We start from the raw sequence: 117,060 nt of genomic DNA on the forward strand, positions 1-117,060 counted from the left end.
CTCTGTGATATTCTGGTCCATTTTCAAGCGATCCAACAGCCTGTGCTCCAGATAAGTGCTTGTTAAAACTCAACTGTCTATCAAGCCCTATTGGTAATTTCTGGCATTTCCCCATTTTCAGCTGCTGTAGCTCAGCTTGTCCAGTAGAATTACCTAGAGATATTTGAGACTGGCCGTACAAGTTATTTCCTCTGGATGATGTGCCTAGATAAGCTGGAACTTCTTTATTCTTATTCTCATCTACTGACAAAGCGTTCCAATCCACCCCGTGAAACAAAGGTTTACTGCCAACAGATTGCTCAAAATCAAATGCATTATGGGTCAAGGAACAGCTGGGATTATGAGTGAACTGCTGAGAACCGGAGAAGGACATTGAAGCAGTAAATCCATCAGAATTTGTCCGGAAGGAGCTATGAAAGGATTGAGCACTTCTGGCATGACTAGGAGAACCAGGAGCAGGAACTCTACTCTGAGAACCAATGGGATATAAAACATTTGGCAAGCTAAGGGAAAGCTCAAGTGCCAACTTATCATCTTTCGGCTTATTGTGACTTGATTGCTCAACTCTCTCTTGCTTCTTGATTGGAACAGAGGAGAAAAATTGAAATCCCCTGGTACTGGGCCCTTCAGTTCCAGTATCTCCAGATTTTACAAGGTCCATTGATTCGTTTTCAATCTCCAAATCAGTTTCTGTAAAGCCAGCAGAGTTAGTCAATATGGCAAGGCATTTGCCCTTGTCCTTCAAACTTTTGGTTGTTTCCTCAATCAAATGTTTATCACCTCTTTCTACAAATCCCACCTTGCCATTCATACCAGGATCAACTGCCCGCATTTCAAGATCACCATCCTTCCCTTCCTTTTGCTCTAGAAAAGGTGATGACTTCACGTCCTCATCGAAATGTTCGTCTCTTCTATTCTCCATTTTGTTGCTGTCGAGCTCATTTTCTCCAATTGTTTCATTTTCATCTGTGCTTCTGGTGGTCTTTGGGGGTGTTTTAGAGGTAACCTGACAATCTGGTAATTCTTTATTCTTGTTCACGACATTTTCAACATTGTTATATAATCCACATTCAGCTTGCTTCTCACAGCCACCCACTACATCTAATTTTTCTTCAGACAAAGCACTTGCTTTGCCATGCCAGGTTTCAGTGTCAACACAATCACTGAGTTCCTTTTGTGAGGAGTTCAATGGTGCAGCATCTCTATCTTTAATCTCTCTATTAGTCAAAGAGACTGGGGGTTGTGGATCAGGATCCAGTTCCCCTTCTTCTCTTTCACTGCTCCGACCACTACTTTCCACGGGCAGGTCTTCAGATTTCTTAAATTCTACACCCTTGGACTGCTCACTGCCAGAGTCCTTTGACCAAGCTGGGGATTTCGCATTCCTTGGTCCCTGAGGAGACTTCGCCTTACCAATCTCCTCAGATTCCACTCTACTTCCTCGACCTATCTCAGTGCCATCATTCCTAGTCCCATCGTCACCATCTTTCCCACCTACAAACCTCCGCCATGCTGAAACACTGCCCTCCCTCCTCGACCGATCCCTCTCAGACCTAAATCCCTTTGGAAAATCTCTCCTGGGTCCACAAAAGCTCTCGGACCGATGCATCCGATCCATTGCATAACCAGCCCGTGGCGAAGAGCTAGTAATACCTCTCTCATTCCCATCTCTATGCCGATCATAACTCTTCCTTCTATCATAACTTTCTGAATCATAATCTGATCGCTTTCTGACCAGTCTAGAGCTCTCTCTATCATCATCTAGATGTTCATACCTAGATGCTGAAGAAGAAAAGACTTTTCTCCCACTGTCAGAAGATTTGTAATAAGTGTTCCTATGCGAGGAAGACGTACGGTACAAAGCTGAATCCTCGTCCCTCGTTCCCCAGTCTTTCACGGCACCCTTCTCTCCAAATGAATTTAGATCTTCACTTGACCTCAACTTCTTCATACCGTAGACCCTATAATCAAGACCTACAACCAACAAACACCGCCCAACAAAGTAACTAAAAACCCATACCTTTCTTCCCTACATTAAACACAAACCACTCCAGAGTCGCATAATTATACTATAATTCATCAACATTTAACAAATCAAACCAAAAAAATGTTAAAAAAAATCCCAAGGTCAACTAGTTAAACCCACAAGCAAATCTTCAATTCCTACCTAAACCCGTCTCCAAATAAAGACAAATAAAAAATCCAACTTGTTCAACAGAACAGAACCAAAAGCAACAGCTCAACCAAAAATCTTAAGCTTTGCTAACCCTAGCTTCGTCCACACATATCCCCCAAAAATCTCCGATTAATAACAAGAACTCGAGATTGAGGTGAAAACCCAGATTCAAATACCCTTTGGAGAGAATCAGAAGATGCCGGAAACACTCGCTGGAGATGAAATCGCCATGTGGATATTGTGTTCGTCGGGGGTATTTTTCCTCTGAGCAGTCAACGAAGGCTTTAATCAGTGGGGTAGGAGTTGAGAAAGGAGACTTGGATACGCCATGTGCGTAGAGCGCACTGGTCAAGGCACTAGGACAAACTAAAAGGAAAGATGCTTAGGGTGCGCAGTGCGCCTCCTATGCAGGTTAAAATGGACCAGGAAAGTCAACCGTATTATGGAGAAACTTTGACGCGAAGCAAATAGTTTCCACATAATTCCATCCGTCCTAATTTATACAAATATATTATTTTTTTATGTCAAAATATTTTATTTTATAAATAATTACAACTAATATTTAATTTATTCCCAACTATATTATATCTATTAAAAGTTTCTGAAATAAAATATATAAATTACTTGTTTATTTTAAAAAAAACTATGTGAAAATATTAAATATACATGCATATATAAATTACGGACAAAAACTTGTATGAGACGGTTTCACGGATCGTATTTTATGAGACAGATCTTTTATTTGGATCATCCATGAAAAGGGTATTACTTTTATGCTAAGGCATAGTTTGGTACACATGATAGGATAAACATGTTATATATAATATAAAGATAAGCTAATGATAAATAAAATGTAGGATATTATATTTAATGTTTGGTATGATTTTAATAAGATCGATTATATTTTTATATGAGATTGTAATGACAAAATTAACATTATCATAATAAATTTTATAATTTCAAAGTTGTTGTTTGAGTTCATATTTTTTACTTGTTCTTGTGCCGATAATGCTTGCATGATTTATTTATTTTTACGTAATTTTATATATTATATAATATGATAATTGAGGCTTTGATTTTGTGATTCGAGTCAAATATCAATTTTTAAGGTTAATCGAGTGATACTAATAATTTTATTGAGATTTATAAAATTATTTATATAATTATCTCAAATTCATTTATATAATTATCATATTATATAATATAAAAAATAAATAAAAAAATTTATTTGAGGGCTTTTTAAAAAAGTACCAAACATGAGATAAAGAAGATTATTTATCAATCCCTCCCTTATCCCATGTACCAAACTATGCCTAATAGTATTACTTTTTATTGTGAATATCAGTAGGGTTGACCTGTCTCACGTATAAAGATTCGTGAGACCGTCTTGCAAAAAAACCTACTTTAAATGACGATGATAGGAAATCAAAAGTCATTCATAATATGAGAAAAAATAAGGTTTTATCTGAGAAAAATTTGTTAAAAATATATTATTTTACTAATTGTTGTTCTTAATTGGAAAATAATAAAAATATTATATCTTGCTCACTGAAAAATATTATCTGAATTTTAATTTAACCAACCTAATTTTTGAGTACTTGTTTTGCTTACCAAGATCATGCGAATTGTGTATCTCAGTAATTTATTGCAATATATGATATTTTTACGAACAGAAAATATTAATTTTTTTTCTAATTATTTAATGTTAAAATTTTTGTTTTGATTCGAGTTTATTTATAAGCATGGATGCGGAGGAATAAATCAAGAAACTTTCAGAGCCAATTGTCACGTATCTTACAGGTGAAAAAACCGGTGAAGATGGAGGTAATTGGGGAGAATTTTTTTTGTTGGATTTCTCTTCGATAATTTGAGACATCATGCGATTTGTGATGGCCCATGGACGTTCTTTAAGGATCTTGTAGTGTTTAATGAACCGACGGGCTTACAACAGAGAGTGCATATGGTGTTCGATGAAATGCCTATTTGGGTCCAGTGTCATAATGTGCCACTAGCTTTTATGCATTCGCCTATTCTTAGAGGTGTTGGGGATAGAATTGGTCAGGTATTAGAAGTTGATTCCGGGGAAGATGGGAATTGTACTGGAAAGTTAGCCCGAGTTAGGGTCATATTGGATATTACTAAGCCACTCAAGCAAGGGATATGGGTCCGACCAGAAAACTCGACTGAAGGCATTTGTTTTTGTTAAAGATAGAATTTATATATAATTTTTTGTAATTTCAAACTAAACTGATTTAACTCAGGCTTATATTAATACATATTTTTAAACTGAACTAAAAAAGACTACAAGTATGATGAACAACCTACGATGTTACAAGATAAATTGATTAGAAAGATCGAGCTGCTCAAATATTTTGATCTGATAAAGTTTCATCATCAGCATGACATGAACCAAGATGTTCGAAGAGAACATATCAACTGGAAGATCAGTCTATCAATATTATCTTATGCCAAACCGTCTATCTCTGAGCTTTTAATAAAGTTGTGAGCAAGGAAAAAAGAGAGAAGATTAGTTGATTACACCTTTCAGCTAGTGTCCGAGGAATTTGAATTAACTGGTACTGTAGTTGAACAACATACAAGGACACGTGACATTATCTGCATAAGTGTCGGCTACCTAGTAGATTTGTGAATACCATATATATTTATTAATGTTGGGGACCAAGACTTATAAATAAAGAATACATCAAGACTGAAGAGATCTCTCAGAACAACTACTTTTTTATCAATCTTCTTCAAGCATCCAAATAGCACACATCATTTCTCAAAAGATTCATCTTTTAACGGTTTTTGCACACACTAAGTTTCCTGTCGGATCGATTAAGGATCAATATTATACACTTTGTTTTCTCACTTATCTTTTATACATGAGCGTTGTTGTATTGTGAGAATCAATTGTAACTATCGGAAGCCTGTTTCTGAACATATCAAGTTGAAGTAGAGCGTGCTAGGAGTTTCAACTCATTAAAGTTGTGGAACTGAGCTGAAGTAAATTTGTACAAGTTGTAGTATCACTCAAATCTTCTAGTGAAATTTTTCTAGATTTGTTAAGCAGTTTCCGCACTCAGACCTTGTTTCTAGTAGAGCAAATTACTTAGTCCTATTGGAATATTGATTTGAGTTGTTAACAGCAACTTAAACTTAACATTATTTGACATAGTTTTCATATCAGTTCTTTCATCCCCTCTAAACAGTTATCTTCGATCCCGGTATTATTCTGATGTATGAACGTCTTCCGCAATTTGGCTACTCGTGTGGCCGCTTAGGCCATGTGATTAGGGACTGTGATGAGAAGAGACTTCCTTTTGGCAATTGGATATGTGCTTATAATGGTATAGGGGTAGAGGAAGTCACAAACTCTTCCTGCTAACAGTAAACATACTAGTGAAAATACATGTGGCCCTTCTCAGGCATACAATGAAGAGCTTGATGAACCTATGGCGATTGTGGAGCCTAGTTCAAATCCCGTAGGTATTGGTTCTTATAAGGAGAAAAGTGGAATGGTTGAAAACCATATTCTCGATGTTGAACCTCATAACAATAGGCCTTATATCAAGAAAAAGATATCATGGTTCAAGCAGACGGCATGGTCGTAGTGGATGTTCAGGCTACTAATACAAAAACAGCGCTGACAGATCCAGTTGGTAAATGAAGTGGTAATGTCAAGTAAGGTGTGAAATATTTAAAATTTAACCAAGAAGGTATTCAATCGAGCACGGATAGCTCTAAGTGGATGGTACTATATCAGTCTAGGTCTGAGGAGAGAGAGAAACGAGCAAAGACTGATAACACTAATGACAACAACATAGCAATTTTATCGGTGGGCAACCTCGTCGTTCACAATGAGTTTCTTGGCGTGGAATTCACAAGAACATGCCATACATGATCTTAGGCTTTTAATCACTGAAAGAAACAAATCTATTATTTATGTGTGAAACAAAAATATTAGCATCTCAGTTTTATAATTGAATAAATAGTTTCAATTTTAATGTTTTTTTGTGTGGATTGTGATTGTTGAAGTGGAGGAATTATTCTGCTTTGGAAAGAACCGTTTGATGTGAGTATTCAATCGTATTCAGCATCTCACATTGATTGTATAACATGATTCGAAACATTGGAGGTTTACTGAATTTTATGGCAATCCTGTGGTGGCACTCAGGAACTCTTCGTGTCAGTTAATGATTGAGGCGGGTTGCTGGAATTCATGAACTTAAGCATTTTCTGTGGGCTGTAGGCGGTGACTTTAATGAGATTCGATTCGAATCTTAAAAGGTGTGTGGAAATTTAAGACTGATAAAACAGATGAAGGCTTTCTCCGATGCAACAAAAAACAGTGGGCTTCAAGATCTTTTGTTTAAAAGGGAACTTTATACTTGGTGTAATAAAAGGCAAGGGGATGATTGTATTTACACACGTCTTGACCAGTATCTGTGTAATTTTTATTTGAATGTGTTGTTTCCTTCAGCGAAGGTTGAGAATCTGTGCTTTTGTGGTCTGATCATAGGCCGATATCCTTAAGTCTATCTACAAAGCTTAAAAACATGTGGAACAAAGTTTCAAAGCGTTATAATTTTGAACTTAAATGGGTTCTCGAGGAGGATTTTGCTGGTTATCTTCAAACAATTTGGGAAGGTGTGGGTGAAGTCACTAGTCTACCTGCCAAACTAGCGAAGTGTAGTAGAGATTTGAAAGCTTGGGTAGGGAATCAATTCAATCAGTTGGGGAACGAAATAAAGAATCTTCGTGATGAGCTGGACATTTTGATGTGACCCCAACATGAAAACAACAATTATTTGAGGATTGAGCAGTTGGAAAAAGAAATTGAAAAGCTCTCCGAGAAAGAAGAAATACATTGGAAGCGGAGATCTAGAGTCAATTGGTTGAATCATGAGGACCATAACACTAAGTTTTTCCACTCATATGCTAATAATCGTCGGCATACCAATTTTATTAAAGTCTTTTTCAATTCTAATGGTGATTGGTGTATTGATGAATAGAGGTTGACAGGACATTAACATGAAATATTTTTCTAATTTATTCTCATCTTCCAATCTATCTATGCAGGACATTGAGAAAGCTACTGACCTAGTGGAAATGGTGGTGGATAATCGTATCGTATGAATGATGCTCTATGTGCACCTTTTACATTGGTTGAGATCCGTGGTGCAGTTTTTGATATGCACCCGTCTAAAGCTCCGAGACCAGATGGATTTACAACTTTCTTTTACCGAAAACTATGGCCAATGATCAAGAATGATATTACAACAACAACTCTCGATATTCTTAATGGCCAAGGTGACTTTTCCTAGTAGAATTCAATGCATATTACCTTAATACCGAAGGTAAGAAAACCACTTGTCTTTAAAAGATTTTGACTTGTAATCTATGCAACACTTGTTATAAAATCATGTTGCGGGCTATTACTAATAGATTTCGGCCAGTTTTAGCTCAAATGATTGATTCTTATCAAAGTGCCTTTATCAGTAGACTGATTTTGGATAATGTGATCGTGAGATTTGAATTTATTCATTGGATTCGGAATAACAAGAAAACTAAGTCATGGTTTGCTGCGTTAAAACTTGATATGAGTAATGCATATAACAGATTAGAGTGGAGGTTTTTGCAGGTGTTGATGATTAACTTTCAGTTTTTTGAGTCATGGATTAATTTAATTACGAGGTGTGTTAATCCGGTCTCTTATTCTGTCCGGATTAATCCTTCTATTGTTGGAACTATTTTACCTCAAAGGGGTCTATGGCGGGAAGACCCTCTTTCTCCTTATTTGTTTGTATTGTGTGGTCAAGAATTGTCCTCTATTATTACTAAAGTTGTGAACAACAAGTTATTTAAGTGATCGAGGATTGTGATAAATAGCTCTGATATTTCACATATTTTCTTTGCTGATGACAGCTTAGTCTTCTTTCGGGCAGCTAAGAAGGAGTATTTGCAAGTCAGGAAGTGTTTACATATTTATGAAAGTGCTTCTGGACACATGGTTAATTATGAAAAATATGCGCTTACCTTTAGCCCTATTGCTTCTGCACAAAATATTGATGAGACTAAAAGGGTGCTATCGGTTGAAGTTGTGAAGGGTCATGAGTTATACTTGGGGCTGCCTACTTTCTCTTTGCCCAATAAGCAAATCTAATTTGCTTATTTGAGGGAACGTATGTCACAAAATTCAAAGTTGGCACTCTAGGTTCTTTTCTTTGGGTGGACGTGAAATAATTATCAAGTTAGTGTTGCCAGCAATGCCGTCATATGCAATGTCTTGTTTTCGATTGCCAATTGGTCTATGTCATAGCATTGAACAAGCACGTGTTAACTTTTGGCGAAATGATAAGAATGGTAAAATAAGAATGCATTGGCTTAAATGTAAAGGGATTTGAAAACCAAAATGCTTAAGTGGTTTGGGTTTTCATAATCTTACGGCTTTTAACAAAGTTTTATTAGCAAAACATGTTTGGAGAATTATACACAACCCCAACTCTTTCATGGAAAAGGTACTTAAAGCTCGATATTTTTAAGGTAATATCTTTGGAGAATTTATAAACAACCCCAACTGGGATGAATCGGTTGCGAGACAAACTTTTACAACCTGGGAAGCTGAAGCAGTTCTGAATATCCATTTGAATCAAAGGGGCCATGTGGATACAAGATTTTGGCACGTAAATTCGAAGGGAGTGTACATCGTGAAACCATGCTATTATTTGGAGGTAAATATCTTGGCTCCTCCTTGTTTTCAGTCTTCTCACCCAAATCAAGATTGATCGAAGATTGTCTGGTAGCTACATGTTCCTCCAAAAATCAAAATCTTTATTTGAAAGGCCTCTAGGGACTTTATTCCTACCGCTGCCAATTTTCTTTCAAATCATGTCCCTACTACTGATATGTGTATTCTTTGTAAGCTTAATGTTGCAATAACTAGTCATTGTGTACTCTTATGTCCTTTGGTTAAGCATATCTGGAAATTTATGTCTTATGGTTTCATCTTTGCAAAATGCGATTGGCTTCCTTGTCGGATTGTTGTATGGTTCTAGTCAAAGTATCGAGTCAAGATGAAATAGAGTTATTTGCAACCCTAGCTTGGGCAGTGTGGATTGAATTTTGCAATAGGACTCATGCAACTGGTCGAGAGTTTTGGAAATATCAATGTTGACTGGGCAATCCACCGTTTGGAAGCCTTTCATAAAGCATCTCCGCTTGCCGGTACTCCAAATATTCCATGTAGTGGTATTGCAGAAGAGATGTGGAAAACACCATTGCCTGGTCAATTTAGATTGGATGTTGATACATGATTTGATCGGGACAAGAACTTATAATTTGGTTCCGGAGTAGTGATTCGAGATCATTTAGGTGGATTGGCGAGTGCAAAGGCTAATATGATAAGAAATCTGGGATAAGTAAAGGAAGCGGAATTTTGATATTCGTTTTGGCTTAGATTTTTGTCCAAAACTAGGGCTATCAAATATCTATATTTATTTGGATTCTCTACACGCAGTGCAAGCAGTAATTCAACATATAGATGATCTGGGTCGGATGGCGCTTTAGTATTGGAAATTCGGGAAATGATTGGAGCTCCAGGTTTTCATTTCCTTAAACATGTACGGAGGACGTCTAATATGGCAGCACATCACTTAGCCTGAATTGTTTGTATTTCTTTGACGAATATAGAATGGCACCGTAACTTATTTGAGTTACACTTCATTTTCTATTAATGATATTTTTTACTAAATCAAGAATATAAACAATAAAACAAATATTAGAAAAACAATAATCCAAACTCAAAACATCATCTTTTTTGTTAATTATCACCATGATACAGTGACATATCATGCTCTCAATAAAACAGAGAGACATATATCCAATTACATTTGATACCAAAAATACTCTCTATTGTGATGTAACAATAACTTCTACCGAAAAAATACTCGAAATGTAATGTTTGAAGTATTGTATAATTTTAAAATTAGAAATTCAATATTAATTTTTCATAGCTTCTTTGTATGTTTTGTATGTCATGACAGTTAATACTCTGATTCAGACTCTATGTTGACATTTATTTTAATCTTTTGACTCTTATTGTTCCAATTCAATAAGAGTATGTCTCTTGTGAGACGATTTCACGAATCTTTATCTATAAGACAGGTCAACCCTACCGATATTCACAATAAAAAGTAATATTCTTAACATAAAAAATAATATTTTTTCATGGATGACCTAAATAAAAGATCTGTCTCACAAAATACGACCCGTAAGACCGTCTCACATAAGTTTTTGTCATTCAATAATAGCCCACGTTCATTATTCAAAATGTACCAATATCTGATTACTTTTTCAACATTTAATCAAATAAACGATTAAAGTCATAATATGTAAATTGTTTATTAAATAGTCACAGTTCTACCAAATTAACTGATAGAATTAAATTTGTTGTGGAGATACTAGTAAAAGTGGAGATGCTAGTAAAAACCAGTAGATGCTGGCTTAGTACAAAACCAGTAGATGTAAAATAGCAGAAAAACAGAAGCACTTGTAGCACTTGTCAAGTACTGTTTCTTAGCTAAAACTAGAACTAGAAGGATACAAAATTCGAAATATACACTAACAGAATCTTGTGTATCTCAAAGTCTCTAAATATTACCGTTGATCTATTAACGTGATACCAGCATTTATTGCTTCATTAAATGCCATTAAATGCTATACAAGAACATTTAAGACGGTATACCATTTTTGGTATGAACTGCGACTGATTACTTTTGATGTATTCTGCATGGTTCATTTTAAGCAATAAAGCTGAACCACCAAAAAGAAAAGAACCGTTCAGTTTTTGAACGTTGAATAGAGCCTATATATGGAGATGAAGGATTTCGTGAAGCAACACGCAGCATTGAACAAAAATCTGAATTGAAAAACATCATTCGAGCATTATTAGAACTTTCAGTTATCTAAAGAGCTCAAACACTGAAAAAGCAGCACATGCTTCATTGCATACTCTTGATCATTGAGATCATATTGTGCTAGCTATTTTTCGTTATATCTTCTCAAGCTATTCACTTCACTATTTCATTGATAGAAGAATTTGTAACTGGAAAAGAGTCTTTTCCAGAACTTAAGATCATTCAAGAAGTTGAGTTGTAAAGCTAAGAGTTTCAATAGGCGAAAGGTAAGTCATGTTGAAGTGGGTGTGTACAATTGTTGTGCTGTATTCACCAAAGTCTTTTAGTGATACCTTCTGGAAACAGAAGAAGGGGAGACGTAGAAGATTCATCTTCGAACTTCCAGAAACAAACCTTGTGCTATCTACTGCTTTTCGGCTTTATTATTTTTCACCCACTAACCAACAGATCGTTTTCCGCACATTATCTTGTGATCTGCTGGTCTTTATACTTAAACAAGAATCGTTAAAATCTCTAACAGGATTTTAGCACATCATTCGGAAGAATTTAATAAGTTGGCCATTGAGTTTATTCAAACCCCCCTTCTAAACTCAACCCGATCCTCAACAAGTGGTATCAGAGCAGAGTTATTCTTGTTCTGAAAAATATTTAATAGACATGGCTCATTTCAGCAAAGTTCCAATGTTCTCAAAAGAAGATTTCGATGATTGGAAAATCAGAATGCACGCTCATCTTGCGGCTCAAGATGATGACATGTGGTATGTCATCACCGATGGTCCATTAAAGATCTTAAAGCCAAATCCAGCTATTGCTATCACCGAAGGTGCACCTCAGATGCTTGAAAAACCAAGATATGAATGGACAAGTGAGGACAAGAAGAAAGCCAATCTTGACAACGTTGCGAAGGACATTTTATACAAGACACTCGACAAAAATACCTTCAGCAAAATCAAGATGTGCCATACTGCCAAGGAAATCTGGGAAAAATTAATTCAGATCTGTGAAGGAAACGAAGAAACAAAGGAAAACAAACTGTCTGTAGCCATGCAGAAGTTTGAGAATATGAAGATGAGGGCTGGAGAAACTATGAATGAATTTGATGAACGATTCAGCAGCCTCGTCATGAACTCTAAGCTCTTGGGAAAGACTTTGGCAATAGAGAAATTGCATTAAAGGTAATGAGAGGTCTACCCAGAGAATGGGATGTCAAAACAATGGCAATGAGAGCTTCCAAGGATCTCAACAAGTTAGAACTACACGACTTGTTCTCGGATTTAAAGGCATATGAGTTTGAACTTGAAGTTCGAAGTGGAGAAGAGCCCTTAGCAAATCCACCAACCAAAGCTCTTGCAGCTACTGTTAACTCTACTACTACAGTTGCTCCAAGTTCATCTTCTGCTACTGCTTTAGAGAACACTTCTGAGAGAAGTGCTGAACAGATAAGCAATGACGCAATGTCATTATTTGTTAAGAATTTTTCCAGATTCATGAGAAAGAATCATAGAACATTTCAAAGTCCCAACCACAATTTCAAAAAGGAATCATCACCTAGTGATATGGCATGTTTTAACTGTGGAAAAGTTGGACACTTCATTGCTGATTGTCCAAAACCAAAGAAGAACGACCAGAGGAAGAAGGGTGTCAAACGCAATGATAAAAAGACCAGAAGAGACAGGAAGGCAATGGTTGCAGAAGAAAGTAAGTCCAAATGGGCAGACTCAAGTTCTGAATCTTCTGGTTCTGAAAGCCATTCGAGTGAAAGTGATGAAGATGATATCAAATGTCTGATGGCAAATACTGAGTCAACCTCGACATCCGGAGAGGAACAAGTGAAGAAAACCAAGATCAGTAGCTCAACGTGGTATTTGGACAGTGGATGTTCAAGACATATGACTGGACATAAAAGTCTGCTATCAAAAGTATTAAGTTGTGCTGGACCAGAGATAACCTTTGGGGATAACTCAAAAGGTAAAACCGTGGGTAAAGGTAAGATTATCCATGGTAACATCACTATTAAGGATGTGCTCTTAGTTGAAAATCTTTGTTATAACTTGATCAGTATTAGTCAATTATGTGATAATGGATTTTCAGTAGCATTCCAGAAGCACACTTGCACAGTTAAAAATGCTGATGATTCTACTGTTATAACCGGAGTAAGAAAAGGCAACACCTATAAAATCTCATGGAACATAGATCATATCATTGCTCCTACATGTTTAGTTGCATCTCTAAGTAATAAACACTGGTTGTGGCACAAAAGACTGAATCATCTAAATTTTAAGTCTATCAACAATCTCAAAAAGCAGAACTTAGTCGATGGATTGCCAGACATAAAATTTATTAAGAATCATGTATGTTCTGCATGTCAACTTGGTAAGCAAGTAAGATCTAGCTTCAAAAATAAAGGCAGCAAATCATCCTCAAGATGTTTAGAATTATTACATATGGACTTATTTGGTCCAATCCCTATCATAAGCTTATGGGGAATGAGATACACCCTTGTTGTTGATGATGATTTCTCTAGATTTACTTGGGTAATTTTTCTTGCTGGAAAAGATCAAACCAGTAACCTCCTGACCAAACTTTTGAAAAAGATTCAAAATGAAAAATCAGTTTCTGTCATTAGAATCAGAAGTGATCGAGGTACTGAATTTACTAACAAGATTCTGGAGATATATGTAGATGAACAGGGCATTCATCATGAATATTCAGCTGCCAGGACGCCTCAACAAAATGGAGTAGCTGAGAGGAGAAATAGAACACTTAAAGAAGCTGCTAGAACAATGCTAGCAGATGCAGACATCTCTCAGCGCTTCTGGGCAGAAGCTATTAATACAGCTTGCTGCACACAAAACAGAACGATGATCAACAAGAGAAACAATCAAACTCTGTATGAAATATGGAAAGGAAGTAAACCGAACGTATCTTACTTTCATGTTTTCGGTTGTAGATGCTTTGTGCACAATAATGGCAAAAATCATTTAGCTGCTTTTGATTCAAAATCTGACATTGGTTTATTTCTTGGATATTCAGCAGTTAGTAAGGCTTTTAGAATTTTCAATAATAAAACTCTTAATGTTGAAGAATCTATTCATGTTGTCTTTGATGAAGACAGCAGTGTTCCCGAGATTACTAACATATCTAATTTAAGTAAAATATTAGACATGGTTTATCTGGAATTAGACAGTGAAGATGATGCAGAAGCAAGTGTCAAGGATATTCAAAATCCAGAACCAGACATTCACATTCCAGAACCAGCAGCTGGTACTCCAGAACCAGCAGCTGATACTCCAGAACCAGCAGTCGATACTCCAAAACAATCTACTGTTTTATATGAAGACAATCTAAATCATTTTATTTGGAGAAAATCTCATCCTCCATCTTTGGTAATTGGAAATCCAGCAGCTCCAATAAGGACTAGAAGACAGATGATAAATGAATACATGCATGATGCTTTTATTTCTCAAGATGAACCAAAGAAGATTGAAGAAGCTCTTCTGGATCCCAGTTGGATAGAAGCTATGCAAGAAGAGCTGAATCAATTTGAGAGGAATAAAGTTTGGTTTCTAGTACCTAGACCTTCTCACCAAGCTGTCATTGGAACTCGATGGGTATTCAGAAACAAACTAAATGAGGAAGGAACAGTTGTAAGAAACAAAGCAAGACTGGTTGCACAAGGATTCAGACAAGAAGAAGGAATAGACTATGATGAAACATTTGCACCAGTAGCTAGGCTCGAAGCTATCAGAATATTCTTAGCCTTTGCTGCTTTCAAAAACTTCAAAGTATATCAAATGGATGTAAAGAGTGCGTTTCTTAATGGTCTACTACAAGAGGAAGTCTATGTTGAACAGCCTCCAGGTTTTTCTAATCATTTGTTACCAAATCATGTTTTTAAATTATATAAAGCATTGTATGGTCTGAAACAAGCACCTAGGGCTTGGTACGACACACTTTCACAATTTATCATTAATCATGGTTTCACCGTTGATACTGTAGATAAGACTTTGTTTACCTTAGCCAAAAACAAACACATATTGTTAGTTCAGATTTATGTTGATGATATCATATTTGGGTCAACTAACCCCAAATTATGTGCAAAGTTTGCTAAGTTAATGCAGGACCAGTTCGAGATGAGCATGATGGGAGAATTAACATTTTTCTTAGGACTTCAAATCAAGCAACTTGATACTGGAATCTTCATAAACCAAACTAAGTATACAAAGGAACTACTGAAAAAGTTTGGGATGGAAGCATGTGCTTCCACTCCTATGAGCTCATCTACTAAACTTGATAAAGATGAAGGGGGAATTTCAGTAGAGGTAACTCAGTATCGTGGTTTGATTGGTTCATTGTTATACCTTACTGCCAGTAGACCAGATATCATGTTTGCTGTTTGCATTTGTGCTAGATTTCAAGCAAACCCTAAACAATCACATTACATTGCTGGTAAAAGAATTTTAAAATATCTTAAGGGTACTCAAAATTTGGGCCTCTGGTATCCCAAGGACTCGTCGTTTAATCTTATTGGATACTCAGATGCTGATTATGCAGGATGTAAACTGGATAGAAAAAGCACAAGTGATTTTTGTCAATTTCTTGGTGATATGTTGATCTCCTGGTTTAGCAAAAAGCAGACTTCCATAGCCACGTCTACTGCAGAAGCTGAATATCTTGCTGCTGGAAGCTGTTGTTCTCAAATACTTTGGATACAGCAACAACTCAAAGACTATGGAGTTCAAGCCTCTGAATCACCAATATTTTGTGACAATACCAGTGCAATTGCTATATCACATAATCCAGTACTCCATTCCAGAACTAAGCACATTGATATCAGACATCATTTTATCAGAGATCATGTGCAAAAGAAGAACATTCGTCTAGAATACATTCCTACTGATCAGCAAGCAGCAGACATTTTTACAAAACATCTGCCTGAGAATAAGTTTTCTTACTTTCGAAATACACTTGGATTAATAGATTTAACTTGATTATTTATCATCATCTGATATTATGGCTTAACTTTTCCTCTGTGATTATTCAGTTTTTAATTTTGCAGAAGCTAAAAGCTGAACGATAGAAATAATCAGTAGAAATAAAATTTCATTAAAAATAATAGAAGCGGGGGCGTACATTTCTCACTTCTTTTTTAACGTACTCCCTCCAGAATGCCAACCAAGTGGTCAGTTCTCCGGTGGAGGTACGTAGAAACTCCTCTGAAAAAGCAATCTTTTTCAGAGTCTTTTGCTCCTTTAAGAGCATGAGAAGGTAGACGCCATCATCAGAGACGACGTCTGCACTATCAGCACTATGGAGACGTCGATAATATTTCTTCATCATTAACAACTCCTTGGTAGAAGATGCTCGCCCACTCTCGAAGGAGGACTTAAGCTCCTGGATTTTAGTCCAGGTAGCAAGTGTCTTCTTCATCACTTTGTCTTCTATTGCTTTCTTTCTTGCAGCGGTCACCTCCCTCATAAACTCATCAGCCAAATCAGGACTATTATCTCTTGTCATTTCTCTTAGAGAATGATTATCTGGTTTACCCCATGTTCATATTTATAGATGAAAATCAGGCACCAAAGCTCGAGAAAGTCTTGACTATAGTAGATATATATATATGAAAAATCCCATATCAAGCTATCATCGGTTCAGTTACCAAGTATTTTAATTTAAATTGCACTAATTTAGGTAGAACTTTATTCTGATCTTCTGTGATTTTGTGTCAGATGCAGAAAGTATTTTGTCTCATTAACAAAACAAGGCTTTCTTCAGTTTCCAGTAGAAGCTATCATAAGACGACTTACTTCTTTCTGAACTTAATCATTTATTCATTTTATTCTTCTAACATTGAGTTGTTTGCAGAAAGGAATAAAGGAACATCAAGTACTTCAACTGAAATTTCATTAGAATTTTCCAGTACATTAAACAAAGTGAAAGTTACAGAAATCTCAAGACAATCGAAACGTCTTCTGAAATTCTAGACTAATCAAGCTCATGTCTTCAGTAATATCAGCAGCTTGTAGTATTCTTGCAAAGTACTTCAGCAGAAGAAGGGCATTATAGATGATATTAGCATTATCGATCCACCAGCACTCTCTTATTGCATTAGCATGCTTCTGGAAGGGATCGATGCTACATATCAATCTCAATGAAAGCAAACAATCTTTTTGATTGTTAATATTACAACTCCAGGAGTATGATCAAAGAATCATTATGTGCAGAACGACTTTTTCCAACATCTTCTTAGAAATCGCAGCAAGCTGTCTTCTGAACATTCTTGCTTCTGCTTCCGGATCAGTTGTTAACTCTTCTTTCATTTGATTTTTATGTTTACTTAACCTTGTTTAACCCTTGCAGGTATTTATAGTGATATTCAAAGGAGATAAGGATCCTTGCGACTGTTCAAATTCAACGGTTTAAATTGAAAGATTGCCAAGAGTCGTTTAGTATTTAATATCTATTACTACTGCATTAATTGAGGGGGAACATCTTTATGGCATTTATATTAGAAACTGATTTGTCTTTTCGATAAAACAGTATACCTACCAGAAGTTGTTAGAGTGCTGCATTTGTTTCAGCATCTTATCCACTTCCAGTAGATATTATCATAAAATGACAAATCAGCTTCTGTTTATTTAGCAACTGTCTCGGACAGCCCGCCAATTTTTCAAAATATTTTAAAATGAGTAGAGTAACTGACACTTTTGTCTCTCTCTCTTCTAACATATCGACACGTGTCCCTATGTTCACTGACGGCTGTATATTTTGCTTTAACCGTTCATTTTTTTACTACGCTTTACGAACTCAGATTATTTCCTTGTCTCTACTGCTTTTTCGCATCTACTGCTAACATACTTCTATTCTCTTTCAAATTTAGAAATGGCCGCAGCATATACGTTGAATGCTTATCAGGTGAATTTTGCTTCTGTTCTCACTATTAAGGATGAGAATCTTGTCAAGATGTTCAAATCATTGGAAAAGTCCGGGCTTCGAATATTCTTGGAATCACCTGCTGTTATCTACAAGTCTGTTCTTATGGATTTCTATGCCAAAGCAGAAGTTGTGGAAGGCAAGATTACCTATACACAGGGAGATGCATCGATTTCTATTGATGCTGCACTTCTGGGTTCCACTTTCTTCCTACCGATTTTTGGACTTTCCGAGCTCTCGGACATTTCAAAGGAAGACATGTCCATCGCCTTGACAAATTTTTCAGCCACTGGAGAAGAACTTTCACCCTCTTGCTTCAAAAAGCTACTGAAAATTGAGTACCAGGTACTCGCTGATATAGTAGCAAAAGCCTTGTTAGTTAAGGCTGGAACCTTTGACAAACTAACAAAAGAAAAGGTTCAAGTGATGGTGGCCATCACATCAGAAAAGAAAGTGGATTGGGGACGTTTTCTGTTTCGCATTATGAAGGATATGATTCTCAGGAAAAGTATTGGATTTGCTGTGCAAATCAGTAAGATGTTGAAAGATGCTGGTTTTCCTGGAACAGCAGAAGAGGATGGCTCTTCGGTAACAATGACTGATGCTGATAGCATGCTTGCTTTAAGGCCAAAGCTAACCGTTGGTGAGTTTGTGGCCATTAAGAAGGAAATTGGAGAATCTCAAATTGAGGGGCAGAAGAAAATTAAACGAAAAAGGGTTGTGGTCTTGTCTGATTCTGACAAAACAGAATCTGGAGAATCAGCAGCACCCACTCAGCAAGCTTCACTGCCTCCCACTCCAGCTAAGAAGAAGCCTCGCACAACAATCCGCATCAAGAAAACAGCGGTTCTGTCTGAACTGGAGAATGTTCCTCTCCGCCAAGTTTTTCCATCTGTTGTTTCATCCACCAAAGCCAAACCGATTGAATCAGGACCCTCACCTGCTCAAAGCTTCAGACCAACTTCTGGTGTGGTCATTAGAGAATCTGCTACTGGTTCTTCTGCTTTTAAACCAGTAGTCTCTGCTACTTCTGAAAAAGGGAAAGAAAAGATTACTGAGTTGTCTCAGTCACCGGTGGCAACATCAACCATTCAAACAGCAATAAATCTACATCTGGAAGAAGTTGAAATCTCAACCAGAGAAGATATGAAATTTTTTGACGATTGGCTTAAGGTACGTGTCTACCACCCAATCACATTTTTGAAAACTACTGGTGTTTATGCTCAAACAGTAGAAAATGAGAAAAAGGTTTTTGATGCTGCCGGGACACGAAATGTGATAGAAGCTATAAATCGTCGCAATTACATTCTGGAAAAATTCAAAATGCAGAAGATGGACACTGTTCTGAAAACCTTAAAGTCAAATTTTGACTCTGCAAGTCCTACTGCTTTTCCCGACCAGAATGTCATTCAAATTTTGTCGGAGCAGCTGACAATTCTTTCTGAACAAACTGTTAATAAGGAAAAGGCCTTTTCTCGGCCTCCAAAGTTCAGTCTCACTTCTGTCTCCGCAATTTTGAAGAATCAGACAGTTGAGGAACCGACCAAAGCTTCTCCTGAAGTCAAGGTCTCTAGTACTCCTGCACCTCAAGAAGTTCCTACTCAATCATCCTCTCTGATTTCTGTTCATGATCTGGCATCGGTTGATGAGGTAATCAAATCGATTATGCCGACCCAAACAGCACAAGATGAATTGCTTCAAGCTATTCCTACTACTACTGATCCTTCTCCAGAATCTGCAACTGCTACTGCCACTGCTACTGTTATGGCTACTGCTTCTTCATCTCTTCCAGAGCTTGAGCATTTTTCAGAAGCTCATCAAGCTGAAATGGCAACTTTGTTGCATACTTCACCCTCTGTTGTTGAGCCACAAGCTGTATCTGTACCTGCTGCTGTTTTGCAGCAACCAGACGAAGGGCCAACAGATCAATCTACTGCTTCAGAAGGACCTTCTGCTGAACCAGAACCAGCTGTTATCACTCAAGCAGAAGTTGCACAATCTACTGCTCTTATTATTCCTTCTCTGCAGTCTCCTGAGCGCATCGCCAGAATGGAAGACATTAAGCAACGATTGCTTGCAAAAACCCCTTCACCAGTTGTGGAACCATTTGATTTAGAGTTTCAGATTGATAATCTACAAAAGGAGCTACAGAATCTTTCTGATATAGTCAAGCGGCTATCTCGTGAGAATGCCGTAGAAATCAGTGGTGCTCAGTTTTTCCGAGACCGTATGTCCAAGGAAATACATAAAACGACGGAATCTGTGCATAAAATGAATGCTGAAACCATTGTTTTTCGACAAGCCATATCCAGAAGTTCCAGTCAGCTCGTGATTGCTCAATCTGACATACTTACCCGGCTCACCGAGCATGATGGTCTTTTTCGCTCAATCTCTACCACCATGGACCTAATGGATGCCAAGATCTATTCTCAATCTCAATCTCTCACCGCTCTAAATGATCGAGTTTCTAATCAGGCTCCATATCTGGAGATGTTGACTAATGGCATTCACAACTTATCTGGGCGAATGGATGACTTAATTGCTAGGGTCATTGCCGATGATGCCAAAAAGGGGGAAGAAGATAGAACTGGAGATAAAACTGGAGCGAGTAGCAGCAGACCTCATTCTTCTGGAAGGGATCAAAATCCAGATGAAGCTACTTTCAGAGATATTGGAACAAAGTAGTTTTATTTTCTTGTCTTAACTAATTTGTGCTTTACGTAATTTTTCTGGATAATAACTGTTTTTATCTGCTTCGTAATCTGTTTTATCTATTCATCTTAACGTCTAAGGAACATCTAGGTTTTGGCATCACCACAAAGGAGGAAATTGTTAGATTTAAATTTATTGTGGAGATGCTAGTAAAAGTGGAGATGCTAGTAAAAACCAGTAGATGCTGGCTTAGTACAAAACCAGTAGATGTAAAATAGCAGAAAAACAGAAGCACTTGTAGCACTTGTCAAGTACTGTTTCTTAGCTAAAACTAGAACTAGAAGGATACAAAATTCGAAATATACACTAACAGAATCTTGTGTATCTCAAAGTCTCTAAATATTACCGTTGATCTATTAACGTGATACCAGCATTTATTGCTTCATTAAATGCCATTAAATGCTATACAAGAACATTTAAGACGGTATACCATTTTTGGTATGAACTGCGACTGATTACTTTTGATGTATTCTGCAGGGTCCATTTTAAGCAATAAAGCTGAACCACCAAAAAGAAAAGAACCGTTCAGTTTTTGAACGTTGAATAGAGCCTATATATGGATATGAAGGATTTCGTGAAGCAACACGCAGCATTGAACAAAAATCTGAATTGAAAAACATCATTCGAGCATTGTTAGAACTTTCAGTTATCTAAAGAGCTCAAACACTGAAAAAGCAGCACATGCTTCATTGCATACTCTTGATCATTGAGATCATATTGTGCTAGCTATTTTTCGTTATATCTTCTCAAGCTATTCACTTCACTATTTCATTGATAGAAGAATTTGTAACTGGAAAAGAGTCTTTTCCAGAACTTAAGATCATTCAAGAAGTTGAGTTGTAAAGCTAAGAGTTTCAATAGGCGAAGGGTAAGTCATGTTGAAGTGGGTGTGTACAATTGTTGTGCTGTATTCACCAAAGTCTTTTAGTGATACCTTCTGGAAACAGAAGAAGGGGAGACGTAGAAGATTCATCTTCGAACTTCCAGAAACAAACCTTGTGCTATCTACTGCTTTTCGGCTTTATTATTTTTCACCCACTAACCAACAGATCGTTTTTCGCACATTATCTTGTGATCTGCTGGTCTTTATACTTGAACACGAATCGTTAAAATTTCTAACAGGATTTTAGCACATCATTCGGAAGAATTTAATAAGTTGGCCATTGAGTTTATTCAACCCCCCTTCTAAACTCAACCTGATCCTCAACATTAACATTATTAAATCAATTAGAATTCTTGTGAATCTTTTTTTTAATTTTTTTTTAATATTTGCAAACTATATATACCAGACCAAATTGATTAGGATGGAAAGGTTTTTTTTTTTTTTTTTGTGTATCAACCGATATTTAGTTTTATATATAATTCTTTTTATATCTATCTTCTACAACAACTCAAGGTTGATTTTTGGTAAATAAAATAGAATGATAGGTCATATTCATAGGTTATATAGGAAATCATTGCATGTTCGATGTTTGGCAACTTACATGGAATACCACATTTTTTATGGTTCGGTCGAAGCTGTTGTAAGGGCGTTGTACTGAACCAATCGATAGTTGACACGTGGCAAGTAAATTTTATTTTAGAATTACGAAACCATAAGGTTGATCAAATAAAAAAAAAGCATTATCACATGGCAAAATATGAATGAATGAGAGCGGTCGAAACTGTTGTAAGGGCGTTGTCCTGAACCAACCGATGGTTGACACGTGGCAAGTAAATTTTGTTTTAAAATTATGAAACCGTGGTTGAGCAAGTTGATCAAATTTAAAAAATAAATCATTGACACATAACAAAATATGAATGAATGAGAGTATTGTCCACAGTGGGAGGATAAGTATCCTCTCTTTATTCCTCTTATTGAAAATATGTATCAGGCTTTGTTTCGATTTATACATTTGATTGGACAATATATTCCAATAATGAATGTTAAATGACATACACAATAACCTTTACATCTACTTAATTAACAAAATTTTTGATTTGAAATTCATTTAATATAAATTCATCCAAATAATCCAATCGATTTAAATTTTATGATTTCAAATCCCTCTATCGAAACAAGGTTTTTGAAATTTTTGACATTATATTTCGGAACTTCTTCTTCGTTCCAGCCATTCATCCAACTATCATCAATGTCATAAAGGCTTTGTTTCTTTACATATTATTGGAAATGAATATTTTCGACTTATCCTACCAATCTAAAATTTCCATCGATAATATTTGAGGCAATTTGGTGGATTTTCTGATTGACGTAGTCAGAAGTGGTAAAAACTTTTAAATAATATTTTACAATTGACAAAATATATTATTTTTTTTCTTCGGCCACTTTTTATTAGATTAAATCATGAAAAATGACTGTGTATATAAACTTTCTCAAGAAAATTACTATTCATGATAAATTATTCACTCTGTCTCAACTAATATACACTCCCCGTGGCCAAATTGCTATAAAAAGCATGGTTGCTATAAATTTACCAGCTATATATCGTTAGATATATGTACATTGTGAGATTCTACACAATCTGATGCCACTTTAGTAATGCCGGGCATTCAACCAAATGGAGGGTCACAGCCCCTTGATGTTGGAGTTTCGTTTCCGTCGGTGTGTAACGCTTGACTGTTGCAGAATCGCTACAGCTGTAAACACAAGCAAATCAGTTGATTAGTGTACAGAAATTCTGATGTATGCAACCTCATATAATCCAGATCAATAAAAACCGTTAATATATTAAAGAATTTGAATTTTGTAAACTTCAATGTTGTGTTTAGTTGGTATGACTAAAGTAGAATCTCTCAATAATCAGGCTTAGTTCCTTCCTTGGTTACCATCTCTCTTCCAGCTTGTTATCTTGCCACCCGGCACAAATCCATGTTTTGGCCTGATCAGAAATCCTAGAGTAAATGTGTTTCTAACACTGTCAACATCGCAAGCTAAATTACAAGGTAAAATGCAAAGATACCCCTTCGAATTACAAAATACAAGTAAAATGCCTCCTCCTCAAACCCACCCATATTCACTTTTCAACTGTTTCTACCATGGAAGATTCAAGGTCATGGTACAGAAGATTCAAAGATCATATTACTAGTTTCACAACCAGTAGATAGCACCCGAGTGTAAAAAAAGAATCCGAGTGTAAAAAAAGAATAAGAGGAAGCAAGGGGAAAAAGAAAACAGCAAAACATGACCAGTGGCTCTGTGACGATGATGCTTTTTGGTAGGCAGATCTGATGGTAGTGGAAAATTTGGGTACTGCAATGGTGGTGGTTGTGTAAATGTCGAAGTAAAATTAACAACTCATATTTTTTGTCTGAGGATGCAGTAAAAGAGAGGAATGACGGCTCCTTAATCAATCACATCACAACAATCCTCATCAATTAAATGATCAATCACACTGTCATCCCATCAATACAGCCAACACACCCTAAGGACTAAATCACACTGGTTAAATTCAAGTAAGCTAAAGACAGGTGACTCGTGAACCAAAGAGATTGATTATCTTTATGGAAACAATATTCCTCACAAACATTCATATTCTGCGACCTGGATTTTTAATCAAGCAAGGATCTCATCTTACAACTTGGAATCAATAAAAAGTTAAGCATAATTATCAAACTTCACCTACAAAAATAAACTCAATATTCTCTAAGCTCCCCATAATTGATTCTGAAATTGGTACTACAATTAGTTCCAACCATTCTTTTAGCTGAAAACCATGAGGCACACACAGCAATTGGAAAGCAGAAAATTTGATAGAGAGCAAATCGAATAATAGTAATCATTCAAAGAATGGATAAAGAGCATGAACACACCACTTGCATCATGAAAACGATGGCTCAAAGAAAAGAGACTCTTTTGTGTATCAGTTCGATTCATCAGCCATCTACAGTATGAAAAAGCTGCCCCAACCACTGATAAAAGTGACAGCACTGCCAGAAATCCAAAATGCGAAACATCATTTACAATCATCACAATCCCTAGCATTACCGACTCAGCCAAACTAGCAACAGAAGCTTCTGTAGTCCCAATAAGATTTGCTTTCGATGCTGGGATCCCAGTTTGTAAAATCTGTGCCCCTACAACATCATATGACATGTGCCCCAATCTAGACAATACCTGTTCGTGGGAAATATCTCATTAGGTCACAGCATGCTTAAGAGAAAGGTCCATGGTGAAGATAAGATCATAAGAATTAAGAAGTAAGCATCACAAAGCAGAACAAGAATCTTACAACATTCAAACTAGAGACAGTACATGAATTGAAGCATATGCATCCAAACAAGCAATAGAGGACAACATGCATCACAAGTTTACCAAGTCTAGTCAAAACATTTGACAAAATCAGTAGAGAGCACAGATGCAGTTTGATTGTTTATTATGTTAATTCCTGAACTATACATAAGTCGTCAAACCCATACAAAATCTGAACAAATTTTGTACAGAATGGTTTTGGCAAAATTCAATGCGGCTATTTATGCCAATACAAGAAAAACTACTCCTCAAATTATTGAAATATGAGTTCTCTCGAAATAAGCTAAAAGTCAGTTGTCCCTATAACAATGCATAACTTCAAATGAATATGAAAGCAAATATTGACAGTCCTAATCATCATTCAAGTAATTTAATTCTATGAATCAACATGTTTGCATCAATGAAGAATAGCTAAAAACTTGCAAAATACACAGCGAACAAAGGTTTCACTTTTATAGAATCGTAATAATGAGCAGCCAAAAAGAATAAAAGGATGCAATTTATTCCGAACATAAATACAAAACATGATTAACATATTCAAATTGTATCACATTAAACTCATTAGGCATGTTCAATAACATGTGCTATTTTTTAAATGGATGGTCTATTTTATGTTTCATCAACGAGTGTTTGCCTCAGTCATAATTGAATAAAACATATAAAGTTGCCCCTAAACTCATTCACAATTTTATAAATATATCCAGCATTTGCGGATGAAAACAGAAAAGGAACTCACAATTAAACACAAGAAGAATAGAAATGGAATTTTCTGAGAAACAGAGCCAGTCCAGTACACAGCAACAGCCATCATGAGAAATGAAGCCTGAAAGATGAGGCCAGCTGCTCCAGCCTGCCACAAGAAGTACTTTGAGTTTGCGAAAGATTAACGCAAACAGTACAAAAGAAATAAATCCAGCAAGATATAATGTGCAGAAAGAAAAAAACCTCGAGAATACCAAGTCGCTTGACCATCTTTGCAGATACAAATGTTGCAGCAACACCAATTAAAGCAAATAATACATTGAACCCCCCAATAATCGAAGGTCTTAGACCTGAAATAAATCTCAAATATATCAATACAAAAACACTCATCATCAATAGAATATCAAAGAAATTATTAACAACTCCAGATCATTTGCAATATGAACATATGTTTACATTTATCTCAAATACACATCTTCATCATTCAACCTTTATGACACTGACACCTTCCCTCACTATCATAATCTCACAAAAGAAAAATGTCAATAGAATTCCATTTCAACTTCTTCCAATAAATCTCGATGTCATTTTAAATAATGGGGACAAGAAAAAGGACGAGGGTGGTTAGCATCTCTATCTGGCAATAGAGTCACTATTCTCATCCTGTTGCCATCTTAAAAAAGCTACATAGCTTTTCCATGAATAATAAACATTGTTGCATCATAACCAATTAATTAACCACAACCAATCACCTCATTGGCGTGAGTGACATTGGAAATCAAAGATAAACTAGGTGGACCAAAAGTCTCCTGGTAACTTGATGCTTGAATGTATTCCCTGTAACTTCATCTGAAGATCCCTCATCACACGCCTTTCTGGTATCAGCTTTAGATAGAGATATTGAACTTCAGTTCAAAATCATGCTTCCTATCAAAGATGTTTTATGTTTCTTTACATCTCAACAGAACTATGTTTCACCAATCAAGAAAATGAATTTCACCCGCCTCTCCATGCATCCGAACCAAGCTCAAAAATAAAGTGATCAAGGAATCATAGATGCAAATCTTAAATTTGACAGCAATTATAAATTCTAGATTTTTATTCAAAACCAACATGGGAAAAAATTAACAGAATTTGTTGAAATCCATAAACTCGTAAGTGCCATCCAGGAAGCTAATTCAGCTAGTTTAAGTGTCTAAGCACTACCATGTTGTGTTAAAAAAGCCGTCATCAGACCACCAGGAGCAAGTACATTGAAGTAGAGCAACACATAAGCAAGGCTTGCTGGAAGAACAGGTTGTTCAAGGTATTCAAGCCACCCATGCCTAATAGATTCTATGCTGGTAGCCACTGTACAAAAAAAAAAAAAGCAGAATTAGCACAATCAAAAAATCCAAAATCTAGAACAGCATAGATTACTAAAACTTACATATATTTTTGGGATCTAACATAGATAATGGAGAGGAACAACTGCATCCACTTTGTGGACATTTGGCACGGTCCAGGACTCCAGCAGAAAGCTTATTAGTTACCCATCCGAGAATAACCTACATAATGCAAAAAAGAAAAAAAAAATCAGAAGATCAACTAGTTTCAACAATATTGCAATAACTAAGTTTGACGACGCTACCACAACAGGCAATGACCATGTCATCAAACTAGCAGCCAGCATTAAACATGTCACTGGTTCATATTTGGATAAGAAAATGCCAAATAGTGAAGCTCCAGTAACCTGCAGTTGTACAAGACCACAAAATTATTAGCACCAGGATTTAATACTGAACAAGAACCATTACTATTTTAGTATTTTAGCTAACTACTAAATTCTAATCCGTCTAAACATACTTATAAATATCACAAAATGTGAAAAAAGATTACAAATGACAATCACCTCACAGACGAGATCTATACGGCTGAGAATTGCATTTGCTTGAGCAAGAGCGATAGGTCTGTTTGTCCCTGCCAACTGAAATAAATGTATTCCGGACTATTTAAAAAGCATGAAATCATAGATATTAAAGAGACTGAAGGAGATGCTGCAGCAAAAGAAACGAAGAAACCAAAAAGGACCTACCAAAACAACCCAATCACGCTCCATCGCGACTCCCAGACCCAATCCACAGAGCCTTTCAACAGCCAGAGCTATTACAAGCACAGAAAACCAAGGTTTGACAAGTATAGAAGACACGGTAGGGTGGACAGTATGGGCATGGATTATGATTCCAACAGATAACAATTGAGCAGCTGCCTGGAACATAAACACGAGTGTAAGATAGTGAAATTAAAGGTTTCAGTTCCAGTAATGTTGAATTCAATTGAAGAATAAGAACCTGGACAATAGTCAAACAATTATATGCAGGTAGTCTTGGACAGCGGTCCATAAGTTTCCCAACTAAAGGGCCTCCAACAATAACTGCGAACTATTACAACATGCAGATGGTTAAGAAGCTAATCCCAGGTCCTGCTTTAAAGAGTGGTTTCCTGCTTTAAAGAGTGGTTTATGTGGATTTGATACCTTTGCAAAAAAGCCCATGACGGCCACAGGACGAAGACTGGGATGAATCGATGCAATGGCAGCAGGCCAAGCAAAATTCCAGAGGTGTTCAACTGAATTCCCAGCCAAGCAGCAAGCGTATAAAGCTAATGTACAAGAGACGTTTTGTTAAATACTGAGCAACATGAATAAACAAAACAGCAACGCTGCAGATATATCATCTTATGTAACCACTTCCATTTGAAGAAAAATATTACAAAAAAAATTCGGAAATCGTAAGAATATTTACACGCATGAATCGGCATGAAATCAGTCTGCTCAGATTAAGAGAACTTTTTAGTAAAACCAAAGATAATATATGTCATAGTGATATTCTTTTGAAATGAAAATATTGATACTGAAAAAAAACAAAGAAACGGAGGTTTATCAACTGAACTCTGAGAACCAAGGCAATCCTCTAATTCTATGGAAATATCAGAAATCCCTGGAGAATATGCAAGTGCCTCTATATCTGAACTGTAGTTTTATAGAGTGGTGCAAGGTTGATCGAAAATAATCATTATATAGGAAATATGAAATGAGATGGTACTTACATTATCGAAAGAATGGTTTTTTTACATTTGCGGGAAATCATAATTTTCTGTGGAAGTTTTATTCTCTAGATGAAAATTCATTCAGAAAATTGTCCATCAAATCAACGAGAATGCTATCACGGTATAGGAGCATACAAACCATAGAGCCCAGCTGGATGAGCAGGAGTGGCAGCAATTGCATTCTGCTCCTCCTCTGACAAGACCTACATGATCCCAAGGAAAGAAAGAACAACCAAAATCAAGATATTTAGACTTGCATAATTTCAAAGATGAAATGATACTGAGGAATGGGGAAGAGGGAGACCAAGCAAGTTTTACAGGCAGTGTCGTCAAAACAGTATCCACATAAGAATCACCGACCAGTAAATTAAGCCCTTCAGTCTCCAGAGTATCAGACTCGAGATAAACAACTGGAATTACACAGTTTGACTCAAGGGACATAGTATCCTCATGAACTTCAACGGTCTCAACTGAATGGCAGCCATCAGTATTAACCAATGAACACTGTATGCCAAAAGTGTTAAGCCTGCAGATGAATCATATACTTAACAATATAGAATAAAAAATTTATATTTTGTCCAATAGTTTCAATTTGCAAGAAGTTGATAATTATAATTTTACAAATAGGAGAAGAATTTTGGAAAAACATAAAAAAATATATTCATTAAGAAATAAGTAAATGCAATATCGGAAAAAAGGATTAGGAAATCTACATTTGGTGACCAAAGGTAGTTACGAAAGGGCACACATTCTTAATTAAAGGTATAGATAATAGCGCATGGCAACCATACAGAAGTCACAACCAACAGAATATAACTGCACAAAGGCAGTTAACGGCCATGGTTGGTAGCAGAAAATTCTAGTCCATTTCAAATATAGAATCACAGACCATAAATCATTGAAGGAAATAAAAGGAAAAGCTGAAATATACTATCGGAACAACCCCAGTGATTTATCCTTTGCTTAATCTCAAAAAAAATACTTGATGTTAAATGCAGCGGTTAATATATGCGCTCCTCCCAGCTCTCTACACCACACATAATCAATAACTAGTTCAAAATTTGGCCAAAGCCAAACGTTCTCAAGGCAATTCAACATCAACTTTGCACGTAATGTTTTACATCATAGACTTTATCCATATAAATTCAATTAGCTCAATCAGAACTTTTACACATTCGTCTGCCTCAGCTTGTAATTGAACCTCCATCCGTGCCTACTTAAAGAATCAATTTTGCACTTCCAAGCATAAACCCTTCCACTTTTGGTGCAATCAGCAAATATTATTTTTATTTGTCGAAAAAAAAGGAGTTTAAAAACGGGTAATTTACATTCACTTTACCTCCCTTTGCATGTTATAATTTTTACACAAGAAAATTGATGGTACCTGAAAGGCGCGTAATGCGGATTCAACCATCGTCGAGCGTAAGATAATCCAACAGGGCGTATTCTATGATGATACGACGACGTAGACTGAGCTCGGACTTGACGAATGCCGGAGATAGCGGCGGAAGGCTGGCCATGAGCATTGATAAACACACCCATGGCACTCTTTCTCCGTCTGTACTACAACTCCTAACTGCTAATCCTAACAATAATTCTTCGAATTCTTGATGACAAGTCATACAGCCGCCTGAACCGATCGATTGAAACAGGACAAAATCCTGCCAGTGAAGAGAATTCAGGCCACACCACTAAAATCACTCGTCCCCTTAAACCACTACGAATCAACTTTTCGCTAAATCAACAGAAGAATTTTACAACTTGTGTGCCTTGATTTTCTGGGTAAATTGTTAATTTATTTTTCAGGTTAGGATTAAACGATTGTTTCGGAGAAAAATGTATGCTTGCGGAGACTTCGAAAGGGAAAATCCGAACAGGATAGTTGCGCGCATAGCCTACAGGCTAGAAATCACGCTGACGTGATCCATTTCTTTCCGCCCAATTTATTTTATTCCAATTGGTTTGAAGAATTTAAATTTTCTTGTAGTTTTAGTTTGCATTTTTCAATGATTTAATACCCTGGCGTTATCATTCCGTATGATAAAATCAAAGAATGTTATCTTCGTTGGGATTTAAAAGAGAGTATTGGACCAGAATAGGTCAATGACGTTATTGAAATAAACATTTTATGACTCCTATTAATTTCCGTCGGAATTTGTCCTTTCAATACATGGTTTTCAAGCCTTAGTCGCGTTCAATCTAATGTCATTGTATAATACAAGAAAATGATCTGTGCTTCCACATCAACGTAACAGGAGTTCCGACCTTCAAGTTTAACTCGTGATTAGGTACTCCTTTATTCTATTTAAGAATTCATGGGTATGTTCATCATGCAATAGATCAACATTTCTATTCGAGTGCCTATTCGAGTGGCACGTCGTATCATAACTTAGTGAAGTGTATTAAATTCAAAGTTTTGATGACTTTTAATAACTTTTTCAAATGATAGACTTTTATGGATTTGATAGATTTTTATTGATTTTTACAGAATCTCACATAATTTATAAACAAATTTATGTGGATTCATGTAGACTTTTTCAAAAGATTTTTACAGACTTTTGTGAATTTTTTTATATATAAAATTTTATAAATTATTTACTTAATTATAATATATTATTTTTTATTAATTTCGTTGAACAAATAATTAATTGACATATATAACATATTCAGTTTGAAATAATTTTTCAATATTTATATTAATAAATAAATTTACTTATTTAAAATTTAAATCATTTAATCATTACATGTATATATATGTGAGATTCTATGCATATTTATAACATTTTTAAAATACATCAATTGATTAATCTGTAAACTTGTTTTTGAATTGATAATATACATGTGAAAAAGAATATTATTTAGCATTGTGTGGATATAATTTTGTAAAAAATATCATAGCTTACATACTAATTGAAAATGCTAAAAAGAATTTAAAAAATAATGGTTGTTGCGAGACTATTCAATTATTAAGAATCAAGCGACATTTTTTGGAATCTTTTTTATTATTATTGAATATTACATTAATTTGTATGAATCATAAATTAAAAATCAAAAAATCAATTCTAGAATTCAAAATTTCCTATAATATTAAAATAAAAAAATTTATTAAATGAACAATCGGCCAAAAAATGAAAATTTTTGAAAGGAAATATGTAAATATATATAGAGATACACTTCGAAAATTTGAGAGAGTGATAGAGATAGATGAGAGGAGAGAAGATAAAAAGAGAGGTGATGTGGCGACAAAGAGAGAAATAAATAGCTTGTGTATGATATAGAAGTTTTAAAAATCAATCCAAATCTTTGGATTGAACCAAATACAATTTTTTACAATTTATAGTTGTACATTATGTTTTAATATTTGTATGTTAATGAATTCTATGAATTTGTTAAAAGTCTATTGAAAATTTGAATACATATAGATTTTTATAGAGTTTTTAAAAGTCAATATTGAATACCACTTGACTTTTTAAAACTCTATGAAAGTTTGTTTTGAATATCACTAGGCTTCTACATAGTATATAAAAGTCTTAATTGAATACATCTAGACTTTTAAAATTTACAAAAGTCATTAAAAATCAATAAATCTCTTAGAATCTTATCTCAGAATGATTTAGAGAAATTGTGTATTCATTAATGAGCTTAACATCAAGAGTCGTGTCAAAATAATATTTCTGCAACAGGAGGGGCAGCAAAATGCAGAATTTAAAAATAAAATTTGGCTTCCCCCGCCTCTTGTACAGGCAGGAGAGTGCAAAAGTTATATTATATATACGTATGAATATATATTTTTGTAGTCACATATTAAATGTATATTATATTATTATTATTATATATAATTTTGTATTTTTAAAATTATTAATATTATTTAAATTTTATTATATAAAAAATAAAATCATAGTACATTTTCTCTAATAAAGTTTTTTAAAATATAAATATAAATCAAATTATTTTTACTTTTCTTATTTTATTATATAAAAAAATAGTTTACTTGTTTTTTATAGTTATGAGAATTTTATTTTTAATTGTATTAATCAAAATATTTTTTCCAAGATTTTTCTATCTAAATATAAATAAGTCTAACATATTTTTAATATTATTTCGATGAATTTGTGTTTTTAATTAAATTTAAATGATTTTTATTTAAATGTAACGATGTAAAAAAATTAAACTAATTCTTTTTAGTTATAGTATTTTTAATTATTTTCGGGGTCTTAAATGCAAGAAGTGCCATCAAGTAAGAAGTGCCCTCATGTAATACATAAAGATATTATTAAAAATGATATCAACTAAAAAGAATTAGTCCAATTTATTTATATCATTTTATATGATCGGTATAAGACAAATATTGTAGCTCCAATAGCTAGTTGTTAAAATGTTTAAAAATGAACCGGATATCAAAAACTTATATAGAGTTCGGTTCAAAATCGAACAAATTCAAAATAATCTTTCTAAGATAGTGACTAAATATTTTGAAAAGAATTTAAAAGACATGTAAGTTGAAATAATAAAAACAGTTTAGTTGAACTATTTTATGAAATACTTTGTATGCAATATTTTGGTAACTGAAAGACATATAAAATGCTTCAATAATGTATCCAAAAACAACAACAATATAGAATTGAGTTAGTTTTCCAACCGTTTTGCCCGCTGGTCATTTAGATATCTGGTTTGATAGATATCATTAAAATACTACATGTCGCTAAATTTCCAGCTTGACTATATTTGAATTTCAACTTCTCAAATCTTCTAAATTGACATATAGCAGCTACATGCACACTTTAGTAAATATGTTAGAAAAATAATAATAAATATATTAACATCAAAATCAAGATTGTTTAGCATTATTGCAACCCAATATCATCACATTTAAATAAAATCTTTTATATTTAATTAAAAAAATCGTCAAATAATATTAAAAATGTGTTAGATTTATATTTAGATAAAAAAAATTATTACAAATTTTCACAACTACAAAAAAAAAAATACAATGTTATTTTTTTATGTAATAAAATAAGAAAAATAAAAATAATATAGAATTATATTTTAAAAAATTATAATATAATAATTTTAAAATATATATTCAGACCTCTCTCGCCTCTCCCTCGTCTGGACAAGAGGTGGGGAGCCAAAAAATTAATTTTTAATTTGCATTTTGTTACCCTACCTCTTGTATGGGTGGGGCAACGTGACGTATTTTTTTTTATTTGTAATTATTTTTATCATAATTTGATAAATTATATGAAAAAAACATTATAGTTTGAATTTTTTTTTAAAGTTCTATAATCTGTCAAAAAAACCCTACAGATTCATGTCCCTGAAAAATAGTCATTGGACTTAACATTTTCGAAGGAACAATTGAATTATAATACAATGACTTCTTCATATATTTTAATTTTGAATTAAATTTCAATTTATTTTCAATATTTTTGCCTTTTTCCAGACGATGACTTTTGTACATACCATAAGTTTCAACCTTTTTTTTTTTTTTTTTCGAAAACAGTTTTATAAAATTGTTAAAATCAAATATGATTATGATTAATAACACTTTAAAATCAGACTTTTAATTAAAATTATGGTAATGATTATCGGGTTGAACTCATAAAAATTCGATATATGGATACATTGATTTCAAATCATATATATTATTAAATATGCTTAATTTAAATTTGAACTTTGATTAGCTAATATAATCACTTGCAAAAGGCTATATTAATTTAAATCTATCTCTAATGTTTTGTTTATTTTCAGGGTATCACTCCAATAAGACAAGATGGTTTAAAGCTGTAGACACTGCCATATAAAGTGTTTCTTATTTCTACTCAAAATTTAAGTACCCTATAGTGCTATAATGCACTTGTATTTTGATATTTATTGATAAGTATCTCTTAGGCAAAAATTTGTGTTAGACGGTCTCACATGTTGTATTTTGTGAGAAGGATATCTTATTTGGGTCATCCATAAAAAATATTACTTTTTATGCTAAGAGTATTACATTTTACTGTGAATATCGGTAGGGTTGACCCGCCTCACAAATAAATATTCGTGAGACCGTCTCACAAAAGACCTACTCATCGTATTAAGCTTAAACATCTCTGTATATTTCAGACGTATCTTAGCAAAATGAGTTGTTAAATCACGGCATAACGCGTAAGTAAAATCGAAATGAAGGTTGATTTCAGAATTTATTTCAAATTTACAAAATAATAAGGTATGCCACAGTACACAAATCAATCCAAAAGTTAAATTAAAATTAAAGCATGAGTAAAGAATTACCTTTTGTTTGGTTGTTACTTTTCTGCCTCTTGGCGCTTAGAACTAGGGATTATAATTTTCCCCATGGATTCAAAGCCCCACAGGGAAAAATCGAAATGAGGGACGGTGATCTCTTATTTTTTCGAGTTCGGAGATTTTTTAAATCCTCGAAATAGTTCTAGACGGTATGAGGATGCTATCCCCGAACCAACCTAAATAATAATAATAATAATATTCTTATTATTAAATAATATTGATAATACTATTATTAATATTAATATTATCATTAATAATAATAGTATAATTATAAGTTCGGGGATTCCTCAAACCGCCCCACCTCCGTTCTGTCCAATTAATATTTTTGAAACTAGAATGAGATTGGGAATGAGGATTTGATCCTCTTGAGTTCGAGTTCGGGGAATCCCTGAACCCAAAAAAGCTTCTCCAAACCCGAAAAGCGGGGATCGGGACGAATATGGGGTGGGGATGGAATTTGGGGACAGGAGATGTCAAATCGTCCCCCGTCCCGCCCTGCCTCTTCGTGTACCCTAAGGTTATATTAATTTAAATCTATCTTTAATGATTTTCTTTAACAATCTTCTCTTGAGATCTTCCGACGAGGAAAAGATGTCACAAAAGTAGCACATTCCGGGTATATTCTATATGTTAGATAATCCTCTTTCACATATTGAGTGTCGTTCATAGTGAAATTAATCTCTGGATTATTTCTTTGCAAGACTTTATTGAATATGGCAGATCCATACAACGTGTTAATATCATTACGTTAATCGACAATACCAAAAAATGCATTCAATATCCACAAATTTTGAGACGCGACCACTTTAAGCTCGATTTAGGGTTACCAATGGCTTTTTGTAAATTGGCATTTCCAAGAAACTTGAAAAAAATTCCATTCTCACTGCATACAATCAAGGCTCCCCAGCATATCAGAGAAGTCGCGTCTCTCATCATTCATTCGAAGAAGACCACGAAAAAATGTTATTTTTATGTTACTTTTTATGCCAAAATATTACTTTTTATTGTAAATATGGACAACATTGACATCTCTCACGAATAAAAATATGAAAGACCAAAGATTTGGATTGGATTTTGAGACATAAATAATTAGTGCCTTTTATTTATTTAGTTAAATTAATAATAATCTTGTATGACTGATTATATATATTAGCGGTCGCTACACAGACGTTGTATGTTTTACATAATATTTGAGGCATACAGATCTGCTATATATTCTTTTTTTTTAAATCATTTATAATAAATATTTTGATAATTAGATTGAGTTTTAAGATATAACTAGTGACATTTTGCACGCAATATAATTTAATAATTATCTAAACATGATAATATTTGATACTTCCAAAGTAATGATTTTCTGTATTTTTTATTAGGAGTAATATAGTCATCTATAATTTTTAAAATATAGACAATGATTAAAAATATAAATAAAGAAATGATTTAAATATTTAAAAAGAAAGCTATTTTAGTAAAAAAAAAAATCAATAAACTTATATAACGATGGTGTAATAATAATCTTAAATAAAAATTCACCAAATTAATTAAAAAGTTAGTTAGCATACGAGTATATATACTAATATTCTTTTTGAAGGAATATATATATATATATATATATATATATATATATATATTATTTGTTCTCAAGTAAACTGCAATGGAAACGGGATCAGCTCCAGTTCATGCACATATAATAACCTCTTTCTACAAAAGTCTTGTCACAATTCTCATGTGCTAATGTACAAAAGAAAAATTTATGCTACATTAATTAATAAAAAAATACGAGAAAATATTTTGAAAATAAGAAAAACTCCCAGATTCAGAACTTCAATCCTGAACAATTATATTCGAATTCTGTTCGAGCTTGAGTTAAGCCAAATTGATGAACGAATCGCCTTTAACACAACAATTAATTTGTTTGGTTTCTCAAAAATTATATATATTATCGTTTGGCCTACTCGAGTTAATTTTCCAATAAGAAAACTTGTTCTAAAGATGTTTCCAGTAAGAAAACTTGTTCTAAAGTGGTGATAGTCCAAAACAGAATCAATATGCAGATCACTTTCTTCAACAGCTGAGCATGGGATTACCCGGGATATTTTCTCCCCGGGCAATCAAGAGTTCGGGCTCTCATACAAGCTCCCGAGAACTTTCTACCCAAGCTACCTCGAGAAGTGTACCACACTCAAGTATTCCAGTATGAGCTACCTTATGCTTGACAATCATTTCTGTCAGAACAACATGAGTTTGACATGTTAGAGAAGTCATCAGAAGCATGATATGAGCAGCCGCCTTACCATATTTAGCAGGTGGACATTGAAAACAAGGTAATCATGAGATTTTCCTCCTATAAATAGCATGTATCAATCTTATTTACAGATTCTAAAATTTTAAATTCTCAAGCATTTACATATATTCTCACATATATTATCCCTTGTCTTCATCTTGAACCTGCTGAATTAAGCATCAGATTGACCACGCCGGACACCCCTCCGGCGCTCATTCACGAGTTCGTCATCTTGTTTGCAGGTTACTGTCACACCCCGAGATTCGGGATTGACACCGGCGTAGTTTAACAATCACACAATCGAAACAACAAGCCTTTGTAGTACAGTGTAAACCGAAATCAGTTTATAAATCATAATTCAAACGAAATAACATTGTCTTACAACTCAAAACGAAACAGTAAATAATGCGCAAACGTCTTACAATTATTTAATCATAAAATTCGAAATATAATCTATTATTGGTCTTGCATATCACCAGCCCCAAAAGTGTTCCGATTCCTACTCCTCGAGTTCCTCCTCGGATTTCTCTGGGAAAGGTTGTAAGGGGGGGTGAGTATTTTGGGAATACTCAGCAAGTGGGGGCGAATCGAGCACAATAAAACAACATGCATAATTTCGAAAATTTAAACATTTAACACAAGACTTGCAAACATAATTCATAGCACATGCATAACATTGACCAACACTGCGATTCATCTACTTTCTATGATTTACTGACGTCAGTCCCTAATTTTTACTCCTCTAAGGGGGAGAGGCAGTATAACGGTTATCCCCCACTGCGTAAGGTTACGTCATGGTTGGAATTCCCACTCATATACAATCGACTCCTCACAGTGCTTAAAATCGTATGACAATCAACACAAGAAAGGAGTAGGACAAGAATTGTACTCGACAAATTTTCGAAACAACATATGCATAAATTCGAAAATTTCAACTTTAAAACAATCCCACTTACAGTATATCTTGATGCTAAAAACGTGGAGTGCACGATGCTAGACTTGGATCACTTCTTTTTCTTCGATCGGACAGTACCTCGGCTTGATTTCTTGGACGATTTTGGGACGATTTTTCGAGCAGAGTTTCGGCTAGGGGAGCTGCTGAATTTCGAGAATTTCAGCAAGGGATTTTCGAAAATTTGTGTAGGGAATGCTAGGGTTTGATGGACTATTTATAGGAGAGGAGAGTGGAGCTAAATTTGGTACTCAAATCATACCAAAAATCATGCCAAATCTCATAAATTTGACTCCAATATCCTTGCCATTTTTTCAAAAATTGAGTTACCTAGGTTGTGAGGTTTATTCCCTAATCCATTGCTCTTGATTGATTGGAAATCTAGGTGCAAGGGATGGGATGATTTTTGAGCAAACTTTGTTGATGTATTTCTAATTACCTTGAAAGCTTCATTGTATCCAAGCATCACACCCATTAGGAATAGGATATCATAAAATTTCGAAAATTTGATTACCATATCATGCATTAATCCTTTAGATCTTGTAGGATATTTCAATCTTGTAAATCCCCTTCCCAAATTTCGAAATTTGCATGTCTTGGTACAAATATCATTGACTTTATAATTAAGATTTTCAATAATATAATTTCAAATACAAGGATTTCAATATATTTTCTCACTTCATACCATAATCTAAGATCCTAAAAAATCGGTTCTCACAGTTACAGTCGCAACAGTCATATTACACAGAGATATAACTTCATCACAAATATATCTTTCCTTGCTCATTTTCCTTAAACATAAGAAACTCTTATCAGATCCGGTGGATTGCCCCGATTCAGCTCACCTGATTTACCCGGATGACATCATAAAGCTTCAAGCCAAAAAAATCCAACCCCAGAATGGTAAGGGATATGATTTTAACAATTAGTTGCACCATTTCATTTTCACTCAACGGGGGAGAAAGCATGGCTACAACTCCAGAACCTTCAAGAAAACCTATTATTCTACCACCAGCAAAAACTTAAGGGAACAAAGAAACAAAAAATGGTGTGTGTATGCATGAATATCGAGAAAGCAAGTCATACAAGCCAAACTACGCAAGTAGATAGCTTCTCAGATCAACAAAATACGAACTCCGAATACAAGATAGGGCATTCTGATCTCAACTAGCATCCAAGATTAGCCTTGATTACTCAATGTCCGCAATATAGGTGGTTAGAAACTAGGCTATCAAGGAAACAGAATAGTTCTAGATTCAACTGCCGTGGGATCGAACTATTTATCCAAGCACCTTCAAAGCCTTTATCATCCCCATAGAATTCAACAAGGGTTCCAGGGCTGAAATTATGTTCGAACTTTTCAGTTGGGGACGAATCATTTAGTGTCACGCCCTGAGTCCGGGTTTATTCGACACCGGTGTTGTTTTCAACCACATAATCGAAAACAACAAGCCTCGTAGTACAATATATATAAACCAAAACCAGTTTATTACTCATAATCAATCATACAACAGACATTGTTTACAACTAGACAATCGAAAACAACAAGTCTCATAGTGTAGTATAAACCAAAACCAGTTTATTATTCAAAAACAATCATAAAATTTTCTTTACAACAAAATTCTTAAAATGATAAAAATATGCAGAAGCGTTTATAGCAAAAACTCAACTAAAACTTTAAATGAACATAAAATAAAGTAATATGGTCGGCACTCAGCAAGTGGAGGCCGTCCGACCACATATATAACATGAAACGTCTACTTATTTGTTTTCTTAAAAAGTGCTAGAATTTATTTTTTTTCTCTTACATATATATAAATACTTTGAAAATACCTGGTACCATTTTAAAAATAATCAATCAACTAACATTCAAAAATCAAAGGAAAGTATTTTATATCGTAAAATCATCAAACGCTTTACCAAACCTAAAAGCATTATTCAAAAAGTGTAGCCTATACTAAACCTGTCACGCCCCGAGACCGGGGTTAGTCGACACCGGCGTTGCTCAACAATCACATAATCATCAAACAACAAGCCTTGCAGTACAGTATATACCAAAACCAGTTTATTTCTCATAATCAACAAAATAATCTCTTTACAACTTAAATACTAAAATAAACTGATTAAAAATGTTTTAATAGTGCGGAAGCCTTAAAACTTCTGGAATAACTCGAGATCTTCTACCATCCCCAAAATTGCTCTTGCTCATCTTGATCCATTTGCTCTTTGTTGTTATCTGGGTGGAGAGGAACTAAGGGTGAGTATTTTGGGAATTACTCACCAAGTGGGGGGCCGTTCGAGACATGAAACAACATATACATATACTTGAATTCAAATTTTACATAGCATATCGTAACTTGAATAATAACGAATACTCATACTTCATAATCATAACATGTCATCACATATCATACTCGTACATCATACTTGTTTAGCATACTCATATAGCACTGAAAGTCATCTCATTTCCATGGTTTCCTGATATCAGTCTCCTATTGTTAATCCTCTAAGGAGTGAGGCCCTGTCCAATATGTTAATCCTCTATGGAGTGAGGCCGTACAACGGTTACCATCCCACCGTATAAGGGTCATAGTTCGAAAATTCTTTCCCATATCCAATCGAATTCTAACAGTGCTTTGAACATAATAACTTGACAAATCTTGAAGAAAATATATCATGAACAAGGAATTATGCTCGAACGAACTTTGAAAAACTGAAGGGAGATTCGTACACAAATTATAATTTCTTTAAATGCAAGCCCACTTCAAAGAACAAGTGTGGCAAACAAAAACTCACTTACGAAAGAATATATATACATAACAAAAGCGCACTTACGAAGGAGAAGTGTGCAAAGCATAGTATAATAAAAAAACCCACTTACGAAGGACAAGTGTGAAAATTATAGTATAACAAAAACCCACTTACCTTGAATAATTCGAAAAAAAAGAGATCTGGTGATGATAGGATTTCGAAACTGAGCCTGGATCTGAACTGCTTCAGAGCTTCGATACTCAGAACACTAAGAGAGCAAAGTCTCTAAAATTCCTAGGGAGAACTAGAGAGGAAATTTCAAAAATATGGAGGTGTGAATTTCTAATGGCATGGCTCTCCTATTTATAGGGGTTGACTGCTATCCTGATCGTGTTTTATCCTTGTGTTTGAAATTGAACCAAACTTTAAATCTAGGATAATTATCATATCAAATCTTAGATCTTTACCTGGTATCAATATCATATATTAAATTTTAGATCTTGGTTTATCCCAAAATTAGGCTTATCATAAAAATTCTTATCTCCTGAAAAAAATCGGGGTTTCACATCCCTCCCACCTTATGCAAAGTTTCGTCCTCGAAACTTTGGTTGGCTTGATCTTTGAATAGATAAGAATATTCTTCTCGCATTCTTTCTCCCATGTGGCTTCCTTTCTACGTGATTATACTGTTGTATCTTGACGTAAAGGATGGGACGTCGTCTTAGTCATTTAGTCTCTATGAATCTCAAATAGTCTTACTTATAGGTGTTGTCATTCTAAAAAGGCTCAACTAAGTCTCCGGCTCATGTCCTAATTTATTAGCAATTTCTTAGATCTGAAAGAGCGTGTAGCGCCACAATAATATGTAGGCAGGAACTTGTACATTAGGACGGTACCTGACACGATGTCGTTTGCGTCATCTGGATTTTCTTTCGTCATGGCAAACACATGGGCGTTTGGTTTGTTTTCTTTTGGCTTGATGGGATTTGCTCCCGCTTTTGGTCCGGTTCCTTTATTGGGTCCGACTGTTGTGTTGGAAGCTACAGGACAAATCTGCGATGCGGTGTCCCGGAGTCCCACAACCGAATCAAGTTCCACTTACTTGACGGCACTCTCCTCTATGTCGGAGATGACAGGTGGGGCACTGCCTAATTTCTGAGTGGTTTGTGGCGTACGAAGTTCCATCGAATTGTTTGTCAGACTGGTTTTGCCTTTTAAATTTCTGTTCGTTCTGAGACGGTTGGTCGTTAAAGGGTCTCTTGTTCTTGTTTCTCCTTCCCTTCGCCGAATGTCTGTCTCAGCTCGGATTGCTGCGCCCATCAAATCTGGGAAATCGGTTGGCTGATAAACCGCTAAAGCTGACTAGATTCGACTATTCGGCCCTTTTTTGAAGCGATGCAATTTCAAGACCTCATCTGCCATGATCGTCGGGGCATAAGTTCCTAGCGCATTGAAATAAGAGGTGTATTCTACCACCGAAATCTCCGGAGTCTGGACAAAATTCTAAAATTCACTGAGCTTTTGCATTCTAACTTTTGCTGGGTAGTATTTCTTAAGGAAAACATCCTTAAAACGTTGCCACGTTATTGGTCCTGCAGCAGTCATGACAGGTGAAACTGCTTCCCACCACTTACTCGCCTTGTCTTCCAGAAAAGGTACGACCACGTCCATTTTGAGTATCTCAGGGATTTCGAGCAATCATAGTTGCGTCTCTACATTCTTGATCCAACTCTGGGCTGCTTCAGGATCTAAATCACCCACAAATATTGGGCATCTATTCTTTCGTAAGGATTTGTAGTGGAATTTGATTCCATTTGGTGGTGGTGGAGGAGGTTGGCGATTGGCATTTGGGTTCCCCAACCCTTGTAGTGTTGTTGCTACTATCGTGGCGATGGCCATGAGATCAGATTGGCTCAAGTTGACTGCTGGCGGGGGTCCACCCTCCTCTCCGTCATCACGGTTGGTATTAGCATAGCGCGGGTTGCGGTTTTGTCTCGGGGGTCTGCCGGCCATTTCCTACAATTGCAAGTTCTAAGAATTTGTTGTAACAACAAGGATAATGCGATAATAATGGCTCAATTACGAAATGATCCAAGGAATAAATCAAATAACTTTTTATTGAATTCAGTTGAAGGAAATACAGATCAAAGTCTTCGAAATGGAAAAGAAAGCAAGAGAAGCAATTGGATTATAAATCCTTATTACAACTAGTGATTCTAATACTCAATCGTCTACAATCTCGCCATCTCCAACTGCCTCATCCTCCATTGGGCCTTCTATTGGTTCTATTTCGAGCTTCACATTGATGATGACTTCCTCCAGCTGATGGACCTCGTTGATGAGCTGTTCATGGTGTAGGATTAAGTTATGCACGGACATTTGCAGTTCCTGGATAGTCGCTGCATCTTGATTATGATGTTGCACCGCCGTAAAGCAGATTTGTTCTCTTTGAGACTTAAGCTCCGCTATCTCGGCCTGAGCAGCTGCTAGGAGCTCTTTGGTCGCATCAAGTTCTTGTTCTGCCTTATCATAGTAGTGAGAAAACTTCTGGACGTCTGACTGGAGGTGCTCTCTCTGCTCCTCTAAGTCGTGTCTTGTGGCTAGAAGGTTATTCAAATCCCTTACCAATTCTGCATTGTCTTCTCTCTCTTGAACTAGGGATGCCTGAAGGTTCTTGATAATCTCATCCTTATCTAGTACGGGGGTGGTGACACTCTTGCGAGCTGTGATCCGGATACGAGCCATTTCTTGAAATCAAGAAAAATGGAAATGCTCATAATACAATCAAAGATATGAATAATCAATATGTAAGGTACCGAATAGTAAACTTGTGAAATAAAGGGGACGGTCGGATTGATCGAACGAGATTTTTCAAAAATTTCCAAAAACAGAAATTTTCGAGATTAACAAATGGGTTGAAAGCATATGTTACATGGAGTTCAGAACAAGTGGCGGAATCAAATTTGGAATTTCCTACGAAAAGTTATAGCCTCTACGAAACTTTCCTAAAACGGCAAAAAAGCGGGTTTTGGAGGCCTAAACGAAGGAATTTGGCTATTTCGACCCCTACCTCAGCGACTTAGTCGTGAAAATCGCTCGTTGGGTCGTTTCGGAGGGGATAGCATCGGCCTCGAGTAAAAATTCCACCAAAACTATTTTATTTTTTTATTTTTTATTTTTCGATTTTTTTCCCACCCGGATTATGAACCTGGCGGCTCTAATACCACTTAAATTTCACGCCCCGAGACCGGGGTTAGTCGACATCGGCGTTGCTCAACAATCACATAATCGTCAAAAAACAAGCCTTGCAGTACAGTATATACCAAAACCAGTTTATTTCTCATAATCAACAAAATAATCTCTTTACAACTTAAATACTAAAATAAACTGATTAAAAATGTTTTAATAGTGCGGAAGCCTTAAAACTTCTGGAATAACTCGAGATCTTCTACCATCCCCAAAATTGCTCTTGCTCATCTTGATCCATTTGCTCTTTGTTGTTATCTGGGTGGAGAGGAACTAAGGGTGAGTATTTTGGGAATTACTCACCAAGTGGGGGGCCGTTCGAGACATGAAACAACATATACATATACTTGAATTCAAATTTTACATAGCATATCGTAACTTGAATAATAACGAATACTCATACTTCATAATCATAACATGTCATCACATATCATACTCGTACATCATACTTGTTTAGCATACTCATATAGCACTGAAAGTCATCTCATTTCCATGGTTTCCTGATATCAGTCTCCTATTGTTAATCCTCTAAGGAGTGAGACCCTGCCCAATATGTTAATCCTCTATGGAGTGAGGCCGTACAACGGTTACCATCCCACCGTATAAGGGTCATAGTTCGAAAATCCTTTCCCATATCCAATCGAATTCTAACAGTGCTTTGAACATAATAACTTGACAAATCTTGAAGAAAACATATAATGAACAAGGAATTATGCTCGAACGAACTTTGAAAAACTGAAGGGAGATTCGTACACAAATTATAATTTCTTTAAACGCAAGTCCACTTCAAAGAACAAGTGTGGCAAACAAAAACTCACTTACGAAAGAATATATACATAACAAAAGCGCACTTACGAAGGAGAAGTGTGCAAAGCATAGTATAACAAAAAAACCCACTTACGAAAGACAAGTGTGCAAATTATAGTATACAAAAACCCACTTACCTTGAATAATTCGAAAAAAAAGAGATCTGGTGATGATAGGATTTCGAAACTGAGCCTGGATCTGGACTGCTTCAGAGCTTCGATACTCGGCACACTAAGAGAGCAAAGTCTCTAAAATTTCTAGGGAGAACTAGAGAGGAAATTTCAAAAATATGGAGGTGTGAATTTCTAATGACATGGCTCTCCTATTTATAGGGGATGACTGCTATCCTGATCGTATTTTATCCTTGTGTTTGAAATTTGAATCAAACTTTAAATCTAAGATAATTACCATATCAAATCTTAGATCTTTATCTGGTATCAGTATCATATCAAATCTTAGATCTTTATCTGGTATCAGTATCATATCAAATCTTAGATCTTTATCTGGTATCAGTATCATATCAAATCTTAGATTTTGGTTTATCCCAAAATTATGCTTATCATAAAAATTCTTATCTTCTGAAAAAAATCGGGGTTTCACAAAACCTCTCAAAATCTCTAAAAAGCATAAATAAAAGTCTTAAAATACTTTAACGTAACTCATAAACTTAAATTGCGGAAAGTAGAAGCGCTGGTCCAAAGGGTTATGTGCACCTTCAGTCCAGTCAGGTCAACCATCAAGACCTCCATCAAACTCACCTGCATCAAACACACCTAGTGAGTCTAAAGACTCAACACTGTCATATCTTTGATGACAAATAATACGTATACAGATCATATACAACAGTGAAAAATACTTGTACTTAAATTAACATTTTCATAATAATGCATAAACTTGAACATAAACATTTTCATATCAACATATTCATATTAACATATTCATATTTATTTAACATATTCATATCCATATTCGTATTCATATTCATAATCATATTCATGTTTGTTGAATTCCGATCGTGATTGTGACTCGTATTCTTAATCGTATTGGGCGATGGATCCATCTAACAAAAACCACAATACTGGACGGCGAGGACATCAACAACACTCTCACCGGTCAACTGAGCCTTGGCCAACGTATCAACATATTAACGTATTCGTATTCGTATTTGTATTCGTATCAACGAAAACACGATCGTCGGGCTCCCACTGGGACCATAACCCTCACGATATTTCAAACATATCATCGTATTTAGTCACAATCCCTTCACGTCCTTCAACATTTCGTATTTCCATCACTTTATAAAAACATGCATAATAATATCGTTTTTATTTTAAACCAAGCATGCAACATGTCTTTTAAATGTCAAAATTAAATCACAAAAATTCCATAGACAATTAAAAAAATCATAATTTAACATATAAAAATTCATAACATCCATAATCATTGAAAATAATCATATTAGCATATAAAACAGCATTTAAGACACTGTCATGACGTTTACTAATTTTTAGGTGTAAAATGATCGTTTTACCTCTAGACGTAAAATTTCACATTTTTGAGTTTTTCTTAATTTCATTGATTAGAGTATGTCCCAAATAATTATTTAAGTTTACCTGAATTTTATCATATTTTTATTTGGCTTAAATCGAGGACTTTTAATTTAATATTTAAATAAGACGTATTAGTGCGTTTTAATCTTGAATTAAACCAAGCTTTCATATAAAATTCCCAAATTACAAACTTAGACTTTTAATCATTATTTGAGCTTAAATATAATTTTTCATAATTTTATTAAGCATAAATCTAGGCGTTTCAATTAATTCTTTAATTAACGTTTCGTAATGCGTTTAAATCCCGAATAAATCCAAAACTCATTATTTTGATCCCAAATTTTAAACATAACATTTATATTATTTATTCTACCCTTCTAAGTCATGAGCCACACTCGTGGACCCATGGATTCAATTTTAGCTTTATTATTTTCGTTTTTGACACCTAGACGAACACACCGAGCCATCTCCCAAAATACTCGAGCCACGCCCGAGCCACCTCGAGCCAAACCCGAGCCAACCCATTTTGAGACCCTAATGACCAAGCCCAAGCCCCTGAACCTAGCCCTGGCTCGCTCAACCTCTTCTGGAAACAAACCCAAAAATTTGCATGTGGTGTGCGTGTGTATCCTAGCAATAGTAGGACTCCTAGCCCAACTAGGACTGAAACGTATACCCGTTTCAAAAGTGCGGAAATAAAATTTTTTTTTCTAGTAGCATTTTTGTAATGCCCGAGATTTTGATTATGATAATCCGAAATGATTCGGTGATTAATTGATGTGATTATAGACGGAAAGGATCGGACCAGGGAATGTAGAACCCGAAAATCAGATTACGTATAAGCCATGCATAATTTCTATTATTTAAATTAAATATAAAGTTTTAAATCGTGATTATTTATTTTAAAGTTAAATGTTTAGTATTGTCTTTTCAGGATAAATACGCGAGGCCGGACCAGAGTTTGGAGATTTGAGATAAGATTAATAATAAGAAAAATATTCCTAAATTTAATTTAAGTCAAAGAATAATTTAAGTTAAAGAAAAAGAATGTCTTTGGATTTAATGAATTAATTGGAGCTAAGTAATTAAATACGTTCTCTTAGATTCAATATTTAATTAAAGTTTAAATTAAAATATGTAACCAAGTGGGGATAAATAAATCTAGGTATAACATATTCAAGAAATTTAAACATAATATTGGAATATTTAAAATTGAAGTCATGAATGCCATGCAAGGTTCTAAGCAAAATTCTAAACTAAATTAATTGGTTAATGCATTAAAATATATATAATGGAGGTTTAAAATCTTAAACAATTAAAATACAAATTTAAACCATAAAATACCATGGAGTTTGGTCAATACAATTCAAAGATGTAGTAAACCATTCAAACTATCCTCAATGACCCTCAAGGTGGATTTAATTCCTCATAGTTAAATCACTAATTAATAGTAATTCAAATACTATGATACACATCATTTCTCCTCAACTTATTACCTGGTAATTAAATGAAAATATACAGCAGGTTGAAGAAAAGAATCGGCCAACTCAAGGAGAGGAAGAAACAATTTGATAACCATTCACCTCCTTGACTTGTAACCCCCAACTTAATGTGTATTATAGCCCTTTAACACCTCCTTTATCATACACCTTCACCCCTAACATCATATACATCCTATATACTCGAAAATATCAGAAACAATAAACTATTGAAGCCGTAAATTAGCAGCAAGGTGAGAAAATAAGATCGGCTACAACTAGAGAATTGGAAGAACAATTCAAATCCCATTCTATTCCTTCACTTGTAACTCTCAACTAAATGAACTTAAATACCCATTTAACACCTCCTATAATACTCATCTCTATTGTCTAGCAAACACACTCCCTTACCTTCGAAATTACAGAAAGAACAACAGCTAAAAATCGTGCAACAGCAGCTGAATTAGAAAGAAGGAAACCAACTCCGTTCCGTCGCTCGTATTTGTCGTATTGATTTGTTTTGCGTCAAAACAAATTCTAGGCATGTATATATGGTTTCTTTTCTCTTCAATCAAGTCCTATAAATATTTTAAAACCTTATATGTTCAAGATTCATGAGGCAAAACGAATTTTTGACAGCTACATTTCTCGAAAAATCTGCACAAGTTCTCGGCCATGCTGATATTTTTTTTTGTTGCTGAGTTTTGATGATTTCACGGGGTTGCTTCGTTTCCAGGCACACATGGCGACTTATAGGCATGATTTAGAGTGTGTTAGGGTGTTATTGGTTCATTGGTTTACGTCCATACACCCACAAACGAAGTATTGACAGCAACAATTTCATCAAGTTACAGGTTGTGTCAAAATTGTGTTATTTGGTTGGTTACAGGGGGTGTTCGAATCCTGGCTGCCCTAAGGGCCATAGACATGGTTAGAACCCTACCTTAACATGTCAAGGGCGTGACCAAATCATCCTTTCAAGTTTTGGATCACGGCTTCATCAGATTCTTACATTTACATGGCACATGTCCCTCGGTTTTAAAGTTTCTGAAATCTGTAGGAGTGTGTTTCGGTTTTGGGGGTTTGAATGGATTGTGGTTGGCTTATAACCCATAGCCATGGTTCATACAACACTCCATCATGTCTAGATCGAGCCATGGTCAATCAAATGGCCACTGGAACGGCACAAGACAATAGAACAATTCGATACATCTCATTGCACAGGATTGAGTTCTCGGTTGGTATGTTCCTGTTGTCCTAGGTGTTGGCTTGGGATGTGGTTGGCTTTTAGCCTTTATCCATGGTCTGAGCCATGCCTTAGGATGTTGGTAAGAGTCTTTGGGTGGCGGTTCAAGCCCTTGGTCATAAAATTTCAGAGCTACACCTCAAATACCCAAGCTGCTCCTGCTGCACGTTTGACAGCAACTTTGGGTCACGTTTTTGGTGCTTGTTTGAGTTCTTGGTTGGCTTTTAGCCCATGGCCTTGGACTGGACAGTACCTTAGTGAGTTAGGAAAGTCATGTTTTTGGCCGTTCATGATTTGGTCGAGTTTAGAGGTCGTACGAGAATTTACGGCGAAAGGTGCCAAAATGACTCTCGAAAGAGTGTTTTATGTTTTTGGATTCCTTTCACCTATTTTCGTTTTTACAGTTATTATGCATATTTTTTCAGTAGGTTTGGGGTATTTTTAATCATGGTTAAACGTCGGTTTAATGATGGTTCGGGTTGGTACGAAGCCATGGTCAAAAAAAAAATCAAGTTGTTTGTCCGAATAGTCTCGTTTTTGGTTCTATTGCTAAAATTTTGTCAAATTAAGATTTATTGCATGTGTCACATATTAGTAGTAAGTCGCAACAAGCCTGGGATCGATCCAACTCATCCGGTAAAAATAAGGTTATAATTATATTACGTGCATAAAAATATAAAATGTTTATTTTTGAGATATATGCTATATGTCTTGTGGCCACTTTATGCTTATGGGTTTGGAAGTCGGTAGGCGCAACCGAGGACCTCTCCGCCCGGTGACTTACGACCGGTTTATGATTATGTATGGGTACGGACATCCAGTCCAAGGGCTGTGATCGATCTCTACCGCCCAGTATACTGTGGTTTAGTCTGATCAGGCGCTTATGCTATGTTATGGGCCACTTGCTTAGAAACATTATCTCTACTAGAAAATTATGATATGATATGACAGAGCTCTATTGAGCAAAGCTTTTATGTATGATTTTCAGATATGCACGTAGTTATAATTATTCATGATACGATTTTCACCGTACGATTTACGATACTTTATTTTTACGTTGCATGCGATTTTATGATATATTTACTTGTTATTCACTGATATATACATGTTGAGTCTTTAGACTCACTAGACTTGATTGTTGTAGGTATTGACGAGGTCGGGACCGCGGGCGGAGACCAATGAGCGATCTTGGGACAGCAGTAGTAAACCCGAGGACCTCATGATTTAATTTATGCACTTTTTATTATTCAAACTCAGTTTTAATACGTTGGACTATTTTAAATTGATGTTTACGCTGGATTATTTTTAAATTGTTGGTTGAAAACATTATTCCCTTCCGCTGTTATTTTAAAGTTAAAAATTATTTACATGTTTATTTTAATTAAATGAGACAAGATAATTATTTATTTAGAAAAATTTTAATTATTCCGCAAAATTATGAAAATGAAATACGGGCCTTTACAGGGAAAGACGAGAAAATGCATGAAATGTGCGAGGAACAGTAGCCCTCGCGCATATGCGCGACGTGGGCAGAGGACCTCGCGCATATTCGCGCATATGCGCGAAGTAAGTCGCGCATATGCGCGAGACTGTACAAGCGAAGTCCAGAGGACCTCGCGCATATGCGCGGAGATGAGTCGCGCATATGCGCGGAGATGAGTCGCGCATATGCGCGAGCTGCCGAGAAACCGAGTCCAGAGAGTTGGGCGAATATGCGCGGAAATGTGTCGCGCATATGCGCCAGCAGTTGGGAAGACACGCGCCGAGACTTAAGGTCTCGCGCATATGCGCTGCTTGATGTCGCGCATATGCGCGAGACGTGTTGCGTGAAGGATGTGCCATTTGCCTTGCTGCATGCACGAGATATATATATATATATATATATATATATATATATATATATATATATATATATATATAACATTCCTCTTCAGACAAGAAAAACGAAGGGAGAAACGAAGAAAGAGAAGCTTCAGAGAGATCCGCCCGTCCGATTTTGAATCCGACTTCAGTATTGAGTTCCTATCGACGTAGGCTACAACTGGACGTAAGTTTTACTACGTTTTGGTATGATTTGAAATTATGGTATTTTCAGAATCTGATATGATTCTTATATGATGTTCTGGTCATGTTAGACATCGTATAATCGAAACCGGACTGAAGAATAAATACCATATGGAATTGTTATGATTTTCGGAGTTGTTTTGGAATCGATTTGATATCAGAATTGAATTGTGACGATTATGAGATGTTAGAATTGATATCTGACTGAGATGATATTGCTGGGTATACTGAGACTATGACGTTATACTGTTGAAACAGAATTTGATTGAATTCTGATTATATCCAGTGTTGTTTGAGTGGTGTATTAATACCGTACCCTCGATATTGTTATTGTCAGATTGAGTATTGACAGGCTTTGAGTTCGAGACTTCGACAGAGTCAGAGTATCAGAAAGAAATGCATAAATTAATGTTGAGTTGGGATTGCACAACTCGAGTGAGGTTTGACTCGAGTTTCCCTAAATCACATACTTAGTTTATTGCATTGATATTTGTAATTGATGAGATTGATGTTTGTAGTCTATTGATTTATAGCCACTGCATGTATTGACTACTGATTCGCTAGTCATCGGCTGATTCGCCTAGTTACTGTATGCATGTATTGACTGCTGATTCGCTAGGCATTGGCTGATTCGCCAAGTTACCGGCTGATTCGTCTGGCTATCGGCTGATTCGCCTAGTCCCTGACTGATTCGTCTAATTATTGGCTGATTCGTCTAATCCGTGACTGATTCGTCTGGATTATTGCCTGATTCGTCTAGTTATCGACTGATTCGTCTAAACTTTGGCTGATTCGCTTAATTACTGGCTGATTCGTCTAGTTATTGGCTGATTCGCTTAATTCTTGACTGATTCGTCAATTGTGCGGCTGTTTCTCCCAGACACTGGATATATGAATTATATCGATGCCGTTTAGGGTTGATTCATTCATATCGACTAAGATTCGATATAATTATCAATATCCAGACATTGGGATCCCTAGGTTAGAGTTGAGTCGAGTCTGAGACGACTCGTTGTTTGAGTCAAGTCTGATACGACTAGTTGATTTACAGTTTTGATATCATAAATGTTTGTTGATTGGCTGCATGTGAATGATAGTTGTTATATGCTTTTGTATATGTTTTTATATGACTGCATGTTTACATTGTTTATACTGGGATTTATTCTCACCGGAGTTATCCGGCTGTTGTCTTGTTTTGTATGTGTGCATGACAACAGTTGGGACCGGTTCAGGGTTGAGAAGATGAAGAGAGATCGTGATTAGAGTGGAGGCTCCAGACTTGGATTAGAGATAGGGTTAGACACGTGATATTAGCTGTCAAACCTAGTTGAATAAATGTATGTGGTATAGGACTTGTACTTTTATACTGAGATGTATATAAGTTTTATTTCACTACGTTCCGCATTTTAAAAAAAAAAATTTAGACCCTGTTTTATAATTGATTAATTAGTCCCAATAATGATTAAGAACATGATTAGCGTCCGGGTCCCCACAATTTTCGATTATAAATTTACATTTAAAATGATCTTAAATATTTGACACTAAAAATAGCGTCGTTTAAAAATTAATCAAACTCATCCAAAATCATACGTAAACATAAACGAGTAAAAATCTTAAATTTATCATCGGATGAAAATATTCATCTCTCTCAATCTCATAAATCGTAATGCTGAAAATATATGGTCCTCGGGTCGTGTCACCGCACCAGGTCTGCCTACTCAGAGTTCCGCACCTTAGTCCCCTCATCATTAAGCTCACCTGCATCAGACACGCCTAGTGAGTCTAAAGACTCAACATACCTGCACCGTTAATAGCAAATACATATACATAGCACACAGTAGTGAAAAATATCATACTTAACATACCTTTCATGAACTTTAAAAATGTAACATAAACGTGTCGTGTAAAATCATGTGTCAAAACAGCTCATTGTATCATTCATCGTTTATCATTTATCGTTCATTATTCATCGTTTATCATTTATCGTTGATCATTTATCGTTCATCATTCATCTTTCATAATTTATCATTGGTGAATTGAGTTCATTAGAGGTGACTATCATACATCATCATTTATGATGGATCCATCATACATAGAACCGCGGTACCCGGCGGCTGTCGGACATCAGTGATCGGATCACCCATCCACTGTGCCTAGGCCTCATCATCAGCATTTACATATACGTCTTAAATATTAACATATACAAAATTCATGTATAAATGCAATTTCTTTTAAATTCAAGCATGAAACGTATATTTTTATAAAATCTTAAAAATCATGAATCATGATGCGTGAACATTTAAAATATCATGAATTTGTGCTCAGGGCGCTGCCATGACTAAAATCTCACCCCAGGTGCAAAATGACTATTTTGCCCCTGGAAACCCAAAAATTACCATTTGCCCCTAGAGTTAAAATTTCACGTTTTTGACATTTTCTAAATTACATTGACTCTAACATGTCCCAAATAATTATTTAAGACTAAATGAATTTTCCCATATTTATATTTGGCTTAAATCGATGACTTATAAATTAATATTTAACTATAACATATTAATGCATTTTAATCCCGAATTAAACCGAACCTTAGCATAAAATTCCCAAATTAAAAACTTAGACTTCTAATAATTATTTGAGCTTAAATATAATTTCTCATAATTTTATTAATCATAAATCTAGGCGTTTCAGTTAATTCATTAATTAACGTTTCGTGCGGCGATTAAATCCCGCATAAAACTAAAACTCATTATTTTGATCCGAAACTTACCAAACTCCTTAAAATATCCCAAAACATATTGATAATTATTCCTAGATGTAAACTGGAGCCCATTTCATAACTTAATCGAATTATTTTAAAACTTGGACCGGTGTCCCGGTTTTAACCCGAATCGACTCGAAACTTAACCGAATTATACCCAAATTTTTACCATGCTTTACCAACATCTAAAAGGTCCTAAAAACATCAAAACCTGACCCTTAGTCACTCTCACAATAGGCCAGCAAGCTGCTGAAATTTCCAGCACGTGCTAATCCGAAAACCCAAGCCACCAACTTTCCTTATTTCGACTCTCGCCTAAATCTGATGGGAACAGCTGTTACTCATCCTTCCCTAGACCACCCTAGGACTCCTCTGGACGCAAAGGAACCACGGCTACACCCCCATGCACGAAGCACAGCCCACACGATCGATAGACACCTCAAACGCCCTATGCGACCAACCTCCTCCCCGAGCTCGATCAGCTTCGTGGCTCGTCCCAGCCCTGGCCGAGCCTTTCCAGGCCATGGTTCAGACCCCTCAGGGTCTGGTCCATGGCTTGGTATGGCCCCTGCAACGCTGGTCCCTACAAATCCACCGATCCTCAGGGTTTGGTCCATGGCTTGGTATGGCCCCTCCAACGCTGGTCCCTACAAATCCACCGATCCACCCACTAAGAGCCCAAAACCACAAGAACTCGGCCGAACCTTACCCAACGCTACCAGGTTTCGTTTCCAGCTTATAATCCCTTTCTTTTTTGGTGCCATAAAAATGAATCATGTAATTAAAATAATTTTCCTGAAATTTCCCGGTCTCTGCTCCTCGTTCGTACGCGAAATGAAACTTTAAAATCATAGTGCATGAACTTTTAAAATTTCATGAATTAAATCCTATCATGCAATAATAATGCATAAAAATAATTAAACACAATTTAATAAAATAAACATACATTTTATGCTTTAAAAGAATTTAATAAATACCAAAGAAATTTAATAATTTACATGCATGTGGTTCACGTGGACTTTTCGATTTTCGGGATGTTACAAGGACACTTCCAACCCTTAACCACTTGACCCCTCATGACCCTAACCACCCTGGACCACGCCCAGGCCAAGCCCAGACCAACCCCGAGCTCCAAAATCGAAGCCACATCTCGGCAACTTGTCATGGCCGAGAAAACCCATATGAACATGGACTCTTGTTTCTGTTTCTGGACCTAGCCAACCCAACCAGGCCCTGAACCAGCCCCTCTAGCACCCTTCTAGGACCTTAAGGACCTAACCTAGCCCAGTCCAAGCCCCCTGGCCGAGCCCCTTTTCCCTGCAGAAGCTTCTGAAACCTGCGTAGCCCCTTGCTTTCCCTTGGGTGGAGTCCTTGTTGGATAGGACTCCTCCCAGCCCCTGGTTTTTGAGTCCTAGCATGGCTAGGACTCTTCCCTGACTCATACATGGTCCTAGCCCAGACCTGGTCCCAACCGAACACAAGCTAAGCCATCCAAGCCCTCAAAACCGTGCCCCTCAAATCCCTCATGACACCCGATGGTTCCAGCTCTTATTCTATCATGTTGTGCAGCTTGTTGATCGAGTTTCTAGGACCCTAACTCATGTAAAAACATGCTTTAACAAATCCTAATTCATGGCAGCCCCTTAATCAACATAAAAACATGATTTTGAATCAACAAACAAGAGCTAAATACATGCATATGTATAGTAGCGAAAATTACAATTTGAGTGCCTTGTTTTCTTTCAAAACATGTTCAAATAAATATTATGGTGTGATAGATGTTTGAAGGAAAGAATGTGGTGTGCCTTTGCGTATTTAACGCACGAATTCTCGTTGATGATTGCGAAGAGCGGAGAAGACAACCTTGGCCAGAAATCTACCTTGAAATTTCGAATTTTTCCTCTTGAATATTGTATGTGTGTGAGTCGTGTATTTGGAGAATTGGGGTGTGTGCAAAAATCTGAAAAGTGGGCATAGGAATTGTGAGGGTTAAGGGGTGGGTTTAACACTTTAAATACAATTAATTCACTAATCAAGGCTTAGGCCTATTAAGCTTACAATAGGCCCATTAGTGCTTGATTAGAATTTAATTAAAATATTAAAATAGTTTTGTTTAAATAAGTTTGTGAATTTAATAGCCGGGTTGCCAAAAATTTCGTGTTTTTGTTGAGAAACCAACACCGGTAAAATTTACGTCCCGTCGTATAAAATCACCTCAAATTTACGTCACCTTATTTTCAAAAAAAATAAAAAGCATCATCCATATTTTAAATAATTAAAAACAATTATTTAATAAAACCATTTTCCATTTTTCAGCCCCCGGTCTCCGTTCCTCGATCGTAACTCGAATAACCTTTTAAAAATACATTTTAATGCAACCAATAGAAAAATATATTTTAAACATGAAAATATGCACAACATAATTAATTCCTGCAATTAAAACCTTTAATTAAAATACAAGAGAATTTAATAACTGCATGCATGTGGTTCGCGTGGACCTTTAAATTTTCGAGGCGTTACATAACAAATACATGATTTTAGAAAAAAACAACATATTATACATAATATAATTCGTATGACATATCATCAGCATAAACATAAGCATATATTGGCTTAGACATAAGATTCCTCAATTTTCTATGGTCTATTGATATCAATATCTAAATGAGAAATATTTAACTTATATGGTATGTCTGTATCGTTCTATTTCAATGCAAATAATTTTTATATTTTTCTTTTCGTAATCAGATGAAAAGAATAAAATTCAAATCTTTACTTATATCATTTTTTATCATTTTTTGATCCACTACTATTTTAAGGGGCTGATGCCATATAACCTTGCTGTCTAAGGGCCATAAACATATCTCATATTGAGATTTTCACCCATATCTAGTAGAATCCTCACAGTGCCAAATATATAACATACGATAATCATATCAAGAAGAGATAGAAGAAAAATTGAGCTCGACCGTAACTTTCAAAAAATTAAAAAAAAGAAACAAGGCATAACCAAAATTATACTTTTAAAACAAGCCAAATTACCTTATATCTTGAAGAAAACGTGAAAAATGATTTTTTTTTGTCGCTAGGATTTTCGATTCCTCCTTAGATCTGGACTGCAACAGAGCTTCGATACTCGACAGAACTAAGAGATCAAATCTCGGAATTCTTGAGAGCACTAGGAATCAACTTTCAAAAAAGGAGTAATTTTCGGGTGTAATTTTTGAATGAGAGGTTTCTCCTATTTATAAGGGCCGAATGCTATCCTGATCATGTATTATCTTTACGTTTAAAATTTTGAATTAAATCTTGAATCTAGTATAATATATCCTCCCTTATCTATCCTTGGATAAATTTTTGAAATTATCCCTTTGTTAGGCCTTGAAATTCGAATTCGAGGTCTAATTTTCCAGCATCCGGTAGATGTTTTATTCTGCAGTACAACTTAATTTTTTCCCTATGTATTTTCAAATTTGTTGACCATCTATCCTTAAGATAGGACTCTTGATTTTATTGAAATAATGGTAAGAAAACTTCTGAATTTCCATGCATACATTTCTTTATCGTGTAGACTTTTATCTATCTTCTTAACCTACTTCTATTATAAAAATTTATATATATATATATAAATATATATACATACATGAAAATTTTGAAATCTAAGATTGTATTATCTTTTTGTTTGATATCTCTTGTGTATCAATATTATCTCAAACTTTATACTTTTGCCTCATATTTTATTCACAAATTTTGAAATTATATCCCACAATTTTCGAAATTCACATGTTTATATCTAATATATCCTTATTTAAATTATTAGATTTTGACATATTTATTTATTACAAAAAAATAGGCTTATCATCAAGTTTCGAATCCCATGAATATTTGTACAACATGATTTAATTATCCACACAATTTTAGATAGTCTATATAATCTTAAATAAAAGATATTAGATAAACTTAGTATGACTTTAAGTACAAGAATAATATCACAAGTTTTTAAAAGAATTCGAGGGTTTTATATTGTGCATCTAAAGGTAGATCAGACATAAACTTAAGTGCCGGGGCTTTCTCAATAGGAAAAAAGCTAAGCAATCCTTGCTTTTGAGAGTAAGCAAAGAGGATGAAATCCTAAAACAAATTATCTTTCATAGCTAAAAAGAAAGAGTAGATCTTTTGTGAGATGGTCTTACGAATCTTTATCTGTGAGACGGATGAACCCTGCCGATATTCACAATAAAAAATAATACTCTTAGCATAAAAAGTTATACTTTTCATGGATGACCCAAATAAGAGATCCGTCTCACAAAATACGACCCGTGAAACCGTCTCACACAAATTTTTGCAAAAAGAAAAGGGTAAAGACGTAAAGCAATTGCATGGAATATCAAGTGTCAAAAAGTTATAGCACTTTCAAGTCTCACCACTTGAGCGTAATTAAAGAAGTGACGGTAAAAACTGTAGGGATGTAAACGAACCAAACCGTTTGTGAGCTATTCGAAGCTCGATTCGATAAAAGCTCGTTTGAGCTCGTTTAATGAGGCTCGTTAAGATAAACAAACCAAACTCAAGCTTTACAGTATTCGGCTCGTTAGCTCGTGAACATGTTCGCTGGTAAGTTCATGAGTAATCTTTTAGATGAAAAAATAATAGTTTTGATATTTGATTTATTGACTTTGCATATTATTTATGAAATATATAGAAAAATCTATTAAATTTATTTATTATAATAAATTTACAAATTTTAATAAGAATAATATATTTTTCTTTAAATATATAATTTACTTTTTAATTAATTTAATGAAAATTTAAATGTATAATTCATATTTATTAAGCTTGTTTAGGCTCGATAAAGGCTTGAATAAGCTCGTGAGCCATGCATATATTCGTTAAATAAAGCTCGAGCTCGGCTCGATTATAAACGAACCAAGCTCAAACATTAAAGAGTTCGGCTCGGCTCGACTCGATTACATCCCTAGTAAACAGGAAAAATTGCATTTTTGGTAATAAATGTCAAAACTATAGCACATTTGAGCACAATTAAACAAGTAACGTTCTTAGTTTACTAATTTGTATTTTTTTTCCATTATAATCATTTTATAACAGAGTGCTAATGTGAGATCGGAAATTGTTCGCTCTATATTGCTAGCGTATTCGATTCACGGGAAACTCAGGCAGTGAAGAAGCCAAGGTGGGGGGCGGGTGGGTGCGACCATCCCCCTTCAATTTTTTATTTTCATTGACTAAGTGTCTAAATTAATAATTTTATTTTTTCACTTTTCCTCCTAATATTTGTTCTTGTCCCCCATAAATAATTTTTTTTTGCTCCATCAACCTCCATTTTTTGGCTCCATCCTTGCATTAAGGTGAAAAAGGACAAAATCTGAGAAAAAAATTGTGAAAATTTATGGAATAAAATAGTGAATTGACGACTAAAAAACGGGGAGCCTACATGTTATAAGACATGTAATTTCTTCAATTTTATTAGATGCAGTGAAATATTTTTATCATATAATGTTAGTTGGAATGATGTGTTTGATAACTACGTTCGGAACAAAGCAGGTTACTCTTTTTTGGCTGGTAGATAAGTAACCATCCAGTGCAATCTTTCAATTAATAAAATAACCTTTTGAAGTGGAATGTTATATATACATTTTAAAGTATAACGAATTAACAAAAAAAACTTAGATAATAATTGTACATATTTTTATTAGGAAAATTGAATTTTTTGTTCTATATATTTATTTGTGTGTGATTTTGGTCCTCTATGTTGTCAAATTTCAGTCTTAATCTCGTATCTATCAATTTTTGGTTCATCTGGAATGTTGATGTAGTATCATCTCGACGCCACATCAAGAATAAGAATAAAATTTTTAAAAAACATAGTTGACGAAAAATAAAATTTTACAGTATAAAGGATCAAAATCACACACATATATATATATATATGACCAAAATTGTAATTTTCTCTTTTTTTATATATTTTTTCTAAATACCTCACATCTAAAATGTGATGGATGTTATGGATTTAAGGGAGACATGTCATATATTTAATGGCAATTATAATATGCCAATATATATAAACTTAATCAACCACATGCAAGTATATTAATTAGTGTATATACAAAAGAAAATTTTGAAGTTCACGAGAGATTATATTTTAATATATTTAATATTTGGTGATCAGGTGAATTTTCATTGTTAAAGTTTCTTATCATGATTTAATCATAGCGTGAAAGAGATGAAATCGAGTTAAAACTGTGGAAAAAGAGATGAATTTAGGATGCTGGGGCAACACCGCAAGCAAAGAAGGGAAATGTTTTGTTTACTGCTCTTGGAATGAGCCGTGCATCTTACGACCTATGAAGTTAATAAACTGATGAAACACGGCTGGAACGAACAGGGGTTATACGTCGTCTTGCATGATTTTTTAGCCTATATACGAAGGAAAGAGTTACACGGGCCCTTGTTGGTTTTCTGTTAGTCTTAGAGCCTTGCAATGCCCCAATTTCAAAGCAAATTCAGTAGGTAAGAAACACGGAGCAGATCATAGGGTGCTGTTTAAGGCGGCGTGCTCGTTCTCATGGTTTGAAGAAATCGAAAATCAAGGTGGGTCAAGCCGTGTATTGAGCGTAGTCTAAGAGAAAAAATTTACATTAATCGAGAGAAGGAGCCGTGTGAAGCTCCTTAAGCAGAATATATATATCCCGTGTCATGCTAAGGACATGAGAAAAAGGAAAATGAGGCACGATTCATACATGTTAGGGAAGAGAGAGCCGTGCAATTCAAATAGGGCAAATCTTGAGATTTTTGGCAAGAATCCAAGGTAGGAGGCCTTCTCATCTTCTCTTTCTTGATTTCTCCTTGTTCAATATCCCGCCTATAAAAAGGGCACAAACAAACCCTTCATTTATCAAGTTCTTTAGTGAAAGTGAATTAAACATCAAAAAATGTCTTCAGACAAGCTAAGGTTCTTCTTCGTCTTACATTGTCGTTTATGCTAGTGTTCTATGTTGTCTCAATGGTGGAAGCTGCTAGGGATTTAAAGAAAATATCGCTACTGCCACAAATCCAGAAGGTAGTATCAGCTTCTCCAACTTCATTAATTAAACTAATACTTGACAACATATAACCTTCCGGAAATGTTAACGTGTTTAATCATATATATCATTGTTCATTATCCATGTTTGATAAATTTACAACTCACAAACGGTCATAGATTACTGATATTTTTTTCTTTATGTGTTCATCTTGCAGTTGATGGGATCCCTGACGGAGAGAGCAAAATGACGTCTTCGCCATACAATTTCTTTGATGGGATTCCTCTCAAGCTGTTACGCTGTAAAGATTTCTGCCCCCTAACACCTAGTTGCTGCTTTTGATATGCTTGAAACCAAGTGAACCAATGCATGGACTTGAAGACAGCTAATAATTAAACCGTCGCTATGTTGTAATTTCGTTCCGAGTCGTATTTGCTTTCACAATTTCATAATGTGTTGTACAATTATTTGGGAGTCGCGACTGTCCAAATATTAACATTGCATGTGGTGTGAGGCTTCAATCATGTAACGTTTATGTTGGTACAATACTCCCCTATGCGGCCTGAAATGGTATTGAATAACCCGTTCACTCATATATTATAATCTTATTTCGAGTTTTCTCTCTCTCGTGAGTCCAACAATGAATTAAGCGTCAGAATGTCCACACCGAAAAACTCGGGTTAATTGTGTACGATCCCCCTGTAAATATCCTAGTTGGCACACAATACCCTAGATTATTTTAATAGGCTCAAAGGTTCTCTCTCAATTGAAATATTAGCTCACATGCTTCCGATCGACATTTTGTATCTGCACGCACAGAAGATGCAAATGTTGCTTGTATTTTATCAATTTTTTACATCAACTTCATAAAATGGCCCTCAATTTATATGATTTAATTAGTTTCTTGTCTTCTACATCTTCATTGTACGAGTTTGGAATTAAAGTCGTGGTGTACGAGAAGAAAAAATCCAGATGTATGATATATTATAGTTGCACATTGAAAAATTGGGGGTTCTTTTGATGGTGCAAACCCGAGACATACTGGTCAGTACCGAATGGTGGCAAAGATTAATCGTGTGCTGATTTAAGGAGAACAACTGCAAAAAAATTTATTGGTCTTGAAACTCGATTCGAGCCTCCTTAAGATGGCGAAGCTAATTCCAAGGAGCTGGAGGTGATGGAAGATCTCTGTCACTTTTTATGTGCATACTTCATGGGTTTCATGTGCATTGCTGTTCCTTAAGCTAATTAGCATTCTTGCTAAGTAATAGTGTGATTATGTAATAGGGTTTATCCTCTGTATGAATTCATTAAGTATTGGAGTTCTAGATAGGGTAGAAGTTATGTGTAGTTATGGAAAAAGTGCACTAAATATGTATTTTGGCTATGAAATGTTTGGTAGTTTAATGTATTTTGGTTATGAAAGAAAATAAGTTTTATTCATTGTGTGGCTAGTAAATTAGGGTATCTTTATTGCATCATTGTAAAAAAAAAAAAACATTATTGATGTGATCTTAGTGAAATGGATAAGCCGGGTAAGGGGCTCCACCAGATCAAATCAATAATTTAGTGTTTAGAAATTTGAGTGAAGATAATGGCTTCGATAACACCTGCAAACAAGAAAAGGAACTCGTGAATGGGCGCCGGAGGAGTGTCCGGCGTAACTACTTCGATGCTTAAGTCAGCAGGTTGAAGATGAACACAAACGAATATATGTGAGAATATACGTGAGTGCTTGAGAGTTCAGAGTTTTTTTCAGTATCTGTAATTGATATTAATACCTGCTATTTATAGTAGAAAATATGGTAGGTATTTCGTTTCCAGTGCCACCTACTAAGTATGACAAGTCGGCTGTCCATACAATAGCTTCTGATGACTTCTAAAATACTTCAAGCTCAAGTTGCTCTGACAGATTAGACAGCTTGTATCAATCACACTCGAGTGTGGAACAATTCTCAAGGTGGCCCGGGTGGTAAGGTACCCGGGTGCTTGTGACGAGGGCCCGGGCTATTGACTACCCGGGAAGAGGAGAAATGCCCGGCTAGTGAGAAAAGTACCCGACAGATTGATTCTGATCCGGGCTATCCAATGAATAAATCGGGTTAATGATGATCCGGATCCTTATGAGGTATCACCAATTACATTGAAGTTTCCATCCACACAACCCCTGTAACGTGTAACATGTAGAAAACAAAACAAATTACATTCAATTAAATCAAAAGAAAACACATTGTAAATAAACATATATTCCAATTCACTCCACCAAAACATGTGATATTCAAGTTTTCATTCAACCAAGACACATTACATTCAAGTTTCCAAAACACATGACCTTCAAGTCTTCTTATAAAATCCTCACAAAATTAAGTACGTGACATTCTTGTTTCCATATCAACCAATGCACTCAATCAGCGGTCTATGGGCCCTATCTTCTAATAGAATGTGTACTGGAATTTGTCCTCACAGAAGCATTGGTAGTTGCATCCATGCCTTGAGTTCCTACATTGGCAGTTGTACCTACACTAGCACCTACACTAATTCTTTATGTTGTTTTTGATCTAGCATTGGCCATTGCTCTGCTGTAATGGCTCATTTACACTCTTCTGCCTAGATTCTGCAAGTCCTAAGAATAAACAAAATGTTTGAGAACATGGAAACATAAAAACCCAACATGTTAATACGATATATGAACATACCTTTACAGAAGTAGTTGATCTCACTGTTGGATATCCCTGGGGTTGATTCATGAACACTGAATGAGGTGCATTAGATGATGATGCACCATCTGCATGTGGTGCAGTAGTTGATTGTGAATGGATGTGGTGCAGTAGATGATTGTGCACCATGTTGCTGATGTTTATCCGACCAAGAAGATCATTCACATTAGTAAATTGAATCGTTAGAATTCTTGAATTTAGTCACTCTGCTCTAACCGCGGGTTGTCTTGAATGATGAGAAGCTTGGGATGATCAGTGATGCGAACCTCTAGTTTTTCCCTTTGTTGGTGGCTTTCTAGAGACTTTCTTTGATGGACTACATGATGTTTGTCTGACTCTACCCTGTGTTTTCATGCCTTTAGCAAACCATAAATTGTAATAAATTAAATTCAATGTCAAAAGAGCTTAAATATATAAAACTACGTTGTTTACCTGAAACAAATTTTAGTTTGGATGAACTTCATTAGTACATGTTAATACATTGTGACCAATGTCACGTCCCGAGACGGGGAATTGGTTGACACCGGTGTTGCTCTCAAATTCACATTCGGAAACAACAAGCCTCAGAAGTACAGAATTCAAAAACCAGTCTTTTATTCATAATACTGAATATTCAATGTCTGATACAACTCAATTAATAATGTTTTACAGCGAAAATGTAAAACCAAAAATACAATGTCGGAACAGATGCAGCGGAATTTAAAATATGAACCAGAACTGAGAACAACAATCTTCATCACCAGCCCCAAAATTGAATCTGCTCTTCTTCTTCTAACTTTTCTTCCTCGTTCTTATCTGAAATGGGTTTGGTGGGTGAGTGATATGATTTTCACTCAGTAAGCAGGGGCGGGAATAACTTCCAGTTTTCGAAATCATTTTCAACAGAAACAGTATTACAATAATATACAGAAACTCATCTTTTCAGAACAGAAATCAGAATTCAGAAATCACAGGTTTCCGAACAGAAATCAGAATTAGTAAGCACTAAGCACGTTAGTGAATTTCATGGCTAAACTGATATCAGTCCCCTATATGTTCTCTCCTCTAAGGGGTGAGGCCAGAATCAGAATCAGAATCAGAATTCAGAAATGTTCAGAATATATATTCCTACCATTAGTTCACTAGGGAGTTTCAGTGCTTCAACAGTAATTTGCTAGAATTTCGGTTGAAGTCTACTGGAATTGGAATCCACAATTCGAATTGGAATCTCTTCATATTTTAGCCTTTCATTTAAATTTCCCTCAACCAACAATGGTCCCGCTTCAAGAATATGACCAGGATCGGAAATATATCTTCTAAGCTGTGAAACGTGGAAAACATTATGGATTCTTGACATATCAGGTGGAAGTGCTAATCTGTAAGCAAGTGTTCCCACTTTGTCAAGAATCTCAAATGGTCCGACGTATCTGGGATTCAGTTTCCCAGCCTTATTGAATCGGATTACACCCTTCATGGGTGACACTTTCACATATGCCTTCTCTCCAACTTCAAATTCCACGGGTCTTCTTTTCATGTCAGCCCAGCTTTTCTGTCGATCTTGTGCAGCTTTTAGTCGCTCTTTGATCACAACAACTTTATCTACTGTTTCTTGGATCAGTTCGGGTCCAACGATGGCTTTTTCCCCACTTCATTCCAATAAAGTGGTGATCGACATTTTCGTCCATACAGCGCTTCGTATGGTGCCATTCCAATACTACTGTGGTAACTATTATTGTATGCGAACTCGATTAAGGGTAGATGTTCACTCCAATTACCACTGAAGTCTAGAGCACATGCCCTCAGCATATCTTCTAGAGTTTGAATTGTTCTCTCAGTTTGGCCGTCGGTTTGAGGGTGATAAGCCGTACTAAGAGTAACTTTTGTCCCCATAGCTTGTTGAAAGCTCTTCCAAAAACGAGATGTAAACCTAGGATCTTTGTCGGATAGTATGCTAGCTGGAACTCCATGTAATCGCACGATCTCATTCATGTACAAGGTGGCTAGCTTGTCCAGATTATAGTTCATACGTACGGGTAAGAAGTGCGCAGATTTTGTGAGTCTATCTACGATTACCCAGATTCCATCATGCCCTTGTCTCGACTTGGGTAAACCAACCACAAAATCCATGGAAATATGATCCCATTTCCATTCCGGGATTTCTAATGGTAGGAGAAGCCCACCAGATCTCTGGTGTTCTGCTTTAACTTGTTGGCACACGTGACACTTAGAAACAAACATTGCCACGTCCTTCTTCATTCCATTCCACCAGAATTTCGTCTTCAAATCTCTGTACATCATGGTACAACCGGAATGGACTGAAAATTTTGACTTATGTGCGTCAGACATTACTTCTTGTAGAAGGTTATCGATATCGGGTACGCACAACCGTCCTTTCATCCACAAGGTTCATTTGTTATCCGTCTCGAATTCTGGTGATTTCCCTTCTTTAGCTTGCTCTTTCAGCTTCACTAATTCGAAATCTCTATCTTGACTCATTTTGATGGTCTCTCGAAGGCATGGTTGTGCTAAAAGTGACGCTAGTACTTTGTTCATATCCTTCCGACTCAAAGCATCGGCTACCTTGTTTGCTTTGCCTGGGTGGTAGCTTATCGTCAAGTCGTAGTCTTTCAAGAGTTCAATCCATCGTCTTTGCCTCATGTTTAACTCTTTCTGAGTGAACAAGTACTTGAGGCTTTGGTGATCAGTGAAAATCTCACACTTAGCACCATATAAATAGTGTCTTCAAATCTTTAGTGCGAACACTACTGCAGCTAATTCGAGGTCATGCACTGGGTAATTCTGTTCATACGGCTTCAACTGTCTTGACGCGTATGCAATCACCTTTCCCTCTTGCATGAGTACACATCCTAAACCTCCTTTAGATGCATCACTGTAGATTGTGAAGTCTTTGTCTTCCATCGGTAATACCAACACTGGCATGGAGGTAAGCTTCTTCTTCAAAGTCTCGAAGCTTTTCTCACAATCTTCACTCCATTGAAATTTAGAGTTCTTCTGTGTGAGTTTGGTGAGAGGTATTGCTATTGAAGAGAATCCTTCAACAAATTTTCGGTAATAGCCTGCTAATCCCAAGAAGTTTCGAATTTCTGTCACATTCTTTGGTCTAGGCCAATCCGAGATTGCCTCTACTTTCTTAGGGTCTACAGATACTCCTGCTGCTGATATTATTTGTCCCAAGAATGTGACGCTCTTTAGCCAAAATTCACATTTCTTGAACTTGGCGTACAGTTCCTTTTCTCTCAGTGTCTGGAGGGTGAGACGAAGATGTTCTTTGTGATCTTCCTCACTTGACGAATATACCAGAATATCGTCGATGAATACCACAACAAACTTGTCAAAAAACGGCTTGAACACCCTGTTCATGAGATCCATGAATACTGCCGGAGCGTTTGTTAATCCGAACGGCATCACCATGAACTCATAGTGTCCATACCTTGTTCGGAAAGCTGTCTTCAGAATATCGTCCGTCTTGACCTTGAGTTGGTGGTAGCCTGACCTTAAGTCGAGCTTGGAAAAGACCGTAGCTCCCTTGAGTTGGTCAAACAGGTCATCTATCCTCGGAAAGTGGGTACTTATTCTTGATTGTGATCTTATTCAGCTCTCTGTAATCGATACACAATCTCATGCTTCTATCCTTCTTCTTTACGAACAGAACAGGGGCTCCCCAAGGAGATGCGCTTGGTCGGATCTGCTTCTTATCCAACAACTCTTGAAGTTGCTCTTTGAGTTCTTTCAACTCTGCCGGAGCCATTCGGTATGGTGCTTTTGAGATTGGTGTAGAATTTGGTACTAAATTAATCTCAAATTCCACTTCGAAGTCGGGAAGTTCGTCAGGGAGTTCTTCAGGAAAGACATCCGGAAATTCTTGTACTACCGGAATCTCTTCTAGCGTACGTGTGGTTTCTTTCTTTACCTCGCTTAACATAGCCAGGTAAACTTCTTCTCCACATTTCATGGCTTTCCAAGTTTGAGAAGCAGAAAGAAGAGTCTTTCGTTCTTTTGTCTTACCATGAAATAGAAGTTTCTCTTGGTGTGGAGCTTGGATGGTTACCGTCTTTCTATGACAGTCTACTAAAGCATGATTCTTGGCTAACCAATCCATTCCAAGAATTACATCAAATTCCACCATGTTTAGTTGAATTAAGTCTGCCTTGAAACTCTGATTATCTATGAGAACACCAATATCCCGATATAGAGTGCGAGTTTCTAAAATTCGATTTGCAGGAGTTGCTACTCTATATGGTTCTTCTAAGTTATCAGGCTTAGCTCCTAACTTCTTGGCAAATCTCTTAGACATGAATGAATGCGTAGCACCACAATCAAATAACACATAAGCAGGTATATTATTGATTAGACTGGTACCAGCTACGACATCACTTGAGTTGTCGGCCTCTTCTTGAGTGATAGCATAAACTCGAGCATTTGGCTTGTTCTCCTTAGGCTTGTTTGGAGTTGTTCCTCCTGCTGGTCCGTTCCTTGGATCTGGAAGAGGACATTGAGCAATGCGATGGTCCATCTTTCCACAATGGAAACAAGCTTCCAGAATTCATACGACTATTCACCAATGTGGGTGAATCCGCAAGTTTGGCACTTGACTCCTTCTTTGCTTGATTGAGAAGAAGTGGTTCTTTGGGGGAGCACTGGTAGATTGGTTGCTTGAAAATCTAGGCCTCTTGAATTGCTGGCCCGATTGGTACTGGCTTGGCTGAGGACGTTTGAGTTTGTTCTCGCCTTCACGCCTCTTGATGTCATTCTCAACCCTGATGGCGGCTCCCATCAATTCATAAAAACTATTGGGCTCGATAACGGCAAGGGCAGATTGAATACGGCTGTTCAATCCCTTCTTGAAGCGATGCATCTTCAAGGCCTCGTCTCCCATGATGGTTGGGGAGTAAGTTCCCAATGAGTGGAACTTGGACGAATACTCTACCACTGTCATGTTTGGTTCTTGAACCAAGCTTTCAAATTCTGACAGCTTCTGCACTCGAACTGCTGTCGGGAAGTACTGCTTCAGAAATGCCTCTCGGAACCTTTGCCAAGTGATAGGTCATGCCCTTACCATAGCTGGTGAGACTCCTTCCCACTATTTGGCTGCTTTATCCACAAGAAAAGGTGTAATCACATCTACCTTGACCCCTTGTGGAACCTCAAGTAGTCGAACATGGTTCTCCACCTCCTTCATCCAATTTTGTCCGACCTCAGGATCGGAGCTTCCATCGAAGTTGGGGACTCTTGCTCTTCGGAGAGCCTCATAGTGCTGTTTCGTCCCATTCTGAGCTGGAGGTGTTGGCGGTGGCTGGTTAGCATTAGGGTTCACTAACCCTTGTAGCGTGGTTGCCACAATCGTGGCTATAGGCATCAAGTCCACCTGACTGAGGCCAACTGCTGGTGGTGGTTGTTGCTGTGCATCCTCATCATTGCGGTTGTTGTTACGGTTGCCGTAGCGAGGATTGCGATTGTTTCTAACTGGTCGTCCGTCCATTTCCTACAATTAAGAAAGTTCTAAGGTTGATGGCAGAATAGAGACTAAACAAAGGAATCACAATGATCGAGTAATTGCTCCAAAATTTAAATATGAACAAGGGATAGAAATAAATTTTTATTGATTCCTCAAGAAAGTGCAATTACAACGAAACATCGAAAATGAGAACATAAATGCAAATGGAACACGTGGTATTACAAAGAAAACCACTACTGATGTTCTAATCTATCACTTCTCCTAATCCCAAATCCATAGGATCCTCTTCGAGATCCTCCTCAGGTTCGTCTTGGTTGGCTATTACTGCTTGTAGGTGTTCAATATGACAATGCAGAACTGCATTCTGGTCACTAAGAACTTCAACAGTACTCTGCAACTCATGAATCTGTGCATCAGTCTGTTCGTTATACTGATTATGCTGGTGCACGAGTTGGTGATTTTGATCCTTGAGTATTTGGATCTTCTCAACTAGGTTATCACGTAACTCGATGAATTCTGCCACAGTCTCTTGGGAGGTTTCAAACTCTTCTTGAGTCTTCATATTCCTCTCTTCTGCTTCATGCAGATAGTGAGCATATCGTTGAACATCACACCTCAAGTGTTCTTCTCGACGCTCTAACTCGTCTTTGTCCAGCTCTAGGCAGTAGTTATGCTCCTTAAGTTTCTCTAGCTTCCTCTCTAAGCTCTTAATATAGTTACTCTGGTCAGTCATATCCTACATCCAAAACATGAGAGTGAAGGTTCAAAAATGATCTCAAAAATACAGATCAAGTTATAGACAAATACTTGAATGAACAAAATCAGTACTGCCTATACATTCAATAGAGGAAAATAGCTCAAAAATTTTCTGTCTCAGAATAGCATGAAAAATTTACTAAAAATTCTTCACATCAAGAACATGAATGGTACCAAGTTTGGTGTAAAACTGCTAAGCCGTTTGGAAATGAATATTCCTCAAAGTTTCGAAAAATTGGAAAATTTTACGGAAATGATGATATCACTAGGTTAGGTTCTCCTCGTCGAGAGCTTTCCAACGCCTACTTTTAATATAAAAAATTCCTCCTGGATCAAAAGTTATGGCCGTTTGAAGTTTGCGCGAAAAACACCTCAACTTCCATGCCATTTGCAAGGTCTACTGCATGCGCCTGCTGGAATTCCCTATCTACTGCAACTCTGATGCTATTGCAATCAGTCTGCTGCTTTTCCAGCACTGTTAGAACCAGTCTGCTGCATTCCGAGTTTACTGACCCAGTCTTCTGCATTCAGATCTACTGGTTTCCATCTACTGGTTCTGATTTCGAGCTACTGGTTTTGGTCTACTGATTTTTGGCCTACTGAAATTTTTTTTTCTACTCATTTCAGACATGTTGCCGAAACACTCAGAGCCCTACTGTATTCTGATTTGTTTCCCTACTGATTTTCCTAACTGTACATAGTCAGTCTATCATTTCAGTAGTCTATTACAGTAGTTTATTTTCAGTAGTCTATTACAGTAGCTTATTTCAGTAACCTTCAGGACTTAATTTCAGAACTCTATCAGAACTTATTATTTCTAGTTCCTCCTCCCTAGATTATGAAACCTGGTTCGCTCTGATACCACTACAATGTCACGCCCCGAGACGGAGGTTGGTTGACACTGGCGTTGCTCTCAAATTCACATTCGAAAACAACAAGCCTCAGAAGTACAGAATTCAAAAACCAGTCTTTTATTTATAATACTGAATATTCAATGTCTGATACAACTCAATTAATAATGTTTTACAGCGGAAATGTAAAACCAGAAATACAATGTCGGAACAGATGCAGCGGAATTTAAAATATGAATCAGAACTGAGAACAACAATCTTCATCACCAGCCCCAAAATTGAATCTGCTCTTCTTCTTCTAACTTTTTTTCCTCGTTCTTATCTGAGATGGGTTTGGTGGGTGAGTGATATGATTTTCACTCAGTAAGCAGGGGCGGAGAATAACTCCCAGTTTTCGAAATCATTTTCAACAGAAACAGTAATACAATAATATACAGAAACTCATCTTTTCAGAACAGAAATCAGAATTCAGAAATCACAGGTTTCCGAACAGAAATCAGAATTAGTAAGCACTGAGCACGTTAGTGAATTTCATGGCTAACTGATATCAGTCCCCTATATGTTCTCTCCTCTAAGGGGTGAGGCCAGAATCAGAATTCAGAAATGTTCAGAATATATATTCCTACCATTAGTTCACTAGGGAGTTTCAGTGCTTCAAAATCATATATCAGAAATCAAACATACAGAAACTGAACTTTAAAACAGAATTATCAAACGGATTTCAAGATATTTATACATAAGTCCACTTACAGTAATTTGCTAGAATTTCGGTTGAAGTCTACTGGAATTCTGGTTGCTCTTTCTACTGGATTCTACTGCTCGAAAATAAGTACTCCTTTAGCTCGAAAATTCAAGTGATGGTCTCAAGATTTGTGTAACCCAATTCAAAGGTTTGAGAGTGTTATTTATAGGCCAAATTCTGACTGTTAGCCTCCCAATTAATGACCATAATCTACCATTAACAGCCTTTATTCCATGTTAATGCTTCAGTTACAAGTCTAAGCTGAATCAGTAACTGTCTGCTGCTTTCTCGCTCTTCTGCTGCTGGATTCTGTCTGCTGGAAAATACATGTCTGCTGAAAAAATACCAGCTTCTGGAATATGAGTAGCTGTTGGAATTTTGATAGCTGCTGAAACATTTCCAGCTGCTGGAAATTCAGGTTCTCACAACCAAGTTCCAAGAATCTTGAACAAGCATGCTTGAGTCCTTTCCTTGTAGATTGCTATCACCTTCATCCACTTCTTTTCTCTTAAATCTTTGTGACCTTCCTCTTTATTTCCTGTAAACTGGTGAATTTAAGGGTTGATACAGAGTTTTTAAATAGTGTTTCTTGACCAATAGTTGTGCAAGCATGTGAGCAAGGATAACCACACTGCTTGAACATGCCACATGTACATGTCTTCTTCCTCAAGTTAACCACTTACTGTCCAAAAATACTTTGGGCAGACAAGCATTGAACTGATATTCTTGATTTCCTGAGTAGAATGCATAATAGTTCTTGAAAATCTTCTTATTTTTATTGATTGTCCTCAATATGTTGGGCCATATGTACCATCATATATATCCATTCCATCCTTTTTCTATTGCATTCACTTCATCAATTTATTTCATATACATTCCAGAATTTTGATGATTGGCTTGTCTTTTGCATCCAGGATTTAATTGTTGAATGACTCACAAAGATTGTGTTGAATTTTTTTATAGTCCATGGAAAACTAAATAGCTCATCTAGTGGGCTTTGAACATATCATTTTTATTTAAATGAGATGTATAAGGTCAAATTATTTTCGGAGTTCTGAATGTACGTGAAATCATGTTGTATCGTAAGAAGCTTTTCTTAACATCCTCTATTTATAGTCCTCTTTTCATTTTTCCGTTTAAAATTAGACTGTAGCTCATTAACGAAAAAGTACTGAAGTCGACGTCTTTTCTTGAATCATAGTACACTTCGATAAATTAGCAATTTGGCATTTTCCAAATGTGGAAAAAAAAAACGGTCTCTCACATAAAAAAGTGACTATCTCTAAGCTATGTCTTTTTAGGAAAACATTATGATCTTCTGATGTCTTGTTTAAAGTTCATGATTAGTTAGTCAACTTTTCTATAAAGTAGGTAAGATCCTTATAGATGTGTGGCTTGATCGGAAGATATCTTACTCCCCATTTTCAAATATGCTTTGATAGAATGAATGTTTGAGTGGTCTTATTACACAGACTTGTAAGCTCGAGCGGTCGAATAGATCACATATGCTACTAAAGCTAAAACGGTTGGATAATTTTATTTCATGAGATCGGTAAAACGACTTCTTCTTAATATTTATTAGAACAGTCGAGTATAGATATTACATGCAGAGACAGTTTGATTTAGTATAATAAGTTATTGTTTGTTATTATCAAAACTATGAGATCTAACATGTTAGATATATAAAAATGTTAAGAGATAGTTGTTATTTCACATTTATTTGAGTTTTTTTTTTTTTTTTTTTTGCAATTGTGAAAAACTTAAAAGGAGGTCATGTAGTTAACTCATATTTTTATATTATCAATTTTTTTAGTAATTAATACTAAGTTTCAAGATTATCATTAAATCAAAAGGAAAAATAATAATAAATAGACATCTACCAAATGTTTAATGATATAATGTTTAATCATATATATCCTTGGACCTTTACTTGTTACGATAGCGTAAGATTATGTTAATAATCACTACAAGAAAAAACAAAATCAACAACGTAACCGTTGTCGTGAATTTTTTAACAACGGTTTTAGTGAAAACCGTTGTCGTAAATTTTTCACTAAAACCGTTGTCGTAGACTTTTTAACAATGATTTTAGTGAGAACCGTTGTCGTAGATGCGTTTTTTTAAGCAAAAAGATCACGGTTAGAAAACCGTTGTCTTTTTGGGGGGTCAAAGACAACGGTTTTCTAAAAACTGTTGTCTTTGAGTGTTTTTTAGCGCGTTTTTTTGGACAATCGACAACAATTTTATAAAAACATTGTCGATTAGCGTGTCCAACAAACAACAATGGTTTTGTTATATTTAGCGGCGGTTTTGCTGAAAACCGTTGCAATTTCAACAAAACTGACAAAACCGTCGCTAACGTTAGCGACAATTTTGGCAAAATCGTCACTAATTTAAAACTTGCGATGGTTTTGCCAAAACAGTCGCTAAAGTTAGCGACGATTCTGGCAAAACCGTCGCAATTTTTAAATTAGCGACGGTTTAATAAAAAATCGTCGCAAATTGTCCTATAAATATCCGTTTTTTCACTCCATTTTCCTCTACAGCACTTAACAACACTAAAAAATTTCTCTCATTAAACTATATTAGTTTCGATTTAGGGTAAATTTTTTCGTTTCAATTTTTGTTAATTTTTAAGTGTTAGTTAAGATCATAAATATTATTAGTATAGTCTGATTGGTTTTTTTTAGATTTATTAAATTATTAAAAGTATTTTTTTAACTGAAAAACATAGTGACGGAAATCATGAAAAACCGTCGCTAAAATTAGCGATGGACTTTATGAAAAACCGTGGACCGTCGCGAATTTTAGTAGTGAATCCTATCAATTTCATGTTTACTTCTTTTTTTATGACTCGTACTAATTCGTAACGTTCATCCATATTTACCTAATTTAACCTTACATTTGATGATTTATCACAAATAAAAGGTGTGATTAATAATATTTTTACTAATACTCTTTTCAACTAAGGAAAAATACGTTAATACCCTTTACTTCCAAAAAAAAGTGTGTGAAAAGCTAATTTATAAAAATTATAAAATATAAATAAAAAATCAAATAATTTAATATATTATTAAATTAGGTAAATATATTTGATTTTTATCCTTATTCTTGAAATTTTTTTTACTCAATTTATTTATTTTTATTTTTAAAACAATGATAATATCTATACCCAAAAAATTTGGTAAATTAAAATAATTTATATGTAAATTAATAATAATTTACAATATTAAATCAAAAACATAATCTCAATTTTACAAATACAAACTAAAAATAAGATTATTTATTATAGTAAAGGGAAAAATTATAACTCATCACTTAATCATTATTTCAATCATAAAAATCGATCAAAATAAACATGTTATTTCTTATCATCATTATTTCACATCTGATAACATACGAGGATAAATGTCCACAATTGAATAAAATTAGTTTAATAGTCTCATTTATCCATGTATAATCACATCTTATTAAGTTAACGCAACCTTAGAATAATACCTCAACGGTGATATGATGTATTCAATTGTGGACATTTAACCTCGTAGGTGTGGAAGATATTTATTATAATTGGATTTCGAACCTGAGATCTCGTCATAAACTCTAGGCGCAATTACCAGTCCGGAAATAGTTTAGATGATCATGAAAGCGGGTTATTTGTATATTTTGTCACTTATCATTACCCTAGAAACATATTCAATCAGTCAGATTTATAATTTTCATAATTGATTCATTAATTTTTAAATTGGAACAACTATTCTCAGATGAGTAAAGCACCGGGTAAATTGTGAACAACTCCTCTGTGAAATCTGAAAGCATAATAATCTCCCATGCAAAATAAACGGGTGTTTATTCCTTATGTTTTTTTATATAAAAAAACATACTCTTACACCCTATAAAAATATTAATTTGATTGTAACAAAAAAAAAGTTCATCATTTTTATGCACATAATTCAAAATTTAATCAGTATAAATGAATATAAATCACATTATTTCGAATTGTGGTATTTTAACTTTATTTATTTGGTCATTTTATAGTGTCATGTCGCAAAAACTATTAAATTTTAACTATAAAAAGATTGTTGTATGGTTTTGATGACAAGTTTTGTACATTTAAACATATAAAATATTGTGAATTATACATTTTCCGAAGTATTAAAAGCACGCAAATCTAAAATCATGAAATTGAGATTATTTGTACTTCTTTTTAAAAATTATAGAGGGTTAATCGTTTATTTATTTTCACATAGAGTTATCAGTTATTTTGATATTTCATAAAAAGGTTGTAATCTAGAGAGACGATATTGTCAGCGGGAAATGTTGATATGTGAAGTATACACGTTTTATTTTAGACATTAACATTTGGAGGAAGATAGGTATCTTGTGAGACGGTCTCACGAATCTTTATCTGTGAGACAGATCAATTATACCGATATTCACAATAAAAAATAATACTCTTAGCATAAAAGTAATATTTTTTCATGTATAACCCAAATAGGATAAATGTCTCAGAAAATATGATCTGTGAGACCGTCTCATATAAATTTTTGCCTTGAAAGAATAATTTGGACATAGAAATTCTTGCATTAGTAATGTTTGTTAATGGACTAAGTTAATAACTTGATTGACTCACCTCACACCTCACCTTCAATGCCACAAGTTATCTTAGGTAGTGCTTGTGAAAATGTTTCATTCGCCTTAAAATTTTTTTTTTAAAAAATTGTTTTTGTGTTTTTAATTCCCAAAATTTGCATATATTTTGGTGTCCATCTGATTCATTGTTCATATCACTTATGATGTTCCGCTGCGATATTATCTCTTTTATTTCCGTGATATCCCAACAACTGGTATCAGAGCAGTTTCTCAAATACTATATGAAGTCCTCATATGCTCTGTGGTTGCAGCTTAGTCTGAACTTCCACATCAGAAAAGGCTTTCAAGACAGTATTAGGGAAGTTATTCTTTTGTGTTCAAGCTTTGACGATTAATTCGTTAGTAGCAGTCACAAAAGATGGAGGTACACACAAGTAAGATGATTAGCCTTAATGGCTCTAATTATCAACTTTGGAAAAGTAAGATGAAAGACCATCTACTCGTCACCAAGATGAACATACTGGTGTTCAGCGAATCTAAACCAGATGATAAATCAGATGCTGAATGGAACTTCGAGCACGAACAAGTCTGTTGGTACATCCGACAATTTGTCGATGACAATGTAGACAATCATATTTGTAACGAAATACATGCTCGTACACTTTGGACGAGGCAACAATAAATTGTTCTATTTGAGCAAACTTGTCCAGGTTCGATATAAAGAAAGAACTCTGGTCGCAGATCATCTGAATGAGATTCAAGGATTCGTAGAGCAGTTATCAAGTATGAGCATAAAACTTGATGACGAGATGATAGTTCTGATTGTGCTAACTTCATTGCCAGAGTCTTGGGAGACTCTGAAGGTATCACTCACGAGCACAGCACCAGGAGAAGTCGTGAGTATGGACTTCATCAGAGTGGCATCTTGAATGAAGAGATGAGGCAGAGATCTCAAAGATCTACCTCCCAGTCAGATGTATTGGCTGCTGAGTCGAGGGAGAGAAGCAAGATCAGGAAAAACACAAATCAGAAGCCAAGAAGAAGCAAGTCCTCAGGGAGATATACCAACATAAAGTATTATCGCTGTGGAGAAAACGAACATATTAAAAAATACTGTCGACAACCAAAAAACAAACAAGAAACCGATGATGATCAAAAAAACGCCATTGACGAATTCAATGTTGTTCACGAGCTAGAGCAGGAATCCGTAAATTTGGCAACTCAAATACCTAGTTGGGTGATCGATAATGGAGCAACAGTCCACATCACATCTCGAATGCTTTATATCCTATACACAAGGAGACTTTGGTGTGGTGAGGATGGGGAATAACTACTGATAAGCACGAATTATATAACATTTTAGGGACTTTATTTTGTCGTATTCGTGCTTATCTGGCGTTTTTATTCCGAGTTTCGCGCTTATTTCGTCTCATTATAGCTATTTGCAGGTTTGACCAAAAGAGGATGAAAGCCAAAGAAATGAAAGAAAAGTCAAGCTTCGTAATGCCATGTCAGATATACCCGGAAAAATAGCAAAAGAAGGCCACCCGGACCCATACACGGACCCCGTGTAAGGGTCCGTACCTCAGAAGCCGAAGGAAGACAATTACAGAGTCTACATGGACCCCTGACGGACCGATATCCGGGGTCCGTGTCGGCTATCTTCGAGAGAACAAAAATCCAGAGTGTACACGGAGCCCGGGACAGACCTCTACACGGGGTCCATGTCCAGTATTCCGGAAGAAACGTTGGACAGAGTCTACACGGACCCTTTCCCTGATGCATGCACGGGGTCCGTGTATGTGATATCAGATCCAAAATTTTGCGCAGATTTGATGTAGATTTGAAGGAATAAAAAGAAGAAAATAGAAGATAATAGGGGACTTTTTCCGGATCGAGAACGGGGAGCCGAAAAGGAGAGAACTTTGGCATCGTTGAAGACGGCGACGACTTAGGAGAAAAGGAAGAGAATTCGCGCACTTCTCACGCAAGAACCGCGCACCATCACTGAGATTTTCTCTTCTCTTTCGTTTTCTTATTTTCAGTCATGAATTCGAATATTAGATTTGACTTTAGTTTCGAGTTTATGGAGTAGTTTTTCTTGTGATCGGGACCAGGATAGGGACAAACGATTGATTTTGTTTATTCGTCGGATTGTTTGATTTATAAAATTATTTTATGTTATTGATTAATGTTTGCATAATCTTCGTGCTTTTAATCTGGCCAATTATTTGCATGTTTGTCGTTCGATCTTGACTCGAAAATGAATAGATTGAAATTAGCTTCAAAAACATTAATCAACACACGGTTAAACCGACTAGAAATAATATTCGGTTTCAGTGTGCGATTTTAGGTGACAGCTGTAATTCTATCGTTGATAAATGCGTTTTTGTTTAATTAAATTCAATAAAAAATAATTGGACTGTTAAATGAAAATAGGATTATAAATTCTAGAAATAGGTTTATAGTTAAATTAGAGGATTGCATCGTGACTTCGAATAATATGTAGTTAAATAATTCCAGTGCATGATAATAATCAGAGTTTGTTACCGTCGTGTGTTCCCGGTCATTTTATTTAAATTTGAAAATCCCCAAGTCCCAAGTTTTTCTGCCAATTTGATTTTAATCATTAATTTAGCATAAATTAGTTTAATTTAATTAGTTTAAATAATCTCCAAATCACTTATTATCGTTGCCTAGATTAAATTAAATAATTTAAATCTTAGTACTTAAATAGTAGTCTATGTTGGATCGATACTTGGACTTGTCGTCCAATTACTATAACTTGACCTAGTCCGCTTGCTATAATTAATCCCAACCGAAACAATCGGTCAAGTTTTTGGCGCCGTTGCCGGGGACTATTTATTTAATATTAGGATAAATTATTTGTTTGAGACTAGACTTTTATTCTTAGTTTTAAATTTTTCATGTTTTTTCTTTAGCATTTTAATTAATTTTGTTTCAGATTTTTATACTCTTTCGGAGCTTAGATTGTGCACTTAAATTTTTGATTTCAGGGGTTAGCTCGTGTTATATGAGCCGTGCTCAAGACGTCAGGAACCTGGTGCCACTTGATCTTGAGATTGAAAGCACTCTCCGCAGTATCCGCAGAGCTCGAAGGAATAACAATTTGACTCTGGAATTTGAATCTGAAGCAGAATCTGAAATAGACCGTAAACCAGAATTTGAAGACATGGCCGGAGAATAGGATAATCATACTTTAATGGAGCTTCATAGGCCAGCATTTGGAGGTTATGGCTCTAGTATTGTCCGCCCTACAATTCAAGCGAATACATTCAAACTTAAGCCCGCCATCATCCAAATGATTCAAATGCAAGTTAAATTCGGGGGATCACCATCTGAAGATCCCAATGCACATCTGGAGAACTTTCTGTCGATCTGTGATACGATTAAGTGCAATGGGGTGAGTACTGATGCCATTCGACTCAGATTATTTCCATTCTCCCTGCAAGGAGAAGCTATGGAGTGGCTTCGAGACCTTCCAGCTGGTTCTATTACTACATGGGATGGGCTAGTTGAGGTCTTCATGCACAGGTATTTTCCCCCAACTAAGATTACACAGTTGAGAAACGAAATCACATCATTTAGACAGAGAGATGGGGAATCACCGAATTCAGCATGGGCGAGGTTTAAGAAGATGTTGAGGATGTGCCCGAGACATGGCTTTTCAATAGGCCAGCAGTTTGAGACATTCTATTATGGGGTGGATCCTTCTGTGAGATCTATGCTTGATGCGGCAGCAAACGGAAGCTTATACAGAAAAACGCCAACCGCAGCACTTGAAATCATCTCGAATATGGCAGAAAGCAATGTGGGTTGGCAAGATAACCGAAGGGAGAAGAAGGTCGGATTCCTTGAGATGGATGCTTTGACAGCGATTACAACGAAACTTGATGGATTGACACATCAGATGGCACAGTTACAAGCACAGAAGTCAATACCAGTCAAGTCAGTGAATCAGATTCAAGGAAGTGCTGAAATGGTTGGGGGTTCATCTAGTGACATGCCAATCATGCCAGATATGTCTTGTGAGGGAATACAGTGCTTTGGAGGGGATTCAGTAAATTATGTGGGAAACCAGGGTCGTCAGCAATATAATCCATACAGTTTCTCATATAATCTGGGTTGGAGGAATCATCCGAATTTTGGTGGAGACCGTCAGAAAATTTTGTTGAGCCACCACATTTTAATCCTCCACAACATCCTACACAGCAAAAGCCTCCTCAGCAACCACCTAAACCTCCGCAAGGTGCTGGACCTTATATGCCACCCGGTTTCAAGCCACAAGATAGCAAGTCAAACCTTGAGGACATGCTTGCAAAGTACATAGCCGGGAATGAGATGAGATGGCAAAACCATGATGCCATGATGCAAAGAGTGGAGACGCAACTAGGGCAATTAGCGACACAAATGGCTACACGAGCTCCGGGTACACTACCTAGTGACACGGAAAAGAATCCAAAAGGTGTCAATGCAGTCACGGTGACGTCTCCCATAAAGCAGGAAGTGATCGATGTTGAAGGCGATGTGAAGGAGAAGGAATTATCCAAGCAAAGGTCAGAGGACGCAAGGGAGAAAGGTAAGTCTCTAAACTCAAACTCCAATATTGATATTAATTCACTCCCTTTTCCCCAAAGAGCTAAGAAACTGCAATTGGATACTCAATTTTCAAAATTTCTTGAGATTTTCAAAAAGCTGCATATAAATATCTCATTTGCAGAAGCTTTAGCTCAAATGCCCTCATATGCAAAATTTCTTAAAGAGATTTTATCAAACAAGAGGAAATTGGTTGACTTTGAGACAGTTAAGCTTTCGGAGGAATGTTCTGCAATTTTACAAAATAAACTCCCTCTGAAGCTTAAGGATCCAGGTAGTTTCTCTATCCCTTGTACTATTGGAACTTCGAATTTTAGTAAAGCTTTGTGTGACTTAGGTGCAAAGCATTAACTTGATGCCATACTCATGTTTTGAGAAGCTGAAAATAGATGAAGTGAAGCCAACTACAATTTCCTTACAGTTAGCAGATAGATCAAAAAAATATCCTAGGGGAGTTGTAGAGGATGTGTTAGTAAAGGTTGACAAGTTCATTTTTCCGGTTGATTTTGTTGTGTTGGATATGGCAGAGGATCGTGAGATTCCTCTTATTTTAGGAAGACCGTTTTTAGCCACTGGGAAAGCTCTGATAGATGTACAAAAGGGTGAGTTGGTGTTGAGACTGAATGATGAGAGTGTGGTGTTTAATGTTTTTCAGTCCATCAAATATCCTAATGATACATCTGATTGTTTTAGAATTGATGCTACTGACGAGCTTGTTGAGTGTGGTTTGCAGGAAGTGATAGGCGAAGATCCTTTGGAGATTTGTTTGACTGATTCATGCTCAGGAGAGTTGGAAAATGAGGATATTAAGGAATACATGCAGTATCTGGAAGCAGGCAGACCAATTTCCAAGACGGTAAATTATAGGATTGGGGAGCTTGGGCATATCCCAAAACCTTTAAAGTCATCCATCGAAGAAGCCCCAATCCTAGAGATGAAACCTCTTCCTTCGCACTTAAAATATCTGTTTTTGCTTGATAATAATAAATTGCCAGTAATTGTTTCGTCTACTTTGACAGGTATGGAGGAAGAAAAGCTGTTGCGAGTCTTGAGAGATAACATCAAAGCCATAGGTTGGAGTATTGCAGACATAAAGGGGATCAGCTCCTCCATGTGCATGCACAAAATTCTGATGGAGGCCGACCACAAGACATCTACCTAACCTCAAAGACGTCTAAACCCGGCTATGCAAGAGGTGGTGAAGAAAGAGGTGATAAAACTACTGGACGCAGGTATTATTTACCCGATTTCTGATAGTAGGTGGGTTAGTCCAGTGCAAGTTGTTCCGAAAAAAGGTGGGATCACTGTTGTGAAGAATGAAAATAATGAATTAATTCCTACCAAAACTGTTACGGGCTGGCGTGTTTGCATTGATTATAGAAAACTTAATGACGCCACCCGTAAAGACCACTTTCCCCTCCCCTTTATTGATCAAATGTTGGAAAGATTAGCTGGACACTCTTTTTACTGTTTCCTGGATGGTTATTCGGGTTTATATGCAAATTCCCATTGATCCTGAAGATCAGGAGAAAACCACTTTTACATGTCCTTACGGGACATTTGCATATAAACGAATGTCATTCGGTCTATGTAATGCACCAGCAACTTTCCAACGCTGCATGATGGCGATTTTTCATGACATGATTGAGGATTTTATAGAAATATTCATGGATGACTTTTCTGTCTTTGGATCTTCATTTGATACTTGTTTGACTAATTTGTCTAAGGTCTTAGAGAGATGTGAGGAGTCAAATCTGGTCTTGAATTGGGAAAAATGCCATTTCATGGTGAGAGAGGGGATTGTGTTGGGGCACAAAATTTCTGAAAATGGGATCGAAGTTGATAAGGCAAAGATTGAAGTAATTGAAAAACTCCCAGCCCCAACAAACATCAGAGCAGTGCGTAGTTTTCTAGGACATGCAGGGTTTTATAGACGCTTTATCAAAGATTTTTCCTGCATTGCTAAGCCTTTGACCAACTTACTGATAAAAGATGTGCACTTTGATTTTTCTGATGAGTGTGTGCAGGCATTTCAGATTTTGAAGGAGAAATTGATCACCGCACCTGTGATGATAGCACCTGATTGGGGCTCGCCATTTGAGGTGATGTGTGACGCAAGTGACACAGCTCTAGGAGCAGTGTTGGGCCAAAAGAGGGATAAATGCATTCATGTCATCTACTATGCGAGCATGACACTGTCCGCTGCCCAACTGAACTATGCTACTACAGAGAAGGAGCTTCTTGCTGTGGTTTTTGCTCTGGATAAGTTTAGATCGTATTTGATAGGGAGCAAAGTTGTAGTGCATACCGATCATTCAGCCTTGAAATATTTGATGGCTAAGAAAGATGCAAAACCATGGCTAATTCGTTGGATTCTTCTTTTGCAGGAATTCGACCTGGAGATAATCGATAGGAAGGGGACAGAGAATCAAGTTGCAGACCATCTCTCGCGATTGGAAAATCCTAGCCCAGGTAATGATATTATTCGCGATGAATTCCCGGATGAACAACTTTTTGAAATCAACAGTTTACCATGGTATGCCGATTTTGTGAATTATCTATCAAGTAAATTCATTCCTCCCCATTTTACTTATCAACAAAAGAAGAAGTTTTTCTCAGATCTGAAGTATTATTTGTGGGAGGATCCTTATTTGTTCAGAATATGTGCAGACGGTATAATCCGGAGATGTATCCCCCAAGAAACGGTAAGAGAAATTTTGTTTCATTGTCATGCTGGTCCGGCTGGACGCCATTTTGGGGCAACCAGAACTGCGTCCAAAGTACTTCAGTCTTGTTTTTATTGGCCTACTTTGTTTAAGGATGCGCATGAATATGTCGCAAAATGTCCAGATTGTCAGCGCACAGGTAATATCTCCAGGAGACATGAATTACCTCTCAATAATATTCTTGTATGTGAATTATTTGATGTGTGGGGTATCGATTTCATGGGTCCATTCCCAGTTTTTTTTGGGAACAAGTATATTTTGGTGGCTGTAGATTACGTGTCAAAATGGGTGGAGGCACTAGCATGCAAAACGAATGATTCTAGGGTTGTCGTTCAATTTCTCATGAAAAATATTTTCTCACGTTTTGGCACACCTAGAGCCATTATTAGCGACGGGGGTACTCACTTTTGCAATCGTCAGTTTGACAGTCTGTTGGCCAAGTATGGGGTCCGATATAAGGTGGCCACACCTTATCACCCTCAAACTAGTGGCCAAGTCGAGGTATCAAACAAAGAACTTAAACGCATTCTCGAGAAGACTGTCAGTGCTTCAAGGAAAAAATGGTCTAGAAAACTCGACGATGCACTTTGGGCTTACCGCACTGCTTTTAAAACCCCCATTGGCATGTCCCCTTTTAAATTGTTGTATGGGAAGTCGTGTCACCTACCTGTTGAACTTGAACATAAGGCTTATTGGGCTACTAAATTCTTGAATTTTGATGCTAAAGCCACAGGTGACGAGAGAGTTCTGCAGCTGAATGAATTGGACGAGTTTCGGTTGGAGGCTTACGAAAATGCCAAGCTTTACAAAGAGAAAACAAAACGTTGGCATGATCAGAACATAGTCCATCGAGAATTTGTGGTGGGACAACTGGTCCTATTATATAATTCTTGCCTGAAATTGATGCCGGGTAAGTTGCGTTCACGGTGGTCAGGACCATATACCATCACGCAAGTGTTCCTCTACGGGACAGTAGAGATCACTAGTGAAGCAACTGGACCTTTCAAAGTAAATGAGCATAGGCTGAAGGTTTATCATGGTGGTGCCATACCCGATTAGCCGACCACAGTGGATCTGCAGAATCCAAACTGAATCAAGGGAGTACAGTCAGGCTATCGACTCTAAATTTAGCGCTTGCTGGGAGGCAACCCAGCGTTTTATTTTAGTTTTCTTTCTTTTTGTTTTATGCATTATTCGTGAACTAATCTCAGTTGATGGTGGTGCAGGTCATTTATTCACTGGCGATGGGATTTCTTAAGTGTGGAGATTCTATTAGGACGGGCAGATTCCGAGCGTAAAATAAACCAGGGAAGTTTCTGTACAATTCTTGCATCGTGTGTGCTTGATTGAGTTCCAACTTTAATGGGTAGAATTATATAATTGTATATTCCTGGCTTTGCATACGTATTTGGTTCTAGTATGTTAAAAAAAAAGAAAAAAATAATAATAATTAATATTTGATTCCCGAGTCTGAACGGACCATCTCCCGGACCCCTACACGGGGTCCGTGTCTCTCAATTTCAAAAATGCCGATTTCGAGAGTCGACACGGACCTTTACACGGACCCCCACACGGGGTCCGTGCCCTCTAATTTCAGGCAATGCTCAGAATAAAATCGCGATTTCCCTTGCCAAAATCCCTAAACCCCTAAAATCTCCCCTCCTTCAACCTCCAGCCGGCACCACTCACCGCCACTCACCACCACTCACCTCCACTCGCCGCCACTCACAGCCACCACTCGCCGCCGGCCACCTAACAACACCGTGCCATCACCTCTTACTTTCCGGTAAGCGTAGTTTTCCCTTAACTCCAATATTCGCCTAGCCACGTTGGGATCTTGTGCCATCTATTTGATTATTACTTGGGTCTTCTTCTTCGATTATAAGAGTGTCGGATTTTGCTTGTTTAAGGGCTGTTTTATCATACTTTGGTTTAGTTTTGGGATTGAATTGTTATTGGAGGCTATTGCCCGTAGATTGGGGGTGTTGTTTTCTTATCCTTGCGTTGGTGTTGGATTGTGTATTGTGTTGGTTGTTTGAGATCAGTTGGGTTGTGTTTCTGAGTTGGGAATACTGTGCTTCATTGATTGCCCATTTCATTCTAGCCGTTTACAGTGCAATGCCTCCTCGTCGAAATTCTTGTAAGCGTGCTCGGACCGGTGCCTCGTCATCTTCTGGATCCGCCAGGTTGGCCTTTGATAGTTCTAAGTTCACCAGTCGAGAAAACTTTGAATGGTACTCGGCGCTGCACGAGAACTCAATTATTGTTGAGCGGTCTATTCATCCAAGGATCGACGCCGAGGTACCACTGAGGGCGGAATTTGATAAGTTTGGTTGGGGACCTCTCTTGGACATCTCCGGCCCATATTATCCCGATCTGGTGTGGCAATTCTACGCCAATGTTGAGGAGAGGGGCACGACAGGGCTGCAACATTTGCGCACGTGCGTCAAAGGCGTGCCGATTGAGGTGACCAGCACATACTTGGCTGCGATTCTAAATGTCCCTAATGAAGGGCCGCCATTGTCCTTCAATCAGTTAGATATCTTCTTTTCGGACCTCACCTTCCGGATCCCGGAAGCCCGGCGCCGGCTCCAGTACCATACATCTCCTACCGGCTCCCGCTCCAGTGTCCTCCCGACATCCCTCCCGCTACTTGATCGCTTGATTTGTTACTTCACGGGAGCGAACATTATCCCGCGGAAGGCCGGTAACAACGAGGTGCGTCATATGAACCTTTACATCATAGATAAGATGCTGAATGGTTTAGGGGCAATTCCTGCAATCCCAGTGGCGTCTATCATCATTTCTCCGCTCCGTCGCCCATGTGGATCCCACGAAGAATAAGACACCATACGCCCCTTTCCCGATCATCATTTCTCGCATTTTGGCGGCCCATGGTGTCGATTTCACGGGCGAGACCTTTTTCCTCCCGACCTCCACTCAGATGCTGTCACCCCAGGCCATGCAGGGGATGTATTTCATTTTCAGACAGAGTGCTTGGTACCGGAACCCTGGGAGTCGCCATATCACTCCTCATCCTCGTGACCCGCCGGTGCCTCCACCTACACTCAATGACCGCGCCTGAGAAGATCGTGTCGAGGAAGAAGCGGCATTGGATGCCCGAGCTGGCCCTCAAGCTGGTATACCCCCTCGACAGCGCACCTCGCGAGTCAGACGTCAGTTTTACTCGTCTTTACTTGATTGCATGGACGACATTCGCACCCGCTTGGCTCGAATCGAGCAACAGTCCCCCGATGCGTATGCACCACCCTGGGACAGATCTGCACTAGATGACTTAGAGGATTTGGAGCTGGGATCTGATGATGATTAGTTAGTTTTATTTGGTTAGGACATGTGGAACCTTTGACCGGTCTTTTCTTTTATTTCTCTTACTTTTCATTCATACATTGTTGACGATCTTAGGGGAATACCTATTATTGATGATTATTTTAGTTTGGATTTTTTGGTTTGAGTGCTCGCGTGTTTTGTCTATTCCGTTTTATGGTTTTTGGTGCTTTCGATGTCATTTATTTCAGGATTTGCTGATTTCTACCTCATTTCCACCACGTACTCGACAGTTTACCAGGGAAGTGTTCGCTTTAACATTCTTAATAGTGCATTTTATATCGTTTTACACTGAGGGCAGTGTCGATTTCAAGGTGTGGGGGTAGGTCAGTTTGTTACACATCGTTGCACAACACTTAACAACACTTTTCACGTAAGATGGAACTATTTTTAGACAAAGAACTCTTGTTTCACTTAATAATCGGATTAATTTGTTACATTGTGGATCACCCGGGACATAGTTTCGTGCCTAGTATTGAATGAGAGGAGTCGTAGTTTCAAGGAGAGGGTCAGACATGAACCAGTTCTGTATCAACATTTCATTCAATGCACGTGGTCAAACTTTTACTCATTGATAGTGAATTGGTGAAATGTGAACTTAAAAAAAAAAAATTAAGATCGAACGACGATCCCTAGAACTCGTCTGATTAACCCTCGAAGCGAAAATACGAACGATGGTGACTTAGAGATGATTTAGGCGATCTTTGGACCGTTTGAGCCTTTCAAGCCTAACCGATACATCATTTATTGTCTCTAGTAACCTTTTTTGAGCCTAAAAAAAAATTCGAATGGTGTGTGTCGATGACACACAATTAGCCCCCAGTCGTAATTTATTCAATGTCCCACGTCAACTACCTGAATCTTAGCCTATACACTTTTTCCTACCTACATATGAGAGAAATAAACCTCATGTGCACATTGAAATGTTTGAATTACTCTAATGGGTTGAAGAAATATGTGTGAAGTAGTCGATGAATTTTTATTCATGAAAAATCAAAATCGAAAAAAAAAAAAAAGAAAGAGAGGAAAGTGTATAGTATTGAAAACACTCGAAAAATCTGTGGGTGAAAGTTGAAGGTCAAGGAGAAAGAAAGGAGACTATAGAGCTCAAAGGATGATGAAAATACAGTGATTGTTGACGAGTCAAAAGTTGGATGAATGTGCTGCAGGATTATTTTTTTTATTTCCTCTCACTTTTGACTCACATACCTTCTATTGTAACCGTGAACCTTGGCCTTACGTTATAAGCTTGAAAAGACCTATTAACCAAGTCATCGTCGTTCAACATTTAGTAGAGAGGGGTATGAAAGTCAAGCATATGGGGCGTCTCGATAACAAATGAAAATAAGTGATCATGAAACCAAGTAGCTAGTAATGAGTACGAGTCTGACCTGCACACTACTCACATCTTGTTCTGTTGATCCTTACTGGGTAAATGTTTGAATCTTAAATTGCGACGAAAACGAATCTTGTGATATGCGAAGCGTGATCTTTTGCCCGTGGGTGAAAGAGTTTGACAAATTGAGAAGTTTTGATTGTGATACTTGAGTTCTGAATCTGAGATAATTCTCATCTTTATTATTTGTCTGATTTGTTCGAGGACGAACAAAGGTTAAGTGTGGGGGAGTTGATAAGCATGAATTATATAACATTTTAGGGACTTTATTTTGTTGTATTCGTGCTTATCTGGCGTTTTTATTCCGAGTTTCGCGCTTATTTCGTCTCATTATGGCTATTTGCATGTTTGACCAAAAGAGGATGAAAGCCAAAGAAATGAAAGAAAAGTCAAGCTTCGCAATGCCATGTCAGATATACCCGGAAAAATAGCAAAAGGAGGACACCCGGACCCATACACGTAAGGGTCCGTACCTCAGAAGCCGAAGGAAGACAATTACAGAGTCTACACGGACCCCCTGACGGACCGATATCCGGGGTCCGTGTCGGCTATCTTCGAGAGAAGAAAAATCCAGAGTGTACACGGAGCCCGGGACAGACCTCTACACGGGGTCCATGTCCAGTATTCCGGAAGAAACGTTGGACAGAGTCTACACGGACCCTTTCCCTGATGCATGCACGGGGTCCGTGTACGTGATATCAGATCCAAAATTTTGCGCAGATTTGATGTAGATTTGAAGGAATAAAAAGAAGAAAATAGAAGATAATAGGGGACTTTTTCCAGATCGAGAACGGGAAGCCGAAAAGGAGAGAACTTTGGCATCGTTGAAGACGGCGACGACTTAGGAGAAAAGGAAGAGAATTCGTGCACTTCTCACGCAAGAACCGCGCACCATCACTGAGATTTTCTCTTCTCTTTCGTTTTCTTATTTTCAGTCATGAATTCGAATATTAGATTTGACTTTAGTTTCGAGTTTATGGAGTAGTTTTTCTTGTGATCGGGACCACGATAGGGACAAACGATTGATTTTGTTTATTCGTCGGATTGTTTGATTTATAAAATTATTTTATGTTATTGATTAATGTTTGCGTAATCTTCGTGCTTTTAATCTGGCCAATTATTTGCATGTTTGTCGTTCGATCTTGACTCGAAAATGAATAGATTGAAATTAGCTTCAAAAACATTAATCAACACACGGTTAAACCGACTAGAAATAATATTCGGTTTCAGTGTGCGATTTTAGGCGACAGCTGTAATTCTATCGTTGATAAATGCGTTTTTGTTTAATTAAATTCAATAAAAAATAATTGGACTGTTAAATGAAAATAGGATTATAAATTCTAGAAATAGGTTTATAGTTAAATTAGAGGATTGCATCGTGACTTCGAATAATCTGTAGTTAAATAATTCCAGTGCATGATAATAATCAGAGTTTGTTATCGTCGTGTGTTCCCGGTCATTTTATTTAAATTTGAAAATCTCCAAGTCCCAAGTTTTTCTGCCAATTTGATTTTAATCATTAATTTAGCATAAATTAGTTTAATTTAATTAGTTTAAATAATCTCCAAATCACTTATTATCGTTGCCTAGATTAAATTAAATAATTTAAATCTTAGTACTTAAATAGTAGTCTCTGTGGGATCGATACTTGGACTTGTCGTCCAATTACTATAACTTGACCTAGTCCGCTTGCTAGAATTAATCCCAACCGAAACAATCGGTCAACTACTTATCTAGAGTCGTGGGAAAGGGAGATATGAGCTTGACTACCGTGGATGGCTCTACACTGATCCTTAAAGACGTCAGGCATATGCCAGATATGCGTCTAAGTCTGATATCGGTCGAAAGACTCGAAAAAGAAGGTTTCTGCTCAACCTTCCGAAATGGTGTATGTAAGATTTCAAGAGGATCACTTGTGGTGGAAAAATGATTAAAGATGTCAAAGCTGTATGTAGTTCAGGAAAATCATTTTGAAGGTGTGAACTACGCAGTGGAAGAAAACTCAACAGAGTTGTGACACCGACGCCTTGGCCACGTAAGTGAAAATAATCTTACACGCAATTTCTGCCCGATATAAAGCAGGTTCATATGAAACAATGAACAAACTGCTTAGCCGGAAAACAAAACAGAATATCATTCAAAAGTTCACCTCGAGCCGATAAAATTCTAGATCTAGTGCACTCAGATCTATGTGTTCCGATGTCATTGTCGCTCAGAGGAGCGAGGTACTGGGTAACTTTTATCGATGATCATTCTCGAAAAATTTGGGTGTGGACAATCAAAACCAAGAATCATGTAGCGGAAACATTCAACAATTTTCTGAACTTAGTTGAACGACAAACAAACATAAAACTCAAGTTTATTCGAACAGATAATGGAGGAGAATACATTGGATCCTTTGATGAGATATGCAAAATGAACGGAATCAGACATTAAATGACACCACCAAAAACACCACAACTCAACGGATTAGCTGAGAGGATGAATAAAACTTAGGCAGAAAGAGTCAGATGCATGCTCACACATGAAAAGCTGACTAAGGAATTTTGAGGTGAGGCCGCGGTTGCTGCTGCATATATATTGAATCGCTCACCTTGTGTTCCTCCCAATTATGATGTCTCGGAGTAAGTGTGGCAAGGTAAAAAAGTTTCCTATAATCATCTGCGGGTATTTGGTTGTGTTGCTTATGTTCATATACCAAAAGATGAAAGACAGAAGTTGGATGTCAAAACAAGAAAGTGCATATTTATAAGCTATGGCAAGGATCATATCGTTTACATGTTTTATAATAAAAATATCAAAAAACATATAAGAAGTCGTGATAATTCTAGGATAATGTGGGAAAGGAGATTTCTGAATGTGAACAAGATCTGGAGTGGTGGCCTTCAACGGTAAATCCACAACCGGTTGAAGGTGAAGAATTGCAGAACGATCATGAGGATGATGATGAGATCCGTGTTCACAATGAACCAACAACAGAAAGTTCTCGTGGTACAATGACCACACGTTCTGGAAGAGAAGTGCGACCCTCAACCAGATATTCCTCAAATGAATATATTCTGCTAACTGACGGGGGAGAACCAGAGAGCTTCGAGGAAGCTATTACCAGTGAACACAAGGATAAATGAATGGAGGCCATGCATGATGAAATGCAATCCTTGCATGAAAATGACATATTTGAGCTTGTAAAGCTGTCGAAACGTAAGAAAACTCTGAAGAATAAGTGGGTGTTCAGGTTGAAGCACGAAGAACATAGTACTCAACCAAGATTTTAAGCTTGAATTGTCATCAAAGATTTCGGACAGAATCATGAGGACGACTTTAACGAAATATTTTCACATGTGGTGAAGATGACATCCATCCGGGTTGTGCTAGGGTTAGCAGCCGAGATTGATCTGGAGGTGGAACAAATGGATGTAAAGACCACGTTCCTTCGTGGAGATTTGGAGGAAAAAATCTACATGGAGCAACCAAAGGGTTTGCAGAGAAGGGGAAAGAGGACCTCGAGTGCAGATTAAAGAAAAGTTTGTATGATTTCCTGTAATCATTTGCTGGTATTTGGTTGTGTTGCTTATGTTCATATACCAAAGGATGAAAGACAGAACTCGGATGTCAAAACAAGAAAGTACATATTTATAAGTTATGGCAAGGATCAGCTCGGTTACATGTTTTATAATAAAGATCTCAAAAAGCCTATAAGAAGTCGTGATAATTCTAGGATACTGCGGGAAAGGAGAATATTGAATCTGAACAAGATCTGAAGTGGTGGCCCTCAACGGTAAATCCACAACCGGTTGAAGGTGAAAAATTGCAGAACGATCATCAGGATGCTGATGAGATCCGTGTTCACAATGAACCACCAGCAGAAAGTTCTCGTGGTACAATGACCACACGTTCTGGAAGAGAAGTGCAACCCTCAACCAGATATTCCTCAAATGAATATATTCTGCTAACTGACGGGAGAGAACCAGAGAGCTTCGAGGAAGTTATTACCAGTGAACACAAGGATAAGTGGATGGAGGCCATGCATGATGAAATGCAATCCTTGCATGAAAATTATATATTTGAGCTGGTAAAGCTGTCGAAACGTAAGAAAACTTTGAAGAATAAGTGGGTGTTCAGGTTGAAGCACGAAGAACACAGTAGTCAACCAAGATTTAAAGCAAGAATTGTCGTCAAATATTTCGGACAGAAACATGAGAACGACTTTGACGAAATATTTTCACATGTGGTGAAGATGACATCCATCCGGGTTGTGCTAGGGTTAGCAGCTGAGATTGATCTGGAGGTGGAACAAATGGATGTAAAGACCGCATTCCTTCGTGGAGATTTGGAGGAAAAAATCTACATGGAGCAACCAAATGGTTTTCAGAGAAGGGGAAAGAGGACCTCGTGTGCATATTACAGAAGAATTTGTATGGTCTCAAGCAAGCACCAAGACAGTGGTACAAGAAGTTTGAATCAGTGATAACTCAACAAGGATTCAAGAAAACCACTGAAGACCATTGTGTGTTTGCCAAAAATACATCTGATAATGATTTGATGGTGCTTCTGCTCTATGTAGATGATATGTTGATTGTTGACAAAGATGCTTCTGAAATCAAATGCCCAAAGAAGCAACTAAGCAAGATTTTTTTACATGAAAGACTTGGGGCCATCAAAAAGAATTATTGACATGGAAATCCATGGAGACATGTATGCCAAGAAGATCTGATTGTCGCAGGAGAAGTATATTGAGAAGGTACTTCAGAGGTTCAACATGGACTAGGCCAAAGCGGTTGGATGTCCTCTTGTCAACCACTTCAAGAATAGTTGTCAAAGGCGAGCGCATCTCGCCTGCGTTGCGCCTAGGGGCGTCCCATGCGCAACAATTCACAAAGGCGAGAAAAGCGCTCCTGAGTTGCTTTTTTTAAAAAAAAATTCAGCAACAGAGAAGTTGCATTTTCAAAATGCAACTTCTCTGTTTTTTTTAGTAGTAACTTAAAATGTAAAAGGCCCAACCCAACCCAACCCCAAACCCAAACCCAAATCCTAGCAGCCCAGTTCACAAATTAAATAATAGAATTACAGAAGGCGACAAGAGCAGAAGTAGGCAGACAAAGACTGCAAGATAAGCCAACAAACGTGATAGCGTGAATTGAAGAAGCTCAGGTATCGGTTCTTGATGTTTCGATATTTTATTTATTTATTTTTACTTTTTTAAGCTACTCTCCCAAAATTTATATCATCCAAGCACATCTTTTTATTTTTATTTACTAAAATAATTTAGGTAAATTTCATGTTTAAATATATAAAATCCATAAAATAAATGGCCAGGTTATCAATCAGACCAACTGGACCGCCTTTACCACAATAATAAAACAACAATAACATATCTAGACAAACTAGGGATGTCATTACCTTTAATATCTTAATATTTTTATTTCAATGATTTCTTTTGTTATTTCATGTGAAGCCTTGAAAAGGCAACTAAATTTGGATGAATGTTGAGTAAATGTCAAGTATTTGGCTTTGCATGGTTTATTAAATTATGTTATTGTATATATACCGAATTATTGATATAAATTATATAATATGTCATTATGTTGCAATATTTTCTCCAAGTTAATGTCTGCTTCGGAAAATTTGGAGAATCGCAAAGATCCTGGCTGGAATTATGGGAAATTAATCAATCCAAAAGACACTAATTTTGTGCAATGTGTTTTTTGTGACAAAATTCTCAATGGAGAAATTTTTCGTCTCAAGCAACATCTTGCTGGAGGCCATCGAAATGCCAAAGCATGTCCAAAATGTCCTGAGCATGTTAGAACTGAAATTCAAGTTTACATGTCAAAAAAAAAAAATCAAGCAGCAAATAGACATGAATCCTAGTTTTGATGAATTTGATGAGCAATTGGAAATTTTGGAAGATGATGATGTGGTTTCAATCCCTCGAAAAGGGAAACAACCAATATTAAGTTCAACAGCGAGTTCTGCCGCCATCTCCCCTGTTTTCTCAAGTCAAAAGGCAAAGACTGTTGGTCCTCTTGATTATTTCTTTGTCAACAATATGGATCAGGTTTTGAGTCAAGGAAAGCAAAAAGGAGCAAAAGATTCAAAGAAATATGATGAAATTCAGAAAAAAGTGAGAGACTCTGTGGTGCAGTATTTTGTCAAATAGATATACGATGCATGTATTACATTCAATGTTGTAAAGTATGATAGCTTTAAGGAATTTTGTAGAGCTGTATCTTACTGTACTCATGATTGGAAGCCCTCAAGTTACGATTAAGTTAAGGTAATTTATTTAAATAAAGAAATACAAAGTACGAAAATTCTTTTAGAGTCAGACTATAAAAAATATGGATGCTCATTAATGGCTAATGGGTGGACTGATGTGAAAAATAGAACTTTGATTAATTTTTTGGTGAACGGTCCAAGAGGGACAATATTTTTGGAATCTGTGGATGCCTCCGGCTTTTCTCATACCGGTCTCAAGTTGTTTGAATTACTTGAAAAGTATGTGGAGCAAATTGGTCCAAAGAATATTGTTCAACTGGTTACAGATAATGCCTCTGCAAATGTTTCAGCAGGTATGAAATGTAAATTCAAGATATTACTTTCTAATAAGTATTAGATTTGTTACTTATAAGCAATAATATAAATTTTTAATATGCAGGGAAACATTTGACGATAAGATTTCCACACATATTCTGAACTCCATGTGCTGCCCATTGTTTGGATTTAATGCTTGAAGATTTGTTCAAAATTCATGTACTGAAGAAGGTTTATGAAAGGGGCGTGATGGTGAATGGCTATATATATAATAGGCCACGAGTTTTGAACATGATGAGAATTCACAGGTCAAAAAGGGAATGGTCAGGGCTGGGAAAACTCGTTTTGCCACTGCTTTTTTGACATTAAAAAGGTTTCAAAAACAGAAGGTGAATTTAAGAAAGATGTTAACTTCAGAAAAGTGGAACACGAGTCGATTTGCGAGGGAGGTAGAAGGTAAACGTGCACAGATATTATATTGATGCCTTCGTTTTGGAATCATGTTGTTTATGCCACTAAAGTTGGTGGCCCAATTATTAAAGTGCTTCGATTAGTTGACGGTGAAAAAAACCTGCAATGGGGTATATATACGAGGCTATGGATCGAGCTAAGGAGGCTGTTGCTTTGGTTTTCAACAACAATGAAGAGAAGTACAAAAAGATTTTTGAAATCATTGATAAAAGTTGGACGGATCAGCTTCATAAGCCTTTGCATGCAGCTAGTTACTTTTTGAACCCGGAATTCTTTTATACGAATCCTGAGATAGAAAAAGATGCTGAAGTTATGAAGGGGTTGTACGAGTGTGTTGAAAAGATGTGTGAAGATGTTGACCTTCAAGATAAAATCACATATCAACTCTCAAAATATAAAAATGTTGATGGGCTTTTTGGCGGTTCAATGGCTATTCGACATAGAAATAAATTATCACCTGATAATTAATTCTTGTTTTTTATTTCAAGATCACAACATATTGTTGAAAACTTGAAGTATTTGAATTTTGAAATTTTGTTTATCTCATTTGACAGCTGAATGGTGGTTGGCTTATGGTTCTACGACGCCACAATTGAAAGATTTTGCTGTGAGAATTCTCAGCCTTACGTGCAGTGCTTCTGGTTGTGAGCGGAACTGGAGTATGTTTCAGCATGTAAGTATTTAAATTTTAACATTGAATAGATACTCTCGAGTCTTGACTCTTGACATATAAATTATAATTATTATTTTGAACTATTCATGAAGGATGAATGTATTTTAAAATTTTTGCAGCTTCATTCGAAAAGAAGAAACAGGTTGGCGCAGAAGCGTTTGAATTATCTAGTCTTCATTAAATGTAACAGGGCATTGAAACGTCGATATGATTTGCGCGACAAAATTGATCATATTTCTTTGGATGATATCGATGATAGCAATGAATGGTTGATGGGAAGATTGGACAATGAAGAAAATAATCTAGTCTTTGGGGATGATGATTTGACATGGGGTGATGTACGCCGAGCGTCTGGGGTTGGTGAACCGATTTGATTATGTATTCAATGATGTATAATTTTGTTTTCTTCCCTAAACTTCACCTGTAAATACTCATCTATTGTTCATTTCAAAATTACACCAAAACACAAAATCCTCCATCTACAATCATAAGTGTAGAAGTGAGATAAATGATTTAGTATGAGATTTCTTAAGGAGTGTTTATCCTTGGAATGAATATGATTAGTGGAGAGAAAGACAGTGTAAAATCAGAGTGTTCTAAGTGAAATACTTTGTATTCTCAATTCTGTTGTCTTCTTTGTTATTAATAAAGAAGTGATCTCCTTGAAAAGTTTAGAATAGACGTAATCCAATCTTGGGTAAACCACTATAAATATTAGTGTCCATCTTATTCATTGTTGATATCACTTATGATGTTTCGCTGCAATGTTACCTCGTTTATTTCTCATATATCCCAACAAAAAATACAAACTCAGATTACAAGATAGGGTCCCCCCCAATTTTAACTAGAATTCAAGATTAGCCCCAATTTTGCAATGTCCATACGATCCACATAGAAGGACGAAGGTCAGAAACTATTAGGTGAAGAGAACAAAATAGGTCTAGATTCAACAGCTGTGAAATATTTTCGTCCGAGTTGCCACAGAGAAAGATGTGGTCTAACATAAAAAACATCAACCATGTTTGATAGAAAGTTGTACCTTGGGAGCAATAACCCATTTGCCATTGATCCATTCCTGATGCACCCGCAGGTCAGAGAGCTCGAATTTTAGTATCTCATCCGCAGCCTTAAAGAATACAGAATATTTACCGTTTTTTCGAACTTTGGAAATCACACCAACCCACCAAACACCATCATACATAGCCTCAACTTGTTCATGGACTTCAAAACGGTCAACTATTCCGATATCGGGTGGGCGTGGCCTCAACTGCCGACTATCCACCTCTTCTCTTAGGAGCTTTGTATCTTCCTTATCATCGTATATGGTTTGATACTCAATCAAATACTTTTCATTATTCAAGTCTTTGACAACTGTTGCAGAAAACCAAGCACCTTCAAAACCTTCATCACAGCTATGGACTTCAACAGCTGTTCCGGGGATGAAAATATGTTCGAACTTTTCAGCTGTCAACGAATCATTCTGCATCGAAAGGTAGAGACATAAACTTAAGTATCAGGTATTTCCCAAAAGAAAAAAGCTTAACAATCATTGCTTTTGAGAGTCACTACGAGAATAAAGCCCTAAAACAAATTCTCCTTTTCATAATTAAAAAGAAACGGGTAAAGCAAACAGTTTCTGATTGCATGGAATATTAAATGTCAAAAGCTATAGCAATTTAAGTCTCACCACTTGAGCAATCTCCAATTCTCAAGAAATGTTAGTTTGTTTATACTTTATGAAATGTAAGAACAAGTGGAAACAAAGAAATCTGATACTAAAATGGAAAAAAGAAAAAACATATACTCGGAGGCGCCTTGAAACTATAATTTTGAAAATGTACTATGCAACCATCTATTCGGATATTTTTTTATAAGTAATGGAGTAATAATAATAAGTTAGTAAGTTGGAGGAAAAGACATTCTTCAATAGAAGCCCTCAATAGACAGGTTTACTTGCATTTCTTGTGATGCCAATACACAATGCACAAACATTGACCATTGACTCAACAATATAAGTTGTCGTCCAGCAAGTTTGATTTGTGACGTAAAGAAAATTTCAACACAAGATTCTACTAGTAAAAGGCAATTAAAAAACACACACATTCTATTTTCCAATTTCGATCATAACTCCCATTCAATAGGAAACAAGTGATTCTTGAGCTACTGGAAATCTATTAGAGAGGATTAAAGTTTTATCTACTCCTTGTTTATTTTAACTATGGCATTGCTTCGCCAGAAACTTGAGCTCGTGATTTAATTTCATAAAATCAATGAAAGATTTCTTATTTGAGCATAACCAAACATGTGATTCTTGAACTATTGGAAGGCTAAGAGAGTTGGCCTACAACCTTAACATTGACTACCTTGAGAAATTCTAGTAATCTCCAGCACTGGACACTGCGAAGTGCAAGGTGCTGGATGTTGCATGCACAAGATATATGCCGGTCAAGTTACTAAATTTTCACTCTTGTGATAGCAGAAAGATCCCTCGACTTGTAGCTCAAGGAGCTTGAGACAAGCCAGAGAAAACGTTGGGTCTAAGAGATTCATGCAACAGAGGTCATACAAGATGGACAAAACGGGTGTCAAGGATAATGTATATGATTGTTTTATCTTTAGTTTACGGAAGTTACGGTGCCTTACAAGTTACAACTTGGAATGAATAAATTCCTTCATAATCTTCGTTGACTTATTTCCTTTGTATCACATTTTATTATTCTCAGTTATAACAAATACATGCTCAAACTCAGTTGAAAGCAATGTTGCCCTTTATGCAAACTGTGTTAGCCAAGTGAAACAAATATGAGTACAATGGCCAATACGTCTGTCAGAAACTACTGATTGGGAGTGTTCTGGTATATTCCATTGTACCTATTCTACGTTCAACCCTGAGAGGACAAAGTGGTCTCAAAGGGGGTGGAATCCATGCATATCAGGATGTGTTAAAACCGAAAATCGTAAAATATTGATAGTAAAATTAGTTCTTGGCATATTACAGAAATTGCATTACTACTAGTTTGTGTGTAAGGCTACATTCTTTACCTATATAATTGTAGCATTTCAGGGATTGAACATCAAATCACTTCTCTTTCCCCAAGTTTATCCTCTCCTCTCCTCTCCTCTCCTCTCAGTTTCCACTCCATTCCTCCCCTTTTCTTCTGATTTTCATTTCCCAACTTGTCTTCCCAACCTTTTACTCTCATAAATTTCATTAATTTAACACTCACTCTATTTAATCTCAAATTCGGATCAAATCATAATAAGCAAACAAAATCTGAAGACGAAAATTTAAAACCAAACGTACCTGATTACATCTCGGTGGCTGATCATCGCTCGCTTGTTGAACAAGTGGCGGAACCCACTTCCCGTACACCCATTCGCGGTGCAGCCTCAGCTCGCGTGCCCTGAAATGCAACTGCTCCTTGGTTCCCCGGAAAAACACAGCATATTTGTCATCTCCCAACAATTCCGTGACAATCCCCTCCCACCACCCGTCACTATACCATGCATCCACCTCTTCGCTGAACTTGAATTTAAGGCGTTTCTCTGGTGGAGACGCCGGCCTCAGCTGCACCAGCTCCACCTCCTCCCTCAGCCGTTTCGTGCTCGATTCGCTTTTCATTAAAGTCTTGTACTCCACCAGCACTTTCTTACTCTTGTCATTTTGCGGCGGCCTCACAACAATGCCCGCGTACCAAGAGCCACGAAATCCCAAGTCGTTGCTGCTGATCTCGACTTCAGCTCCTTTCTTGAAATACTGGGAGATGATATAGCTGGACATATGGAAATGGGTGTCGATTTCCTTCAGAAATTATTGAACGGGAGATGAAACGAAATGGGCAGGCAACAGCAGCAAGAAAATTGGCGGGACAGATGTATATATGTCGGGCTGATGAGGAATTTGAAAATTTGTACAGTTCCCTACGAGGAAAAGAGCTTGAACGGTGGAAGGGCTTAGACTTGGTTGACAAATGGAACTGTGAAGGACTCTTCAGATCTCTGGGCTTGCAAAGGGTGGGCAAAATAGCAAAGAAGCCATGGTGGTGATCCTGAAAACCTAATCATAACAATGAAAGATGAGGTGAGGATGGGATCAAAAAAATCAAATCAGATCATCATATCAAGCAAAAACGTATGGAGATCAATTTTGTGAATTCGATCTTCGATTTGATTTATGAAAAAATAATTTCACGTAATATCTAATCTTTACTTTATTTTATTAAATAATAAATCTTATAATGAATTATAATAGTTCAATCAAATCAATTTTAGATTTTTTTGGTTTGATTTGAATTGTCATTGGATTCCATTAACAGATCCCCAGATTATTTTTTCATTACCCAGATAGGAAACATAATACAATCACCTCAACTCTTTTTGAGAACATTCTTATCGATCAACCAATATCGATAATCTAATGGTGACTGATAAACTCAAATCTTATAAAGATTTTAGATATTTAATTTTATAATATTTGTATTTATGTAATTGTTATCTCTTATTATATGCTTATTTGATTAATTTTATAATAATTTTAGTTCTGAATAAAAGATGAAAAATACTTAATTGGGAGATAAATGATTGTATAATACTTCAAAGTTAACAAAATACCAAAAGAAGACAAATAAAATATAAGAATATTTCATTACCTTGAGAATATTGAAATTTTGGAAGAAAATATATGCAGATAATGATAAAAATGAAGCTTCATATTTTAAAAATAAAATCTCTACATTCTTATTTATAATTTTTGAACTTCACATTGACTTCAAAGATTTGAAGGATTAGGCTCATTAAGAAAGATAAAAGACGGTGTACAGAATAAAACAAGATAAGACTAGGCAGAGGCGTGAGAACAGAAGTGAGACAAAGAAGGAAGAAGAGAAGATAGGAACAGAAGACGTGGACAAAAGACTACGTAGGAGACAACAACGGGGAAGAAGATAGAAGGCAGAAGTAGGAGGAAGAGTTTAAACATAAATTTTCACTTTTGTTTGAATTTATGGGGTAGAGTTGTATAGACTAAGGCTACGATAGGGCCGAGACGAGTTATTTTTGCTGTTTTGAGTTTGATTTGATTTTATTATTGATTTTTATTCATTAATTGATGTCATTTATCATGCGTTCTTTTAATCTAACCAATTAAATTGAATAGTTGTTGGTTAATATAAAACCGGAAGGTGATATATTAAAATTTGTTTCACTACATCAATCAACACATAGTTAAACTTACTAAAAATAGTATTCGGTTTCGGTGTGCGACTTTAAGTTGAAAAACTGAAATTTCACAGCGACTTAATGTGGTTGAATATAATTAGATTCAGTTAAGAATAATTAGACTGTTAGATTTAATTAGGTTTATTAATTCGAGAAATCGTTTAGTAAATAATTTTGAGAATTTCGTCGTGAATTAACTAATTAATTTATTGAATTTCAATTTGACATGTATATTGTAAGCTTGTCTCGGTACCGTTGTGCACCTTAGTCATTTTTAAAGAATTTAAATTTTCGTTTAAATTAATAGTTGGAATATATTTTTATTTTTTTGCTTTAGTTAATTCATTTAAATTGTTTAATTTTGTTTTATTTAATTTATCTCATCTCATTTGAATTTTATTAGCCTAGATTAGGAAAAGTAATTCATACTCTAGTATTTAAACTTCGATTTATGTGGTACGATACATGGACTCATCATCCAATTACTATTACTTGACCTAGTCTGCTTGCTAGAATTATTCTCAACTGAAATCGTTGGTCGAGTTTTTGGCGACATTTTCGTGGATCGAATTATTTAATATTAGGCTTATTATTTTCTTGAGATTAGGCTTTTATTTATTTTTGCTGATTTTACGTATATTCTTAATTTTAAAGTTTGTTTCATATTTTCTTGTTTACATGTGTTAGCTAGCTGTGCATGAGCCGTGCTAGAGGAGACATAGAATTAGAGCCTTTTGATCCAGAGATTGAGAACACCTTTAGAAGAGCAATCCTCAGACTATGACGTTGAAGAAGAATTCAAACCAGAGGACAAGGTTGAAACAGCAGGAATCGAAGCAATGGCCTAAGAGGAGGATGATCACACTGTCTATGATCTTAGTAGACAAACTACTGGAGGTTATGGTTCGAGCATCACTCGTCCTATTGTGGAAGCAAACAATTTTGAGTTGAATCCAGCCATCATTCAAATGATACAATATAAAGTGAGGTTTGGAGGATCGGAGACTGAGGATCCTAATGCGTATCTGGAGGGATTCTTATCTATATGTGACACAATCAAATTTAATGGATTAAGCACGGATGCCATAAGATTGAAACTTTTCTCTTTCTCTTTGCATGGTGAAACAGCCGAATGGCTTAGAGATCTACCAGCTGGCTCTATTACTACATCGAATGGTTTGGTGGAAACATTCAAAAATCAGTATTTTCCGCCCACCAAGCTAGCACAACTGCGTATGGATATTTCATCTTTTCGCTATAAGTATGGGGAGACACTACATACAGCTTGGGGAAGATTTAGGAAGATGTTGAGGAGGTTTCCTCAACATTGTTTCTCTTCATCTAAGCAAGTTCAAATTTTCTACAACGGAGTTGATCCTTCTGTGCGTTTCATGCTAGATGCAGCAGCCAATGGTAGTTTATACAGAAAGACTCCACGAGTTTCCTTGGAAATAATTTCAAATACAGACGAAAATAATGTGGGTTGGACATACATTAAACGAGAAAAGAAGGATGGAGTCCTTGAAATGGATGTGTTGAATGCACTTACTGATAAGATTGATGGTTTGGCCCATAAATTCTCTAAGCTACAACCGAATCAAGCAAATCAAGTCCAATGAATAATCATCGAGGAACAACCCAGTTTTGATGAAGAAACAGTGAATTTCGTGGCAAATCAATGGAGAGACAATCCAATCCATACAGTTCCACATACAATCATGGATAGAGGAATCATCCTAATTTTTCTTGGAAGAATACTGGGAATTCCCTTAATCTAACACATATTCCTCAACTGTCCATTCCTCAACAAGTGAGACAACAAGGATTATTAATACCTGCAGCACCTCCAGGATTCAAGCAAGGAGATCAAAGACAAATTTATGATGATGTTATTATGAAACATGTAGCGGGGATGGAAATGAGGCTGCAAAATCATGATGTTATCTTGCAAAGGCTGGAATCTCAAATGGGTCAAATAGCCAGTCAAGTAGCAAATCGAGCCTTTGGAACACTACCAAGTGATACTAAGAAAAATCCGAAATGAGTGAATACATTGAGTACAATGATCAAGGCCAAGGGGGAGGAACCAAAGAAGCGGAATTCTACAGATGTAGAGGAACAGAATGATGGATAAGTGAAATCAAACATAGAAGATACTAAGGAACGTAACACTCACTTCACCACTATACGGAAGATATGCATGAAAGGTAAGGAGTTTGATTCTAATGATACTATTGATACTAATACACTTCTTTTTTCTTAAAAGAGCAAGACAACTACAAATTGATCATCAATTTTCAAAATTTCTTTAAGTTTTTAACTTTAAGAAATTGCACATAAATATTCTTTTTGCATAGACTTCGGCTCAAATGCATTCTTATGCTAAATTCTTGAAAGATATTTTTACTAAAAAAAGGAAACTTATTGATTTTGAAACTGTTAAGCTTTCTGAGAAGTTTTCAGCTATTTTGCAAAATAAATTACCTCATAAGCTTAACGATCCATGTATTTTCTCCATTCTTTGCACTATAGACAGTTTGAATTTTAACAAGGCATTGTGTGATCGTGGTGCTAGCATAAATCTTATGCATAATTCTTGTTTTGAGAAATTGGGGATTAGGAGAAGTTAAACAAACCACTATTTCCTTTCTACTTGCTGATAGATCAATTAAATCCTAGTGGGGTTATAGAGAATGCTTTGGTTAAATTTGATAAATTTATATTTCCAGTTGACTTTGTTGTGCTAGACATGGAGGAGGATCGTGAGATCCCCCTAATTTTAGGTCGTCATTTCTTAGCTACTGGAAGGGCTCTCATAAATGTGCAAAAATGTGAGTTAGTTTTGATGTTGAATGATGAGAAGATAACATTTAATGTTTTCAGTAGTATGAAATATCATGTTGGATATTCTGATTGTTATAGAATATATACAATTGATGATATTGTTGAATGTAGTATGCAGGTTAATTTATTGAAGAACCACTGGAGATGCTTTTAGTGAACCCAAAATCCATGGAGTCAAAAAGAGAAGAGGTGGAGGAATGTGTGAACTACTTGGAGGGATCAATTTTGGTCATCCTTTATTATGTGCTTATCTGAATTAATTTTATAATAATTGTAGATTATAAAAGAGAAAAAATGTCTAATTTGAGAGATAAGATGATTTTTCAAAACTTCAAAGACAACAAAATACCAAAATAAAGAAAATAAAATATTCTTATATTTTATTACCTTGAAAATAATGAAGTTTTGGAAGAAAATATGTGCAAATCTTGATAAAGAGTATTCTTCACGTTTTAAAAATAAAATCTTTACAATCTTATCTAATTTTTTTTAACTTGACATGAGCTTCAAAGATTTGGAGAATTAGACCCATTAAAAAAAATAAAAGGCGGCGTACAAAGAAAAATCAGAGAAGACTAGGCAGAGGCGTAAGAACAGAAGTGAGGCAGAGAAAGAAGTCGAGAAGAGAGGAAAAGAAGATGTGAACAAAAGACTATGCAGAAGGACAACAACAGGGAGGAAAATAGAAGACAGAAGTATGAGGAAGACCTCCACATGCCAAATTACTGAGAATTTCTCTTATTCTTTCTTGATTATGTTTTCTGCCAAATTACACTGTTTTCTGGAACGATTTTCACTTTGGTTTTAAAATAAAAGTTGTTTAAAATGTTTTTTTCTTCACATATATGTCATTCTATCATCCCCAACTTTATTGAAAGTACTATTTTTGTTCGTCCGAAATGAGGTTGAGAGTCATTCTAATTTTTAAAAATATGTTCTTAATCAATTCCGAATTTTGAAAAATGTCAAACATAAAAGTTCTAGTTCATTCAAAATAAAAATGAATGGAAATATTCAGTCTTGCGTAGCCACCGGATCGGCCACACGCATTGCATCTATTCGTCGGTTTCCAATTTCCGACCATTTATTAACTAATTTTAGGTATTCTTGGAAAGTTTGATAATTTTTGGACGTGTACTTTATTTAATATGAATTTTTAAAGTCTTATTCAAAGATATCCAATACAAGTGTTGGAACATTTCATTATCGGAATCTTGATTTTGATGTTAACAAAACTTGTTATTTTGTTTCTAATGTATTTACCGAAGTGCGTAGAAAGCTACCAAGCCTAAACTGAAGCTGTCGAGATGCAAACTGAAAGCGTCAACTGATTGCCCAAACTGAACTGGTTCAACTGATATATCAAAAACCAGCTCAACTCATTGTCCAGCTGATAGGTTGTTCAACAGAAAATCTTTAGAAGCCCGGCCAGGTGATGAAGAGCTCAACTGATGAAGAGCCTAGGTTACCAATTCAACTAAAGCAGTGAAATCAGTTCAGCTGACGAGCCAACTGATTTCACCACACCAATTCAAGACTAGTTCAGAGCATCAGTTAGGAGCCGACCAGTTTGCAGAACACGACAAGCTTATCTAAATGGAATCCAATTGTGCGTATTAAGGAAAGCAATTGTCCAGTCAAATGAAAATAATGAACGTTGTATCAGAGCTTAAAGTCAAGACGTTCTATAATGGCTGTGAGAAAGGACAAGACACAAATATCGAGGAAACAGATTCAAACTGCAACGGACATACTTGATGAGTCTTGAAGAACGGTCACGAAGCCTCTATAAATACAAGACCAATAGCATCAACAAACAAGTGTGTAAAAAACAGAGAGAAGATAGGGCACACTCAACGTATACCAGCTTACAAGAAGCACCCGCCCAGATTTGAGGGAATACTTCAACGTGTTATCAGCTTATATTAGAAGCATAATTCCATCAATGTGTGAGAACACTTTTGTGTTATATTCATAGATCAGTTCTCACACACCCACACACCATCACTCACATATACAGAAAATTGAGCATATTGATAAGTTGAGTGAGTCTTGCACAAAGATGTTAAACTTGTGTATGTGGTCTTTAACATATAGATGTTAGACAAGTGTTGGGCGGAAGGTACTGCCTTCGGTATAGGCTAGGAGTTTAGTTAGGCAGTAGCGTAAGTTCTAAGCTGAGTGGGTGTGTACAAGGTATTGTGTAAATCAAAGTCTTCTAGTGGATCTACCCGAAGTGGTAGAAGGGATGACATATGAGCAGTTGAAGTCTCCGAACATCCATAGACATATATTATGTACTTAACTGTTTAACTATTGTTTTTAAATTGATTCGATCAGTTCAAGCTGATATCAGTTCAGTTCTCACCATAATTGAACTAATACAAGCAAGAACTGATCCTCCTCATTTCAGTTATTCAGTTCACACAAGTTAAAAGGCTTTCAAACTAATCAGCTTTCTTAACAAGGGATTATTTAGAGTATTTTTCACTTGGTTTAAAACCAAACTAGATCTAATTCATCGGTGTTTACATTCTTAGAACACGAGCTATTGCAGCTCATTGAGAATATTGTGTTTGAAGCACCCTTGCAAGTGTTAGAACCGATCTATCAACAAGTTGTACAAAAATTATTTTTAAAGGTTCCAACAACTATTATGGGTCCTAACCATTGTAAAATTGATCAAATTATATTTATATGAAATTATGTAGGATTGAGATTGAAACCAAGACAGAAACTAAGCTAACAAAGTGAGGATTTCTACGATTTCTTGCATGAGATCTATACAGTTTGAATCTCTCAAGGCTTCATCTAACATCTTGAGTTCAAATTGAGAAACAAAAGCAGCATGCGTGAATTCATCTATCATTTGTACTATAGGTCTAAGAGGTATGGTTGGGTTACCGAGGACTAGCTCGAGTGGATGATTCTTATTCCACCGGAGACATAGTCCCAAGTTTTCTCAAAACTCCCCGTGAAAAAAATATAGCATCAGGAGCTAGAAGAGTGCATTCCGCGTCACATTGTCATTTACAAAGCGGAGTTTGAGGATATCATATGTAATTACCCGAATCCTTATTTGAATGAAGCACTAATTAAGACTTGATTAAAGAGTTGTTAAATTAAAATTATGAAGTAATTGATTAATTGAGAATCAACATGTTGGAATCCATCGAATTTAAAATGGATCATCCAATCTAATTCATATTACATTATCTCAAGAAATCCAACTAGACGAATGAGATTATAACACGTGGTAAATAAGATTGAGTCTGTATCTTCTGAACTAGTCTAGATGCAACCTATAAATGGAAGTTAATTTCATTTGTTCCGCTTTCCCTTAGTTCTTTTTCTCGAGTTCTAGCCATATATCATATGTTTTCTAGAGAATGTTTTAGGACAGTTTAGTGTCGGGAAACTTTGGAGCTAGTGTCGACTCAAGTAAGGTCGGTGAACAAGGACACGTAGAGCGATACGTCATCAGCGGGCTGACAACGGACGCATGTATAATCATAAAGCCTTTAATAGAGATTTAAATATCATTAGTAAGAACTTTGAAGCATATTTAGTGATTCTAGATCTTTCTTGATAGTGATTTCAGTAAATTGATATTGTCTAGGTTCAGATGAGTAAACTCTTTATCATATTATTTTAGTGAGGTACGTGATATACTAACTGAGATATTCAAGCATAGTATACACACTTATATGCTAGATTTTATCAGTTGAATGATAGATGTTTTACTACTTTGACATAATAGACATGATATCTTTTGAGATATACCTCGTTTTTTGGGGCTGCTCAGCCCTGTTCTGTATTATGCACGGTCGGGTATCGAGATCTACATGTCCAACGGGATCCGATGGCTCTGATAAGCCTGGACATTGTAGGTCCACATCTTGATGATAAGTGTGGGATCCAAAACATAACTAGAGCATATCAGAGCATGCAAAAATTTTTTGGGACATTAGTAATTTTGATTGATGATTTAGAGGGTGACTTTGATTTCTTTGTAGAAGTCAGGAAATGGAAGCAGTCACTGAAAGTGTGGGACATGGCCGTTATGGTGACGATGAGGCCCGAGGACATTGTCATATAGATCGTGACGGAAGGCGTCACCTGATACCATGATGAAAGAAGACGTAGAAACCGCATCAACGTAATGGATTTCATGAAGATTAGACCTCCACCATTGACAGCAGATGAGAAAGTTGATTTTTTTGAAGCTTAGGGTCGATATCATCGAGCAATTTTTTTGAGTGCTGCACTATGATGAGGATGAGAATATGGAGGTTCTCGATTTCATGATCCAAGAAAAAACTCGGAAATGGTGGAGATCTGTTTCTGCCGTTCTATTTCAGCAGCATGGGCGGATTAGTTGGGAGCATTTCCAACAAAGCTTCATCAACCATCACTTTTCGCCAGCTTTTCATTATGTGAAAGAAATGGAACTGTTGACCATTAAGAAAGGAGATTTGAGCATTGGTGATTACCTAGAAGTGTTTTACAGATCTGTTGTCGTATGCTATTCACATCAGTGAAAATTCTGCAGCAAAATTTTCTATTTTTTGAATGGTTTGAACTAGGAGATTTTCTATCAAGTTTCTGTCAGTGAAGATTTGACTTCGTATGAAGGATTAATGAATCTTTATCATCAAGACGAGATCAGCATTGATGGGAAGAAGGCTATGAAATCTAGCAAAATCTCTAGTTCGTTGGGACCGAGGGGTTAGTCTTACAAGAAGTTTGTATCTTATTCTTCTTCCGGTTTTAGAGGAGTGTACAGTTTTGGTAAGAAAATGTTGCAATGTGGCCATTGCGGAGGCAATCACCAGACTGAAAAAATGTCGAAGGGTGCATGTGCTTGTTTCAATTGTGGTGGTTTTGGTAATATGAAGAGGGATTTCCCTAACTTGGAGGAGCAGAGTGGAGGCGGAGGCTCTATGGTAGGGTCTTACAATGGAAAATAGTCTGAGACCACTGTGCAGCAGAAAGGTTTCCTGCTCAAGGTTCCCATTGTGGAGGGACATTACACGGATCTCAGAAACACCCATGAGTCCAGGGGCAAGTGTTGGCCCTAAACCAAGAGCAAGCTAAGGAGGAAAATGAGAGAGTCATTGCAGGTAATTTTCTTTTGTGTGATATTCATGCATATGTATTAATTGACAAAGTGGCATCACATTCATTCATAGCATCGATGTTTGTTAAGAAATATAAACTACCCTACGTGTCACTAGATGTTTTAATGACGTTGTCTACACATATGGGACAAGATGTTATAGTTAAGCGACTAGTAGTAGAATGTTTGTTAGATTTTTAAGGAAAATACTTGTTTGTCAATTTGATGATATTGGCTATATAAGATTTCCATTGTATTATGGGAATCGACCTATTGACTAAGTATAGAAGGACTATAGATTGTTGTTAACGTCTCGTTTAGTTTCATCCAAAAGGAGATGAGAATTTGTTCTTCTACGGTGAGGGAGCTCGACCTCCCATGCCTGTTGTAAAGGCTTATTGGGCTTTAGCGAAAAGAGGAGAGATATACCTCATCTATGCTATATACATATAGAAAGATGTAATCGACATGAAGAAAATTCCAATTGTCTATAAATTTTCTGATGTTTTCCCTAATGAAATTCCTAGATTTCCTCCGGAGAGGGAAGTGGAAGCTTAGATAGAATTGGTACAAGAACAGCACCTATCTCAAGAGCACCTTATAGATTAGCACCATCAAGGATGAAAGAGTTTAGGCAATAGTTACAAGATCTTCTTGACAAGGGATACATTAGTGAAACGTCCCTTACTTTTAATTTTAAAATATTATAAATGCTAATAATTTTTTTTAATAAAAATTTTCCTCTAAACTTCAAAAACATTCAACATAAATAAACTAACTTTAAAAAATCTTAAATGAATAAAAATCCATAAATCGTCAACCATAAAATCGTATGTCAATCTAAAAGAAAACTCAACCTCCAATCTTCAAAACAAGGCATAAAATCTTTATAAAATAAATCCTCAAACTTTATTAAAAAACTTTATATCGTAAGGTAATGCGAAAAACAATGTCCCTCGCGAGTCAATATCATCCTCACATGCAACCATTCTAACCTAATGAGTTTATTGACTCCGCACATTCTAACCATACGTACCAAATAATACATATACAAGCACATGAATTTAAAAATCATACTTTTATTTAAAATAGGCTGGCATATTGGGCGGCGGGAACACCAGCGACACTCTCACCCGTCAACTGGGCTTTGGCCTATCATATCCACATATCATGTCAAAGAAAATACGATCGTCGGGCTCCCTCTAGGCCTTCTTCCGTAAACTGGGCTCCCTCTGGGGAGTTTTTCCTCACGATATCTCCAATCATATCATTGTATCATCGTATTAGTCACAACCAATTCCTATAATTCAAAAACATCATCATATTCACCACTTAATAAAACATGCATATACGTAACTTTTTCTTTTAAACCAAGCATGCACCGTATTTATCATAAATTCATAATAATTCATAAACATGATGCATAAACATTTATAACATGATAAAATGTGCTCAGGGCGCTGCCTTGACCAAAATCTCACTCCGGATGCAAAATGACCATTTTGCCCCTCGAACCCAAAAATTATCGTTTAACCCGTGGACCTCTAATTCCACGTTTTTGACATTTTCTTAATTACATTGACTCTAACATGTCCCAAATAATTATTTAAGCCTACAAGAATTTTTCCATATTTTTATTTGGCTTAAATCAATGAATTTTAAATTAATCTTTAAATATAACATATTAATGCGCTTTAATCCCGAATTAAACCAAACCTTAGCATAAAATTCCCAAATTAAAAACTTAGGCTTCTAATAATTATTTGAGCTTAAATATAATTTTCATAATTTTATTAAGCCAAAATCTAGGCGTTTCAATTAATTCTTTACTTAACGTTTCGTATGGCGATTAAATCCCGGATAAATCCAAAACTCATCATTTTGATCTGAAACTTACCAAACTCCTTAAAACATCCCAAAACATATTTATAATCATTCCTAGACATAAACTCGAGCTCATTTCATAACTTAACCGAATTGTTTTAAAACTTAGACCGGGGTCCCTGTTTTAACCCGAATCGACTCAAAACTTAATCTAAATTTTCCCAACTTTCTACCATACCTTAAAAACACCTAAAAGTCCTAAAACCCAACAATTAAGGCCCCTAACTCAAGAAGATCAGTCCCCTACATTTGCTGGAAAACTCGGCAACTTTCCTTCCCAAAACCCGAATGGCACCACTTGCATTCAAGCACTCCTAGGCTTGCACCTAACAAGACCAGCCACTCCTCAACCCCTCCAAGCCCACCTTGACATCTTCCTTGACCCACAAAAAGTCCCTCGATTCGATAAAATTTACGTACCAGATAAAATAAAATCATGCGGTAAAAATACACAATAAAATCACATTTTTGAAAAATACACTTAAAAACATCTTATATTAATTAATAAAAATTAATCGTGTAATAAAATAATTTTTCTGATAATTTCCCGACATCCGTTCCTGCGTTCGAGCGCGAAATGCAACTTAAAAATCTATAATGCGTAAACCTTTAAAATTTCATAAAATAAATTCTACCATGCATGAATTATACATAAAATGCATAAAAATATTTAAACACAAATCAATGAAATAAAAATACATTTAAGGCTTTAAAGCAATTTAATAAAATACCAAAGAAATTTAATAATTTGCATGCATGTGGTTCACGTGGACTTTCTGATTTTTTGGGACGTTACAATCTACCCCCTTTAAATTGAATTTTGTCCCCGAAATTCGCTTATTCTCGATAAACAAAAGTTTAGACTTAGTTCTAGTATCCCAATAGTTCACGCTTCTGCGGCGCTACTCTGATAAAATAATAAATCTTAAGATGTCCTTATGTCTCCTTGATCCCGATAAACTATAGCTTCTAAATCCTCGTTTGCGAAACTCAACTTATAACGATCCATGGTGACCTAGTTTCATTTTTCTATGACCTCGAATTTCAACTTTTATCAAACTTCCAATATTAGAAATGGCAGTCCAAATTTTATTGCGTCTTACTTTTCTTATACTATACCCGTAATGTTAATTGACCTATTACATTTGTATTTATGCGGTTCGACCTAAGAAACCTGAGCACCAAAATTTGCTGATCGACTTCCATCCTTGGTATTACACTTAGAAATTAAACCTTATCTCAACCACATAATAATATTAACCTAAGATCCTTGAATCGAATCTTGTCTTACGGCATCAAACTTACTGTGAATTAATTATTTAAGAGTACATCCCAAATATTAAATTGTTGCAAATCTTAACTTCGAGTAGCGTTAATCCATAAAACCCAAAATGTACAACATCGATCTTCTACCTTGATAATAAAATCCTTTTAGTATCAGTTACATGCTTAAATTATTCTCTTCCCAATTACAATATAGTTGAGGCATAAGACTCTTGGCTTTCCTCATTGGAACGAATGTCGCATACTTACGTATCCTCAATACTTAATTACTTCTAGTGTATAAAACTTATTAAGTTATCACATGTTTGCCTTAGACTAACTCTAATAAATCAACTTCACTTATACCCATAGAGTTCTAGAATCGCCATATCAAGCTTTTAGATTTCTTACTCGGTAAAAATCTTAGTATTCGTTCCTTCGCAACCTATGTTCCAACACCACTAATTCCCTTTTGTTTTGTTTTTTTTTCACCCAAAATTTTTGTATAACCACCTATTTCATAAACTTAAAATTCAGGCTTATGCACAGGGCCCTATGGAGAATGTGGTCAGAAATCCATAATAGAGTCCGACCACAACGACCGAATTGATTATCTTCATGAAATAGTATTAGGTCACACAATTTCAACGCACATATTCACTTAAATCTCGAGTTTTTTAATGACTTTCAAAAATTCTGTATGACGTGGTGTCTAACTCTCTTCTTACATGCGTCTGTCGAGTAACCTAACCAACAATCGTACACAACTTCCCTAGAAAAATTTAACCTTAACAAAGGAATAATTTTAACTCTTAAGATTATGATTAAAACTTATGCTACATCAAACCTTAAGCTCCCAAAATAAGTTAACTTACTATCTAATATTATAACTTAACTAATTGACCAACTTTATCTTAAATTGTCATCACTCTAAATTCTTAAATTTTTCACAGCATTAATTCACTAGCGTTTAAACTTTCAAACCAATGTTGATCTATCCTACGAAACCCTTGATTAGCATTCCTTATAACATTATAACTAGGATGTTTCAAAGTTCTAAATATCCCTTCAAGCCTAAATCATCAAAATTCAAGTCATTTAAACCATTCGTTTCTCACTTACTGCTAAACAAATCCCCAAATTTCTTAAAAATTGCAAAATTAGTTATTACTTTCCTCGAATATTATCCGAATTTGTCCTTAATCTCGAGAATCCAACAATTACTCATAAGTTTTTGGCGTTTCTCGTAACATAAAGTCCAATAATCTTAAGAGTATTAGACCCAAGATCAATTCTCATAACCTCGAAAATTACTGATTTTACTCAAGTGTTCCTCAAAAGTTCGAATTTAATCCTCAAAATTTCAAAATTTGCAATTGGTCCTTAAAATTCTCGAAGATTACAATTTTGGCCCTATAACTTCTCGAAATTTGTATTTTTTTTCCCCATAAAATTTCCATCTTGGCCTCATTAAACCTTAAAATTCTCAAAACTAAAAATTTAATCCCAAAGTTTGGTAAATTCGAAATAGTCCCTTAGAATTTTATTGTTGCACTTAGGTCCTCAAATTATTGGTTAATACAGTTAGGTCCTTAAATTCTCAATCCATGCAATTCAATCTTTAGGTCCCACTAGGTAGAGCATGCATCCTAAATAAATTCTACGTTTTTATACTTCCAAAGATCGTCGTAGTTTTCGAATCATTAATCCTTACATGGAATCCTCAAAAATTAATTCAACTGGTAACCACGAACCATCAGTAATTTTTTAGAAATTCTACAAGTCCTAAAAGCATTCATAATTTTCAAGATTAACTTATTACCCCAAAGAGTAGAACATCAGTACTTCTAACCTAAAAATCAATATAATCAAATCATTATCAACTTCTCCTAAAGCCTAATATTCGAATTCATAGACACGTTCAATTCCAAACGTAACCAAAATGCAATTGAATCTAGTTTTTTTTTTTGAAACAGTAAATCTTTAAATCATAAAAGCAGTTAAACTTATACCGTAGATCATCATAAAGCGTAAATCATGTTAACATGCAGGTGATATGAGTAAATCATTTAAATTATAAAAGCTTACAGAATTGAGGCTTGAAGACTGAGCTGCAGAAACTGGCGGTGGTGCAAACCTATACAGGACCCTTGCTCTGATACCAACTGTAACGTCTACTCGTATCAGCTCTATCGATTGATCCATCTACGTATAACCACAGTACTGGGCAGGTGGGGACACCAGCAACACTCTCACCCGTCAACTTGGCCTTGGCCTATCATATCATCAAATCATGTCAATGGAAATACGATCGTCGGGCTCCATCTGGGGCCTTCTCCCGTAAACGGGCTCCCTCTGGGGCCTTTTTCCTCACGATATCTCCAATCATATGATTGTATCATCGTATTAGTCACAACCAATTCACATCATTCAGAAACATCATCATATTCACCACTTAATAAAACATGCATATACGCAACTTTTTCTTTTAAACCAAGCATGCATCGTATTTATCATAATTTCATAAAAATTCATAAACATGATGCATAAACATTTAAAACATGATAAAATGTGCTCAGGGTGCTGCCTTGACCAAAATCTCACCCCGGATGCAAAATGACCATTTTGCCCTTCGAACCCAAAAATTATCGTTTAACCCCTGGACCTCTAATTCCACGTTTTTGACATTTTCTTAATTCCATTGACTCTAACATGTCCCAAATAATTATTTAAACCTACAAGAATTTTTCATATTTTTATTTGGCTTAAATCAATGAATTTTAAATTAATCTTTAAATATAACATATTAATGCGCTTTAATCCCGAATTAAACCAAACCTTAGCATAAAATTCCAAATTAAAAAATTAGGCTTCTAATAATTATTTGAGCTTAAATATAATTTTCATAATTTTATTAAGCTTAAATCTAGGCGTTTCAATTAATTCTTTACTTAACGTTTCGTGTGGCGATTAAATCCCTGATAAATCCAAAACTCATCATTTTGATCCAAACTTAACAAACTCCTTAAAACATCCCAAAACATATTTATAATCATTCCTAGACGTAAAATCGAGCTCATTTCATAACTTAACCGAATTATTTTAAAACTTAAACCGGGGTCCCGGTTTTAACCCGAATCGACTCAAAACTTAACCGAAATTTTTCCAACTTTCTACCATACCTTAAAAACACCTAAAAGTCCTAAAACCCAACAATTAAGGCCCCTAACTCACGAAGATCAATCCCCTACAGTTGCTAGGAAACTCGGCAACTTTCCTTCCCGAAACCCGAATGGCACCACTTGCATTCAAGCACTCCTAGGCTTGCACCTAACAGGGCGAGCCACTCCTCAATATAATATCTTGATAATATCTTAGAAATTCTATTTAATATCTTTAATTTATTGTGAATAAAATTTATATATTATTAGAATAAGATTCTAATTTATTTTGATAAGATTTTAAAAATCTTATGACTTTTAAAATAGTTTAAAAAGGCATAAAATATAATATCAAACAAAATCAAATCTTTTGGCCCATCCTAATTAAAGTGGCCGATTTTTGTTCCCAATTAGATTTGGACTATTGGTTTGAATAATTATAAATAGGATTTAGATGGTCTTTTGAGGGGGAAACTTTTTCTCTACTTTTTCAAGAGTTGAAAATAAAGTAGAGAACAAAATAAAAAATTTGATTTCTAGAATTTGTGTTTTTGAGTGCCCACACACTCCCGTCGATAGAAAGGATCGTATTGGAAGGCTGTGGTTTCTACGCATATTGGATTTACAAAGAGGAGAAAATCTACAAGAGGTTAGTTTTCTAGTAAATTATTTTTATTTAAATTCATAGTTAATTTATATCCATATGTTCGATTATAATTTATGAAATTATGTAATCGCTTTCGCTGTGTTTCGATTTGATCGAAAATATATTTTATAGTCAGAATTTCTTCAGAGACTATATATATATATATATATATAAACCAACAGATATTACTTTTTCCAACATACAGAGATTAAAATTCCTCATGGACCATATAAAAGAAGCAGGAAACCACATTCTAAAAGATGATTAACACCAAAATAATGAGATCCAATAAACATTCATTATTCATTATTTCCAGAATGATGCGGATACCACTATATTTTCAAATGCATAATCCACAAACTGAAGGAAACTAAAAATTACTAGAGGTTGATTCTGAATCTCAGCTCACCAAAAGCATTTGTCTGCTTTCCTTCAGTGTGCAGCTGCACTTACATAAGACCAGGGACTCATCCTTGATATCAAACTTTATTGAAGATCTACAATTAACTGCTGCGTCGAATAGAAGCAGCAATGGAAACAAAATATAGCTGGAAAAAAAAATAATATTAATAAGCAAACATATTTCATCAATCGAAGTAAAATAAACAATGAAATATAAAAGAGTAAACCTGAAAAACCCAATTGCGCTCGTGCATACTTTATGAGTCCGAAGTCCATGATAAAACATGAAATTAAATAGCGAAAACAAATGAATACCTTTCTTGTAACAAATATTTAAATCTACTTGATTCACATTTATTTATATCAAATGTAAGTCAACAATCAAACAAGGAAAGACGACAAGCCGT

At 36.0% G+C, this 117,060-nt stretch overlaps 3 protein-coding genes and 1 long non-coding RNA gene across 11 annotated transcripts in view; 1 reads left to right on the forward strand and 3 right to left on the reverse strand.

Annotated features, from left to right (window-relative positions):
* LOC142519075 (protein OBERON 4-like) overlaps positions 1–2,618 on the reverse strand; it is a 5,511-nt gene extending 2,893 nt beyond the window's left edge. The window contains exons 1-2 of one of the 2 annotated variants that reach the window (XM_075621967.1): positions 2,353–2,618; positions 1–1,974 (exon numbers count right to left, since the gene is read on the reverse strand). The exon at positions 1–1,974 is cut by the window's left edge and continues 927 nt beyond it. In XM_075621967.1, the coding sequence (XP_075478082.1) occupies positions 1–1,951 (1,951 nt within the window). In that variant the 5' untranslated portion in view covers positions 1,952–1,974; positions 2,353–2,618. The other variant, XM_075621966.1, reaches the window with a different exon arrangement.
* A 20,481-nt stretch (positions 2,619–23,099) lies between these two features.
* LOC142518526 (solute carrier family 40 member 3, chloroplastic-like) lies at positions 23,100–30,727 on the reverse strand. 6 transcript variants are annotated; one of them, XM_075621315.1, is made up of 15 exons: positions 30,162–30,727; positions 29,096–29,303; positions 28,917–28,980; positions 28,206–28,330; positions 28,021–28,110; positions 27,765–27,938; positions 27,582–27,656; positions 27,321–27,422; positions 27,120–27,237; positions 26,897–27,040; positions 25,934–26,040; positions 25,725–25,838; positions 24,557–24,853; positions 24,359–24,443; positions 23,100–23,376 (listed from the first exon to the last, which is right to left on the reverse strand). In XM_075621315.1, the coding sequence occupies exons 1-15, from the start codon at positions 30,317–30,319 to the stop codon at positions 23,306–23,308; spliced, it is 1,932 nt and encodes a 643-aa protein (XP_075477430.1). In that variant the 5' UTR covers positions 30,320–30,727; the 3' UTR covers positions 23,100–23,305. The 6 variants fall into 6 exon arrangements, with proteins under 6 accessions (XP_075477430.1, XP_075477432.1, XP_075477429.1 ...); XM_075621317.1 differs by having other exon boundaries at positions 24,359–24,403; positions 27,582–27,677; XM_075621314.1 differs by having other exon boundaries at positions 27,582–27,677.
* Positions 30,728–39,253: 8,526 nt separating this feature from the next.
* LOC142519341 (protein AGENET DOMAIN (AGD)-CONTAINING P1-like) lies at positions 39,254–100,283 on the reverse strand. 2 transcript variants are annotated; one of them, XM_075622325.1, is made up of 3 exons: positions 99,422–100,282; positions 97,157–97,597; positions 39,254–39,289 (listed from the first exon to the last, which is right to left on the reverse strand). In XM_075622325.1, exons 1-3 carry the CDS (start codon positions 99,896–99,898, stop codon positions 39,275–39,277), a joined length of 933 nt encoding a protein of 310 aa, XP_075478440.1. In that variant the 5' UTR covers positions 99,899–100,282; the 3' UTR covers positions 39,254–39,274. The 2 variants fall into 2 exon arrangements, with proteins under 2 accessions (XP_075478440.1, XP_075478439.1); XM_075622324.1 differs by lacking the exon at positions 39,254–39,289 and adding an exon at positions 72,204–72,303 and having other exon boundaries at positions 99,422–100,283.
* On the forward strand, positions 60,716–61,868 carry LOC142518839 (uncharacterized). The gene is made up of 2 exons (XR_012813660.1): positions 60,716–61,282; positions 61,462–61,868. It is a non-coding gene; the product is annotated as an uncharacterized LOC142518839 (long non-coding RNA).
* Positions 100,284–117,060: the final 16,777 nt, after the last annotated feature.

This window comes from Primulina tabacum, chromosome 11 (assembly GCF_025594145.1).
Source record: "Primulina tabacum isolate GXHZ01 chromosome 11, ASM2559414v2, whole genome shotgun sequence".
Taxonomy (NCBI): domain Eukaryota; kingdom Viridiplantae; phylum Streptophyta; class Magnoliopsida; order Lamiales; family Gesneriaceae; genus Primulina; species Primulina tabacum.

Coding starts and splice junctions, on each gene's coding strand:
- LOC142518526 (XM_075621314.1), bottom strand. CDS start 30,319: ATGGGTGTGTTTATCAATGCTCATGGCCAGCCTTCCGCCGCTATCTCC. Junction 24,854..25,724: donor TATTCTTCTTGTGTTTAATT/GTGAGTTCCTTT, acceptor TCCCACGAACAG/GTATTGTCTAGATTGGGGCA. Junction 24,444..24,556: donor TGAGCCATCGTTTTCATGAT/GCAAGTGGTGTG, acceptor CATGGTTTTCAG/CTAAAAGAATGGTTGGAACT.
- LOC142519341 (XM_075622324.1), bottom strand. CDS start 99,898: ATGTCCAGCTATATCATCTCCCAGTATTTCAAGAAAGGAGCTGAAGTC. Junction 97,598..99,421: donor AGCCACCGAGATGTAATCAG/GTACGTTTGGTT, acceptor CTTTCGATGCAG/AATGATTCGTTGACAGCTGA. Junction 72,304..97,156: donor AATGGGTTATTGCTCCCAAG/GTACAACTTTCT, acceptor ACCAGTTTACAG/GAAATAAAGAGGAAGGTCAC.